At 43.4% G+C, this 139,122-nt stretch overlaps 6 protein-coding genes and 1 non-coding gene across 10 annotated transcripts; all 7 read left to right on the forward strand.

Annotated features, from left to right (window-relative positions):
- Positions 1-13,347: 13,347 nt before the first annotated feature.
- LOC109763391 (protein LATERAL BRANCHING OXIDOREDUCTASE 1) lies at positions 13,348-15,710 on the forward strand. The gene is made up of 4 exons (XM_045231170.1): positions 13,348-13,970; positions 14,066-14,325; positions 14,430-14,760; positions 15,259-15,710. The coding sequence occupies exons 1-4, from the start codon at positions 13,737-13,739 to the stop codon at positions 15,499-15,501; spliced, it is 1,068 nt and encodes a 355-aa protein (XP_045087105.1). The 5' UTR covers positions 13,348-13,736; the 3' UTR covers positions 15,502-15,710.
- A 9,504-nt stretch (positions 15,711-25,214) lies between these two features.
- LOC109763389 (uncharacterized) lies at positions 25,215-31,402 on the forward strand. 2 transcript variants are annotated; one of them, XM_073506012.1, is made up of 13 exons: positions 25,215-25,645; positions 25,746-25,983; positions 26,063-26,180; positions 26,347-26,401; positions 26,717-26,807; positions 26,892-27,256; positions 27,782-27,988; positions 28,714-28,921; positions 29,093-29,224; positions 29,377-29,444; positions 29,963-30,083; positions 31,009-31,102; positions 31,208-31,402. In XM_073506012.1, the coding sequence occupies exons 2-6, from the start codon at positions 25,771-25,773 to the stop codon at positions 27,141-27,143; spliced, it is 729 nt and encodes a 242-aa protein (XP_073362113.1). In that variant the 5' UTR covers positions 25,215-25,645; positions 25,746-25,770; the 3' UTR covers positions 27,144-27,256; positions 27,782-27,988; positions 28,714-28,921; positions 29,093-29,224; positions 29,377-29,444; positions 29,963-30,083; positions 31,009-31,102; positions 31,208-31,402. The 2 variants fall into 2 exon arrangements, 1 of the variants encoding a protein (XP_073362113.1); XR_012190398.1 differs by lacking the exon at positions 29,093-29,224 and having other exon boundaries at positions 26,304-26,401; positions 26,892-27,246.
- Positions 31,403-33,417: 2,015 nt separating this feature from the next.
- On the forward strand, positions 33,418-38,055 carry LOC141026687 (uncharacterized). Its single transcript, XM_073503533.1, has 4 exons — positions 33,418-34,552; positions 35,920-36,443; positions 36,538-36,701; positions 37,140-38,055. Exons 1-4 carry the CDS (start codon positions 33,418-33,420, stop codon positions 38,053-38,055), a joined length of 2,739 nt encoding a protein of 912 aa, XP_073359634.1.
- A 4,838-nt stretch (positions 38,056-42,893) lies between these two features.
- Positions 42,894-52,148, forward strand: LOC109763385 (uncharacterized). The gene is made up of 4 exons (XR_006665972.2): positions 42,894-42,976; positions 43,084-43,237; positions 44,834-46,037; positions 46,404-52,148. It is a non-coding gene; the product is annotated as an uncharacterized protein (transcript).
- Positions 52,149-52,351: 203 nt separating this feature from the next.
- On the forward strand, positions 52,352-60,057 carry LOC109777940 (glutaminyl-peptide cyclotransferase-like). Of its 2 annotated transcripts, none has more exons than XM_073504932.1 (11): positions 52,352-52,665; positions 52,985-53,041; positions 53,399-53,434; positions 53,651-53,715; positions 53,847-53,910; positions 54,237-54,354; positions 54,432-54,529; positions 55,074-55,144; positions 55,267-55,294; positions 55,480-55,534; positions 59,636-60,057. In XM_073504932.1, exons 1-11 carry the CDS (start codon positions 52,507-52,509, stop codon positions 59,665-59,667), a joined length of 783 nt encoding a protein of 260 aa, XP_073361033.1. In that variant the 5' UTR covers positions 52,352-52,506; the 3' UTR covers positions 59,668-60,057. The 2 variants fall into 2 exon arrangements, with proteins under 2 accessions (XP_073361033.1, XP_073361032.1); XM_073504931.1 differs by lacking the exon at positions 59,636-60,057 and adding an exon at positions 55,627-55,859 and having other exon boundaries at positions 52,363-52,665.
- Positions 60,058-65,145: 5,088 nt separating this feature from the next.
- Positions 65,146-68,497, forward strand: LOC109777938 (BURP domain-containing protein 10-like). Its single transcript, XM_040397854.3, has 2 exons — positions 65,146-67,082; positions 67,449-68,497. Exons 1-2 carry the CDS (start codon positions 66,779-66,781, stop codon positions 67,868-67,870), a joined length of 726 nt encoding a protein of 241 aa, XP_040253788.1. The 5' UTR covers positions 65,146-66,778; the 3' UTR covers positions 67,871-68,497.
- Positions 68,498-82,859: 14,362 nt separating this feature from the next.
- LOC109763388 (glutaminyl-peptide cyclotransferase-like) lies at positions 82,860-90,431 on the forward strand. 2 transcript variants are annotated; one of them, XM_073504965.1, is made up of 11 exons: positions 82,860-83,067; positions 83,387-83,443; positions 83,801-83,836; positions 84,054-84,118; positions 84,250-84,313; positions 84,637-84,754; positions 84,832-84,929; positions 85,476-85,546; positions 85,669-85,696; positions 85,882-85,936; positions 90,041-90,431. In XM_073504965.1, exons 1-11 carry the CDS (start codon positions 82,909-82,911, stop codon positions 90,070-90,072), a joined length of 783 nt encoding a protein of 260 aa, XP_073361066.1. In that variant the 5' UTR covers positions 82,860-82,908; the 3' UTR covers positions 90,073-90,431. The 2 variants fall into 2 exon arrangements, with proteins under 2 accessions (XP_073361066.1, XP_073361065.1); XM_073504964.1 differs by lacking the exon at positions 90,041-90,431 and adding an exon at positions 86,029-86,261 and having other exon boundaries at positions 82,861-83,067.
- The last annotated feature ends 48,691 nt before the right edge of the window (positions 90,432-139,122 follow it).

Below are 139,122 nucleotides of genomic sequence, written 5' to 3' on the forward strand. Positions count from 1 at the left end.
ATTGTATAGTAATGATCAGGTGGGAAAACGATAAAGGCACCAAAAAAAGCATGTTCGGAAGCTACCGTCGAACAGCGTAGTTAGTTGATGAGCAGAAGATGATAGGGACACTATAGTTGAAAGATCTAAGCTCTAATTTGACACGCAACTCTTCCAGCAGTCGGCGGCTCTTGTAAGCTCTAATTTGACACGTAACTCTTCCGCTAGTTACCTTGAACGCGACTATATATGAGACGACGGCCTGGCTGCTTACCCCGCACGAGGAATGTGTTTCTCGTCTAGAATCAATTAACCACACGTTTAATGGAAACTAATTAGTAGAGTTCAGGATTAACAGAAAACTACAATGTCAACGCCACTATAGAAGTCTTACTGTTGACAGATACGTTGCACATAATTATTCAAGAGATTTAGTCTGTTACAAGAGAAGCTTACGACCAGCTACTTTTAGTTAGTTTGGCTAGAAGAATACCCATTCACTCTGTTCTAAGTAAACAAAAAGTCTCACCTCCCACTCTTCTCATTGGGAATTGTGCACGAACAAGTTGGTGTGATACCTTCTAACAGGCTTAGGATTTGTGAACGAGCCATGTAATCTTATTATCGGACGGTTATTCTTGGAACCTTTTTTTTATGAAACTTTTACTCCCTCTGATCCAAATTAATTGACGCTCTTTTAGTACAACTAGAGTTGTACTAAGAGAGAGCCAATTAATTTGGATCGAAGGGAGTACAACATTTTCTACAGTATTTGTCTAAAGATGGTTGTTTGCATCGACTAATGAAGAGGACTGACCTTTCAGAAAAGAAAATGTACGTCGGCGCGATATCTTTGTGTCCTGTCACATTGGATTTCTGCTTTCAAGAAGACGAGTGAAATTACGCCTTGTTTGTGAGGAACTTGTGATGAACAGGGATATTAGGCACAAGACTCAACAACTATCTATTCCTACACCGTATTAGCTCTTTTAAGTGAGGTACATTATCTGATGGTTTTTATTGTGATGAATAAAAAAAATATGGCGCCCTTCCCTAATTAACAGCAAGTCCAGTACATGTATGTGTTTCATACCTGAATTGGCTCTAAACAACTTCATCCCTGCATTCAGCATAGCTCTGAGGTTAGGTTTCTTGTGATGAAACCAGTCCATCCGTGTTCAAGTTATAGACTCAGCACATGTGCTTAGATTTTTCAAATTTATTTCAGGCATTCTAGAGATGTTCATTCCATGCGGGACGACGTTTCCATCGACTACAAGGCAAACATGGTGATTTTGTCAATCTCAACATCTGCACGCAGTCTCGTGGAGGTGCTCGTAGGGATATCATGTTCGTTCATGTGTTCATAGAAAGGGGTGTACACTGTTGTTTATGAGCGGCTGCTTTGGTACTAGAAAATTAAGGACAAGCAACGACCTCATGTCTCTGAAGCAAGTTTTGGGATCGAGGTACATACAAGTGTGCCTTTAACAACAAGCTAACCTGGCTGACTACCTATTATAAATTACAAAAGTCTTTATCTTAGCACTAGTACAATAAAGTGTCCATGAACTTTAGTTAACCAATAAGGCATGACATATTAATAACAATAGTATACACAAAACTTCTGTTGACAACACAAATCCTATATACCTAAGAGAGCGATCCCAACAGACTTATTTATCTCAACATGCAAGCATGCCACATCATCATATAATTATGAATGGGATATGACCCACTTCAACATGTAACCATATGCATGGAATAAGATCCACCACCTCCACATGCAACCATGCATGGGAAAATATTTTTCATCCAATTATTCTACTTATATTCAACAAATATTTTACAACTATACATAATCAGCTATAATAAGTCATATGCTTTTTAAGTTTTGGTGCATGTATTATTAATTTAAATATTTATATTCCACATAATCAAATCAAACTATAATATATTGGAATCGATTCCCATAGTGACGCACGAGGTATCATCTACTAGTATGCATATAGTGAGGTCTCTTCTCGGTGGTCGATGGTCGTTTTTTGATAACAAAGTTCCTATAAGTGACCCATTTAAATGCACTTGCAAGAAATCTAAATCATTAAACACATGCAACCAATCCTCTTTTCACTTTCCACTTTCCATGACATGCAACTCCATCACATCATCAAGCACACATGCAATAATCCCACTTTCCACTTTCAATATTTACAGCATGCAAGATAAACACATCATTAAGCACATGCAAGCCCTCCACATAATTGTTTTTCCAACAATAAATAATTGAACTTGAATGTCACAAGAAAAATATGACATGCATCCACCGTCCATTTTCCTATAGGTTTTCTACCGTCGCATGGTAAGAATATGGTGTATTATTATTATCATATGTTCTGATTTTATTTTTAATAATTTCATTGTTATAAATCATCTAGCGCACATGCAATCAGTTCACTTTTCATTTTCCAATTTTCACAACATGCAAGCTATACACATCATTAAGCACATGCAAGCCCTTCACATAATTATTTTTATTTTATTTTTTCAGCCACAAATAATTGAACTTGAATGTCACAAGGCATTATAGCATGCATGCACCCTCCATTTATCTATAGGTTTTCTACCGTCGTATATGGTGAGAATGTTGTGCAATATTATTATCATACATTCTTTTTTTGTGATAATTTCATTGCGATAAATTTCCGTAGCAATGCTCGTGTTATTCACTAGTAGAAAAATGGGCTTTCGTTCGGGCCTGGTCAGCTCATTAGTCCCTGTTCTTATACGAACCGGGACCAACGGGGGCATTCGTCCCGGTTCGTAAGCCCAGGTGGCCGGCCGGGGCCTCGCGGGCTTTGGTCCCTGTTCGTCTGGACCCATTTGTCCCAGTTCTAGGAACGAACCGGGACCAATGGGCCTCGCTCCTGGCCCATAACCATTGGTCCCGGTTCCAGCCACGAACCGGGACAAATGATTTGCCTATATATAGCCCATCGTCAGCGAGCAAAGCACTCCACACTGCTCTGTTTTTTGCTGGCCGGCGAGGGGAGGGCATTTGGGTGCTCTAGCTCACCTCCTATGCACATGAGGTGTTCGATGAAATGTCCGAGCCACAGTAGTTAATATTTCTTCTCTCGAAACTCGACCTCCGAGCTCCATTTTCGCCGAGATTTTTCTAGGTTTAGCGGTCCGTCACGTCTCGTCCCCGTCTTCACCGCCGTCGATCGCCCGCGCCGATCTCGTTGCCGGCACCACCGTGGTGAGCCTCTTGTTCTTATCTTCTTTCTGAAAGAAAAAAAAATTCTTACTTGCGATAGATACTTGTCTAATTTTCTTACTTTTATTATTCCTTGTTATTATATAGTGCGATGGTTCTGGTATCCGCCCCCGTCGGCCCTCGTCCTGTCTATGATTCAGATGTGGTATATATTATCTTTTTATAACTATTTGGTTCATTTATTGTTTATGACAATTATGCCGACCAACGTGACATAGATTTTATTTATGCAGGAGGTGGTTGAACCGGAAATTCCAACCAACCCTATTGTCGAGAGGTTAAATTTAGTCGAAGAAGAAAACAATTACTTGAAGGAAAAAATAAAAAAAATGAGGAGGAGAAGATGATATTGGAGTTGCATGTTGCGGATGTCGTCGATGATCACAAGATCAAGATGGATGCAATGCGGTTGAAGATTAGAAAGATTAGAAAATATGCCATTCATACTGAGGCTTGGTATCATTATGCCGTTGGATCAATTGTTATCTTAGTTGTGATTATGATCGTATTTGTTGTTGCACTGAAAGGTTTTACATAGTTTCAAAGTATGGTTTAACTAGATGCTCTGGAGAGCTATATGTTGTTCAATTTGAACTATGTATATACTTTGGTTTTAATGTGACGATGAACTACTATTAATTTGGTCACTTATCTATCCATGTTCATTTGTAGTGCTTTTCAATTTCAGGGTCTTATTACTAAAAAAAATCAGTAAATGCATGAAAAATAACAAATGAAGTCAGAAAGGGTTGAAAATTGATGATGTGGCTTTGAATGGTGCATTTTGAACACAGAAAAAGTATGGAGTTCAAATAAGTTCAAAAAAATGAAATCCCTTTGTAACAGACGAGTTTCCGTATGAAACCCTGATACTTCGAAAGAGATTGTCCGTTTTGTACACGAAGTGCATCCAGTTTTTGCCGTAAGCCTCTCTACTTTCTTGCACATGCTATGTGGTTGAAATGATGATACAATGCCAACTTTTAACCTTTTCAGAGTTCATTTGTAGTGCTTTTCAATTTCAGGGTCTTATAGCTGAAAAAAATCAGTAAATGCATGAAAAATAACAAATGAAGTCAGAAAAAGTTGAAAAATTGATGATGTGGCTTTGAATGGCGCATTTTGAACATATAAAAACTATGGAGTTCAAATAAGTTCAAAAAAATGAAATCATTTTGTAACTGGCGAGTTTCCGTATGAAACCCTGATACTTCGAAACAGATTGTCCGTTTTGTACATGAAGTGCATCCAGTTTTTGCCGTAAGCCTCTCTACTTTCTTGCACATGCTATGTGGGTGAAATGATGGTACCATGCCAACTTTTAACCTTTTCAGAGTTCATTTGAAGTGCTTTTCAATTTCAGGGTCATATAGTTGAAAAAAAATCAGTAAATGCCTGAAAAATGACAAATGAAGTCAGAAATGGTTGAAAATTGATGATGTGGCTTTGAATGGTGCATTTTGAACATAAAAAACTATGGAGTTCAAATAAGTTCAAAAAAATGAAATCCTTTTGTACAGACGAGTTTCCGTATGAAACCCTGATACTTCGAAAGAGATTGTCCGTTTTGTACATGAAGTGCATCAGTTTTTGCCGTAAGCCTCTCTACTTTCTTGCACATGCTATGTGGATGAAATGATGATACCATGCCAACTTTTAACCTTTTCGGACTTCATTTGAAATGCTTTTCAATTTCAGGGTCTTATAACTGAAAAAATCAGTAAATGCATGAAAAATAACAAATGAAGTCAGAAAGGGTTGAAAATTGATGATGTGGCTTTGAATGGTGCATTTTGAACATAGAAAAACTATGGAGTTCAAATAAGTTCAAAAAAATGAAATCCTTTTGTAACAGACGAGTTTCCGTATGAAACCCTGATACTTCAAAAGAGATTGTCCGTTTTGTACACGAAGTGCATCCAGTTTTTGCCGTAACACTCTCTACTTTCTTGCACATGCTATGTGGGTGAAATGATGATACCATGCCAACTTTTAACCTTTTCAGACTTCATTTGAAATGTTTTCAATTTCAGGGTCTTATAGCTCAAAATAATCAGTAAATGCATGAAAATTTAATAGCAAAAAGAATTATCATAAAATAAAATAAATAAGTAATTTGAAACAAAATAATATAAACTCTAATAAAATATATAAGTAGAAACAAAATAAAATAAAATAAAATAAACTTTAATAACATAAATAAAATTTATGAAACTAAAATTATCAAAGTATTTTTTGTTCAAAACATTATAAGCAACCTCTAAAATTTATGAAACTAAAATTATATAAATTGATGCAACTAAAAGTATCAAAGTATTTTCTGTTCAAAATCATTAAAAGCAAAAAGAATTTTCATAAAGAACTTTGTTTGTTAGAAACTTTAATAGCAAATATATAAGTAGAAACAAAAAAATAAAATAAATAAGTATTTTGTTGTAAGTAGAAACAAAACAAAAAAATAAAGCAAAAAGGAAAACAAAAAACTGGGAAAAAATAAAAAAATTGCCACCTACTCGGCCACCACGGCCAGAATACGACTAGAAACCCATCCCTGGGCCAGGATTCAGGCCCGCATAAGGCCCAGTAGGCCCATCAGGCATAGCAGTCACAATTAGGCCCGTAAGCCTGCAATGGAGAGGAGCTCGAGAGGGGTGCGGCAGTGGGGCTTATAAACCACTGCGCGCCCCTCTCAACTAGCGAGGTGGGACTAAACTTTCGACGCGGGCGCAGCAGCACACGGCCTTTCGTCCCGGTTTGTGGCACCAACCGGGACTAAAGGTGTGCATTGGTACCGGTTCGTGGCACCAACCGGTACCAATGCACTACCTTTAGTCCCGGTTGGTGCCACCAACCGGGACCAAAGGCCGTCGATTCCCGCCCTTTGGGCTGCTGAAAAGTGGCCTTTGGTCCCGGTTGGTGGCACCAACCGGGACTAAAGGGGGTCTTTGGTACCGGTTGCTGCTATGAACCGGGACCAATGCCCTGGGTATATAAGAAAACAGTTAGCAGTTGCGGCCAAATCCATCACTTCTTCCCCCGACGCCCCTGCTCCTCCTCGCCGTCGCCGCCCGACGCCCCTGCTCCACCTTGCCGTCGCCGCCGCCACCGACGCCGTCAGGCTGCTCGACGTCGCCCTCGCCGCCGCCACCGACGCCGTCAGGCTGCTCAACGTCGTCGCCGCCGCTGCTGACGCCCTCTGCCCCGACGACGGCGTCGACCCTCGCGCCCCTGCCGGCCCCGACGCGCCGCCCACCGTGCCCCGCCGCCCCCTGTGAGCACCAGCCTGCTCCCGCGCCCCTCCCCTGTCCAGCGCCCCTGCGCCCCTGCCCTGCCCCGCCGGCGCCGGCGCCGGCCCCTCCGCCGTGCCCCTCCGCCCCTGCCGGGTGCTAGCTATTAGATTTTTAGATGTTTTTAGATGCTATTTTAGATGTTTTTACATGTTTTTTGGATTATTTTAGTTTATGTTCAGTTTAGTTTTAAGATTAGGAAAATTTCAGATGTATAGGTATATTTATTTAGATGTATAGTTAATTTAGATGCTGTAATTTGTTCATAAAAATTGTGCACTTTTGTATAGAAACTTTATTTTTTTTCATATGTACGAAAATGTAGAATGAAAACGAAAACAAATATATAAGAAAAAACAAACGAAAAAATGAAGAAGGACCCGCGGCGAAGCAAGTCTTTTTTTAAGGTAGTTCTTTGTTAAAGTGAGGGGGACGTCCGGAGCACCCCCCGACCCTCTCACTCGACCAAAACTCTCGATGACACCCAAACCCTAGAGAAAAACAATGTCGGTCTCCTACCCGGCCCCTCCCGGCGCGCCCCTACCCGATCGACAAACTCTCTTGAGGCCACCCAAATTTACCAAGTTAAAAGAGCATTGTCGTCGAGGCCACCCCGAACCCTTGAAGCGTTGTTGAGGCCACCCCAGACCCTTGAAGCGTTGCGGAGGCCACCCCAAACCCTAGAGAAGCGTCGAGGCCAGGCCACTAATATGATTCCTTATTGTGCTTAGCTAGCTAGTTCAACGTTTGCCACTAATATATCCATCTGTCATGTTTGAATAATAATTGCCATGCTGTAAATATTTGCAGAAACTATGGATCCACACCCCCGAGATGAAGCAAAAGAAGTGGTGTTGGGGGAGATAATCGCACACGGAAGTGATGTCGTCTTGTCGTTTCTCAGCGACACATGCACCGATGGTCTGGAAAGAGAGAATGAAGAAGCAGGCTACGACGATGCTCAAACAATGGAGGAGGAAGGAGACCGTGATGACGGCTCCGGTGACCGAATGGAGGGGGAAGGACACCGTGATGACGGCTCCGGTGACCGAATGGAGGGGAAGGACACCGTGATGACGGCTCCGGTGACCGAACGGATTCCGGCCAGGTATATATATTAATTAATTAAGCATGTGCTGACTATAGCTAATTGATGCATTAATTGTTTTTGGTATGTACACATATTAACTCTCTTCTGTTTCTTCTTTTCTAGCCCTCCGGATCGAGCAACACTTCGGTAACGAGACGAGGCCCGAAGAGAAAGTTGCGCGCGGATGAAAGGTACACGATCATCGAAATTGATCGCGCCGGCCAACCGATTGAACCCCTCAGGACCAAGCAAAAATTTAATGCTCAGTGCGGGGTTCTAGTGAGGGACATGATCCCGATCAGCATCGAGCAATGGTTGAAGCCTAAGGACAAAGAATCTCAGGTCTCTTATGTCAGCGATAGGCAGAAAGCTGATCTTTGGACCGCGCTGCAGGAAAATTTCACCTTCCCGCCAGAGGAGGATCCGGAGAATCCAGTTAAAAAGCCAATGATCAAGGCTTATGCTCTTAAGAGGATAGCTGAGCTATTCAGGAGGTGGAAGAATGAGCCGAAATCATCGTTTGTCGACCAAGACAAGACTCCAGAATTCATCGGCCGATTTGAGAAGATCAAAGATCAGTGGCCTGAATTTGTCACCAAAAAGAAATCTGAGAGAGCAGCGAAGATGTCGGCGACAAACAAGAAAAATGCTGCAAAGAAGAAGCATCACCATCGCACGGGGTCAGGTGGCTACCTGAAAGCCCGGCCGTTGTGGCACAAGGCTGAGAATGACCTCATTGATAAAGGGATCGAACCAGAGACGCGACGCTAGCCAGACCGTTGCAGGACTTGGTTCTTCGGGGTTGGGGGGAAATTGGACCGTGTAACAGGGAAGTGCATTTCGACCAACGAGCAGCTGAACACACCCATCGAGAAGCTTCAGGAGTATATCAAAAAGGCGCATCAAGGGACGTTCGTTCCGGATAGAGAGAACAATGAGCTCACAGAGGCCCTCGGGAATCCTGAGCACCCCGGACGGACACGCGGCACGCCAGGCTCCCTTTCGTGGAAGGCTGGATTTCCCGACGCAGGCGGTTACAAATGCCGGGAGAGGATGAAGAAAAAGGATTTGACCCAACTACAGGCGCTGCACGCAAGGGTACAAGCGCTAGAGGAACGAGAGGCAGTTCGCAGCACGCGACCTGCCGAAGCTACACCCGAAGCTACCCCGCCATCTCAGCGGAGAAGCAGCGTGGCTTCCACGGAGCTGATTCAGGAGCCTGTCTTCACGGCTCCTGCTAGCTACCCCATAGATGCTATCACGGAGTCTCAGCATTGCCACCTTATGACGCAGTGGATGGAATTGAAAGTCAAGGCGGCTGTTGGCTCTGTTGCACCTCCTGAACTAGGCACAACTTTTCACTGCCGGCCGATTCCAGAAGGATATGCTAGGGTAATGGTGGATGAAATCACAGAAGGATTTGAGGACCTCCAGCTTGACCACCCTACGGGTGACGGAGAGACTCGGCTGGGTTCTTGTCTGACGACTCCATGCCTATGGCGGAAGGAGCTCATCAACCTTCTGAACTGGATGCTTCCGCCTCCTCCTCCTCCTCCGGCGAGTCAGGGCACTCCGCCTCCTCCACCGCCTCCTCCTCCGGCGAGTGACGATCAGGGCACTCAGCCTCCTTCTCTGGCGTGTGGCGGCACTCCACCTCCTTCTCCGCCTGCGCCGGCGCGCCCGAGCAGCCACCAGCATCCTCCTTCTCCGCCTCACCAGCAAGGGCGGAAGAGACCCGCCGCCGCCCCGGCTGCTCCGGCGCGTCGTAGTCCTTCTCCTCCGCCTCGTAAGCAAGCACGAAAGAAGATAGCCGCAGCCGCTCCGTCTGCTCCGGCGTCTAGCAGTACAGCCAGAGGCGGGAGGCAATACAGATACGGTCCACCTCACAAGCCTCTAGAGAAGTTACCGTACAAGATGACCGTGGAAGAAAACAAGAAGATCGTGCAAAAAGAAGTGAAGGACTTCTTTGAAGGGGCGAAAGCAGAGAGACATCCACCTCCGGAGGAGAAGGTAGATCCAGTGAAAGCAACGCGCACTATCGATGCCCTGAGGAAACCACCAAAGTCTCCGCCGAAAACCAACTATGAGCGCATTACTGAAAAGGCATATCTCGAAGCGGAACGGTCGGGAAGTACTATCAGTGATCAAAGGTTAAAAGAACAACGAGCAGCTGGGAAAACAATTTCCCAACTCGGTGAAGAAGCGAACCAATCGTGCCCCCCGCTCAACGTGTCTAGCGACATCGTCGCTAATGCTCCGGGGATGGTGCCCGGTTATAGCAATCTTGGAGATTACCTGCCCAACGATATACATTATGATTTCTTGGAGGTGGACGAACACAGATACGAGTACGGAAAGCCTCTCGTCAAAGATGAAAAATCTCTAACAACGATGATGCGAAGATGCCATAATTGGTACATGAAAACCTGCAGAGAGTCTGGGGGACGGATACTTTGTATCTGAGAGTTAAAGAGGAGCACGACCTCGTTGGAATTGATTTGTTGCATGTTCCATTTGAGGAGTTCTTCCAGTTCTTCAATCAAAAGGCCCTCGATAAATTAACGGTCACTTGCTCCTGTCTGTAAGTACTACTTCTGTCATTAAGTCTCTATATATAGCTCAGCTCTTTCATTGCATGTATTTATAATTATCCTCACTATATTATGCAGATTGAAGATCGTCGAGTGCAGAAAAGCAATATGATATTGGGTTCATTAATACAAATCTCATAGATGAATTTTAGGTTAAAAAGAGCGCCCAAGATGCCGAGGCCAACTTGCTCAAATCATTGCTAATAAATCAAAACAAAGATTTAATACTCTTTCCTTACAACTTCAAGTGAGTGTTACTGTCGTGTGCATATTCGGTTTCCCTTATTACTCGAGCGAGGTTATAGTAATGTAATTGATGAGTTATGCATGCGTGCGCAGCTTCCACTATATTCTTCTGGAGATTAAGCTTGAGCGGGGACTAGTAACCGTCTTAGACTCGAGACGAAAAGATCCCGAGACCTATGCGGACATGACTAAAATTCTCAACAAGTAAGTTCAATCGATCATTGTCGCACCATATAGGCAACTTTTTGTTCATTTCCTGATATCTCAAGTAATAATTATTTTTTTGTCTTGCAGGGTTTGGAAACAGTTCACCGCAGAAGCTGCGATATACATATCCGAAAGTAAGTACTACTAGCTAGCTAGTTGCGCGCATCTCCCGTTGATTCTAGCTACTTTCATCAATGCCATTTATAATGCTTCATTATCAGTTTGATTGACCTCTATTTCTCGTAAAGTGCTTGTGGCAGGAACAAGGGAATGATTACTGTGGATACTACGTGTGCGAGTTCATCTACAACGCGACTTTGAAAGATAAGCGGGGCTACTCTAAAAGACAATATGAAGTGCGTAAGCAATAATATTCACAATTTCATTTTATTACACCATCAATTCTATTGAGTTTCATTCATATATATGTATTAACCCCCTTCTTCAAATTAGACATGGCAGATGCGGAATGAACTCCTACCACAAGATCGCATAAAAGCAATTCAAGAGGAATTGGCGGGATTCTTTCTTGACCACATCATCAATAAAGCCGGAGAATATCATGTGAAAGTTGAGTTCAAATGCTAGGGGATTGTAAGAGATCTTACATATTGTATATGTATGTAGCCAGTAGCGTCGGATAGATAATACGAAAACTTGTTGTTCGACCAATCTTTCGGAGAAGGAGAGGTCGATCACTTCTCTCGGTATGCATGACGAACTTCTGTACTTAATGGTTTCCTTCATTTTCTTACTAGCTAGCTTGTCGAGGGCCTCTCTATGTATAGTACGTAGCGTCGACCAAGCACGGAGATAAGAGAGGACACTTCTCTCTATTAATTAATTAGCTACCTAACACAATATATGAAACACCTTAATTAACCATACAAAACCCCCAAATCCACCCCCCTTTCAGAAAAAAAACAAAAACCCTAGCCCCTGAACAGCTGACGCGTGGATGCCTATTGGTCCCGATTGGTGCCACCAACCGGGACTAAAGGGCCTCCTGCCTGGGCTCGCAGCACCGGCCATGTGGAGGTCCATCTGTCCCGGTTAGTATAAAAACCGGGACTAAAGGCCTAGGCATTAGTGATGACCTTTTAGTCCCGGTTCCCCAACCGGGACAGATGGGCCTTATGAACCGGGACAAATGACCCTTTTTCTACTAGTGATTATCTAATAGTATATATAGATAGCGAGGTCTCTTCTTGGTGGCCGACGGCTACTTGTTGACAAATAGTGCATACATAGTATACAGTTAGCGAATTCTGATCTTTGCGGTCAACCACGTGCAACGTCAAAGTGTCGAACTGACTAGGAAAGCCATCCAAGGCGGCGGTACCCACATAGTTTTGAGATCCACCTCTCCATTATCCTCTCAAGCATCCATGACCCCAACAAAAATAAGCGGGTGTATATACTATCAACGCTAAGTAGCAACGATCGAAACTTATGTGACATAATATGAGTAGAACGTCCATTGCCACCCAGCACTCCTTGCTCCCTGGCTTTGACTCCACTGTGCAGAAGACTTGGATGCTGGCTACCATGGTGACAGATCTGGAGCTTCTGAGCGGCCAAAGAGATCATTAGGGATGGATGTCATACGTGGTGTAAAATAAAAAGGGCTGTGAGGAAGGGTTGATACAAAGGTAGGGGGACATCGTAGGTGAGACGGTGGCCCTGAGGCTTATTGTTTTTTAATTTGTAAAATTTAAACGAAGTCTACAAAATATGAAACATGGCATGGTTTCATTATATGATCTCTAGAGGATGTAGTCAAAATTGAGAAGGTTTAGAAAAGGTTGTGGCGTACACTGCTTAGATACCGGACCATCTTCAAGGAAGAATCTAGGTTTTGAGGTGGAACGAGTCAAGTTTGAAGGCGAAGTGACGGCTGCTTTCGTCTATTAAATATTGCTTTTTTTAGTACACTTATACTATACCATTAGATGTTCCATGTCAAAGTTTGGTATTTTTCAACATTAAAAATCCAGTAAGATCCATGTATGGGAGTCGAGTCTTTACACCATGATGTTTGGAGTTACTCTTCTTTTCTTGTATAAGGCCTAAACATAGACTAAAGAACACCAATATAATTTTTCAACCCAATTTACCCAACTACTTCATGCACTTGCAGTCCAAATTTTAATTACAGGAGTTAAATGCCTAGAAATATACTAAATATCTTAAATATAATTAATAACTATTCTAATACAACATCCCTAGTTTCTCCCTACAAAAAGTAACTCATAAATAAAAAGTTTTCTATTGAAAGTCCAAATGAATACATGCATTTTATTACTTTTTAATTGTTTGCCGAGTGTCTTATAAAAAACTGCAGATAGTTTTTTTTTTGCCGAGTATAACACTCGGCAATGCACCTGTTTGCCTAGATCCATTTTGTACCGAGTATTTTGTCTGGGAAACTCGGTAAAGGCCTTGTTTGCCGAGTGTTCAATTAAATTCACTCGGTGAACGATGTGACACTTGGCAAATAAGGTTTTTCCAGTAGTGATTGGCCCCAAACCTGCTGCAACCATGCTTGCTTAACATGTGTTGACTAGTATTGCTCCAATAGTCTATATAAGCGAAGTTGTGTCTTGTGGCATTTCCACGCTCAAGCTGCATACTAGTTGTAGAGCAACAAGTTGTGGCCGCCGCAGTTGATCGAAGGCCCATCTCTGGTATCTCCAATTGATTGAAGGTAATTTTGTTTCACAGTTCATCATCCATGATCTCCAATATTTTCTCAGTTGTTCCATGCATCAGCTGTAGATGAGAAAATCCATGAACTTTAATGTTGCCTCGCAAACTGTGTGCAAATCATACCTAGATCCTAGGTCCTCGGCTAAGCACCTGATTTCTAACCGGCTCCACTTGCAACCTAGTACGTGATTGTGGCCTCATTAGTTAACAAAGACATAGCTTTTTGTTTATAGCACAAAATGTTTTTGTCTCATTTTATATCGGCAAAGAAGGGACCCAGGGGTATTGAGTCGTACAATTAAATTGGAACATTCCAGATTCTTCTGTTTCCTAGTGCAAGTGCTACTATGGGAAGCACAGGGGCAGCTAGAGCGATGCCGGTGCAGGAGCTTGCTGGAGCCCTTGGCACACCCGACGTGCCGGCACCGTACGTTGTGCGCACGCACAAGGACCAACAGCTTGCCGCGGCGGTTGTAGCGCCGGTCCCTGTCATCGACCACGGCCGCCTTCTAAGGAAGGACCACAGCGCCGACGAAACCGCGAAGCTCCGGTCAGCGATCGAGTCCTGGGGCCTCTTCATGGTAAGTAATATTCTAATGAGTCGGTAGTGCACCACCATTTCGGAATAAGATCAAAGCATGCATGTCTATCTCGCTTCACATGTATGTTCCTCCAGGTCAGTAACCACGGCGTAGACGCCGCCGTGATAGAGAGCATGAGAGCCGCGTCGAGGGAGTTTTTCCGGCAGCCACTCGAAGAGAAGCAAAGATACAGTAATCTAATCTGCGACGAGCAGTTCCAGTCCGAGGGATACGGGAACGACCGGGTGAGCTCGCCGGACCAGACCCGGGACTGGACCGACCGCCTCTACCTCAAGGTGCAGCCCGAGGACGAGCGGCGCATCGCCCTCTGGCCAGCGCATCCCGAAAACTTCAGGTGACCGATCTCATAGGGTGATGTTGTCGACTCCACAAATTTGCTGGCTCGAATGAGGATCTGTTGACGGATCATTAATTAAGACATACATTGTTGTGTTTCAGGGATGTTCTCCACCAGTTCACGAAGAAATGTGGACAATTGAAAAACGATCTGCTCCGGGCAATGGCGAAGCTGGTGGGGCTTGACGACGAGAACTACTTCGTGGACCAACTTGGGGAGAAGGCCCTTACAAATGCTAGATGCAGCTACTATCCCGAGTGTCCAAGGCCGGAGCTCGTGTTTGGCCTCAAGCCCCACACTGATGGTACCGTTGTTACTGTCCTCATGGTCGACGACCACGTCGGTGGCCTGCAAGTTCTCAGAGATGGAGTTTGGTGGGACGTACCAATCGTACCTCACACACTGCTGATCCTTATAGGAGATCAAATAGAGGTACGCTTATAGAAATATAATTTCTAGCTTGAAATAGTATATACTGTTAGTAATATTTATTTATTTGAACCTTATGGATGTACATAGTTTTCCATTTCTCAGTGGTCGAAATTATAATGTACAATATGTTTAATGACGAAACATATTTCCGACATATATCAATTACTCCCTCCGTTCCTAAATATAAGTCCTTTTAGAGATTCCTATATGGACTACATACAGATGCATGTTGACGTATTTTAGAGTGTAGATTCATTTAATTGCTCTGTATGTAGTCCATATTAGAATCTCTAAAAACACTTATATTTTGAAACGGAGGGAGTACATCTTAGCCTGATGATAGCATATCAAATATTAAAGTCTATTCTACTGTATCCAAAATATAACAGTCAAAACTTACATGTTCGGGATCTCAAAATGTTAAATCGCCAACATTGTGTGCTTTTGCCAGAAGATTCTAAGCTCTTGGGCTGATGTAGTTACAAATTTGTCTCACAGATAATGAGCAATGGGATATTTAAGAGCCCTGTGCATAGGGTCATCACAAATGCAAAGAAAGAGAGGCTATCAGTGGCTCTAGACTACTCTGTTGATCCTGAGAGAGAAATCGAGCCATCGCCTCAATTGATCGATGAGAAGAGACCGGCATTTTACAGAAAAGTGAAGGTCAAGGACTACATTGCCACTTATTACAATCATTTTTTTCAAGGGGGAATGGTTATAGATACGATTAAGCTATAACTAAGTATGGCATCATGGATTTCTTGAAAAAGAATGTGGCCAAGATAAATGATTGTATCATGTATCTTTATATGTCAAGTGTATTTACTCTCTTTGTTTAACAACACATGTTGTTTCAGGTTTTTGTATGGTCTACATGCTAATAAACTCTGGATGTTGTGATATTGTTCATGGATTTATAATAAAAATATGGGATGATAATATTTTTAATACCCCAATTTCCACTCTGGTTTTTATTGGTTTTATTTGTTGTTCTTAGTTTTGGTGGTATTTTAGTTTGTATTTCTTTTGAGTTCAACAAAATTGAGTAATCGGGTGTCATTAAAGCAATGCACATCCCGTCTCCAACCCATGAAACCACACATGGCCCAAAGTCAAGATCATATCCGTACAGGAAATTAAGTATTTTCCTATTAAAGAGCATATTTTTTAGAGACACCGATTAGAACATTGTTGCACACATGCACACACTAACATCACCACACATAGGCACTCACACAACTTTTACTGAAGACTGGGTCGAAGTAGCAGAGCTTGAAGATTGACGAAGTAACCACTGACGATTCGCTATTGACGGGAAGGTTGCCTCCCACTAAAATAATAACCTGAAGTAATGAGACACCAAAGCGTCAAATCTTGGGTTTGATCTTTCACCATTACAAACAAAACCGTATATATCCTAGATGAAAATTTTCAAGAAAATTCATGGAGCTCCCTGTACCCATACAAAACCAAGATATGCAGACTCCATACTTCAGCCATTCCTTTGGAAAATTAAATTTCTCTTATGCCCTAAATCCCAAAAATTATCAACACTATATTTCTACTCTTCCACTCGAGAGGAGACTTGGGAAATCTAATCCAAGGCTCTAGGGGTGCCTAGAGCTAGATGCTCTGGCCAGGATCGACCAACTCTTTTTCCATTTCTACACAACAAAACATTTTGACCTACATTAACATGTGTCAATTGTTGCATAGGCCCATAGATCATTGTCTCCATAACATTTCCTATTCCCGAAAGGCAAATCCATGTTTTCATAGATGGCTCGACTAATTGTTATATCGCCTTGCTTGGTACATTCGTATTAAACCCATTTTAGTCGTACACATTACCTTATCTCGTTTGTTTCCCCTAACAGAATCCCTTCCTCTTCTGTTGTTCCTACCTCTGATCATGAGACATTCTCGTCTGCTCGGGTTGTTAAGGATCTATCTCATCATCCAATCTCCCATGTCAATGTTTCATGCAATTTGCAGAAGAAAGAATTCATATCGTCGAACGAGGGTGTGTTTTGAGATAGGAAGAGGGGGTGACCAACCAACCTCAATAAAAAAATAGCTAGAGGAGGCACGAATTGCAAAGGTCATTGGTGTAATTGGTTGAAGTAAAGTACATGTTGTCGAAGTTCTCCATAGGGATTGAAGTATAGTTGTTATACAAATTGTTGAAGCCAAGCGACACTAGGACAGAGTGATTGATCGACAGTAATTAACAACAAAGGTAAAACAAAAAATGATCTAGAAAGGTAACAACTAAGGAAATAGTCAACATCACAGAGTGATGAAGAACGTGCAAGCTATTTTTTTATAAAGGTCAATTCACTCATAATGTAGCGTCAAGCAGATACAAAGCATGACTAGATATCAGTAAGTTTTATGGGACCAAAACTATCCCTATATCGAGAGAAGTAAAATAGCAACAGGTAAAGGTTTAGAGAAGCTCATACAAGAGCAAATTAAAAGGAATATTAATCATTATTTTTATTATTGTTTCAACTATAACGACACGAATAAATAGGCCAAACAACTAGGAGCCGGAATTACTCAGTGCTAGGGAATAAACTGTAGCTAAACTTCAAAGTCCAAACTAAATAGAAATAATTTGTACCAAAATTTTGGGTGCTACTCGACATTACTAAGAACTGAAACAGACAGGAGAAGCAAGAGTTAAGGATATACATATAGTGAAGCAAAGCTCAGGAACTTCAAACAGAGAAGCAAAGATTACATGATTCCAAAGTTGGAAATCAGTCACCTAGCTAGCTGACACGGAGGTACATAATCAACCGAAGCTGAAGCAGGGACAAGAAGGAGAAGTGTATCTGCTGCCGACGGGTCACTTCGATGGATCGTGAATTGGGTCTCCCCTCCGCTCTTCACTTCCCAATAGCCATCATCTCCACTCTCTTTTCTCTCCGCATCCAACAACCCCCTCTAGATCCTTCCCCTTCCCGCCTCATGCCAATGTCATAATCATGTTTTCTTACTTAATTCATCGACTTATCACTGGCCTGCTGGGCTTACTTTGGTAGTGCTTTGAGCTTTACGCCTAGAGACCATATTCTGTCTACTTGATCATATTTGGATTTGGGCCTAGACCTGGGCCGAAGATTATTTTGGGGGGCCAAGGCGATTGTGCCCTTCATGTCTAGTGAGACCCCCTGTGTGATCACAAGAGCAATGTTTCGCATTAAGCGAGATGGTAGCAGCTGTCGCCGAAAGATTTTCTCGTCTCCTGTTGCAACCGGGCCGGCCCATTTTTCTTCTCGATCGCTGCCACACGAAGCTCGCTTGCGAGCGGTCGCTTGTTTCGCTCGTTCAACTCTGTTTTAATATTCTCCTTTGCTTTTTTGTTTCTTCTCCGGGTTTCTCCGCATTTTTACTTTTTCCTTTGTTTTTTCTAGTTTTCTCCGTTTCTTTTCCTTTTTCGGTTTCTTTTGTTTCTTTACTTTTTTCTTCTCCTATTTTTTTTCTTTTCATCTCTTTTACATCTGTTTCTTTGGTTTGATTTTTCTTTTTATTTTTACTTTGATTTATTTTGTTTCTTTTAAGTTTGCTTTATTACTTTTCGTTTTCATTCTACATTTCTGGTATATGTCAACAACAGTTTTCTAATACACGTTTAATATATTTCCAGTATAAATTTAGCATATTTTTAATACATGCTCACCATTTTTTCTATACACATTTTAATCATTTTTCAAATGCTTGATTAGCATTTTTTCAAACACGGAATTTAATTTTCTGAATACATGATTACCAATTTTCTATATATTTTTAGAGATTTTTAAATGCTTGATTAACTGTTTCAAAATAAAGAAATTTAAAATTTTGAATTCATGGTCAACATTTTGTCTATACACATTTAATATTTTCCAAACACTTGATTAACACTTTTCAAACACTTGTTCAACATTTTATCAAATGCTTGATTAAAAGTTTTATATACATCATCATTTTTATTTATCAATTTTTAATACATGGTCAACAGTTTTTATATACACATTTAACATTTTCCAAATTCTTGATTAAAAAATTTCAAATACTTGTTCAACATTTTTTTGGAATGCTTAACTAAATTTTTTATATACATGATCAATTTTTTTTCACATTTTTTAGTACAGGCTCCACATTTTTTCTATACACATTTATAGTTTCCCGAATGCTTTATTAAAGATTTTCAAATAAGTGTTCAACATTTTTTTCAAATGATTAATTAACATTTTTATATAATTTAATTTTTTATCGTTTTTAATACACGATCAACAATTTTTCGATACACATTCAGAATTTTCTCCAGATGCTTGATTAAAATATTTAAATACTTGTTCAACATTAAAAATATTTCAAAGTAGAATTTTTTTTACAAAATAAAGCAAAATACGAAAACAGAAAATGGAAGAAAAACAGAAAAAAGGCTGTGGCCTCCCGCGCGCCTGGGCCGGCCCATCTAGCTCGCCCCTTCAGAGAGCAGAAGCTATACTCGCTGTATGACGATTTGACGCTAACGGGCGTCATATAGGAATCACCCATTTGACGCTAGCGGGCGTCATATATGAATCACCACGAGATATAGGGGCGAACCTGTCGGACGCCCGCGAACGTTGGAAGGATGGAGCTTCGCTCAGGTGCACGCTTGCTGGGCCGGCCCACTCTGCCTGCGAGCAATTTTTTTCCTCTTCCTGTTTTAGTTGGCTTATTACTGTAGCATCGCGGTTTACAGTAGTGTCCCATACTGTAGAATCCGGTTTACTATAATGGACAAGTTTTTTTTGTCGATTTTTATTTTGAATTTTTTAATATAAGTTGAACATTTTCTTAATATATGATGAAAATTTAATAATAATAATAATAATGAATTTTCTTATTATACGATGGACATTTTTTATATGTTGAACAATATATACGTCGAACAAGTCTTGAATACACAATTAGCTTTTTGTAACATACATTGAATAATTTTCAAATAGACATTGAACATATGTGCAATATATGCTGAACAAATTTCAAAACACATAGTGAACATTTGTATATTCATTGATCAATTTCTAATATACGATGAACATTTTTATAATGCATGATGAACTCTTTGTAGTATACCGTAAACATTTTTGTTAGTATATGATGAAAAAAATTGTAAGACGCAATGAACCTTGTATTATACATGAAAAAGTAAAATAAAATAAATAGAAATACAAACAGAAAAAGAAAAAAAGAAAAGAGAAAATAAAATACTAAAAGAAACCGAAAAAGAATAAACAACGAAGCAACCATGGCTGGCCCAAACTAGGGCGTCAGGAGGTCGCGCTTCAGCGAAGCCACGCCCTTTTGACGCTCACGAGCGTCAAATAGGAATCACCCTGTCCAGTTGCTCATGCCGGCTCTGATCGTAAAAGTAATTGTACACTGAAGAGAATGCATGCTTTGGGGATTTTATTTTATCTGGCAATGGCATAGCTAGTAGGTGGCATGCATTGCAAAGAGCCAACATCATACATACAACAACAACAGCAAACGCGAACCAACCTGTGGTTAGATGGTTAGAAGGACAGTGGTATCCCCAGCCCACTAGCTCAAAATTACTTCACCTCCTGAACCCTCCATCGGCAACCAGAGAGCCCGTGATATGTAAATTTTACCGATCAATTTTAATATCATGAATAAATGTGGCAAATCACACAACATGTTTATTGTTTTTTATAGCATCTCCATCAGAATAATTGTTTGGGGGAGATATATAGCCTGGTCTCAAATAATTTTTTAATAAGAAAACACATGTAAAAAACATCTGAAATACTGGAGCATGTGAAAAAAATAACATTACCTTGCAAAAGATCTTGGGATACTATTACTTGGCATCCTTGAAACAACGCTAGACATCAGAACTTGGGTCACAAATTTAGCTGCTGTGCTACTAAGAGGTGTCCCACCACGTTGACCTTGAGATTGTAATGCATTTCTTGGTGGTAGAATTGTCCATCCCAGTGCCATCTGACATAGAAATAGAACATGGATGAAGGGAAATGAGTTGGAGTTTACAAAGAAGCAAATCCTGAACTAGAAGGGGATTTTTGTCCCACGACCTGAAAAGAGAAGACAGGGATAGCAAACCAAACCAGAGAAGCATCTCTTGTTCACCGTGTTTTCATGGAGAAAAAGAGGCACATTGATGAAAGAGAAAACGAATGAAATAGCAGACGCGGAGTTTCTGCTCCTGGGCTCATCTGCACCCGCGCTCGTAAAAAATAAAAACAAATACTAGAAAAATTCAAAAAAATCCAATTTTTTTGTGTGGTAAATAATTTGATGCGTGAGGTCCACTCCAAATTTCAACTCATTTGGACATCTGAGTAGCACTCGGCAAAAAAGACAAATTCAAGGTCTGTATTTTTTTTTACTGTTCATGCACTGTTTTGCCCGATTTGTCTTTTTTGCCGAAAGCTGCTCAGATGTCCAAATGAGTTGATATTTGGAGCGGGCATCACGCATCAAATTATCTACCACACAAAAACAATTTGGATTTTTTTAAATTTTTCTTGTATTTGTTTTGATTTTTCCTCTGAGCGGGAGCAGATGAGTCTGGGCACCAAGTTGGATTTCTGTGAAATGGCTATCATTTTACTAGCCTAGATTCTGAAAGACAGAGTTGGAGAAGATACAACCAACACCCGGCAATCAACAAACAAACAGCTTCGGAGAGGGTATAGCTTGTACAAGCAACCTATAAATGCCAGTACAACTATCACTAGATAGTTTTATTTTGAGGAACTCATTGTTTTCCCGATAACTTCATGAGTACGAACACCATATGAAAAGTTTGCTATAGGGGAGACAAACACATACATTAATAAAAGCTAGAAAAATTCTCATGGAAGTAGAAAACATCCTTGTTTCAAAAAAAAATCTGATCCTAGAATTGATAGATGCTACTCAGATCAATTAAGATTAAACAACAATCAATAGTGAGATGTAATCTTTAGCTTCTGGATTTGTTATGGGCGTATGGTTTGGGACAATGGTCCACCACACTATATTTTGGGTTTTATTGCCTTAGAGATCACTAAGAACTTCGTTTAAATAAAGCACTATTTTCCCTCAAAAGTTTTTGGGGCATGCTACATGTTTGCCAGGTGATCTTTTAAAAAGATCGGCCGGGTCGCGAGACGTCAGATCTATCACATCAGGCAGCCAAGCACGACTTGAGGTCTTGTTGCAGAATATATTTTTTAAAACAGAGGTCTTGTTGTAGAATTATTTCGCAACAAAAGTTTTGTTGCAATTTTTTTTTGCAACTGAGATCTTGTTGCAATTTTTTCGCAACATAGATCTTGCTGCAAAATGTTTTTGCAACTAAGGTCCTGTTACAGATTTTTTTTTTTTTGCAATACAACTCTTGTTGTGTTTCTTTTTTGCAATGTAGATGATGTTGCAAAAGCTTGCCTAAGTTGTCGCCGTCGTTCACCATCACCGTCTTCGAGTACCTGCGAAGTTGTCACTGCCACCAACCGCAAGGCCATCCAACCACGAGCTCCCATCCCTAGTGTTGCCAAACCTTGTCGCTGGTCGTGTCGGACGGCTAGCTCACATGCTCCCCCATGAGCGTTTGTTGTTGAAGTCACTAGCTGCTGCTTGCATCTACCTCCATGGGTGCTCTCCATCATAGGCGTGCGTGATGGAGTACGCTGAATAGGTTAGGGAAGGAGAGAAGAAGATGGAAGGTAAAAGAGATCTGGATGGGAGTCCTCAGAGGTGAAGATAAGGTAGAAAGGGTGGGATCCGGCTTGCCTGCTCCGTCCCCATGCTCCCGTCCATGCTCCCACTTCATCCTACGGCTGTCTTTTTTCCCTTTTTCTTTCTAATCTAATCATCTCCCCCCTGATTTTGAGGGGGTGGGGCCGGGCCTTATTTTGTTCCAATCAAATCAAGCCACGTACGCGGGAGCATGGATGGGCACACGCGTGGGGAGCAGGCAAGTCTCGTCCGAAAGGGTGAAGTGGTGTGTGGGATGACTGGGACACGCGTCGTCTGTGGGAGGCGATGGATGCCCCGGAAAAATCAGCCGGTTGAAGGGAATCTTTTCCCAAAGATTTCTTGCAAAAAGGAAAACAAAAGGAGAAGTCCTGGCTAGCCTTCGGTCCTTGGACTGGATATGATATCGAGTTCGTGCGGCAAACGGACCCATATATGGCACTCAATGATGCAGGCAAAACTAATTCTTTGTCAGATATTCTGGACTACTGAGTGTGTGCGCAACCATTTACCGAGGAGTGTGCGCAACCACTGGGGTCACCAATGCATAAATTTGTGACTCGGTACATGAGGCTACCATTTGACAAGCAAGCTGGGGAGAGCTACAAAGAGGAACCGACCGAAATTGTAAGTGTTTGTCACATTCAGTGCAGGGTGAGGCACACGCAGGCGGGCAGTAGGGAGAATGCAGCATGGTTGTATTCCTAATGAAAATGATTGACGGCGGAGCACATTTCGAAAGCGAATGTGGCATATGCCCTGTTGTCATGTTCTGAAGGTAGAACCACTGGCATACAACAAATGCCTAAGACAGGGCGTCGTATGAGGGGATGAGCAAGAGAAGTAGGTTCTGCATCACATGCAATACCCAGGGCCACAAAAGAACAACTTGCCTGGAGAGAGGGGACATCCTGGGGCAGGCAAGAAAGAAAGTCGAACGCAGCAAGTGCGATGTTGAAGGGCACATGAAGAATACTTGCGAGCGGAAAGTAGGGGGAGATGTAGTGAGCTGAAAGCTGGTAGTGTCAAGTGTCAAGTGCAAATTAAGTGTTTAGTTAGAAACCGATGTGTGGTTGTGTTTCAACTTGTGCTGATGGTGTTTTTTTTTTTTTCTCAATTCTGCTATAAGGAAACTGACATGTCAAACTGGTAGCTCTTTGATGTTGCAATGCTCATGAGGTAGTAACTGCTCGTTCTTGTAGGTTGGTGTTGTGTGTGCAGCATGAATGGTTAGTGCGGCTTGTAGCCTATGAATTCAAAATTTGAATGATCAGAACTGTTGGACTGGTGAAGTCCCTGGCGCATTAAATTTCTGTGTTCTGGCTTTGCACGCACGAGTCAAAATCTGTCCAGGTGCGAGCAGAACCGGAACATGAAAAAAGGCAAACGCCTAGACAGTGGAAGACCAGGGTGGTATCCATCACTAAATGCGGTCTGCACAGAGTCAGGGGCACTGTACAATAAACCTCAAGAATGCATCAATACGCCACCTTATACATGCATACACACAGATCCCAAGAAGGACCAACAACTCAGATAATATGATCATATGCTAGTATGACCCATATGGAATTTTCCGACTATTGCCATATAAATAAATTCCCTGTTCTTATGTGTTTATTTATTTATAATTATCTTTTCTGAACGGGGCAAGTGGGAAATTAGATGCGTCTTTGGTCGTACCAGTAACAGGATTGCCAACATCAGAGAAATACTAGTAGACATGTAAAAATACAAGACACGAGAGAGGAGAGACACACACATGGGTGATTGATCACACATCTGTCTGCTTCATATATTTAGATGGATAGGAGGATAGAGATGAACCAATAGAGCGTCCTCATCAGTCGGCCCCATCATCTCCTTGAGAATCATCATCGTCTATTCGTCTCCATCGCTGACCAGAGCATCCTCCTCGTCACCAACGTAGGCATTGTATTTGTAACCATCACCTTGCTCTTCCTCACGGGTAGAGAAACGGCGAGCGATTTCACTCGGGTCCATGCCGGCAAATCGTTTACTGACGTATCCCTTGGTCCTCCCCTCGCCGGCGAGGAAGTTCACGCCGACCTCGAAGTAGCCCTTCTCCTCGACCCCATGGATCACCTGCTGCCGGAACGCCTCGTACTCCTCGTCCATCTTCCCAAAGTAGGCCGCGTCCTCCGCGTGCTCCCGCTTCTTCTGCTCGATCCACTCCGGCGGGAAGGAGGGACCCGGCCAGGTCGTCCAGGTAGTCGTCCGCGGGGAACGGCTCCGGCTTCAGCGAGATTATGCCCCTCAGCTCGCGCTTCGTCAGCCGACGCGTCCCTCTGCTCCCACCTGCCGGCGCTGCTGCTGTTGCTGGGGTTGTCCACCCGCCGGCGCACTGCTTGTCGACGGCGGCAGTTGCGGCTGGACGCTTCGCCTTGCGCGCCATCATGTTTCTTGTCGTCGATCGCGAAAGCAAAGGCTACGTGACGAGTTTCGATTGGATTTGACACAAATCTCGTCTCGATGTACTAGTCTCTACTCCTAATGGACGAGTTGGTTGAATAGTCCCCCCACTTTCGTCTGGTTTTTTTTCGACTGGTTTTTTTTTGACTGGTTTTTTTCGTCCCCCACACCCACCACACGCACGCAAAAAAAACCAGTCGAAAAATCCACGAAGGTTAACCTACGAAAAAAAGACAGGCGCTCGCTCCCTCGTGCCCTCGATGCACTTGCCCACCGCCGCTCTCCTCTGCCCCAACCCCAACCCCGCCGCCGCCTCAATCCCACCGCCGCCGGCCTCCTCCTCCTCTAGCGCCTCCGCTCCAGCCCCTCACCTTCTCAGCCTGGATCCGCACGACAAGGTGTGGGGCTATGGGAGAGAAGGCTCCATATCGCGCGACAAGGTGAGGGGGCGCCCAGATCCGCAGCGGCACCACCGCGCCCTCGTCCACCTGGCCCTCGAGGTCGGCCATGGAGGTCCGGCCCGACCAATGGATGGATGGGGATGAAACCCTAGCCCAACACCCACCCATGGATGGATGGGGATGGGGCGACGACGGCGGTGGCGGCGGCGGCCTTCTCTCGGTGCTTGCTGATGTGGTGGACATCGACGTCGGTGACGGGTTGCAGCACGTAGACATCAAAGGTATTGACGCCCTCCATCCTCCTCCCCTCGCCTCCCCTCCCCTCACCTCATCTTCTTCTTCTGGATTTTTTGATTTGATCGGTGCGGTTGGTTTCTGCAGGCTGCGGGTGTCACGGAGGAGCACCATGGCGGGCGTGCAGACCATGGCTCGCTATGGAAGGCCCTTCCCTTCCCTCTCTCTGTTCGGGCCATGCTCAGGCAGTCTTTTCTCTTCTCTTCCCGCAAAAAAAGTCTTTTCTCTTCATGATCTGAACATGTTGAAGGCCATTATTTCTCCACTGCCGGAGTCTAGCCTCCCTCCGTGGGATGCCATGGAGATGAAACTCCCCTCGACGAAAGTGGGTACCAATCCCTCCTCCCCTACCCTTGTCTTCTTCTTCATCTCCAACATCTGATGTCTGCTTGTATTGTGTCAAGGAATTCAAGGGCATGTGGGAGAGAGAGGAGGTCCATGGAGAAGAAGCTCTGCTCCAACCCTCCCTGCCTCCTAATACAAGATGTCTTTTTTTGTGTGTGCTTGTATTGCAGCAGCCATGTGCGTATCAAAAAAAGGGTCCAGTTTGCAGCAGTCACATGATATGGACATGTTTTTTCATCACAATTGGATTTTTGGATTTACTAGGCAAATTGGTGGTGGTTGTTGTTGTTGTTGTTTTAGCAGCAGCAGCAGCAGGCGGAGTGACGATGTTGGCTATGTGCAGGCCATGGAGGCTTTGATGAGCACGAGGGGAAGGCCGCTGCTTCAACCCCGTTAAGGTCTGCTGCTTCGAATTGTCCCTGATCGGTCGATTTCTTCTTGCTTTCCCGTTAAGGATTTCTTCTTGATGTTTATATTATTGGATTGCCTGTATATTTTGTAACCCGTGGAGTTAGTATGACCTGCCTGGCAACCTGTATTTTACTGGAGAAAATGTTGAACAGTATGCTTGTTATTTTGAATGCTTGCGGCAAAGGGATGGGCTTGCACCCTTTTATGTTCTAGACTAGGCATGCTAATGAAAACATTCCCGTACATGTAGGTCATGTGCATATAAACTCCACTTCTTATATTACTTATCTATCCTTTAACAGCTTACGTGTGGGATTTGCTTCGGAAGTTGTCCACGTGAGTCAATGGGTGCTGCTTCATGTGGGCATCCTTTCTGTGGTGTATGTTGGAGAGGTTTCGTTCTCTTGTTATCCCCTTGCTTTGGATGGTCATACTTTACACCGCTCTTGCCTATATAATTGTGCCATGAATATGCAGGTTACACACCTGATGATGTTTACGGCTAGGCACAGGAACAAGCAGAGGCCGAGGAAGTGCGGGCACGCGCAGCTGGCCTTGGCAGGTGTAGGAACCGTGCGAGGAAGGTTCAGCGCGCTGCACAAGTCGGGCCACGCCCGGAGCGCCGTGCCAACGCATGTGTGCGTGGTCGGTGGGTTAGCCAAGATCTGCATTCTGCGACTTCATCTTCACCATGGACACAAGCAAGGATTGATTGGTGGTTCTTGGTAGCGGTGCCGAGCATCGGCGGATCGAAGTGGTCGAGGTCGCGGTTAATCCACCAGGACGAGACATGCATCTTGGAGCTAGCGCAGAGGGGGGAAGAAGCAGGTTGGTATGGCCCGGTATGTCCAGTTCTTCCCATGAAGGTCACATGCCTAACTTCGTGCTAGACATTGCTAACTTAGCCACTTGATGTTAAACTCTGTATGTGTAACTAGACCTAGCACCACTCAATGATTCGATGTGTTAAATTAAAGTACCAATTAGGCATGTTCACCCCTTTGTACATGTGTGTTGTTGCATTGCTTACTATATCTTGTTGTATATGATGGCCCATTGTCAGCTATACAACTTATGAATTCTGTCAAGTTCAGTTCAGATTTGATTTTTTTTCACCTCTTTTTGCATGGACAATGTGTCTGGTGTTTAAATAATGGCTACTTGAAATTCATAGGCATTGTGAGGTCAAAAAGTATTCCATTTTGACTCCTTTATTCAGTATGGTTCAAAGTTGTTAGCTGCTACACCTACAGGTGGAAAACTTACGGCATTCTAAAATTAAGCAGCAACCTTTATTGCCGGTCATTTAAAATTGCAGTGACAAGACAACTGCTGACACAGAGTTCTACCTCTCTGACTGAAACAAGAACTTTTGCGCAAAGAAAACACACACAGGGCAGGAACATGACTACTCTTCCCCTTCCAAGTTTTTGATCGATCGAACTCTTCGGTGACCAGAAAATGAGAAAAAGGCAGGCCGTCGATGTACAGACCACAGGTGCTCGGACGCACGGCCGGCATCATGGTCGTCATAACTCATAACCCATGAGGTGGTGACCAAGCAAGAAAGGAAGGTTAGTTGACTCTCCTCTAATTCCTTTTTTTGCTGAGAAACTCTCCTCTCCAATTCTGGTTGTCTTAGTTAGTCCTTGGAAATCTCCCAACATTAGATTAATTTATGCATTAAAAACTATAAAGAGTACAATAGTAGAAACTATAGCCATAGGAACTAATTATAGAAACTAATTAGAATATTTCAGATTCATCCATGTAGACATGAAGAGGAAGAGAACCGAATCTATTCATAAATTTTACAGGCTAATTGATTCAGTCTGTCAATGTCCATGCCAACATGATAGTAATGCAAGTACGAACAATATGGAGAGTATTTCATTGGAAGTAATGTTATTTTCCTTTCTTTACCACGCACCTTCAAATATTATGAACCTAATCTCAAATAACATTACAAGGGCCTGAATGATTCAGTACTGGAATTACATAATGGGCTTTCAGGCTTGCAGGCATTTTTCATGTAAAATTGTTATTCTTGCTAAAATTGTATAGCTGTCCTGCGTGCACCTGAACATTTTTGCATAGATCTATTATGATAGCTATGTCGAAACTCAATATTGTATAACATGTTTTTTTGTATGAGTGATATCAGCTTTCTGAGTCAGATAATTTTATCGTAAGTGCTTAACTTGATGACTTTGTAAACTTGCAAGACAGAAATTTCATTCTGTAAGGAAGTGAAAGACCTTCTCATTTTCTGATTGTTCTACCTCTCTGACTGAAACAGGAACTTTCGCGCAAAGAAAACACACACAGGGCAGGAACATGACTATTCTCGCCCTTCCATGTTTCTGATCGATCGAACTCTTTGGTGACCAAAAAATGAGAAAAGGGCAGGTCGTCGATGTACAGACCACAGGCGCTCGGACGCACGGCCGGCATCATGGTCGTCATAGCTCATAACCCATGAGGGGGTGACGAAGCAAGAAAGGAAGGTTAGTTGACTCTCCTCTAATTCTTTTTTTTGTTGAGAAACTCTCCTCTCCGATTCTGATTGTCTTAGTTAGTCCTTGGAAAGCTCCCAACATTAGATTAATTTATGCATTAAAAACTACAAAGAGTACAATAGTAGAAACTATAGTCATAGAAACTGATGTGGGTTGCAGAACTCCCGGGCGACGAGCCCAATGGCCTTGTACTTCGCCCGGACAAGCACCATTGGGTCGACGTTGCAGCCAGCGGCTGCGGCCATGCATTCGGAAATTCCATGGCATGATGCATATAAATTGGATCTGTAGGTGGGTTCAGAAGATGATTTTTTTTCTATGCTTCTCCTATAGTGGGTTCGGTTTTGCATTACTCAATTTTGCTAATGTGTCGTTTCTGCAATGTACCTTCAATTTTTTTAGTATACTAATTTCAAATGATTACATAATTTTCTATGGATCAGATTCATGAAGCTCCAAGCGAGCAAGAAGTTTCAGTCCACCTTTACTCATGGCCTCCCCTTCTCGTCTGGTAACTCATGTGCTCACTTTGTCCTGAAGATAGCATGAACTAATCTTTTATCAGGCAACAAATGCCATGTCCTAGCACTGGCCAAAATCCCTTTTTCATGTGTGAACCATATACAGAAAACTGCATGATACATACTGGAATCTGGTGCTCACTTTTAGAATAGCTGGTTTTTTTCACCCAACTAGAGAACTTAGGAAGGCTGTTTTTTTTCTTCTTTTGTTACGACTTTTTCAGTCTTTTGGGTTAACAAGTGGTTTTTTTCTTTCGCCTTTAGGTTGCATAAGTGCAATTGCAACTGTATGTGTTCACTAGCGACAAAACCCGTAGATAAATATACATGCCTATTACATGTTGATGCTGCCAGCTCTTGTTATACATTTATTTTGCAGCGGTTGCTCTGTTCAATCGTGGTCCATGCTCTGTTTAATGCACATGTCGGATCAAAATCAAAATGAAATTAGTATAGCTTGTCTAACCACATTCGGACTCCTAATTTTAAGTTTTTGTCTTGCTCTCAGGTGGACGGCCTTGGCAATCTGAACAAGCTTTACGCGACTGGCACTCTTGTTGATCCCATATGAGTCATTAAGCCGTTTTGTGCGCAAGGTTGAGATAGTTGGGGCCTATAACTGTGTTTTGGTGAGCTTGTTCCTTCCTTTGAGGGTTTCCCAATCCCTTCTCAATCCAAAGTTCTGGCTCAGGCTGTGACTACAACTTTTATTGACCTAGATCTGATGGTGATAGTTAGGAATAATTCAAATTTTTTTCAGGGTTTATTGAACTGCACCACACATAAGTAATAGATATTAACCTATGTTAACACTAATATTTGTAATTTGTTACATCATGATGTTTAATATTGCCAGGAGTTTTTTCTTGAAAAGAAAATATAAAATTTACACCTCTTGCACCACTGATAGAGATGTGCCTTGCTGTAATAAGATGATGGGCTCATGACTTATCTTTCTTGGACAAAACAAGGAATCTAGCCATAACTATGTACATATCTGGATACTCATCTTTTTTTTTCTCAAGCTATCATGTCAAGTGTAGAGGAAATGATGATATACAGAATAAGGAGAAAGACATGCTGACAGTACATATGGTTCCAATTTTCATCACACTATGTGCTAATATATGCTCTCAATGATAATATGCCACCTTGCGCTATCTACACACGTAAAATGTTCTTCTTTTGTATAATTATACACTATAAAATTATTGTATGCTTACCTTTGGTGGAATTTCAGAGTTGAAAGGACATCAAGTTTCCATGCGAGGGGAGTTAATTTTGGTTGTCCTTTGTTTCATAAAAAATGTTGGTAGCATTTAGAACTATGTTTATTTGGTGTAACCGGAATTAATCACTGGTTAAACATATAGAAGGAGTCTCTCTATTGGAAGGGGAAAATATAATATTAGACACCATTTATTTTTCTGCTCGCTGATGCATGCAATGTATCATTTGGCCTTGATTTAATGTACTGCACTTTTCTTCATTGCTCTCTGTTCTTTAATAAGTCAGACTCATATAGAACCTGATATTTCTTAGTGATGTCTTCAGATCCCATGAATGTCATTTTGCACCGAAGGTTTGTAACCATTGGGGAATGTTTTCTTGCTCTGATGTATCAAGTTGCCATGGGGGTGATCTAGAGGTGAAAGCTAGCAAGCCATCTCCTGATAATTTCCTTACTAGCAAGCTTAATGCGGAACACTTATATTTCAGTACTTGTTTGTTTAATTGTGTTATTTATCTGCAGGTCTCTTCCTTGTCCGAAGTATGTCATACCTAATCAAGACATGTTCATTTAATTTACCCGTCATGTAAATGACACAACATGATTCACTTGTGTATAGTGTAAAAATATATTTATTTATGGCACACAGGTGTTCAAATTATAGTTGTGAAACGTGTATAGTGTAGAAATATAATTATTAAGGGATGTGACGTCACAGTGGTCGTGCCTCGTCTTCTCCGAGTCTCTGCTTGTGGTTTGTGTTCTTTAGATATGTTCATGCCCTGATATTGCTATCTGATTTCATCTTCTCTGGACTAATTAGGGCTTTGCTTTTGTTTGCACCAATTCGAGATAATGGTCATGACATGCAGCAGCTAAGACAACAAGGTCAAGCCCAGGCTTAGGCCTGATGATGAACACAATTAGATGCGGGTAGTTCCTTGCATCCTCATGTTAGAACTACTTTTTTTTACGCTCTTGCTGCTGCAGATTAGCTACCTACTTACCTTTAAACACAATGTGTCTGAGATAACACGGCGAATAGTCCAGACAACGACACCCCCTCTATGGGCTTGAATTGTGGTCCTGGGCGCTTGTTTGATGTTCGAACATGCCCGGACGTATGAGGGAGAAATGCATTTCGACCTTGAAGACGACCTTAATTATTTGTTTATTTTATTTATATGCATGGTAGCCCGTAGCAACGCACGGGCGTTCTACTAGTATATATAAAGCGGACGTACGAGGCGATATATGGATCCGTTTGCCGCACGAACTCGGAATCATATCGAGTCCAAGGACCGACGGGTAGCCAGGAATCATATGGATCCGTTTGCCGCATGAATATTTTTTTAAATTCATAATTTTCAAAAACATTCTCGTTTAAAAATTTCTTTTTTTTTTCAGTTCATTAACTTTTTATAAAAAAAATGGAATGCAGAAGAAAAAAATTGGATTTTTTTCTCTGAACCAATAGTTATTTTTAGAACTATGTTCTTGGCAAGCGAGCGAAAGCTAAATCGGTTGCTGCTTGCTTAGAATCTGCACAAGCGCTAGCGCTGTTCTGGGCGCGTGAAGCCCTGAATAGACGCTCCCCATATTGTCATATAGGACCTCTCGTTGATGATGCTTTGACGAGAAGAACCACTGTACGAGGGAATATGCATGCTGCTTAGGGTGTGTCTGGTTACTTGCATCATTTTTTGTTTTCAATTAGCCTGACTCGATGGAGCCAGGGTGAGAAAAAAAATAGCCTATGAGCTATAATCTGCATCTAGTTTGATTGTCTGCACACCCCATCGTGGTTGAGGAGAAACAGAAGCAAGACTATTTGATTACTAGCATTTGCTCTCTAGAGGCTGCTGTTTGGTCAACGGAAATTTCAAATGGCAAAACCATGTGTGATGAATTTGATAAATTTGTTCAAAATAGCATGCACACAGGAACACATTTGTACAATCTAACCGGAAGGTGTAGATCTACTCGTATACGACCATCGAAACAAAAATGTACAACACGAAACTCGTGTGAAACAATGCAATGAAGCTACTGGGCAAAAGAAATTTCAAACAATCGGCAGCGTGCGAAAATTTACCCAAACTAGGCTGGACATACTCCATCGTCTATCATCTCAACGGCCACCGCGGTGGGCGGTGGGCGGGTTATGCCGGTGTGCGTGGCGAGCGCCCAGAGCAGGGTCATGACCTCACTTCCCCGTGCCAACGCTTCCTCATGCCCCTTCACGTGCTGATCACCGCTGGACGGCGCGACGTACGCGCGCGATGAGCTCCACCTCCACCCACACGGCCACACATCGGCCAGTAGCTCCCATACGGGCTGATCACTCCCCTTGCTGCTGGCTTCTATCAGCGCCTTCCCTAGAACTATGCCCTCCTGAACCACCGTCATGGACTCATCCCGGCGGTCCGGCTGTTAAACATTGTATCCACGGTATATGTATAAACCGTGCTAGTTAGGTTGTGTGGCGTGTGTTGTAATTAGTTAGGATAGGTTAAGGCGTTGTGATAAGATCCTGTTAGTTAGCTTAGAGATCAATCCACGCCTAAACCTAATCCTAACCTCCTGTGTAATCTGCGCCGCCGTATCTGGCTATATTAACACGCAACGCGCCCCTGCTGACGCATGCGCTTCCAGCCTCGTTTCACATGGTATACAGAGCCTTGTACTTCCAATACATCTAGGTTATGTCTTCTTCCTCCTCCTCCCTCGCCATGGCCATGCCCTCCCTCGCCTCCCTCGGCCACACCATCACGGAGAAGCTCACCCATGACAACTTCCTGGTGTGGAAGGCGCAAGTCCTCCCGCACGTCAGGGCTGCGACGATGATGGGTTACCTCGACGGCTCGATCAAGGAACCCGTTGCTGTCATCGTCACCGAGAAGGAAACCACCGGGAAGAAGGAGATCACCTCCACGCCGAATCCAGAGCATGCGATCTGGGTCACCCAAGATCAACAGGTGCTCACCTTTTTGCTTGCCTCCTTGTCCCGCGAGGTTCTGATGCAAGTCTCCAACCACACCACGGCCGCGGGCATCTGGCAAGCCCTAGTCGAGAGCTTCTCTGCGCAGTCCAGGGCGCGCCAGATTCAGCTCCGATCGGCGATCGGAAAAACTCGCAAGGGCGACCTCTCTGCTGCTGCTTACTTCACCAAGATGAAGGGGCTAGCGGACGAGCTCGCTGCTGCAGGGAAACCCCTCGATGAAGATGATGTCGCGTCGCACATCTTGGAGGGTCTCATGCACGAGCCCGACTACAACGGGTTCGTCACCGCCATCTCCGCACGCGCTGTCACCAATCAACCGATCAGCCTCAGCGAACTCTTCTCGTTGTTGCTCTCTGTGGAGTCCCGGATCGCCGCCCAGCACGCCGCCTACACTGCTCACCACTCCGCCAACCTCGCTGCGAAAGGTGGACGTGGCGGTCAGGGTGGTGGACGCGATTGCTACAACGGCAGCAACTACTCCGACAACTCGGGCAACGGTGGTGGCGGTGGTGCGCCGCGCCAACAGGGTGGTGACCGCGGTGACCGCGAGCGCTGCCAAATCTGCAAGGAGGAAGGCTATGGTGCGTGGCGCTGCAGGAAACGGTTCGACAAAAGCTACAACAACAACGTGCGCAATCCCACAGGCGGCGGTGGTGGCGGCGGACGCGACAGTGGTGGGCGCGGTGACGGCGGCGGCGGCGGTGGCAACCCCCGCTCGGCCAACTCCGCTCACTCCTACGGCGTGGATACCAACCGGTATCTTTATACCAGTGCCACTGATCATGTTACTGGCGAGTTGGAGAAGCTAGCCGTTCGCGATCGCTACACCGGCACCCACCAAATCCACACGGCTAGTGGTCAAGGTATGGACATAGCACATATTGGTCATTCAGTATTATCTACTCCCTCTGGTTCCTTGAACTTAAACAATATTGTTCATGCTCCTAGTGCCGACCAAAGTCTCCTTTCTGCCTATAATCTTATGCGAGATAATGATGTGTTTATTGAACTTCACCCTGAATTCTTTCTTGTCAAGGATCAGGCTACCCGGAGAACAATTCTTCAAAATAGGAGTAGATGGGGCTTGTTCCCCGTGACCGGACGGCAAAGTGCCCCTCAACGTCAAGTGCTTGGTGCCATCAAACCATCCACATCTCGGTGGCACAAACGTCTAGGGCATCCCGCTCTTCCGGTAGTTCAGAAGATCCTTCGCGACTTCAATCTTCCAGTTTCAAATAAACAAGATCATCTCTTAGTGTGTGATGCATGTCAGATGGCCAAGAGCCACCAGTTACCCTATTCCTGTTCAACTAGCGAATCCACAACTCCTTTAGAGCTTATTTTTTCAGACGTTTGGGGTCCTGGACCCGTCTCTGTAGGAAGACATAAATATTATGTCAGCTTTATTGATGATTTTAGCAAGTTTAGCTGGATATATTTGCTAAAAAATAAATCTGATGTTTTTGAGAAATTTCGACCTTTTCAAGCTTATGTTGAGCGTCTATTTGATCGTAAGATCATTGCCATGCAAACCGATTGGGGTGGGGAATACCAACGGTTGAGCTCCTTTTTTGAACGCATTGGCATCATGCATCACGTTTCATGCCCACATGCTCATCAACAGAACGGCTCCGCGGAGCGGAAACATAGACACATCGTTGAAGTTGGTCTCTCCCTAGTCGCTCATGCCTTTATGCCGCTCAAATTTTGGGACGAAGCGTTCCTCACTGCGGTCTACCTTATTAATCGTATTCCCAGTAGAGTCATCAAGAACCAAACTCCACTAGAACGACTTTTTGGCACTAAACCCAACTGTTCTTTTATTCACATTTTTGGTTGTGCCGTCTGGCCAAACTTGCGCCCTTTCAACAAGCATAAGCTTGAGTTTAGGTCAAAGCAATGTGCCTTCTTGGGGTACAGTACCCTTCACAAAGGCTACAAGTGTCTCGATATTTCCTCTGGTCGTGTCTATGTTTCTCGCGATGTCTTTTTTGATGAGCAAGTTTTTCCCTTCGCAAGTCTCCACTCCAATGCCGGTGCTCAACTTCGCAAAGAATAGCTTCTTTTGCCCTCTCATCTCTTGCCGTCTACTAGCTTTTTTCAAGGGGGAGCTGATTTTGCCGCTGATCATATGTCTTTGTCTAATGCTAATGACCCAGCTGAAAGTGTGCAGGAAACAAGGAAGCCAAATACTGAAGACTTTGGTGAAAACTCTTATGATTTTATGCAGCAAACAGAGAGCTCTCGTGCGGCCACAGAAGATCCACAGGTGGCCTCGGGATCGGCGGCTGCAGTGGCCCCAGGCGTATCAGCCGCGGGATCCGCGTCATCGGAGGTGCCAGGCGAATCCTCGCCGGGATCCACACCGGCAGGTGGGTGGCCAGGCGGGCGCACCAACACACTGTCCGCTGGTGGGCCGGCCGGGCGCACTACCACGCTGTCTCCTACGTGGGAGGGCGCACGGTCCCCTGGCGGGCCGGCTGGGCGAGGCCCACGTGGCATCAGCGAGGCGGGGCGCGCGAACTTTGGCGCGGCGCGGCCCCCCTCCCACATTGTGGCCACTTCGGAACTGCCAAGTGGCAGTTCGTCACCGTCCGCCGCACCGGATCCGCCTGGGTCGCTGCAGGAGGTGGATTCGGGATCTTCTGGTGCTGCATCCGCTGCATCCGACTCTGCCGTGTCTTCTACACAAAACCGCCTCCAACTATAGCAAGGTTGACCAGCTCCGCCCCCTCCTGCCCGATCACACACCTGGTCACAAAGTGGTATTGCTAAACCCAAGGTTTATAAAGATGGTTGTCTTCGTTGGGGTTCTTTTTGTGCCACGGGTGAACCGAAGAATCTGCAGGACGCTCTTGGTGATCCCAAGTGGAAACATGCAATGGATGAAGAATTTTCAGCCCTGGTAGCAAACAAAACATGGCGCTTGGTTCCACCAGTCAGAGGGAGAAATGTGATTGACTGCAAATGGGTGTACAAGGTAAAACGGAAGTCTGATGGCACGATTGATAGGTATAAGGCATGTCTTGTGGCCAAAGGTTTCAAGCAAAAGTATGGAATTGATTACGAGGATACCTTTAGTCCTGTGGTAAAAGCTGCTACTATCAGATTAATTCTTTCAGTTGCAATATCTAGAAATTGGTGCATGCGACAACTAGATGTAAAGAACGCGTTTTTACACGGTGTTCTGGAAGAAGAGGTTTTTATGAGGCAGCCTCCTGGGTATGAAAGTTCAGCTTTACCATGACATGTTTGCAAGCTTGATAAAGCAATCTATGGTTTGAAACAAGCACCCAGAGTTTGGTATTATCGTCTGTACTCCAAGTTATAGTCTCTTGGTTTTGCTGCTTCCAAGGGAGACACCTCGTTATTCTTTTATTATTGGCATGGAGTTACCATTTTTATGCTTATTTATGTTGATGATATTATTTTCACCGGTTCCTTCTCTAGAGCAGTTGAAGCCCTTCTTCAGGATCTGCGCATGGATTTTGCGCTCAAGGATTTGGGCGGTCATCACTTCTTTCTTGGAATTGAGGTAAAGAATGTGGCTAGTGGAATTTTTCGGTCTCAAGAAAAATATGTGCAATATATCCTTGAGCGAGTGGGCATGAAAGGTTGCAAACCTTCTCCAACTCCTTTGTCTACTTCAGAGAAATTGTCTCTTCATGATGTAGAGTTGCTTGGAGTCGAGGACTCCACCATGTACAGAAGTGTTGTAGGAGCTTTGCAGTATTTGACTTTAACCAGACCAGATATCTGTTTTTCAGTCAACAAAGTTTGTCAGTTCCTTCATGCACCTACTAGTACTCATTGGACAACAGTAAAAAGAATTCTTCAGTATCTCCAGGCAACCAAGAGTCATGGCCTCAAACTTGCTAAGTCGGACTCTACACTTGTTAGTGCTTTTTCAGATGCAGAGTGGGCAGGTTGTCCTGATGATCGGCGGTCCACTAGAGGTTTTGCGGTGTTCTTTGGTGGTAATTTGATTTCTTGGAGTGCACGTAAGCAAGCTACTGTGTCTAGATCAAGTACAGAAGCTGAGTACAAAGCCTTAGCAAATGCCACTGCTGAGATTATTGGGGTTCAGAACTTATTGACAGAGTTGGGCATTCGTCACTCTTCTGCGACTTCACTTTGGTGTGACAATCTTGGTGCTACCTATCTTTCTGCCAATCCTATCTTTCATGCTAGGACGAAGCACATTGAGATTGATTATCATTTTGTTCGTGAAAGAGTAGCTAACAAGCTTTTGAACATTTGGTATGTTCCTACTGGTGATCAAGTGGCAGATGGCTTTACTAAACCACTATCACTGCGGCAGCTGGAGGTCTTTAGATGCAATTTCAACTTAGATAGTTGTGATTGAGGGGGAGTGTTAAACATTGTATTCACGGTATATGTATAAACCGTGCTAGTTAGGTTGTGTGGCGTGTGTTGTAATTAGTTAGGATAGGTTAAGGCATTGTGATAAGATCCTGTTAGTTAGCTTAGAGATCAATCCACACCTAAACCTAATCGTAACCTCCTGTGTAATCTGTGCCGCCATATCTGGCTATATTAACACGCAACGCGCCCCTGCTAACGCATGCGCTTCCAGCCTCGTTTCACACCGGCCTCAGCTTATCATGGGTTAGCATCATGATTTTGTTGTACCGGGCATGCTTGGACGAGAAGTGATAGCCCCAAAATCCCAGTTCCTTCCTTAGATCATTCTTCATGTTGCTGAACACGCGCTTCGTGCCCTCTCCTGGTGGCCGGGCAACAGCTCAGGGCAGGAGCCCATGAGGTAAGTGCAGTAGTTGGACAGCCTCATCACCACGACGTCTGGCCTACCGTTTCGCTTCCGTTGTGGATGTTTCATCTCCAGGAGGCTGGTAGCTATGTGCCAAGTGAGTATGGCCTCAGCAACACACTCAATATTGCAGAACCATGACAAGTGCGTATATTGTAGCCGACCAGGCATTTCTAGTGCGCGACGGCCCTTGCTAAGAGGGATAGGGGCGAGAGTATTGTCGTCCACATGATCATAGCCATATGTCGGGAGGCGGAAGCGTTTCACCATGGAAGGCTTTGCTTCCCTCGGTAGAGACGCGCTCGGTAGCGTCGCCGGGTGCCAGAACGAGCTCATCACAGAGAACTGCTTGATGGTGATGTTGCTAGGAGGACGCAGCCTTCTCCTGGCCCACGAAATGAAGCGGATGGCCCTAGGGAAGACGGATTTGTGGCGCCAGCGGTTCTTTGTGACGTAGCGGCACAACAGTGACACCATGAACTAGTTGGAGAGCAGGAACACCACAAACTCGATCAACTGCTCCAGGAAGAAGGCGGTGAAGAGGAGGTAGGAGATGATGACGTCGATGGCAGGGAAGAAGGCCTGGGGGATGGTAAGGGCTCTTTCCAGGAGGCACCTAAGCAACCTTAATACCCCGTAGCGTATGGCGTACTTGTCTGCTTTGATGGCATGGAACGCGAACAACACGTGGCCGCTGCCGGAGAGAACAGTGGTGGTGGCACACAGGCAGCACACCACAACCGGCACGACAAGGTAGTTGACAACAAAGAAGTAGGGGCTGGCGAGCACAACGGGGTAGACCGAGTGGTAATACTCGCTCAGGAAGTCCACCTCATTGTTGAGCACCTCGAACACTAGGGAGCCGCCATCTTCATCTTCCTTAAACAAGCCTTGCAGGATGAGGTCCCGGTAGTGGTCGGTTCTTCCTTGGCCATGGCCGGCAGGCGCTCGATCCTACGCCGGAGAAGTTGAACAGTGCCATGGAGGGGCAGAGCCTCTTCAAACTTGGGTTGGATTTCAGGAGGGGACGGACGTCACCCTCCTCAACCTCAACGTCGGCGAGTCGCCATACCCTGCCGACGGTGCCGACGGTGGCGACCTTGTCGAGGCCATGGAGCCGGTAACCCCGCAGGCCAGATGCCTCCGACACCAGCCTCTCTTCCCCCATGATGACGTAGTTGCACGTCTTCAGCTTCTCCTCCGGCGACGTGCTACTCCCCGGCACGCCTTGCCGGAGTTGTAGCATCATCTGGTCCATGTAGCAGGAGACGAGCCCGGCACTCATGTCGTAGGATAAGGAGTGTTTCAGTACCTTGGTGAAGACGAACCTCTGCACCCACTTAGTGGCACACACAATCCATAGGAAGCCAAACACGGCCACCCGGCCGGTTCCCTTGACGTTGGCGAAGACGAGATACCCAGCCAACCCACCGTGGCTCTGTAGGTGAAGAAGCCAATGTACCGTTGTATGCCCTCCGCGGCGAGGTTCACCGCATCCACCTTCCCGCGGAGGAGCTCCGCGAGAAGCATCCATGTGAGGATCTCTCGAGCTCGCGACAACAACTTCGGGGTGCGGCTGCCCCCGCAGCTCCGGGGTGCGGCTCGGGGCTGTGGAACGTTATTCGAGATATCTGTGTGATCTGGTTTGATGCCAAAGTTTTTTAAAAAAGTCTAGCTTGCACCTCCACTACGATTTTTTTAACACAGTAGAGACGAATGCGTTCATACAGACACACACTCACCCACTGCTAGAAACGCATGCAAGCACACCCTACCCTATGAACATCTCCGAGAGATTGAGCCGAAACATTATCTTGAGATTGATGAAGTCGCCATAGACGCGTTCGTAGTCGATGGAAACGTCTCCTCCCACTAAACACACATCGTCGGACGTCCTGAAATAAATTCAGGAATAATGTGAGTAGCAAGACTTGAACCCTGATGGGCCGGGGATCCCACCTTCCTGCTAACCATGCAACCACAGGTTGGTTCACACCTTCAGTGAGGTTTGAATAGTCAATTTGGGAGTAGATTATAACTTTGTACCGTGCCTCTTGAGCCTTTGCCAACTCTCTTCTTAGGCAGGAACGATTTTTCCAAGCCCTTGCCATCAAGGTGACATGCAGGGTGACGTTTATCAAAGGTTCATGCACAGCGAACTGTCTCCCGGGTCGACCGTGGGCGACTCTGGAGGCCGCCGCCGCCCCTCCTAGCCATCATCACTGCTAGTCCCTCTCCTCGTCGTTGCCGGATGAGGCCGCTGGGCTAAGCTCTATGATGGACGGTAGCGGCGAGGACGTACGGTGCCTCATCTTGGCGCCTCCAACCTATTCATCAGATTCAAGGTCCCGGAGCCACCATCTCCTCTCTAGCCGGTGTGTGCTGACCCTTCGACGGCTTCTCGCACTTGTCGCTACCACGGGGAGGCCCCGGATCGATCTGACGTGGGTCGTGCGGCCAGGCGGGTGGCAGCGCCATAGTCTGATCTGCCTTGCTCTAGATCCGGCCATGTCGGCCCCTTGGCTGACGGTTCTGGGCAGGGGCTATCTCTGGTGAGATGGCAGTTGGTGGTGATGTGTTCCGCTGTCGGTGTTAGTCTGTGTGGTGATCACTCTGGCCTGTGGTGGTGGCCTCACCGCAGATTGTTGGGTCATTGAAAAGTCTTTCCAAGGTTTCTTCGAGTAAGATCCGATGGTTGCCTCAGCAGTGAGATGCAAGTATGGACGATAGCTTAACGCAAAGGTAAGAATAGTGAAGCAACGACGACTGGTTTTCGACCCCAACACATGCAGCTGCTAGGATCACGGAAAAGTGGTGGCAACAACAGATGATTGACTTCAATGGTGGTGCTTCTCAAGTACCGGGTCTCGAGCTCCAGGCTGGAAACCTATGTCTGGCCTGATTTGGTTATACCTAGCAATGGCGATGTCTTTCTGTCGCTACCATGTTAAAGGCATTGTTCGGATATGCTCGGACTAGTTCTTCAGGGTGAAAACCTCTTATTATAGCCATAGTGGTTGGATCTAGTGACGGTGATGCTCGAGCGACGCTTCCTTCCTGAAGGCGTTGCTGTTGAAGAATCTCACCGTCCTTCTGGTGTCATGAGATGATTGGTACATATACGGTCATGGATGTAGTTTGTCGAGTTGATTGCTTCAATGTTTTTTTCTCTCTCTTGCCTAGGCATAGCTTTGGTCTTAAATAAAATTCACCCTATATCAAAAATCAAGGTTCGTGTTTACTCGAACAACGAGACCACTTGGTGTACGGTCAGTGTTTCCTTGCCACATCGATCGGGTCAGACTCCTATAGAAAATATGAACATTGATTGATGGGTTGGAATCCATCGCCACCGATCGATATGTGGCATATCACTCACGAATCATTAGTTGTGGGGTTGCTCACGTCTCGTCGCCGTTAATTACTCACCGCTGACGAGCTACTCAAAATTATCCATTACAGGTGCTGTTATCCCTGACGTGCCAACAGATGTTACTCGTAAGTGAAAATACTACTAATGGCGATTTACTGATTTTCTAAGCTTTAACCTTGCTTGCCGAGTTGCCGTCTTTATTAACCCTTTTAAGTTTCCTTTTTTTTCTTCGTCTCATGCCTATTTCTCCACACAGCACATTCAACAGCAACTGAACACATCCGAGGAAAAGATAGACACATTTTATTTACCAGTTCAGTTGCACATTACATCTTCATGGATCAGACACTATGGTTTCCACAAATCCATGCAAGCATTTAGTGATGATTTAACTATTGCGCACTCGAGGATTTGAATCATACGGGGTGATGTTTTCACATGAAGATGGAAGAGAGTAAAAAAAAATGCCAGGATGGATTCGACGCTAATTAGGAGTTGGCCAAGGTGGAGGAGCTTATTGATCCCAATACAGGTGCGATAGGATTTGAAACTTCCGAACGACAATACAGGTGCGATACTATTTATGTGCACAAGATATAGGAGATCCCTACACCAACTTGGGACATGGAGGATGCAATTGCATGGCATGACATGTATGGAAATCAACACGCTCCGTTAAATTGCTGTTGGAGAAAAAAACTGAGGCAGGACACTTATAGCTAGAGGTTGTTGATCTGGCAAATTTCCTCGCTAGTTACGACTGATAGAACCCTTATATTATCGAATAATAAAGGTTGCATTCTCGCTCAAAACGTGATGGATACAGGTCACCTAATTAGTTTCAGTCACCAATAATAGTTATTAATGAATGCCAGTTCTGTATAGAGGTTGCTTCCCCAACGCACGGCAGCAAATCAAGACATGTCATAGACCCGATCCGATGCCCTCAAATGATTGAGGCCTGACTCTAGAAGTACACACCTAGAGCTTAGCCACTCGTGCTAGCCTATAAATACGTGGTGCATCAGCCTATAGTCAATCATCCAGAGCAGCCACAAAAGCGTGGACATAAAAGTAAGCAATATGAGCGTCATGTTGTCAATCCTCTCTTCATTCCTCCTGGTGAGTCAGCATGCATCTATCCATTAAGAAGTATCATTGTTATGTCATGTGTACGCGCAAGGTATGTGCTTTATCTTTGTCATGATTATCTATGAATATATATGCAGGTCATGGTGGCTGGAGGCGGTCCGCATACAAGTTTGGTAAGCGCCGAAGAAACGATAGTCTCAAACTCGGGAGGGGTTACTGCATACTGGCAGACTATGCTGCCAAATACTCCCATGCCATCAGCCATACAAGACCTTCTCACCCCAACTGCTGGTCTCTCTCTCTCTCTCTCTCTCTCTCTCTCTCTCTCTCTCTCTCTCACACACACACACACACACACACACACACACACACACAATCAATCAATCAATCAATGTGAATTGTACTTGATGGAGATTATGATCTTGCAAATTTATTTAAACTGTGCGCGATTGTATCGATAAAAAACTGATGTACATAGAAAGCTAGAAACAAAATGTCTGTAAATAATTAGCTTGAACTAATTGTATTGTTTTGTCATATTCACCCATATTAGTACATTCCACAACCCTACGATTGCGGACAGGAAGATCAAAAGACTTACTTGGGATCCAACCTTAATATTTAAGGAAACAAGTCATCAGCAAATCTACTCGTGCATCGGTATTCACATTTTCTGTGAGGAAGAGTAAATGAATACTAGTCTTATGTGAAGATGCTCAGTATAATCTACAGTAAAAAGTTAAAGCTTGCTCTTGAACGGTTACTATTAATCATGCTATAGTTTTTTCCGCTTCCAACCAGGGATAGTGTTGCTTCAATTATACCATAACTTGATAATTTTGAATGCTTATATCTTTATGAATTTTCTTGCAGTACAATATCTTCAGCTTTGTAAAAACAATTTGTCAAGATTTTTTGGCTTCAGCATATTTCTAGACTGGAACCCGTAAATATGTCTATCATTAATACATAATTCTACCATCTCGAGATTGTGTGCGTAAACGATGCAGTGGACAGGGACACGTTTCAGCACGGACACGTTGGTATCTCAGTTTTACTAGTGTGCACTGTTTTTTGTCCATAAAATGAAAAGGATATTGCAATCTCGTCTCAATGTTACGTTTAAGTTGGCAGAAAAGTCAAATTTGTAATTTGCATAAAACTGACACACACAAAATAGATTTCTTTCCTTGCAATAGGCATTGTATTCTCTAGTGAATTTGTAATTTAATTTAATTTTCAAAACTAAAAATAGATCATATTTGCTTATAGAATTTGGCATCAAAGTTATATAAAAACTGAAACATACAAGGCATTTATATGAATTGAAGTATTATAAAAATTGAATTTCCAAGATACAATATTTTGCAAATTTTTTATAGCAAATCATATGATAATATGACTTGGACATTCCAATTTTGAATTTACTTATATGTATTTTATATGAGACAAACATATAATATCATATATTAGATGAAGAGGAAATGAAAGATGCAAGCCCTACATAATCTAGATATATCACTTTGATTTTTGTTCCCTTTTTTATCGACCGGAAAAAACATGCAGTTATAAGCATATGAAGCAAAAAAAAATTGAGACATATCAATGTAAATAAGCATATATAATTGGGAGTTTTCTTTGCAATTGTGATCATGTATTCTATGATCAAGATCTAAAAGAAAGATTTTAAAGATTGTATGGAAGAAATTAGAAAAAAAATAGTATAATTCCTAAAGAGAACATCAAAATACGTAATTCGGTTCGAGACACTTGGTGAAAACATGTACCGTACATGGTCAATTGAAAACTAAAAATCTATGTGATAATCTAAAATATATCATTCTATTCATATGTTAATTAACATGTACCTTGCTTGTGCTATTACAGGTAATGATGATCATATCACAAAACTGGACAACAATAGTATTAGCACAACAGAAAAAGGAATAGACGAGAAATTTACCGGAGTGCCATTTCATAAAGCACAAAAATTAAGGCCTCATGCCAAGAAGTTTCAGCATCTAGGTAATGAAGAGACAACCGCATTTCAACTTCATTCCTCGAGCTCAACCACAAAAACAAGTGACAGTGAGTTTCCATATATTTATGGGCAATCCGCCAAAACCGATGACCAAAAATTCCCATATATCTATGGCCCAGAAATGAAAACCAAAGACCAAAAGTTTCCGTACATCTATGGTACAACAACCCAAATTGATGACCAAAAATTTCCGTACATATACAACCTAGCAAAGAAAATCGATGACCAGAAGTTCCCATATATCTCCTGCAACAAAAACCGAAGACCATAATTTTCCATACATCTATGGCCCTGCCACAAAACCCGAAGACATGAAGTTTCCTTATATCTATGGCCCATCTATGAAAACCAACGACCAGAAATTTCCTTACATCTACGCCCCATCCACAAAAACCGATGACCAAAATTTTCCATATATCTTTGGCCCTGATACTAAAACAAACGACCAGAAGTTTCCATACATCTATGGCCCAACCACAAAACCAAACAACCAAAAGTCTCCATACATCTACGGGCCAACCACAGATGACCAGAAATTTCCATACATATATGGATCCGCTACGAAATCTGATAGCCAGAATTTTCCATATATCTATGGCCCAACCATGAAAACCAGTGACCAAAAATTTCCATACATCTATGGCCCAGCCATGAAAACTGATGACCATAAGTTTCCATACATCTATGGTCCGGCCACGAAAACCAATGATCAAAAGTTTCCGTACATCTACGGCCAAGACATGACAACTGAGGACCACAAATTTCCATACATCTACGACCAAGACACGAAAAATGATGACCAGAAGTTTCCGTATATCTACGGCCCACACACGAAAACTGATGACCTGAAGTTTCCATACATCTACGCCCTAGCCACAAAAACCGGTGAGGTGAAGTTTCCCTACATATATGGTCCAACCATGGGAACAAATGGCAAGAATTATAAGTTTCCATATATATACGGCCTAGAAAGGAATGTCGACGACCAGAAGACCACAAGGAGCAAAGGTTTTCCAGGAATTAGCACGATGGGCGCGTCCAATCTGCAAGGTATATTTCATGTTTCCATGTGTTTTCTTACCAATTTTTTGGTGTATAAATACTCCTCCTTCAAATTATGTAAGTTCTTGAATTTTGAGCCTAATTTAACAATAAAGTATACCTGACTAACGAAATATAAGTTGAGTGCCGTAAAAGTCATGTACCATTGGAAATATATTTCAAATATGAATTCAATGGTTTACCTTTCTTATGTCATATGACACATATTTCATTTGTAAAATTCTTGGTTATTGGTCAACTCAAATGTTGAGGTCTCATATATATTTTCAAGGAGAGGACATACTTTTGATGGAGCAGCTAATGCACATTTTTAGTTACTCAATTTGTAGTAACTTTATGTTGAACATTTTGCAGAAAAGGTGAGCGAGGGAGACGTTCACATCCATGGAGACTTCACGTTCACGGAAGACATCGTGAAACTAGGATCTACAATCATCCCTTACATCCTACCATCAGCTACCTTAGGTGCTCCTTTGCTGCAGCGTGACATCGCTGACTCCATCCCCATTTCCATGAGGAACTTCAATGGCATCATGAAAATGTTCGCGTCAGTATCTTACACCATGGCAAACGACATATGGTCGACCCTGAACATGTGTGAGAATGTGCACCCTCTCAACGGCGAGAAGAAAACATGTATCGGCTCCGTGGAATCAATGGTCGAGTTTGTCTCATCGATGCTCGGGAGTACACGCGACCTACAAGCTTTCTCCTCATCCCAAGTGCCCAATGAAGGTGTGGTGACAAGGAGGAGGTACAAAGTAGTGGCGTCATGAAGGCCCACTGAGTCGAGTGAGACTGCGACATGCCACGGCATGAACTTCCCATATGCGGTGTTTATGTGCCATGCCATGAACCCTACCAGGGTATATGCGGTGACGCTGGAGAGCGAGCACGACGGTGGCGAAGCGCAGAAGATGGAAGTGCTTGTCGTGTGTCACCTCGACACGTCAGGGTTTGACCCTAGTAAGATGCCAAAGGGCACCAGGCCTGGGCAGGCCCCAGCTTGTCACTTTGTCGGCCAGCCTAACAAGGACGAATATTAACCGCCATGACATGGTATGATACTTAGTGTAGTAATTTGATATGCTTAGTGTAATGTGATGATAAATGCTTAGTGTAGAATTTGATGATACATTTAGTGTAGTAATGTGATGATATATGCTTAGTATAGTATTTGATGATATGCTTACTATAGTTATGCAATGATACATGCTTAATGTAGGATTTGATAATATGCTTAGTGTAGCTAGTAATGTGATGATATGCTTAGTGTAGCTAGTAATTTGATGATACAGCCGGTCTATTCTGCTAATATTAGCAGAATAACTATTCTGATAACACTTCCGCACTGCACGCTCAACGCAATTGCGCGTCATTGTTTGAACCAAGTGTGTTACACTACTCAGGCGAGTGAACTTCCGGTCGCCAAAAAATTACACGCTGTGTTTTTTCGGCACCTTTTTCACTCTAGTTTTTTAAGTTTATCGGAACGAGGCGTGTAATATACGGTTGAAAAGCTATGGATTAGGCGCAACTTTGTCATGTTGAACGGTGCGACTCACGACGAGTGGCACCGAGCGTTTTTCGCGTTTTTTCTAAACCGCGTGTCGGAATGAAGCAAATGATACACCGTTGTAAAGATAACGTCCAGGCGCAACTTTTTCATATTTTTTCTAATTCGTTACGGTTTAAGAGCAGTTTTAAATTTACTAAATCGTGGAATTGTATTTTTTTCCAATTTTTTGCAATTTTCGATACTGTTTTCGCTCGAGTTTTTGAACCGCTTGTCGAAACGAGGCATATGATACGCCGTTGGAAAGCTACGGACGAGGCGCAACTTTCATATGTTGAAATGTTTTTGAGATCCCTTACGGTTTTTAGTTAATTTTAAAAATTATGCGGCTGACGATGAGAGGCAGCGGCCGTTTTTCCCGAAATTTTTACAAACCGCTGATCGGAATGATTCAAATTATACGACGTTGGAAAGATATCAACGAGGCACAACTTTTTTATGTAGAACATGCTCTCTAATTCTTTACGGTTTATGAGCAATTTTGAATTTACCGAAATACGAACACTCTGTTTTTCGCGACACCGAAATCAACGAGGGAACTGCACCAGACAAAAGAACACACTGCTTTTAGACTGAAAATCACACTGCATCAGACAGTCGCATGAACTTCATGGTTTCTTTGATTTTTTTTAACTTTTTTTTAACTTTTTTATGATTTCTTTTGTCTTTTTTTCTAACTTTTTTTGTGGACGCGAGTGAAACGTAGAGACAAGGGCAAGTGAACCGCAACACGATTGAAAAGTGAACCACATTCTTTATTTTTGTCGTTTCCCTAACATTTTGCACTTTCACATTGGGCGTAGACCGCCTATGTGTACCGCAACACTACTGAAAGTGAATCATGACACTACCCAAAGTGAACCACATAAGTTTTTTTGGCCTTTTTATACTTATTATTCTTTCAGCGTGTAGACCGGTCGACTGGACCATATGGACTGAGCAAGTGGACTGCATAATTTTTTGTACATTATGATTTCATCAAAAAAACAACCCTTAAAAGTACAAACAAAAAAGAACTTCACACACGAGGCACACAAACAACAAGCAGTGCCTGAACGGACTACATTTTTCCAACCAAAAAATACATTTGACTGAAGTGGACCATAGAACTCCTCGAAGTGGGCTGCATCAACCTTTTTTTTCTTCTTTATAATGAACCTCTCCAACATACCAAACGAATTGTACTGGACCAGATTTAAAGAAAAACAAAAAAGTGTTAGAAGAGCTCACAAAGCGAACTACCTGAAACTGAAAAAAGGACCCCCACAGAGGAGCGAACCTCTCCAACATTCATAGTGAACCCCTCATAAAATCGACGATGTTTGCATAGTCCAGGGGAACTACCCGTGCACGTGCGAATTCGACGGAACAACATGGGCTGAACTGCACACCCCCGTTGGTCGAGCTGCACTCCCCCATGGGCAAAATTGCACGCTCGTGTGCAAAGTTGCAGTCGCGGGGAAGTCGTCGACCTAGTGGGCCGAAATGCATAGGGACGAGCTACCGAGCTGCGGCAGCAACGATGGTGCACCACACACGCAATGATGTGGAGCTATAACACAGCATGACGGCAGACTACATCTCTGGGAGAACTAAACTGCACGCATGTGGGGGCAGAGCCTCGTGCTGCCGGCGGTGGGAAGGAGGCCAGGCGGAGGAGGCACCCCCCCGCCCCGATCGGTGTTGGGCCACCGCCACACCTCCGAGTGTTGCCCTGCCTGCTGGATCACACGCCGGCGATGGCCTTGACGGTCCAGGCGGGGAAGTGGACCGACTTGGTCTGGATGGGGCGGGATCTGGCCATGGGGGCCGCCACATTGGGCCGAGGTCAGCGAGAAAGGAAATAGTGGAGGCGGGAGGCGGCGAGGGGAAAGGAGGCGGATGAGCGGTGGGTGGCCGGGCGGCGCAAGGAGCTATTCTTCACCCCTTCTATTTTAACATCAATGCACCATAATTTTAAGTTCCGTAAATTTTGTCTTATTTCATACATACAAGAGACTGTAAAAAAATATACAATTGTCGTAAGAAATATGTTATGTTACATAAAATTACATACGTAAATACATAGTGTAAAATACACATAAAATACAATTTTCCTTGTGTTATGACCTATATTTTTGTTTTATTATGCCAAATTTTATGTAATGATTCAATATGAGTTTAACTCTTTGTAATCCAAATGTAATTTATTTATGAAACGATCGTAAGATTACCTCGGGTGAAGAATAAATTATTCTGCACCCAAGGTGATGAATAGTCTTATTGTGTAGTAATGTGATGATATTCTTAGTGTAGTAATGTGATATGCTTAGTGTAGGTGTAGAATTTGATGATATGTTTAGTGTAGTAATGTGATGCATCATATGCTTAGTGTGTAGTACTGTTGTGATATGCTTAGTGTAGTACTGTTGTGATATGCTTAGTGTAGTAATGTGATGCATCATATGCTCATTTATCATATTGTTTTTCAAAATTACCTAAGAGGTTATGTGAGAGTTATGGCATTGAGCTGGATGAAGCAGGCATTGCCAGACTATGCCTTACCAACAGGGGTTCCATCACCACCTATGCTTACGCAGTCGACACGGACGGTCGCACTGATTTGAGCACCGTGGGGTGGAACAACTTCCTTGCTGGCAAGAATCTCCGGGTTGGACAGGCCATATTAGTCACTATCAGGAACACCCGGCGCCATGACTTGGTCATCGAACTCATTTACAAGTATGTGTGTGGCGGGGCCATCGATGCTAAATAAACTGCTTATTAGCGCTATTTACTATTGTTTTAGCTCGTGTTTGTCAAGAGACGATGATTGTCATTTTATTAGTGATCTACCACTATTTGTGAGATTGTCACTTATTAACTCGTAATTTTCTATTAATTGGTATTGTTCTATTGTGTAATGTTCTATGCGTGCTTAGTTTTAGTGTGAAATTCTAAATGTTGGATGGAGTGGAAAAATATTTTTTTCCTGCACGCAATGTTGGTGGCATGCAAAATACATTGTGTCCCTAGGTGAGCGATTACAATGATGGCATTGTACACGTGGCACGCCAGCAACACGTATAATACTGCTGACGTGGGCACCAATGCCATCACTATTATTTAACAATGGCGCCATATTGGTGGTGTGGTGTGTCCACGCCAGCAAGGCCATTTATTACACGCCATAGCTAGCCTTTTCTGCACAAGTATCATATGCACATCTTGAGGGGGAGTTCCTCAATATCATGTAGCCAATTTCTTCATACTCTGTTCTTACACTTTCATTATTTACTCCCGTTGAAAACTTAACCAATTTTTCATCAATCACCAAAAAGGAGGTGATTGTAATGCCCCTTAGTAGTTTTGCAGTATTGAAAACAAATAGGTTAAGGGACTAATGTGTTTGCGAGTGTACACAGGAATTATTGTCCCTAAAGATTTGATTTAACCCAGGAAAGACGACCCCTAAAAATGTATTTCTTCAAGTGAAAAAATTGGTACGACCTCTGAAGAAATTGATGTGAAGACTTTGAAGCTTTAAGACATTTTTTTCATAGTTTCTCTTATTATTTCAGTCATAAAAAAACCGTACTATTAAAGAGGGGTCTAGGTAGAACATATTTCACATTTTCATAGTGATGCTCAAACATATACTTACACAAGTCACATTTTCATAGTTAGGATTTCGCCAGTGCGATATGCCTATCGTGAGGAAACTGAGTGCCCCAACAAAATTGAGAGCTAAAATTTCCGACCGTTGCTGGGCCGCATGCCAGCTGACGAGTGGATCCTTAACCTGTCAATGGTCATGTCCAAAGGGCATTTATGACAATTAATGTTGGGTTGCCTCCTGGCTATAAATAGCCGCCCCCCACAACCACCAGTCGGTTAGCTGCTCCGAGAGAACTTGACACTTGTCATTTGAGAGCAAACCATCCTCCCACGACTTTGAGAGAATCCTAAGTGTGGAAAACCCCAACCAGAGCCAAAGTGATTGACCATCACTAAAGAGATTGATCTGTGTGATCGACGCTTGTTACCTTTGAAGACTATCATTCTTCCAGACAGTTAGATGTTAAGTTATGAGCACCCAAGAGTAATTGTGGTGTGCTGGTGAATAAGTCTGTTAATGTTTTAGAAGTCTACCTTGAAGACTTACCATGAATGATTAGGCGAAGTCTAAGTGACCTTGGCTCAAGAGGAATACGGTGATGACTAAGTGTCTTGAGAGCTCATGCTCAGCTCTCTCAACCAGATGTACAGTTGATCCAGCAACTGGAACTGGTCTACCAAATCGATGTGTCTTAATCAAGCCTACCTGATTTCAAATTCATCAACCCTTACCTTTACGTTATTCCGTTGCGTAAGAATTTGTGATCTATCCTGGTGAAGAACTTGAACTGAATATTTTCATCTTGTTGTAATCTAATTCTTCAGTTCATCTTCCTCGTGCTTGAATGACTGTATGATTGCATGTTCATCATTTGTATTTATCATGTGTGCATGCCTTATGTTTGTCTGATGACTTAGTTTCGCTTCTCTTGCTATTTCGTCACTCTAATTTTCGTCAAATTCATCAGAGTTTGACGAATTTTTAAAAATCTCTCATCCCCCCCCCCCCCCCCCCCCCGGCGTGAGAGTAAACCTGCGCTTTCACTATCCGTAAGGGGGAAAAGATTATATCTGAACCATATAATTCGGACCCACAAAATATGGTTTCTATTTTTTTATTAGTAGTGCATAATTAGTATAAATATAATTATAGATAGATAGATAGATAGATAGATAGATAGATAGATATAGATATAGATATGAATAGATACATATAGATACTAACATGCATATCCGCTGCCGACGACGCTTTGAGTCACATCGTTTTTCCCCGACGCTGCCAGCATGCCGCCGCTCCTCGTCCGACACTCGGTACTTATCTTCATTATCCCCGCCATGCTCCTCACCCTCCTCGGGCTCCCACCAACTGCTACGCTCGCCACCAGGTTCTACTCGTTCGACCTGATGCGCGAGTACCCTCACGATCCGGAGGCCTTCACAGAGGTACTTACGCTTCTTTGCCATTGATCCTATTCCCATCCCATGGCCTCCCATGTGGAATTACTTCCTAGCCACTTGTGTGATTACTAGTACGTACTTACTGTACTAGTTTAGTACTAGTAAGTATACTAATAGTAGTATGTCTCTCAGTGATTATTAGGCCTGAAGTTTATTTATTTGTGTTATTAAGCCTGACGTTCAATGCAAAGAAACCGTGCAAATTGACTGGCATGTTACTACAAATAATGTATTAGTTAGTTTTATATATGATATAGGTTGGAAGAAATGAGGATCTAATCTCCATATTGTGTTTGCATTGCAGGGCCTCTTGTATGGAGGAAATGACACTCTTTTCGAGTCCACTGGCCTTTTTGGCAGGGTAAATGTTTCCCTTCTTGCTGACTTCATATCTTTCCTCCATGTAATCTTTCCCTAGATCAATCCCTCCAGCGACGATGTTTCTATACCACTAGCAGATTAGTTTCATAGTCAGTATGCGGTCTGAAGCTCTCTTGGTTTGATTAAAATGACAGTGGCAGTCAGTTAGTTGTACTTTTAGTTGACTGCTGTTGGTTTTGATAACTCCCACCTAGCAACTACTCCGAGTTATGTAAGAACCTATACATGATCGATGCATAATCCTTTTATGCAGCATGTTGTGTGTTTCTTTTTCTTGTATCATTAACTGAGTCTCTAAAATCACTAAATATGTATCTCCCTCTTGGTTGTTCAACAGTCATCCGTGCGAAAGGTTGATCTTCAAACAGGAAAGGTACGATAAATACTTCTCTTATCATATTTATCTTAGCATAGTCTAATTTTTTTGCCACATATCCGACCTCTGCTATTCATTCTACACTGAACTACTCCCTCTGTGCCAAAATAAGTGTGGCTGAGTTACTACAAAGTTGTACTAAACCAGCGACACTTGTTTTGTGACGGAGGGAGTACAACAGAACTTTTTGCTTATCACTTTGCCATTTCTCAGGTTTTAGTTCTGCACCAAATGGACGAGAAAATGTTTGGAGAAGGTCTAACACTTCTCGGCGATAGGTTGCTAGATTAACCTCAATTTTGTTTCAGAGTCTTTGCACAACAATTGCTATCTTGAATATAGGTAGTTATTTGCTTATATTCTGTCATGTACGGCCTTATCTCATCTATTTTTTTACTTCCGTCTGTAGATTGTTTCAACTTACTTGGTTGACGAATGTTGGATTTACGTACGATCGACACAACTTTAGTAAAGTATGTTCCTGCCCCTGTTCTCTGCTTGATATAGTAACAGATGATGCTTTACTGTTTCTGTTGTGAACTCCCAGCCAGTGATCTTAAGCTCACACATATTTTGGATATGAATTGTCTGTGTGTGGGGGCGGGGGGCGGGGGGGGGGGGGGGGGGGGGGGGTGCTCATTTGGTGAAATATGCATTTGCTATCAGCCCTACGTATATTTGAACAGTGACTGAGGCAATTAACTGTACCAAACATAGGGCACTCCTTTTATTTCCTGCTCATTTACGGTCATTTTTTACTAATGTATTGGGTGTCTAGTTAATATGTTGTCTTGTGAAGTGTGGTAGTTTTTCCCACAAAATGCGTGACGGGTGGGGGCTAGCTACAGATGGGAAGGTTGTTTTCGGCAGTGATGGTACCTCAACTTTGTACCAGATAGATCCAGAATCTCATCAGGGTAATCATTCATTGTGCTTGAGGTTCTTCTAGCTTTCAGACTTCCGTCTCTTATATTCGGCATTTCCTGGGATGTAGTCATGAGGATGGTGCCTGTGAAATATCAAGATAATGACGTTAGGTATCTTAATGAACTTGAATACATAAACGGTGAAGTATGGGCAAATGCCTTCAAGGTTAGTTGTCTTCTTCCTCCTTCCTCGAAATGCTGAATAGTCATTCTAGAGTACCAATTTTTTTTTTATTAACTAATATGTTCATCAAGGGCTGGAGGGCCAGAACATTTTCCATTAGAATATTGTTGCCACAACATTCCGTTGTGTCATCCGTAAATGCTTGATCCAGACAAAATGTGGATAAAGTGTTCACAAAATATGATGAAGTAGCATGCCTCAATATTTACTAAGATTTAACGATTTTCCTTGTGTGTCGCCCTTTTGGGGATTGGTGATTGGTACTGCAAAATAGGCCATTGGTAGAAATGAAAATTGGCCAATTTTTCTTTGGCAAAAATAAATTGGCTCGGATTTAATGCAAGACATTTTTTTTCTAGTCAACTGTGGAGTGAAAGTGAAAATTGATTAGAGCAATGACAAATACGAGTATTAGCTTGCCACTTCAACTGGTTATTGGTTCCATTTCCCATAAGTCGTCAGCAGCCCTGCCAATTTGTTGTAATACTGTGCTGCAATTCTGAGTATTCCAAACTATTACATGTAGACAGATTGCATCGCTATAATTTCCCCTGATAGTGGCATAGTGGTGGGCTGGGTTTTTCTTCATGAGCTGAGGTATGTTGCACATAAATAGCTTATGTTTTTCTATTTATATTACCATCAGTTGAGACTATTCATACATATTTCTATTTTTGTAGTAGCTGTTTCTGAAATAACTATTGATGTGGTTCATGCAGGCATCACTCACCGAATTCAGGTAATATGGTAAGTGGTTTATCGTTTACTTGTTAATATTGTGCTTGGATGTTTCCTCATTCTGTGATCTCCTTTTTTTATCATACTTGTTGGAGTGAGTTACATTTTGTTCAATTTGCATGAACGCACACAAGATCTTGTTATCCAAATCTCATAGTGATGGTTACATGACACCGATCTGTTTCATAATCCAGGCTCATGACGTTCTAAATGGTATAGCTTGGGATGAAGACAACCACAGATTGTTCGGTGAGTTCTAGTGCTCGCATTTCTCTGTTTGTTGCCAAGCCTCTTAGATTCAAAAATCTGGGAACCATGATGAACCCTTTCGGCACTTGCAGTGACCGGAAAATTATGGCCAACGCTATATGAGATTAAGCTACGTCACATTGAGGGGCCACCAGATGGGTCTATAGAGCAGCTATGTCCAAGGATCATAATTCCGGGTTCCGGGAATTTTCCCTTGTTATGATTATGCAACTTGTATTACTAGGAGGCCAAAGCCATCATATATATGTACAAGAGGATGCCAAAAGGCTAGAATACAAAAGGCCAAAGGCCATCACCAATATAACTCTAACACCACCCCCCCCCCCCCCCCTCAAACTCATGGTGGATCTACAACACTGAGTTTGGAGAGGTGAAATCTATGTTGCGCTCTAGTCTGGGCCTTCGTGAAGAAGTCCGCTAACTGTAACTCGGAACACACATACTGAAGAGAAACAACATGATCCTGCACAGTAGCACGCACGTAAAAAGCATCAACGCCAATATGCTTGGTAAGCTCATGCTTCACGGGGTCGCGTGCAATACTGATAGTGCTTGTACTGTCGGACAAGAGGGTGGTAGGTGTAGTAACAGAAACACCAAAATCCTCCAGTAACCATCGTAGCCAAGTCGCCTCTGCCGTCAGAAGAGCCATAGCTCTCAACTCGGCCTCTGCACACGAACGGGACATTGCAGTCTGTTTCTTTGTCTTCCAGGCAATGAGAGAACCACCAAGAAAAACACAGTAAGCAGGAAGTGAATGGCGATCCGAAGGATCACTAGCCCACGTAGCATCCTAATAGGCCTGGAGCTGTAGCGAGATGGAACGGGGGAAAAAAACAGACGATGGGAGATCGTGCCACGAAGATATCGTAGAACACGAAGAAGGTGACTATAGTGAACTGTAGTGGGAGCGGAAACAAACTGACTCAGAATATGGACAGGATAGGAGATATCTTGACGAGTAACAGCAAGATAGACAAGGCTCCCAACAAGATGACAATAACGCGTCGGATCAGACAGGAGCTCACCATCAGAAGCACGAAGGTTAACAATGAGCTCCATAGGAGTCTCAACAGTGCGCTCGTCACTAAGAGCCGCACGAGTAAGAAGATCCTGGATATACTTTTCTTGGGAAATAAAAAAGCCATCAGAGGTGGAGGAAACCTCAATCCCAAGAAAGTAACGAAGAGGACCAAGATCAGACATAAGAAACTGCTCACTGAGACGGGCCTTGACAAAGGCAATGTACTCATAATCATCACCAGTGATGATCATGTCATCAACATATAGAAGAAGAAGAGTACGACCACGAGAAGAAAGGTGGACAAACAGCACTGGATCATGAGCACTTGGCGAAAAACCAGCTGCAGTGACCACAGAGGCAAAACACTTAGACCAAGCGTGGGGGGCTTGCTTAAGGCCATAAAGAGAGCGACGAAGGCGGCAAACCATGCCACGAGCTACGAGGCGAGCTTTATAACGCTCAAGAGAACCATCAAAGCGGGTTTTCATCTTATAGACTCACTTACAAGTGATGGGACGAACATGGGGAGGAAGAGAAACTAGATCCCACGTGTCGTTACGCTCAAGGGCAGCAATCTCCTCTGCCATGGCAAACTGCCATTCAGGATGGATAAGAGCATCTCGATAAGAAGTTGGCTCAACAATGGTCGAAAGACCATAGCGAGAAGGAGAATATCAGTCGGGGGGCGGACAAGGCCGAGAACGAAGACCATAAGTCGGTTGAGAGGAGGAAGACGACACACCAGAAGTAGTGGGCACATCAGTAGACTCATCCACAACACGTCGACGACGAGTGTAATGGAAAGGAAAGGAGGGGAGAGGTGGAATCACTAGAGATGGAGATGGGGAATGTATCAGTGATGAAGGTGAAGAAGAGGAAGGTATCGGTGATGAAGGTGGAGAAGAGGAAGGTATCGGTGATGAAGGTGGAGAGTCATGCGATGAGGGAGGAGAAGAAACCATAGGAGAAGACGATGTCGGATCTGCAACAGCGGGACGGGGAGTAGGAATATTGGGCACAGAGGGAGGTGTATCCGGAAACGTAAGAAAAGAGATGTCCTCCATGGAAAATGCCGAGGAGGATGGACGTAGGTAGAAGGGATGAGACTCATCAAAGGTGACATCCCTGGAAATACGCATCCGGCGACCGACAGGATCCCAACACCGATAGCCCTTATGCTCATCACTGTATCTGAGAAAGACACACTCAACAGACTGAGCAGTCAGTTTGGTGCGTTCACGAGGAGCAAGTAAAACATAGCAAACACAACCAAACAAACGACGCGCCGAATAATCAGGAGAATGACCAGAAAGACGCTCAAGAGGAATACCACCCTGTAGAGCAGCAGATGGCTGAATGTTGATGAGATAGGTGGAAGTAGTAACAGCCTCAGCCCAGAAGTGAGGCGGAAGAGAGGCAGCGATCATCATCGCACGCGCCGTCTCAAGAAGGTGACGATGCTCGCGCTCAGCCACACCATTCTGAGCATGAGCACCAGGACAAGAGAACTGGGCAAGAGTACCCTGCTAAGGAAGGAATCCTCACAGTGCATGGGAGATATACTCACCAGCTGAATCTGCACGAAAAACACGAATAGGAGTGGAAAACTGGGTATGAATCATGGCAGCAAATTTTTTGTATATAGACAAGACCTCACTACGAGAAGACATAAAGTAGATCCAAGTGTACCGGGAAAAATCATCTATAAAGATAATGTAGTAGTGAAGACCCCCTTTTGAAGCGAAGGGAGCCGGACCCCAAACATCAGAGTGAATGAGGTCAAAGGGGCGCTCGGACACTGACTCACTATGAGGATAGGGTAGTTGAATATGCTTACCAAGCCTGCAACCCAGACAATCCAATGAAGCGTTACCGGAGACAGACCCCAGAACACCACGATGAACCAAAGATGAGAGACGAGAACCGCATCAATGGCCAAGACGATGATGCCGCTGTTGCAAAGAGCTGGTAGTTGGAGCAATAGGGGTGGTGACACTAGTAGAAAAAGGGCCTATTGTCCCGGTTGGTAAGGGCCTTTTGTCCCGGTTTTGAACCGGGACTAACGGGTCGTTACTAATGCCCTAACCCTTTAGTCCCGGTTCTTACGCGAACCGGGACAGATGGGCCTCCACGTGGCCGGTGCGGTGAGCCCAGGCAGGAGGGCCTTTGGTCCCGGTTGGTGGCACTAATCGGGACCAATAGGCATCCACGCGTCAGCATTTCAGGGGCTGGGGTTTTTGTTTTTTTGAAAGGGGGGGGGGGGGGTTGGGGGTTTTGGGGGGTTAATTTAGGTGTTTCATATATTGTGTTAACTAGCTAATTAATAGAGAGAAGTGTCATCTCTTATCTCCGTGCTTGGTCGACGCTACGTACTATATACGTATGGAGAGGACTAGACACGCTAGCTAGTAAGCAAATGAAGGAAACGGAAGATCGTCATGAACATATGCATACAGAGAGAAGTGATATCGACCACCTCTCCTTCTCTGAGAGATTGGTCGAACAACAAGTTCTCGTATATCTATCCGACACTACCGGCTACATATATACAATAATTATCTCTTACAATATAATCTCCTAATTAAATTGTAAGAACACAGGGTCCACATAGTATTCTCCATTTTCAGCGATCACGTGGTCAAGGAAGAATGCCGCCAATTCCTCTTGAATTGCTCGCATACGATCTGGTGCCAGGAGTTCATCCCGCATCCGAAAGATCTAATTTGAAGAAGGGGGTCAATACATATATATATGAATAAATGAAACTCAACACAAATGATGGTAATAAAATAAAATTGTGAATATTATTGCTTACGCACTTCATATTGTTCGTCAGAGTAGCCCCGCTCACAGGTCGTGTAGCGGATGGACTCGCAAACGTAGTATCCACAGTAATTATTCCCGGGTTCCTGCCACAACCACTTTACAAGAAATAGAGGTCAATCAAACTGATAAGCAATCATGCTAAATGGTATTGATGAAACTAGCGCTTGAATCACTAGCAGATGCGCGGAACATGCTACTATAGTACTTACTTTCGGGTGTTTAAATTGCAGCTTCTTCGGCAGTCCCGGAGCTTTTTTGGTGAATTTTCTCCAAACCCTGCCAGACAAAGAAAACAATTACTTGATATCAGGAAATGAACAAAGTTGCTGATATGGTGGATAATGATCGATTTAACTTACTTCTCGAGCATTTGAGTCATGTCCGCATAGTCCTGGAGATTTTTTCGTCTCGAGTCTAAGACGGTTACTACTCCCTGCTCAAGCTTAATCTCTAGGAGAATATAGTGGAAGCTGCGCACGCATGCATAAGTCATCAATTACATTACTATAACCTGTACTAATAAGGGAAACCGAATATGCAAAGGACAGTAACACTCACTTGAAGTTGTAAGGAAAGAGTATTATATCTTTGCTTTCATTTATTACCAACGATCGTAGCAAGTTGGCCTCGGTATTTTCGGCATGATATTTAACCTCAGTTGCATCTATGAGATTTGTGTTAATGAACCCAATATCACCGATTTGTCTTTTCTTCAATTCGGCGATCTTCAATCTGCATAATATAGTGAGGATAATTATAAATACATGCAATGAAAGAGCTGACCTATATAGAGAGACTTAATCACAGAAGTATTACTACTTACAGACAGTAGCAAGTGATCGTTGATTTATCGAGGGCCTTTTGATTGAAAAACTGGAAGAACTCCTCAAATGGAACATTCAACAGTTCAATTCCAACGAGGTCATGCTCCGGTTTAACTCTCAGCGTCAAAGTATTCGTCCCCCTAGACTCTCTGCAGGTTTTCATGTACCAATCATGTAATCTTCGCATCATCGTTGTTAGAGATCTTTCATCTTTGACGAGAGGCTTCCCGTAATGGTATTTGTGTTCGTCCACCTCCAAGATATCATAATGTACATCGTGGGGGAGGTAATCTCCAAGATTGCTATAACCGATCACCATCCTCGGATCATTAGCCATGATGTCGCTAGACACCTTGAGCGGGGGGCACAATTGGTTCGCTTGTTCACTGAGCTGGGCAATTTTTTTCCCAGCTCGTCGTTCTTTTAACCTTTGATCACTGACAGTACTTCCCGACCGCTTCGCTCCGGCAAATGTCTTTGCAATAATGCGCTCAAAGTTGCCTCTCGGCGGAGACTTTGGTGGTTTTGTCAGGGCAGCCAGAGTGCGCTTCGCTTTCACCGGATCTACCTTCTCCTCCGGAGTGGATGTTTATTTGCTTTCACCCCTTCAAAGAAGTTCGTCACTTCGGCTTGCACGATCTTCGTGGTTTCCTCCTCGGTCCTCTCGTATGGTAACTTCTCTGGAGTCTTCAGAGAAGGACCGACTCTGTATTGCCTCCCGCCTCTGGCTGTACTGCTAGACGCCGGCAGAGCAGACAGAGCGGCTGCGGGTGTCTTCTTTCCTTGCTTACGAGGCGGAGGAGAAGGACTACGACGTGCCGGAGCAGCCGGAGCGGCGGCGGGTCTCTTCCGCCCTTGCTGACGAGGCGGAGAAGGAGGAGGCTGGCTGCTCTGGCACGCCGGCGCAGGCGGAGAAGGAGGCGGAGTGCCGCCACGCGCCGGAGAAGGAGGCTGAGTGCCATGATCACTCGCCGGAGCAGGAGGCGGAGGAGGAGGCGGAGTGCCGCCACGCGCCGGAGAAGGAGGCTGAGTGCCCTGATCACTTGCCGGAGGAGGAGGCGGAGGAGGAGGCGGAGTGCCCTTACTCGCTGGAGGCGTCCAGTTCGGAAGGTTGATGAGCTCCTTCCGCCATAGGCATGGAGTCTTCAGAGCAGAACCCAGCCGAGTCTCCCCTTCACCGGTAGGGTGGTCAAGCCGGAGGTCCTCAAATCCCTCCGTTATTTCATCCACCATCACCCTAGCATATCCTATTGGAATCGGCCGGCAGTGGTAGGTTGCGTCGGGTTCAGGAGGTAAAACAGAGCCAACAGCCGCCTTGACTTTGAAGTTCTGCCACTGCGTCATAAGATGGCAATGTTGAGACTCCGTGATAGCATCCACGGGGTAGCTAGCAGGAGCCGTCAAGACATGCTCGGGCTGAAGCAGCTCGGTGGAAGCCACGCTGCTTCTCCGCTGAGATGGCGGGGCAGCTTCGGGGGTAGTTTCGGCATGTCGATTGCCGTCTCGTTCCTCTAGCACTTGAACCCTTTCGTGCAGCTTCTAAATTTGGGTCTGCTCCACTTTTTTCCTCCCCTCCTGGCTTTTGTAACCGTCTGCGTCCAGAAAACCTGCCTTCCACGGAACGGAGCTTGGCGTGCCTCGTGTCCGTCCAGGGTGCTCAGGATTCCCGAAGGCCATTGTGAGCTCGTCGTTCTCTTTGTCTGGAACGAACGTCCCTTCCTGCGCTGCATCGATATACTGCTGAAGCCTCTTGACTGGTATTCTCAAAAGCTCGTTCGTCCAAATGCACCTCCCTGATACAGGGTCCAATTTTCCGCCAGCCCCGAAGAACCAAGTCCGGCAACGGTCTGGCCAGTTCATTGTCTATGGTTCGATCCCTTTATCAATCAGATCATTCTCAGCCTTGGCCCACTTAGGCCGGGCTTTGAGGTAGCCACCTGACCCCGTGCGATGGTGAAGCTTCTTCTTCGCAGCATTCTTCTTGTTTGTCGCTGACATCTTCTTACTCTTTTCCGATGTCTTGTGGGCCACAAATGCGGGCCAGTGATCTCTGATCTTCTCATACCGGCCGATGAATTCTGGTGTCTCTTCTTTGTCGACAAACGTTTTTAGCTCATTCTTCCACCTCCTGAATAGGTCTGCCATCTTCTTAAGAGCATGAGACTTGATTAATTGCTCTTTAACTGGATTCTCCGGATCCTCCTCTGGCGGTAGGGTGAAATTTGCCTTCAGCTCAGTCTAAAGATCATCTTTCTGCATACCATTGACATAAGACACCTCAGGGTCTTCCTTCTTAGGCTTATACCATTTTTGGATGCTGATCAGGATCTTGTCCCTAACTAGAACCCCGCAGTGAGCAGCAAATGCATCCTTTGTCCTGATGGGTTCAATCGGCTGGCCGTCGCGCGCGATTGCTGTGATCTCAAACCTTCATCTGAGCGCAACTTTCTCTTCGGGCCTCGTCTCTTTACCGAAGTTGTGCTCGATCCGGAGGGCTAAAAAAAGAAGAAAGACGAGTGTTAATTAATATGTGTACATACCAAAACAATGAATGCATCAATTAGCTAGTCAGCACAGGCTTAACTAATATATTTACCTGAACGGACTCTGTTCGGTCACCGGAGCCGTCACCACGGGCTCCTTCTTGCACCAGCATTGGGTCACCAGAGCCATCATAATCATGTCTGTCCTCCTCCACTCTTCGATCACCGTAGCCTGCTTCTTCACCCTGTTCTTCCAGACCATCATTGTCGTTAAGATACGACAAGATATCACCTCCGGCTAAGATTATGTCCCCCAACACCTCTTCCGCTTGCTCGTCTCGTCCGTGCTCCATTGTTTCTGCAAATATTACAACATGGCAATTATTACACAAACATGACAGCAGGTGGATATATTAGTGCAAACGTAGACCTAGCTTATTCCGGGTTTGGGGTGGCCTCGGCAACGCTTCAAGGGTAAGGGCGCGGCGGGAGTGGGTAGGAGACCAACATCTTTTTTTCTAGGGTTTGGGTGTCCTCGAGAGTTTTGGTCGAGCGAGAGGGCCGGGGGGTGCTCCCGTGGTATAAGTTATCATGGTCGAGAGGGGGTATAAATATCGACCGTCCATCATGTCGAAGTTATCTGGGAGGGAGTTATATATATCGACAACGACGACATACATACATGGGAAAATAATGTTATCGGGGAGGGGGTATATCGACAACGACATACCCGATAAAAAATAAGAAGACGAAGAAGAAATAAAAAGAGGAGAAGAAGAAAGGAATAGAGGAGAAGATCGAAGAAAAAAATAAGAAAAAGAAGAAAGGCATAGAGGAGAAGAAGAAAAAATAGATATCTATTTTTTCTTCTTCTCCTCTATTCCTTTCTTCTTCTCCTCTTCTTTTTCTTCCTTTTTCCTCCTCTTATTTATTTCTCCTCTTCTTCCTCTCCTCTTCTTCTCCTTTCTTCCTCTTCTTATTTTCGTTTTTCCTCTCCTTCTTTTTCTTCTTCTTCCTTTCCTAGCTAGATACATAAAACTTTTCTAAAAATGTAACTTTTGCATATATAAAACTTTTCCTAACTCTTTTACAACCACAAAAATTACTCCAACTTCATGACAGTACCCACACTCCATTTCACCAAAAACCTTCTGATCCATAGTTCAAAATTTTTAAATTTCATTCAAATGAAATTTGAACCAGATTCAAATTCCTTGCTAAAAACCTATTCAAATTCCTTTCTAAAAATCTAACTTTTGCATATATGTAATTTTCAAACATCATTACAGTTGAAAAAATACATACATACATACAAAAAACATGTAAAAAATACATACATACATATATGAACATACATAAAAAAATACATATATCTAAAAAATATATTTAAAACATCATTACAGTCGGCGACGGCGAGGGCGCGGGCGACGGCGACGGGCGAGGGCGCGGCGACGGCGAGGGCGCGGGGCAGGGGCGGCGCGCGTCGTGGCAGGGACGGCGCGGCGACGACGTCGGGCGAGGGCGCGGCGACGGCGAGGGCGCGGGCGACGGCGACGACGGGCGCGGGCGAAGGCGACGACGGGCGCGGGCGACGGCGACGGGCGAGGGCGCGGTGACGGCGAGGGCGCGGGGCAGGGCGGCGCGCGTCGAGGGAGGGACGGCGCGCGGCGACTCCGTCGGGCGAGGGCGTGGCGACGGCGAGGGCGAGGGCGACGGCGACGACGAGCGCGGGCGACGGCGACGGCGGGGGCGGCGGGCGGCGTTGATGGCGTCGAGGGGTCGTCAGGGGCAACTGCGAGATGAAGATTGAAAATTTTCACAAGTGTTGGTTATATACCAAGAGCTTTGGTCCCGGTTCGTGGCACCAACCGGGACCAATGCACCCTTTAGTCCCGGTTGGTGCAACCAACCGGGACCAAAGGACATGTGCTGCCCGCGTCACGGCCAAAGTTTAGTCCCACCTCGCTAGTTGAGAGAGCTCGAGAGTGGTTTATAAGCGCTGCTGCGCCAACCCTCTCGAGCTCGTCTCCATTGCAGGCTTACGGGCCAAATCTTGCACTGCTATGCATGTGGGCCTGTTGGGCCTTCTGCGGGCCTGAATCCTGGCCCATTGATGGGTTTCTAGTCGTATTCAGGCCGTGGTGGCCCAGTAGGTGGCATTTTTTTATTTTTTCCCGGTTTTCTTGTTTTCTTTTTTGCTTTATTTATTTTATTTTGTTTCTACTTACAACAAAATACTTATTTATTTTATTTTATTTTGTTTCTAATTACTTATTTATTTTACTTTATGATAATTCTTTTTGCTATTAAAGTTTCTATCAAAAAAAGTTATTTATGAAAATTCTTTTTGCTTTTAATGATTTTGAACAGAAAATACTTCGATAATTTTAGTTGCATCAATTTTATATGATTTTAGTTTCAATAATACTAGAGGTTTCTTATAATGTTTTGAACAGAAAATACTTTGTTAATTTTAGTTTCATAAATTTTATTAAAGTTTATTTTATTTTGTTTCTACTTATATATTTTAATAAAGTTTATATTATTTTGTTTCTAATTAGTTATTTATTTTATTTGTTATTTTTCATGCACCATTTTTCATGCATTTACTAATTATTTTGAGCTATAAGACCCTAAAATTGAAAAGCATTTCAAATGTACTCTGAAAAGGTTGAAAGTTGGCATGGTATCATCATTTCATCCACATAGCATGTGCAAGAAAGTTGAGAGGGTTACGGCAAAAACTAGATGCACTTCGTGTACAAAACGGACAATGGTATCATACTCGTGTGTTACAAAGTTGGCATGGTATAATCATAATAGTTGCGGGAGAAAGTCTTCACTTTTTCTTCGCTTGTGTCATTTGCTTATTGTGCCGTAACCATGGATAATCTTCATCGTTTATCAGGATGCTTGGGTCAGCCTTGACTTTGAAGGGAGGAATTTCATGAAACTTTTCATAATCTTCAGACATGTCTGTCTTGCCCTCCACTCCCACAATGTCCCTTTTTCCTGAAAGAACTATGTGGCGCTTTGGCTCATCGTATGATGTATTCGCTTCCTTATCTTTTTTTTTTCTCGGTCTGGTAGACATGTCCTTCACATAGATAACCTGTGCCACATCATTGGCTAGGACGAACGGTTCGTCAGTATACCCAAGATTGTTCAGATCCACTGTTGTCATTCGGTACTGTGGGTCTACATGTACCCCGCCTCCTGACAGATTGACCCATTTGCACTTAAACAAAGGGACCTTAAAATCATGTCCGTAGTCAAGTTCCCATATGTCCATTATGTAACCATAATACGTGTCCTTTCCCCTCTTGGTTGCTACATCAAAGCGGACACCGCTGTTTTGGTTGGTGCTCTTTTGATCTTGGGTGATCATGTAAAATGTATTCCCATTTATCTCGTATCCTTTGTAAGTCAATACAGTCGAAGATGGTCCCCTGGACAACGAGTACAACTCATCACAAATAGTGGTGTCACCTCTGAGACGTGTTTCCAACCAACTGCTGAAAGTCCTGATGTGTTCACATGTAATCCAACCAACTGCAGACTGTTCTTGTGTTCATCGACATACGGGGTCACCGAGGTAGTGTTCTGTAGAACTGTGTAGTGTGCTTGAGACCAAGAATGCCCGTCCCTGCATATTATTGAGTCCGCTCCTAGCGTGCCTTTTCCAGTCAGTCTCCCCTCATACCGTGATTTAGGGAGACCTATGTTCTTAAGGCCAGGAATGAAGTCAACACAAAACCCAATGACATCCTCTGTTTGATGGCCCATGGAGATGCTTCCTTCTGGCCTAGCACGGTTACGGACATATTTCTTTAGGACTCCCATGAACCTCTCAAAGGGGAACATATTGTGTAGAAATACGGGCCCCAGAATGACAATCTCGTCGACTAGATGAACTAGGACGTGCGTCATGATATTGAAGAAGGATGGTGGGAACACCAGCTCGAAACTGACAAGACATTGCGCCACATCACTCCTTAGCCTTGGTATGATTTATAGATCGATCACCTTCTGAGAGATTGCATTGAGGAATGCACATAGCTTCACAATGGCTAATCGGAAGTTTCCGTATATCTACGACCAAGACACGAAAAATGATGACCAGAAGTTTCCGTATATCTACGGCCCACACACGAAAACTGATGACCTGAAGTTTCCATACATCTACGCCCTAGCCACAAAAACCGGTGAGGTGAAGTTACCCTACATATATGGTCCAACCATGGGAACAAATGGCAAGAATTATAAGTTTCCATATATATACGGCCTAGAAAGGAATGTCGACGACCAGAAGACCACAAGGAGCAAAGGTTTTCCAGGAATTAGCACGATGGGCGCGTCCAATCTGCAAGGTATATTTCATGTTTCCATGTGTTTTCTTACCAATTTTTTGGTGTATAAATACTCCTCCTTCAAATTATGTAAGTTCTTGAATTTTGAGCCTAATTTAACAATAAAGTATACCTGACTAACGAAATATAAGTTGAGTGCCGTAAAAGTCATGTACCATTGGAAATATATTTCAAATATGAATTCAATGGTTTACCTTTCTTATGTCATATGACACATATTTCATTTGTAAAATTCTTGGTTATTGGTTAACTCAAATGTTGAGGTCTCATATATATTTTCAAGGAGAGGACATACTTTTGATGGAGCAGCTAATGCACATTTTTAGTTATTCAATTTGTAGTAACTTTATGTTGAACATTTTGCAGAAAAGGTGAGCGAGGGAGACGTTCACATCCATGGAGACTTCACATTCACGGAAGACATCGTGAAACTAGGATCTACAATCATCCCTTACATCCTACCATCAGCTACCTTAGGTGCTCCTTTGCTGCAGCGTGACATCGCTGACTCCATCCCCATTTCCATGAGGAACTTCAACGGCATCATGAAAATGTTCGCGTCAGTATCTTACACCATGGCAAACGACATATGGTCGACCCTGAACATGTGTGAGAATGTGCACCCTCTCAACGGCGAGAAGAAAACATGTATCGGCTCCGTGGAATCAATGGTCGAGTTTGTCTCATCGATGCTCGGGAGTACACGCGACCTGCAAGCTTTCTCCTCATCCCAAGTGCCCAATGAAGGTGTGGTGACAAGGAGGAGGTACAAAGTAGTGGCGTCATGAAGGCCCACTGAGTCGAGTGAGACTGCGACATGCCACGACATGAACTTCCCATATGCGGTGTTTATGTGCCATGCCATGAACCCTACCAGGGTATATGCGGTGACGCTGGAGAGCGAGCACGACGGTGGCGAAGCGCAGAAGATGGAAGTGCTTGTCGTGTGTCACCTCGACACGTCAGGGTTTGACCCTAGTAAGATGCCAAAGGGCACCAGGCCTGGGCAGGCCCCAGCTTGTCACTTTGTCGGCAGGGACACCGTCCTCTGGGCGCCTGCTGCTGCTGCTGCCACCACCACCACTGCTGCTTAATTAATCATTCCCAAGCACAAAGTAATTGTGCAGCGTGGACGCCATGGTTATGCATGCATCTATGTTCCATGCATCCATGACTCGTGCCATCATGTATGTATGCATGTTTCTGTACCTAAATCGTGTGAAACACTTGCACTGCTATCGCATTGCGGGCCAGTGTTTACTTTGTTGTTGGGTTTGTCTGTGTTGTGTAAGGTGTGCCAGCTATTACCGACTAAATAAAACTCATGAGTTGTGCTTAGTTACTCTCTCTGCCTCGGGTGCAATCTTGACTTGTACTGAACGTTTCATCATAATTGGAGCAACATGACAGAAAAAGATATACTTATATATGATTGTGTAAATTATAATACGTTCTTAAAAGTTATTCAGCCGACTCCATAAAAAGAGCCGTCCTCGAAACTGTGAATATTGCAGATGGTTTTAGGTAAAACTGACTGTTTGTAGTCGGCTACATCAGAGCCGCCAGTTGTGATTATTCGAATTGTTTGTGGATTTCTGATCAGATCTACATTTTGATCCTGACTTGGGTCATAAATCATATCTCTCATTCTTCCTGTTATCTCTTGGCCTCATATAACAGTGCCCTCGGGTCCATAACCATAATTGTACCATTCACTCAGCATCATCGCCATCGTCCCCCTACCACCTCAACAGCTGGATAAGGAACCAGAAGAGAGCGGTCAAGACCTGCATGGCCAGCACCACTGCCACCCACATTTGTTTCTTGCACTCTCAGCCAAATCCCTGGTGATGGATAGAGATGAGTGAAAAAACACTAGTATTCTAAACTAGGTATAGTCATGAGCCATACATTTGACGATGAAGTTAAACATAAGGCCTAAATTTGCCGCTGAATTAAATCTAAGGCCTATGTTTAAATTATGGTGATTTTTTTGGCAAGCAAACTAAATTGGTTCCTTTCTCTTCAAATTTTTGTGCATGCTAACTAACTTGTATAAAGTGCCCATGACTTCCAAGTCGCCCAATAATGGTACGAATTTGAATTCACCGGATGTGATAGGGAAGGACTAAATACCCTTAACACTACGTGAAATTAGGCGTTCAATTGTATTAAGGGAGGACACATGTTTGATGCAAAGACATACTTGTTCCATCTTAGTGACATTCCACTTAAATAAAGAGCCCATTTGATGACTAAGAAAAACACCCATTATAATAGCATAATTACTAGTGTTTACAGTTAAGGATTAGGTTTTATTTCCCTTAAACCTAAGCACCTAACCCTTACTCAAAAACCCTAGTGGTCACAAATGGGTATGCTACGGAGGCTTACATTTGGCGATGAAATTAAATATAAGGCCTACTTTCTATTTGGAGAATGAAGATTGAATTTGCTTTTTTGTTAATTTAGTGACTTGATTTGGCATGTTGTGTAAAGGATTGATGGCGACGATTAATTTACCGACAATCTTAAGATCTTGTTGCGAGTCGTAGAGATCGGGGTAGGAGCTTGAGGGGGTCTCGTCTATTGACATGTTTGATGATAGAATAGAAAACTAGATTGCATATCTATAGCATGTTCATTTTTCTAGAGGGTGGGAGGGAGCCAGGTGAGTATTAAGTCATGTGTGAGGTCCACAATGGATGAATTCCATTAATTAATTCGACTTGTCCAAATGTGCCCTTCAATTGGGATCTAGCTAGTGGGACCTCTTATTCTACATTCAACGCGTTGAATTGTTGAGGTAACGCGCATTTGTCTCGCGCCATGGGCCGGCCCATTAACCTTTGATCGATTTTCTCTTCCCTTTTTTCTTTGTTCTGATCTTTTCTTTGAGTTGGTCGATCACAATAGCATAGAAACTGCTCGCCAAATGTGCCTCAAAGGAGCCCTTGCCTTTTGAGTCAGTTCTTGTTTATGGAAAACATTTTTTGTTTTAAATAAAAATGTTAATAATTTTAAAAATAAGAAAACATATACTATGGAAAATAACACAATGTACAAGTATTAATAAAAATGATCATCGCGTACTAAAAAACTCCATCAAGTATTTTCAAAAGTTCATTACGCATTTGAGAGAAAATCATCGCTTATGTCTAAAATTGTCAATAAATATCTTTTGATTTTTTATAACAATGCAAAATATTTTTATATGTGACACGTATAAATATATTTTGTGTGTTAGTATCGATTGAAATGTAGCTAATATCGCTAGATAGATTAAATTACCATAAGGAATAATTTATTTATGACTCATAAATATATTGCTATATACCGTGGATTGATATGGTTTATTGGGTTACCAAAAACTGGTTTGCTGCAAGCTAGAAGGGGTGGGAACCGAGAAAAATGGCAGTGGTTGGGAGGTTGGACGAAAATAGAGTGACAAATGTAACCTTACGTTCTTTTTTTGCAGGTGAAAACCTTATGTTCTTTTTAAGTAATAGAACAATGCCCGTGCGTTGCAACGGGATATAAATCTTCTAGTACGCCGGCTTGTGATTTACCTATCTATAATAATGGGATTGTGTAAATATGATCCAAAGTTTGGTAAGTAAACTAAAGTGGAACTAGTTCAGAATGTAAGTAAATTTAGTTGATTTATTATCATACAAGGAAGGTTGGAGGAAGGGTGGTGGGAAGAAAGGTGAAATTGGAACCTTATGCTCTTTTTAAGTAGTACTAGAACAATGTCCGTGCGTTGCAACGGAATATAAATATTCTATTATGTTAGCTGTGATTTACCTGCCTATAGTAATGTGATTGAGAAAAAAATGTTCATCAAATTCTGCCCATGAGTTACCTTATATTTTGATCAGCGGTTTGGTAAGTAAATTAAAGTGAAATTTGTAGAGAAGGTAAGTTAATTAAGTTGATTGATTATAATAAGAGAAGGTTGGACGAAGGAGTGGTGGAAAGTTGGGTGAAACGGGAATCTTACATTCTTTTTAAGTAGTAGATAGATAGAGATATAGAGATGTAGAGATACTAGGTATGTGCTCATGCATTGCCACAGGGACTAAATATTTTTTTTAAACACACCGAGGCAACCAAACGGGACAAATCTTGATGCAAAGCAAATAGACAAAATAAAATAATGTTTTGGTTATACAAACCGTAAATTTTGGATAGGAATTTGGTGCCCATGGTTCCACATGCACTCCATATAAATAGTGAATTAATTTTTTTTAGAAAAAATGAATATTTTTTGGTAACATAGATAGTCGACTCAAATACTCGTGTATGAAGTTTCACGGAGATATGACATCCATGTTATTCTTGGAGAAAATAACAAAATCGACGCTATATTAAAAACATTGTTTGATGAACGATACGGTCTACCATGGGTGTCATTTCTTCACGAAACTTCATGTGAGTAAAATGGTCAGTCAAATTTGATATACCAAAAATTTAGAAATTTTTGAACTTTTCTAGTATATTTGTCAAATTTACTATTCACATGTGTGCACCTCAAACCATGTTCACCTGTGCATTTACTAATAAAATTGTAAATTAGGTATGACCGTAACCTATCTGCTTTATTGACCAACTTGATTTATATTTATCTGTCTATATGAACTGGGAATGTCAGGTTTTAACATAAGAACTAATTTATTTATGGATAGAGCCCCCCACTGCTCGTGCATTGGATGGGAGGAAGCACAGACATTTGTTGGTGTGTTTGAAAACCGACTGCAGATAGACCTACCCCGTAACATACGGGTAATTCACTCACGCGACAAAAAGGTGCTGCGATTAACAGCGATGGTACGCATATGATTTATTCAGAGCGCCAGAACAAAGTTGACAAACAGCGGGCTTTTAAAGGATAAGACAGGATCATGAAGTTCGTCTCAAAAGAGCATGGGCGTCAAAGTTATTCATGGGGGAAGCAAAAGCTGCCAGGAAGAGAAAAAAAATGTTCTATAGCACAGAGATACGTCGTTCCATGTCTAGTTCACATGGTGAGACAGGTCGAAATTGAGTTGTGGTCTGCACTAGTTCTTGCCCATCATGGCTCTGTCCTGCTGCCTCAGCCTCTCGCCTTCGCGGGAAAGATAGCCCTGGAACTTCTCCTGCCAAAATGCACGCAAAAATGGAGACTTCACGTTCATGGAAGACACCGTGAAACCAGGATCTACAATCATCCGTTACATCCCACCATGGGTGCTCCTTTGCTGCAGCTTGACATCGCTGACTCCATCCCCATTTCCATGAGGAACTTCACCGACATCGTGAACATGTTCGTGCCAGTATCTTACACCATGGCAAACGACATATGGCTGACCCTGAATATGTGTGAGCGTGTGCGCCCTCTCAAGGGCGAGAAGAAAACATGCATTAGCTCCGTGGAATCAATGGTCGAGTTTGTCTCATCTGTGCTCGGAAGTACACACGACCTCCAAGCTTTCTCCCCGTCCCAAGTTCCCAATGAAGGTGTGGTGACAAGGAGGAGTACATAGTCGTGGCGTCACAAAGGCCCACTAAGTCGAGTGAGACTGTGACATGCCACGGCATGAACTTCCCATATGCGGTGTTTATGTGCCATGCCAATCAACCCTACCAGGGTATACGCGGTCACACTGGAGAGCGAGCACGACGGTGGCCAAGGCAGAAGATGGAAGTGCTTGTCGTGTGTCACCTCGACACGTCAAGGTTCGACCTTAGTAAGATGCCAAAGGGCACCAGGCCTGGGGAGGCCCCAGCTTGTCACTTTGTCGGTAGGGACACCGTCCTGTGGGCACCTGTTGCTGCTGCCACCACCACCACTGCTGCTTAATTAATCATTCCCAAGCACAAAGTAAATATGCAGCGGGGACACCATGGTTATGCATGCATGCATGTTCCATGCATACAGGACTCGTGCCATCATGTACGTATGCATGTTTGTGTACCCAAATCGTGTGAAACACTTGCTCTGCTGTGGCATTGCGGGCCAGTGTTTACTTTGTTGTTGGGTTTAGCTGTGTTGTGTAAGGTGTGCCAGCTATTACCGACTAAATAAAACTCACGACTTGTGCTTAGTTACTCTCTCTCTCTCTCTCTCTCTCCCTCGGGTGCTATCTTGACTTGTACTGAATGTTTCATCATAATTGGAGCAAGATGACAGAAAAAGATATACTTATATACATGATTGTGTAAATTATAATACGTTCTTAAAAGTTATTCAGCTGACTCCATAAAAAGAGCCGTCCTCGAAACTGTGAATATTGCAGATAGTTCTTAGGTAAAACTGACTGTTTGCAGTCGGCTACATCAAAGCCGCCAGTTGTGATTATTCGAATTGTTTGTGGGTTTCTGATCAAATCCATATTTTGATCCAGACTTGGGTCATAAATCATATCTCTCATTGTTCCTGTTAACTACCCACAATGGGAGTAACATAGGTAGTAACATCACACATATCTAGATAAAATAGATGATGTGGCAAGCAATAAATGAAGAAAGAGAGGCATGTGGTAACATAGCTAGTTACCACTAGTATGAGTAACATCACACATATCAAGGCAAGATGAGTCTATAGCCTAATAAATGAAGTGTTGAATGTTACCACACATATGTTACTCCCCACTATAGAGGTAGTAACATAGAGTAGTAACATGGGCATGTTACTACTCTATGTTACTATCCATTGTAGCTAGTCATCTCTTGGCCTCATATAACAGCAGTGCCCTCGGGTCCATAACCATAATTGTACCAGTCACACAGCATCATCGCCATCGTCGTCGCTACCACCTCAACAGCTGGATAAGGAACCAGAAGAGAGCGGTCAAGACCTGCCTGGCCAGCACCACTGACTCCCACATTTGTTTCTTGCACTCTCACCCAAATCCCTGGTGATGGATAGAGATGAATGGAAAAACACTGGTATTCTAAACTAGGTATAGTCATACATAGTGGCACCATGAAAGGCCATTTGGAGGCCGAGCATCATGAAGCTCGTTATCTGGCACGTCAGTCTTCCTATGGATCAGCCGCTGTGTCATTTACTCCAACCATATCTCATCTGACACAGTTTTACACCACACCGTATAATCAATTTATGCACAGTGTTATACGCTGCTGTGCCAGGCCGTTCACAAATGTTGCATCGCTTCACCCATCCTGTCCATGCAGTTCTAGGTGTTCAAGAAGATGGGTGAGAACACGGGCCTTTCTTTATTATCATGTGCCACTAGAATTACAAATCAACTCTACAGCAAACTACATAAATATAATTTATCATAATTTCAATTTTGAAGTTGCTAGTTTCACATACCGTGTGGCTACCATTTGTTTTCGTAGTTGTTTACTCAATGTTGAAGTATTAGTTTCATCCAGCCAAACCAATGAAGTGCTAATTATTTTCCTATACAAACATCTAATCAAAATTTTGAACGTAACGTGAAATCAAACAAAAAGTATAATAAAAGGACGCGGAATCAGTGAATATGGTTCCACGCGCACCCCTTATGAATAGTAAATTCAAAAAAAAATACAAAAAAATTAAAAAAAATATCTATTTTCCTGTAAACATACATAGTCGATTGGTATACTCACGTAAGATGTTTCATGAAGAAATGTCATTCATGGCATTCTCGGCATAAATGACAAACTCAAAGCTATATTAATACACACTTTTTGACGGATAGTGAGGTCCCAATTGTATTTTCTTCAGTATACCAACGGTGTCAATACTTCACGAACTACACATGTGAGTAGAATGGTCGAGCAAGTTTAATATCCCAAAATTTAAAATTTAACATTCACATGAATGCGGGTGGAACCAAGTTCAGCTCTGTATTTTCGTGATTAAGACCTTTTTTGCAGGGGTTAATAGACAAGTCCTTAATCAACCAGATGGAACAAATAAGTGTTGCACCTAGTTATTTTGTACCACATGATCACCTGAGTTAAAATTGTAATTTTACAATTGACGAAAAGTTCTGCAAATAATTATGTTGTAGTACAAACAAAGACACTTCTAATTTTCTATAAAATTTGGAACATAGTTGTAGAAACAATAATGAGAAAGCATTTGCATGGCGGACAAAATGGTCTGAATCCATGGCCGGGCTCTCATCACCAAAATACTAGCTAGTAGTTGTATAGTTTTGTTTCAACATAGATTTCTAAATTTTCAGAATGCAACTTTAAACTTCCATCTCCAACAAACTTCAAGAATATTCAACGTCGGAAATGACAGTTATTGAGAACAGGTGCATGGGATACACCCCCCTCCCCACCCACCCACCTCGGGGATTAGGTATATGGGCGATGTCACTAACAAAACAATAATCATTTTTCGCAATTTTGTTTTGAAAATATGCGGTGAATATTTTTAAAATACAATGAACACTTCTTTATATATGTCATAAACATTTTCGAAATACCTGATGAACATTTCTTTTTCAATATGTGATGAACTTTTCACATACGAGTTGAGTACTTTTTCCAATACACGATGAACATCTTTTCAGTACATGCGGTCAATTTTAACATCAGTGCATATTTTTACATGACAACATTTTTTGAATACACTATAAACAATTTTCATATATACGACGAACATTTTCTTTCTAAATGTTCGGCGGACATGTTTTTGAATAGACGGTGATTATTCAAATACACTGCAAACTTCTTTTCAAATACATGATCAACATTGGTTTAATGTGGAATGAACAAATTTCCAATACCTTCAAACGTCTTTTCATTTACTTATTCAAAATAACTGAAATTACAAAAGCGAACCATAATTTTAAAGAATATGTGCAACTAGAGGAAAAAAGAAAAAAAATAGAAAAAGGGAAAAACAACTAGGTGTGCTGTGTGCTCATTTGTGCATCGCCTATGTGCTGTACATCGTGCCGCTGGTTGGCCCGCCGTGAGAGACTACAGGTGAGGCATAGCAGTTCCTAAATTCAAACCACCCACAAGGCACGTCATGTTCTTGCAATCATCGCCCACCCGGAGGCGAACGTACAATTTGGGAACACAACAGAATGGACCGATGTATTTCTCCTAAATAGCATCTGTATATAATCTAAAAAGTTAGAAGGTGCGGATCCCAGCGACACAATGCTCGCACCAGATAGCGGCCGCCAGGCAGCTCGGCCTCCAAAATGCCCCTCCCAGCTATTACCGACTAAATAAAACTTACGACTTGTGCTTGGTTACTCTCTCTCCCTCAGGTGTTATCTTGACTTAGTTACCGGCAGCAAGGTTCAATCCTCTCTTTCCCCTCCCATCGCATCTCCTTCCTCTCCACTCCCACCTCCTCCGTCCGCGGACACGCCACACGGAATCCATGGGACTCATGTATAAGTTGATTTAGGGGATTTCTTTGTGTAGTAAAATCAGTATATATCTTGGATTGCTTTTCGTGATGTAGAATCCAAAGTTAGTTTGATGGATTGCTTTGTGTAGAAATTTTAGTAATAATCCGATTGCTATTGTGTAGAATCAGGTTTTAATAGTGCATTTTGATTAGAAATATTTGAGTGCCTAGAATATTAATGATCCAAGTTCAACTTCATTTGGTAGTGTAGTCTGCAATGTTAGGAATAAATAAAATGAACCCCTATAAACTTGATTGGCGGTACAGAATTTGTTTATTTGTGTCTCCCTCCGTCAATTTTATTTATTTGTGTATACAATTACTTGTGTAGAATTATATTTAGCATTGTAGTATCCGATTATGTTTAGTAGAAATTGATTTACTAGTGTAGAAACTGATTATACTTAGTGTTGATTCACTAGTCTAGAATCCGATTATATACTTAGTTTTCAATATGCTTTGTATAGAATGGCGCAATCACCACCATGTGGGATGTGCGAGTCAAGGTGTGCAACCAGTCTTGCAACTGGCACGCTGTTCAACATCTACCTCTAGTCGTGTTTTGTTCGTGCAGCGGTAACACATTATATGAACCTTCTAGCGGTTATTTTTTTTGTTTTTGTTGCTATTTCCACTAATGCATTGTGTGTGTTTTTTGTTTTGTCTTACACATATCGTCCCTTGCAATGTGAGATTGGAATTCAATGACCATATTACTAGAGACACTGTGATCTTCAACGCTCCTGGGGGACCCTACACTATGGAGGTCGAGAAGGGCGAAAGACATCCCAGATTGGAGGAATGAATGGGATTGTTTATCGCCCACATGCATCTCAATAGGGGTGAATTGAGCAGCTTCTCTTTCAAAAGATAGACGCCAAGGCTGGCTGTTATCTACATCAACTCGGAGGACAAAGATGACGAGGACCCACTTGATGAAGCCCTCTATGCCCAAAGAATGAGGCTGAGTGAGGACGAATCGGGCAACCTCCGGGACATACTTCCTTCGCGTGATGACTACGTCGGCATGCCATTCATGACCAGCCTAACAAGGACGAATATTAACCGCCATGACATGGTATGATACTTAGTGTAGTAATTTGATATGCTTAGTGTAATGTGATGATAAATGCTTAGTGTAGAATTTGATGATACATTTAGTGTAGTAATGTGATGATATATGCTTAGTATAGTATTTGATGATATGCTTACTATAGTTATGCAATGATACATGCTTAATGTAGGATTTGATAATATGCTTAGTGTAGCTAGTAATGTGATGATATGCTTAGTGTAGCTAGTAATTTGATGATACAGCCGGTCTATTCTGCTAATATTAGCAGAATAACTATTCTGATAACACTTCCGCACTGCACGCTCAACGCAATTGCGCGTCATTGTTTGAACCAAGTGTGTTACACTACTCAGGCGAGTGAACTTCCGGTCGCCAAAAAATTACACGCTGTGTTTTTTCGGCACCTTTTTCACTCTAGTTTTTTAAGTTTATCGGAACGAGGCGTGTAATATACGGTTGAAAAGCTATGGATTAAGCGCAACTTCGTCATGTTGAACGGTGCGACTCACGACGAGTGGCAACGAGCGTTTTTCGCGTTTTTTCTAAACCGCGTGTCGGAATGAAGCAAATGATACACCGTTGTAAAGATAACGTCGAGGCGCATCTTTTTCATATTTTATCTAATTCGTTACGGTTTAAGAGCAGTTTTAAATTTACTAAATCGCGGAATTGTATTTTTTTCCAATTTTTTGCAATTTTCGATACTGTTTTCGCTCGAGTTTTTGAACCGCTTGTCGAAACGAGGCGTATGATACGCCGTTGGAAAGCTACGGACGAGGCGCAACTTTCATATGTTGAAATGTTTTTGAGATCCCTTACGGTTTTTAGTTAATTTTAAAAATTATGCGGCTGACGATGAGAGGCAGCGGCCGTTTTTCCCGAAATTTTTACAAACCGCTGATCGGAATGATTCAAATTATACGATGTTGGAAAGATATCGACGAGGCACAACTTTTTTATGTAGAACATGCTCTCTAATTCTTTACGGTTTATGAGCAATTTTGAATTTACCGAAATACGAACACTCTGTTTTTCGCGACACCGAAATCGACGAGGGAACTGCACCAGACAAAAGAACACACTGCTTTTAGACTGAAAATCACACTGCATCAGACAGTCGCGTGAACTTCATGGTTTCTTTGATTTTTTTTAACTTTTTTATGATTTCTTTTGTCTTTTTTTCTAACTTTTTTTGTGGACGCGAGTGAAACGTAGAGACAAGGGCAAGTGAACCGCAACACGATTGAAAAGTGAACCACATTCTTTATTTTTGTCGTTTCCCTAACATTTTTGCACTTTCACATTGGGCGTAGACCGCCTATGTGTACCGCAACACTACTGAAAGTGAATCATGACACTACCCAAAGTGAACCACATAAGTTTTTTTGGCCTTTTTATACTTATTATTCTTTCAGCGTGTAGACCGGTCGACTAGACCATATGGACTGAGCGAGTGGACTGCATAATTTTTTGTACATTATGATTTCATCAAAAAAACAACCCTTAAAAGTACAAACAAAAAAAGAACTTCACACACGAGGCACACAAACAACAAGCAGTGCCTGAACGGACTGCATTTTTCCAACCAAAAAATACATTTGACTGAAGTGGACCATAGAACTCCTCGAAGTGGGCTGCATCAACCTTTTTTTCTTCTTTATAATGAACCTCTCCAACATACCAAACGAACTGTACTGGACCAGATTTAAAGAAAAACAAAAAAGTGTTAGAAGAGCTCACAAAGCGAACTACCTGAAACTGAAAAAAGGACCCCCACAGAGGAGCGAACCTCTCCAACATTCATAGTGAACCCCTCATAAAATCGACGATGTTTGCATAGTCCAGGGGAACTACCCGTGCACGTGCGAATTCGACGGAACAACATGGGCTGAACTGCACACCCCCGTTGGTCGAGCTGCACTCCCCCATGGGCAAAATTGCACGCTCGTGTGCAAAGTTGCAGTCGCGGGGAAGTCGTCGACCTAGTGGGCCGAAATGCATAGGGACGAGCTACCGAGCTGCGGCAGCAACGATGGTGCACCACACACGCAATGATGTGGAGCTATAACACAGCATGACGGCAGACTACATCTCTGGGAGAACTAAACTGCACGCATGTGGGGGCAGAGCCTCGTGCTGCCGGCGGTGGGAAGGAGGCCAGGCGGAGGAGGCACCCCCCCGCCCCGATCGGTGTTGGGCCACCGCCACACCTCCGAGTGTTGCCCTGCCTGCTGGATCACACGCCGGCGATGGCCTTGACGGTCCAGGCGGGGAAGTGGACCGACTTGGTCTGGATGGGGCGGGATCTGGCCATGGGGGCCGCCACATTGGGCCGAGGTCAGCGAGAAAGGAAATAGTGGAGGCGGGAGGCGGCGAGGGGAAAGGAGGCGGATGAGCGGTGGGTGGCCGGGCGGCGCAAGGAGCTATTCTTCACCCCTTCTATTTTAACATCAATGCACCATAATTTTAAGTTCCGTAAATTTTGTCTTATTTCATACATACAAGAGACTGTAAAAAAATATACAATTGTCGTAAGAAATATGTTATGTTACATAAAATTACATACGTAAATACATAGTGTAAAATACACATAAAATACAATTTTCCTTGTGTTATGACCTATATTTTTGTTTTATTATGCCAAATTTTATGTAATGATTCAATATGAGTTTAACTCTTTGTAATCCAAATGTAATTTATTTATGAAACGATCGTAAGATTACCTCGGGTGAAGAATAAATTATTCTGCACCCAAGGTGATGAATAGTCTTATTGTGTAGTAATGTGATGATATTCTTAGTGTAGTAATGTGATATGCTTAGTGTAGGTGTAGAATTTGATGATATGTTTAGTGTAGTAATGTGATGCATCATATGCTTAGTGTGTAGTACTGTTGTGATATGCTTAGTGTAGTACTGTTGTGATATGCTTAGTGTAGTAATGTGATGCATCATATGCTCATTTATCATATTGTTTTTCAAAATTACCTAAGAGGTTATGTGAGAGTTATGGCATTGAGCTGGATGAAGCAGGCATTGCCAGACTATGCCTTACCAACAGGGGTTCCATCACCACCTATGCTTACGCAGTCGACACGGACGGTCGCACTGATTTGAGCACCGTGGGGTGGAACAACTTCCTTGCTGGCAAGAATCTCCGGGTTGGACAGGCCATATTAGTCACTATCAGGAACACCCGGCGCCATGACTTGGTCATCGAACTCATTTAAAAGTATGTGTGTGGCGGGGCCATCGATGCTAAATAAACTGCTTATTAGCGCTATTTACTATTGTTTTAGCTCGTGTTTGTCAAGAGACGATGATTGTCATTTTATTAGTGATCTACCACTATTTGTGAGATTGTCACTTATTAACTCGTAATTTTCTATTAATTGGTATTGTTCTATTGTGTAATGTTCTATGCGTGCTTAGTTTTAGTGTGAAATTCTAAATGTTGGATGGAGTGGAAAAATATTTTTTTCGTGCACGCAATGTTGGTGGCATGCAAAATACATTGTGTCCCTAGGTGAGCGATTACAATGATGGCATTGTACACGTGGCACGCCAGCAACACGTATAATACTGCTGACGTGGGCACCAATGCCATCACTATTATTTAACAATGGCGCCATATTGGTGGTGTGGTGTGTCCACGCCAGCAAGGCCATTTATTACACGCCATAGCTAGCCTTTTCTGCACAAGTATCATATGCACATCTTGAGGGGGAGTTCCTCAATATCATGTAGCCAATTTCTTCATACTCTGTTCTTACACTTTCATTATTTACTCCCGTTGAAAACTTAACCAATTTTTCATCAATCACCAAAAAGGAGGTGATTGTAATGCCCCTTAGTAGTTTTGCAGTATTGAAAACAAATAGGTTAAGGGACTAATGTGTTTGCGAGTGTACACAGGAATTATTGTCCCTAAAGATTTGATTTAACCCAGGAAAGACGACCCCTAAAAATGTATTTCTTCAAGTGAAAAAATTGGTACGACCTCTGAAGAAATTGATGTGAAGACTTTGAAGCTTTAAGACATTTTTTTCATAGTTTCTCTTATTATTTCAGTCATAAAAAACCGTACTATTAAAGAGGGGTCTAGGTAGAACATATTTCACATTTTCATAGTGATGCTCAAACATATACTTACACAAGTCACATTTTCATAGTTAGGATTTCGCCAGTGCGATATGCCTATCGTGAGGAAACTGAGTGCCCCAACAAAATTGAGAGCTAAAATTTCCGACCGTTGCTGGGCCGCATGCCAGCTCACGAGTGGATGCTTAACCTGTCAATGGTCATGTCCAAAGGGCATTTATGACAATTAATGTTGGGTTGCCTCCTGGCTATAAATAGCCGCCCCCCACAACCACCAGTCGGTTAGCTGCTCCGAGAGAACTTGACACTTGTCATTTGAGAGCAAACCATCCTCCCACGACTTTGAGAGAATCCTAAGTGTGGAAAACCCCAACCAGAGCCAAAGTGATTGACCATCACTAAAGAGATTGATCTGTGTGATCGACGCTTGTTACCTTTGAAGACTATCATTCTTCCAGACAGTTAGATGTTAAGTTATGAGCACCCAAGAGTAATTGTGGTGTGCTGGTGAATAAGTCTGTTAATGTTTTAGAAGTCTACCTTGAAGACTTACCATGAATGATTAGGCGAAGTCTAAGTGACCTTGGCTCAAGAGGAATACGGTGATGACTAAGTGTCTTGAGAGCTCATGCTCAGCTCTCTCAACCAGATGTACAGTTGATCCAGCAACTGGAACTGGTCTACCAAATCGATGTGTCTTAATCAAGCCTACCTGATTTCAAATTCATCAACCCTTACCTTTACGTTATTCCGTTGCGTAAGAATTTGTGATCTATCCTGGTGAAGAACTTGAACTGAATATTTTCATCTTGTTGTAATCTAATTCTTCAGTTCATCTTCCTCGTGCTTGAATGACTGTATGATTGCATGTTCATCATTTGTATTTATCATGTGTGCATGCCTTATGTTTGTCTGATGACTTAGTTTCGCTTCTCTTGCTATTTCGTCACTCTAATTTTCGTCAAATTCATCAGAGTTTGACGAATTTTTAAAAATCTCTCATCCCCCCCCCCCCCCCCCCCCGCGTGAGAGTAAACCTGCGCTTTCACTATCCGTAAGGGGGAAAAGATTATATCTGAACCATATAATTCGGACCCACAAAATATGGTTTCTATTTTTTTATTAGTAGTGCATAATTAGTATAAATATAATTATAGATAGATAGATAGATAGATATAGATATAGATATGAATAGATACATATAGATACTAACATGCATATCCGCTGCCGACGACGCTTTGAGTCACATCGTTTTTCCCCGACGCTGCCAGCATGCCGCCGCTCCTCGTCCGACACTCGGTACTTATCTTCATTATCCCCGCCATGCTCCTCACCCTCCTCGGGCTCCCACCAACTGCTACGCTCGCCACCAGGTTCTACTCGTTCGACCTGATGCGCGAGTACCCTCACGATCCGGAGGCCTTCACAGAGGTACTTACGCTTCTTTGCCATTGATCCTATTCCCATCCCATGGCCTCCCATGTGGAATTACTTCCTAGCCACTTGTGTGATTACTAGTACGTACTTACTGTACTAGTTTAGTACTAGTAAGTATACTAATAGTAGTATGTCTCTCAGTGATTATTAGGCCTGAAGTTTATTTATTTGTGTTATTAAGCCTGACGTTCAATGCAAAGAAACCGTGCAAATTGACTGGCATGTTACTACAAATAATGTATTAGTTAGTTTTATATATGATATAGGTTGGAAGAAATGAGGATCTAATCTCCATATTGTGTTTGCATTGCAGGGCCTCTTGTATGGAGGAAATGACACTCTTTTCGAGTCCACTGGCCTTTTTGGCAGGGTAAATGTTTCCCTTCTTGCTGACTTCATATCTTTCCTCCATGTAATCTTTCCCTAGATCAATCCCTCCAGCGACGATGTTTCTATACCACTAGCAGATTAGTTTCATAGTCAGTATGCGGTCTGAAGCTCTCTTGGTTTGATTAAAATGACAGTGGCAGTCAGTTAGTTGTACTTTTAGTTGACTGCTGTTGGTTTTGATAACTCCCACCTAGCAACTACTCCGAGTTATGTAAGAACCTATACATGATCGATGCATAATCCTTTTATGCAGCATGTTGTGTGTTTCTTTTTCTTGTATCATTAACTGAGTCTCTAAAATCACTAAATATGTATCTCCCTCTTGGTTGTTCAACAGTCATCCGTGCGAAAGGTTGATCTTCAAACAGGAAAGGTACGATAAATACTTCTCTTATCATATTTATCTTAGCATAGTCTAATTTTTTTTGCCACATATCCGACCTCTGCTATTCATTCTACACTGAACTACTCCCTCTGTGCCAAAATAAGTGTGGCTGAGTTACTACAAAGTTGTACTAAACCAGCGACACTTGTTTTGTGACGGAGGGAGTACAACAGAACTTTTTGCTTATCACTTTGCCATTTCTCAGGTTTTAGTTCTGCACCAAATGGACGAGAAAATGTTTGGAGAAGGTCTAACACTTCTCGGCGATAGGTTGCTAGATTAACCTCAATTTTGTTTCAGAGTCTTTGCACAACAATTGCTATCTTGAATATAGGTAGTTATTTGCTTATATTCTGTCATGTACGGCCTTATCTCATCTATTTTTTTACTTCCGTCTGTAGATTGTTTCAACTTACTTGGTTGACGAATGTTGGATTTACGTACGATCGACACAACTTTAGTAAAGTATGTTCCTGCCCCTGTTCTCTGCTTGATATAGTAACAGATGATGCTTTACTGTTTCTGTTGTGAACTCCCAGCCAGTGATCTTAAGCTCACACATATTTTGGATATGAATTGTCTGTGTGTGGGGGCGGGGGGCGGGGGGGGGGGGGGGGGGGGGTGCTCATTTGGTGAAATATGCATTTGCTATCAGCCCTACGTATATTTGAACAGTGACTGAGGCAATTAACTGTACCAAACATAGGGCACTCCTTTTATTTCCTGCTCATTTACGGTCATTTTTTACTAATGTATTGGGTGTCTAGTTAATATGTTGTCTTGTGAAGTGTGGTAGTTTTTCCCACAAAATGCGTGACGGGTGGGGGCTAGCTACAGATGGGAAGGTTGTTTTCGGCAGTGATGGTACCTCAACTTTGTACCAGATAGATCCAGAATCTCATCAGGGTAATCATTCATTGTGCTTGAGGTTCTTCTAGCTTTCAGACTTCCGTCTCTTATATTCGGCATTTCCTGGGATGTAGTCATGAGGATGGTGCCTGTGAAATATCAAGATAATGACGTTAGGTATCTTAATGAACTTGAATACATAAACGGTGAAGTATGGGCAAATGCCTTCAAGGTTAGTTGTCTTCTTCCTCCTTCCTCGAAATGCTGAATAGTCATTCTAGAGTACCAATTTTATTTTTTTATTAACTAATATGTTCATCAAGGGCTGGAGGGCCAGAACATTTTCCATTAGAATATTGTTGCCACAACATTCCGTTGTGTCATCCGTAAATGCTTGATCCAGACAAAATGTGGATAAAGTGTTCACAAAATATGATGAAGTAGCATGCCTCAATATTTACTAAGATTTAACGATTTTCCTTGTGTGTCGCCCTTTTGGGGATTGGTGATTGGTACTGCAAAATAGGCCATTGGTAGAAATGAAAATTGGCCAATTTTTCTTTGGCAAAAATAAATTGGCTCGGATTTAATGCAAGACATTTTTTTTCTAGTCAACTGTGGAGTGAAAGTGAAAATTGATTAGAGCAATGACAAATACGAGTATTAGCTTGCCACTTCAACTGGTTATTGGTTCCATTTCCCATAAGTCGTCAGCAGCCCTGCCAATTTGTTGTAATACTGTGCTGCAATTCTGAGTATTCCAAACTATTACATGTAGACAGATTGCATCGCTATAATTTCCCCTGATAGTGGCATAGTGGTGGGTTGGGTTTTTCTTCATGAGCTGAGGTATGTTGCACATAAATAGCTTATGTTTTTCTATTTATATTACCATCAGTTGAGACTATTCATACATATTTCTATTTTTGTAGTAGCTGTTTCTGAAATAACTATTGATGTGGTTCATGCAGGCATCACTCACCGAATTCAGGTAATATGGTAAGTGGTTTATCGTTTACTTGTTAATATTGTGCTTGGATGTTTCCTCATTCTGTGATCTCCTTTTTTTATCATACTTGTTGGAGTGAGTTACATTTTGTTCAATTTGCATGAACGCACACAAGATCTTGTTATCCAAATCTCATAGTGATGGTTACATGACACCGATCTGTTTCATAATCCAGGCTCATGACGTTCTAAATGGTATAGCTTGGGATGAAGACAACCACAGATTGTTCGGTGAGTTCTAGTGCTCGCATTTCTCTGTTTGTTGCCAAGCCTCTTAGATTCAAAAATCTGGGAACCATGATGAACCCTTTCGGCACTTGCAGTGACCGGAAAATTATGGCCAACGCTATATGAGATTAAGCTACGTCACATTGAGGGGCCACCAGATGGGTCTATAGAGCAGCTATGTCCAAGGATCATAATTCCGGGTTCCGGGAATTTTCCCTTGTTATGATTATGCAACTTGTATTACTAGGAGGCCAAAGCCATCATATATATGTACAAGAGGATGCCAAAAGGCTAGAATACAAAAGGCCAAAGGCCATCACCAATATAACTCTAACACCACCCCCCCCCCCCCCCCCCTCAAACTCATGGTGGATCTACAACACTGAGTTTGGAGAGGTGAAATCTATGTTGCGCTCTAGTCTGGGCCTTCGTGAAGAAGTCCGCTAACTGTAACTCGGAACACACATACTGAAGAGAAACAACATGATCCTGCACAGTAGCACGCACGTAAAAAGCATCAACGCCAATATGCTTGGTAAGCTCATGCTTCACGGGGTCGCGTGCAATACTGATAGTGCTTGTACTGTCGGACAAGAGGGTGGTAGGTGTAGTAACAGAAACACCAAAATCCTCCAGTAACCATCGTAGCCAAGTCGCCTCTGCCGTCAGAAGAGCCATAGCTCTCAACTCGGCCTCTGCACACGAACGGGACATTGCAGTCTGTTTCTTTGTCTTCCAGGCAATGAGAGAACCACCAAGAAAAACACAGTAAGCAGGAAGTGAATGGCGATCCGAAGGATCACTAGCCCACGTAGCATCCTAATAGGCCTGGAGCTGTAGCGAGATGGAACGGGGGAAAAAAACAGACGATGGGAGATCGTGCCACGAAGATATCGTAGAACACGAAGAAGGTGACTATAGTGAACTGTAGTGGGAGCGGAAACAAACTGACTCAGAATATGGACAGGATAGGAGATATCTTGACGAGTAACAGCAAGATAGACAAGGCTCCCAACAAGATGACAATAACGCGTCGGATCAGACAGGAGCTCACCATCAGAAGCACGAAGGTTAACAATGAGCTCCATAGGAGTCTCAACAGTGCGCTCGTCACTAAGAGCCGCACGAGTAAGAAGATCCTGGATATACTTTTCTTGGGAAATAAAAAAGCCATCAGAGGTGGAGGAAACCTCAATCCCAAGAAAGTAACGAAGAGGACCAAGATCAGACATAAGAAACTGCTCACTGAGACGGGCCTTGACAAAGGCAATGTACTCATAATCATCACCAGTGATGATCATGTCATCAACATATAGAAGAAGAAGAGTACGACCACGAGAAGAAAGGTGGACAAACAGCACTGGATCATGAGCACTTGGCGAAAAACCAGCTGCAGTGACCACAGAGGCAAAACACTTAGACCAAGCGTGGGGGGCTTGCTTAAGGCCATAAAGAGAGCGACGAAGGCGGCAAACCATGCCACGAGCTACGAGGCGAGCTTTATAACGCTCAAGAGAACCATCAAAGCGGGTTTTCATCTTATAGACTCACTTACAAGTGATGGGACGAACATGGGGAGGAAGAGAAACTAGATCCCACGTGTCGTTACGCTCAAGGGCAGCAATCTCCTCTGCCATGGCAAACTGCCATTCAGGATGGATAAGAGCATCTCGATAAGAAGTTGGCTCAACAATGGTCGAAAGACCATAGCGAGAAGGAGAATATCAGTCGGGGGGCGGACAAGGCCGAGAACGAAGACCATAAGTCGGTTGAGAGGAGGAAGACGACACACCAGAAGTAGTGGGCACATCAGTAGACTCATCCACAACACGTCGACGACGAGTGTAATGGAAAGGAAAGGAGGGGAGAGGTGGAATCACTAGAGATGGAGATGGGGAATGTATCAGTGATGAAGGTGAAGAAGAGGAAGGTATCGGTGATGAAGGTGGAGAAGAGGAAGGTATCGGTGATGAAGGTGGAGAGTCATGCGATGAGGGAGGAGAAGAAACCATAGGAGAAGACGATGTCGGATCTGCAACAGCGGGACGGGGAGTAGGAATATTGGGCACAGAGGGAGGTGTATCCGGAAACGTAAGAAAAGAGATGTCCTCCATGGAAAATGCCGAGGAGGATGGACGCAGGTAGAAGGGATGAGACTCATCAAAGGTGACATCCCTGGAAATACGCATCCGGCGACCGACAGGATCCCAACACCGATAGCCCTTATGCTCATCACTGTATCTGAGAAAGACACACTCAACAGACTGAGCAGTCAGTTTGGTGCGTTCACGAGGAGCAAGTAAAACATAGCAAACACAACCAAACAAACGACGCGCCGAATAATCAGGAGAATGACCAGAAAGACGCTCAAGAGGAATACCACCCTGTAGAGCAGCAGATGGCTGAATGTTGATGAGATAGGTGGAAGTAGTAACAGCCTCAGCCCAGAAGTGAGGCGGAAGAGAGGCAGCGATCATCATCGCACGCGCCGTCTCAAGAAGGTGACGATGCTCGCGCTCAGCCACACCATTCTGAGCATGAGCACCAGGACAAGAGAACTGGGCAAGAGTACCCTGCTAAGGAAGGAATCCTCACAGTGCATGGGAGATATACTCACCAGCTGAATCTGCACGAAAAACACGAATAGGAGTGGAAAACTGGGTATGAACCATGGCAGCAAATTTTTTGTATATAGACAAGACCTCACTACGAGAAGACATAAAGTAGATCCAAGTGTACCGGGAAAAATCATCTATAAAGATAATGTAGTAGTGAAGACCCCCTTTTGAAGCGAAGGGAGCCGGACCCCAAACATCAGAGTGAATGAGGTCAAAGGGGCGCTCGGACACTGACTCACTATGAGGATAGGGTAGTTGAATATGCTTACCAAGCCTGCAACCCAGACAATCCAATGAAGCGTTACCGGAGACAGACCCCAGAACACCACGATGAACCAAAGATGAGAGACGAGAACCGCATCAATGGCCAAGACGATGATGCCGCTGTTGCAAAGAGCTGGTAGTTGGAGCAATAGGGGTGGTGACACTAGTAGAAAAAGGGCCTATTGTCCCGGTTGGTAAGGGCCTTTTGTCCCGGTTTTGAACCGGGACTAACGGGTCGTTACTAATGCCCTAACCCTTTAGTCCCGGTTCTTACGCGAACCGGGACAGATGGGCCTCCACGTGGCCGGTGCGGTGAGCCCAGGCAGGAGGGCCTTTGGTCCCGGTTGGTGGCACTAATCGGGACCAATAGGCATCCACGCGTCAGCATTTCAGGGGCTGGGGTTTTTGTTTTTTTGAAAGGGGGGGGGGGGGGGTTGGGGGTTTTGGGGGGTTAATTTAGGTGTTTCATATATTGTGTTAACTAGCTAATTAATAGAGAGAAGTGTCATCTCTTATCTCCGTGCTTGGTCGACGCTACGTACTATATACGTATGGAGAGGACTAGACACGCTAGCTAGTAAGCAAATGAAGGAAACGGAAGATCGTCATGAACATATGCATACAGAGAGAAGTGATATCGACCACCTCTCCTTCTCTGAGAGATTGGTCGAACAACAAGTTCTCGTATATCTATCCGACACTACCGGCTACATATATACAATAATTATCTCTTACAATATAATCTCCTAATTAAATTGTAAGAACACAGGGTCCACATAGTATTCTCCATTTTCAGCGATCACGTGGTCAAGGAAGAATGCCGCCAATTCCTCTTGAATTGCTCGCATACGATCTGGTGCCAGGAGTTCATCCCGCATCCGAAAGATCTAATTTGAAGAAGGGGGTCAATACATATATATATGAATAAATGAAACTCAACACAAATGATGGTAATAAAATAAAATTGTGAATATTATTGCTTACGCACTTCATATTGTTCGTCAGAGTAGCCCCGCTCACAGGTCGTGTAGCGGATGGACTCGCAAACGTAGTATCCACAGTAATTATTCCCGGGTTCCTGCCACAACCACTTTACAAGAAATAGAGGTCAATCAAACTGATAAGCAATCATGCTAAATGGTATTGATGAAACTAGCGCTTGAATCACTAGCAGATGCGCGGAACATGCTACTATAGTACTTACTTTCGGGTGTTTAAATTGCAGCTTCTTCGGCAGTCCCGGAGCTTTTTTGGTGAATTTTCTCCAAACCCTGCCAGACAAAGAAAACAATTACTTGATATCAGGAAATGAACAAAGTTGCTGATATGGTGGATAATGATCGATTTAACTTACTTCTCGAGCATTTGAGTCATGTCCGCATAGTCCTGGGGATTTTTTCGTCTCGAGTCTAAGACGGTTACTACTCCCTGCTCAAGCTTAATCTCTAGGAGAATATAGTGGAAGCTGCGCACGCATGCATAAGTCATCAATTACATTACTATAACCTGTACTAATAAGGGAAACCGAATATGCAAAGGACAGTAACACTCACTTGAAGTTGTAAGGAAAGAGTATTATATCTTTGTTTTCATTTATTACCAACGATCGTAGCAAGTTGGCCTCGGTATTTTCGGCATGATATTTAACCTCAGTTGCATCTATGAGATTTGTGTTAATGAACCCAATATCACCGATTTGTCTTTTCTTCAATTCGGCGATCTTCAATCTGCATAATATAGTGAGGATAATTATAAATACATGCAATGAAAGAGCTGACCTATATAGAGAGACTTAATCACAGAAGTATTACTACTTACAGACAGTAGCAAGTGATCGTTGATTTATCGAGGGCCTTTTGATTGAAAAACTGGAAGAACTCCGGAGGTGGATGTTTATTTGCTTTCACCCCTTCAAAGAAGTTCGTCACTTCGGCTTGCACGATCTTCGTGGTTTCCTCCTCGGTCCTCTCGTATGGTAACTTCACTGGAGTCTTCAGAGAAGGACCGAATCTGTATTGCCTCCCGCCTCTGGCTGTACTGCTAGACGCCGGCAGAGCAGACGGAGCGGCTGCGGCTGTCTTCTTTCCTTGCTGACGAGGCGGAGGAGAAGGACTACGACGTGCCGGAGCAGCCGGAGCGGCGGCGGGTCTCTTCCGCCCTTGCTGACGAGGCGGAGAAGGAGGAGGCTGGCTGCTCTGGCACGCCGGCGCAGGCGGAGAAGGAGGCAGAGTGCCGCCACGCGCCGGAGAAGGAGGCTGAGTGCCATGATCACTCGCCGGAGCAGGAGGCGGAGTGCCGCCACGCGCCGGAGAAGGAGGCTGAGTGCCCTGATCACTTGCCGGAGGAGGAGGCGGAGGAGGAGGCGGAGTGCCCTTACTCGCTGGAGGCGTCCAGTTCGGAAGGTTGATGAGCTCCTTCCGCCATAGGCATGGAGTCTTCAGAGCAGAACCCAGCCGAGTCTCCCCTTCACCGGTAGGGTGGTCAAGCCGGAGGTCCTCAAATCCCTTCGTTATTTCATCCACCATCACCCTAGCATATCCTATTGGAATCGGCCGGCAGTGGTAGGTTGCGTCGGGTTCAGGAGGTAAAACAGAGCCAACAGCCGCCTTGACTTTGAAGTTCTGCCACTGCGTCATAAGATGGCAATGTTGAGACTCCGTGATAGCATCCACGGGGTAGCTAGCAGGAGCCGTCAAGACATGCTCCGGCTGAAGCAGCTCGGTGGAAGCCACGCTGCTTCTCCGCTGAGATGGCGGGGCAGCTTCGGGGGTAGTTTCGGCATGTCGATTGCCGTCTCGTTCCTCTAGCACTTGAACCCTTTCGTGCAGCTTCTAAATTTGGGTCTGCTCCACTTTTTTCCTCCTCTCCTGGCTTTTGTAACCGTCTGCGTCTAGAAAACCTGCCTTCCACGGAACGGAGCTTGGCGTGCCTCGTGTCCGTCCAGGGTGCTCAGGATTCCCGAAGGCCATTGTGAGCTCGTCGTTCTCTCTGTCTGGAACGAACGTCCCTTCCTGCGCTGCATCGATATACTGCTGAAGCCTCTTGACTGGTATTCTCAAAAGCTCGTCCGTCCAAATGCACCTCTCTGATACAGGGTCCAATTTTCCGCCAGCCCCGAAGAACCAAGTCCGGCAACGGTCTGGCCAGTTCATTGTCTGTGGTTCGATCCCTTTATCAATTAGATCATTCTCAGCCTTGGCCCACTTAGGCCGGGCTTTGAGGTAGCCACCTGACCCCGTGCGATGGTGAAGCTTCTTCTTCGCAGCATTCTTCTTGTTTGTCGCTGACATCTTCTTACTCTTTTCCGATGTCTTGTGGGCCACAAATGCGGGCCAGTGATCTCTGATCTTCTCATACCGGCCGATGAATTCTGGTGTCTCTTCTTTGTCGACAAACGTTTTTAGCTCATTCTTCCACCTCCTGAATAGGTCTGCCATCTTCTTAAGAGCATGAGACTTGATTAATTGCTCTTTAACTGGATTCTCCGGATCCTCCTCTGGCGGTAGGGTGAAATTTGCCTTCAGCTCAGTCTAAAGATCATCTTTCTGCATATCATTGACATAAGACACCTCAGGGTCTTCCTTCTTAGGCTTATACCATTTGTGGATGCTGATCAGGATCTTGTCCCTAACTAGAACCCCGCAGTGAGCAGCAAATGCATCCTTTGTCCGGATGGGTTCAATCGGCTGGCCGTCGCGCGCGATTGCTGTGATCTCAAACCTTCATCTGAGCGCAACTTTCTCTTCGGGCCTCGTCTCTTTACCGAAGTTGTGCTCGATCCGGAGGGCTAAAAAAAGAAGAAAGACGAGTGTTAATTAATATGTGTACATACCAAAACAATGAATGCATCAATTAGCTAGTCAGCACAGGCTTAACTAATATATTTACCTGAACGGACTCTGTTCGGTCACCGGAGCCGTCACCACGGGCTCCTTCTTGCACCAGCATTGGGTCACCAGAGCCATCATAATCATGTCTGTCCTCCTCCACTCTTCGATCACCGTAGCCTGCTTCTTCACCCTGTTCTTCCAGACCATCATTGTCGTTAAGATACGACAAGATATCACCTCCGGCTAAGATTATGTCCCCCAACACCTCTTCCGCTTGCTCGTCTCGTCCGTGCTCCATTGTTTCTGCAAATATTACAACATGGCAATTATTACACAAACATGACAGCAGGTGGATATATTAGTGCAAACGTAGACCTAGCTTATTCCGGGTTTGGGGTGGCCTCGGCAACGCTTCAAGGGTAAGGGCGCGGCGGGAGTGGGTAGGAGACCAACATCGTTTTTTTCTAGGGTTTGGGTGTCCTCGAGAGTTTTGGTCGAGCGAGAGGGCCGGGGGGTGCTCCCGTGGTATAAGTTATCATGGTCGAGAGGGGGTATAAATATCGACCGTCCATCATGTCGAAGTTATCTGGGAGGGAGTTATATATATATCGACAACGACGACATACATACATGGGAAAATAATGTTATCGGGGAGGGGGTATATCGACAACGACATACCCGATAAAAAATAAGAAGACGAAGAAGAAATAAAAAGAGGAGAAGAAGAAAGGAATAGAGGAGAAGATCGAAGAAAAAAATAAGAAAAAGAAGAAAGGCATAGAGGAGAAGAAGAAAAAATAGATATCTATTTTTTTCTTCTTCTCCTCTATTCCTTTCTTCTTCTCCTCTTCTTTTTCTTCTTTTTTCCTCCTCTTATTTATTTCTCCTCTTCTTCCTCTCCTCTTCTTCTCCTTTCTTCCTCTTCTTATTTTCGTTTTTCCTCTCCTTCTTTTTCTTCTTCTTCCTTTCCTAGCTAGATACATAAAACTTTTCTAAAAATGTAACTTTTGCATATATAAAACTTTTCCTAACTCTTTTACAACCACAAAAATTACTCCAACTTCATGACAGTACCCACACTCCATTTCACCAAAAACCTTCTGATCCATAGTTCAAAATTTTCAAATTTCATTCAAATGAAATTTGAACCAGATTCAAATTCCTTGCTAAAAACCTATTCAAATTCCTTTCTAAAAATCTAACTTTTGCATATATGTAATTTTCAAACATCATTACAGTTGAAAAAATACATACATACATACAAAAAACATGTAAAAAATACATACATACATATATGAACATACATAAAAAAATACATATATCTAAAAAATATATTTAAAACATCATTACAGTCGGCGACGGCGACGGGCGAGGGCGCGGCGACGGCGAGGGCGCGGGGCAGGGGCGGCGCGCGTCGGGGCAGGGACGGCGCGGCGACGACATCGGGCGAGGGCGCGGGCGACGGCGACGACGGGCGCGGGCGACGGCGACGGGCGAGGGCGCGGTGACGGCGAGGGCGCGGGGCAGGGCGGCGCGCGTCGGGGGAGGGACGGCGCGCGGCGACGCCGTCGGGCGAGGGCGTGGCGACGGCGAGGGCGAGGGCGACGGCGACGACGAGCGCGGGCGACGGCGACGGCGGGGGCGGCGGGCGGCGTTGATGGCGTCGAGGGGTCGTCAGGGGCAACTGCGAGATGAAGATTGAAAATTTTCACAAGTGTTGGTTATATACCAAGAGCTTTGGTCCCGGTTCGTGGCACCAACCGGGACCAATGCACCCTTTAGTCCCGGTTGGTGCAACCAACCGGGACCAAAGGACATGTGCTGCCCGCGTCGCGGCCAAAGTTTAGTCCCACCTCGCTAGTTGAGAGAGCTCGAGAGTGGTTTATAAGCGCTGCTGCGCCAACCCTCTCGAGCTCGTCTCCATTGCAGGCTTACGGGCCAAATCTTGCACTGCTATGCATGTGGGCCTGTTGGGCCTTCTGCGGGCCTGAATCCTGGCCCATTGATGGGTTTCTAGTCGTATTCAGGCCGTGGTGGCCCAGTAGGTGGCATTTTTTTATTTTTTCCCGGTTTTCTTGTTTTCTTTTTTGCTTTATTTATTTTATTTTGTTTCTACTTACAACAAAATACTTATTTATTTTATTTTATTTTGTTTCTAATTACTTATTTATTTTACTTTATGATAATTCTTTTTGCTATTAAAGTTTCTATCAAAAAAAGTTATTTATGAAAATTCTTTTTGCTTTTAATGATTTTGAACAGAAAATACTTCGATAATTTTAGTTGCATCAATTTTATATGATTTTAGTTTCAATAATACTAGAGGTTTCTTATAATGTTTTGAACAGAAAATACTTTGTTAATTTTAGTTTCATAAATTTTATTAAAGTTTATTTTATTTTGTTTCTACTTATATATTTTAATAAAGTTTATATTATTTTGTTTCTAATTAGTTATTTATTTTATTTGTTATTTTTCATGCACCATTTTTCATGCATTTACTAATTATTTTGAGCTATAAGACCCTAAAATTGAAAAGCATTTCAAATGTACTCTGAAAAGGTTGAAAGTTGGCATGGTATCATCATTTCATCCACATAGCATGTGCAAGAAAGTTGAGAGGGTTACGGCAAAAACTAGATGCACTTAGTGTGCAAAACGGACAATGGTATCATACTCGTGTGTTACAAAGTTGGCATGGTATAATCATAATAGTTGCGGGAGAAAGTCTTCACTTTTTCTTCGCTTGTGTCATTTGCTTATTGCGCCGTAACCATGGATAATCTTCATCGTTTATCAGGATGCTTGGGTCAGCCTTGACTTTGAAGGGAGGAATTTCATGAAACTTTTCATAATCTTCAGACATGTCTGTCTTGCCCTCCACTCCCACAATGTCCCTTTTTCCTGAAAGAACTATGTGGCGCTTTGGCTCATCGTATGATGTATTCGCTTCCTTATCTTTTTTTTTCTCGGTCTGGTAGACATGTCCTTCACATAGATAACCTGTGCCACATCATTGGCTAGGACGAACGGTTCGTCAGTATACCCAAGAGTGTTCAGATCCACTGTTGTCATTCGGTACTGTGGGTCTACATGTACCCCGCCTCCTGACAGATTGACCCATTTGCACTTAAACAAAGGGACCTTAAAATCATGTCCGTAGTCAAGTTCCCATATGTCCATTATGTAACCATAATACGTGTCCTTTCCCCTCTTGGTTGCTGCATCAAAGCGGACACCGCTGTTTTGGTTGGTGCTCTTTTGATCTTGGGCGATCGTGTAAAATGTATTCCCATTTATCTCGTATCCTTTGTAAGTCAATACAGTCGAAGATGGTCCCCTGGACAACGAGTACAACTCATCACAAATAGTGGTGTCACCTCTGAGACGTGTTTCCAACCAACTGCTGAAAGTCCTGATGTGTTCACATGTAATCCAACCAACTGCAGACTGTTCTTGTGTTCATCGACATACGGGGTCACCGAGGTAGTGTTCTGTAGAACTGTGTAGTGTGCTTGAGACCAAGAATGCCCATCCCTGCATATTATTGAGTCCGCTCCTAGCGTGCCTTTTCCAGTCAGTCTCCCCTCATACCGTGATTTAGGGAGACCTATGTTCTTAAGGCCAGGAATGAAGTCAACACAAAACCCAATGACATCCTCTGTTTGATGGCCCATGGAGATGCTTCCTTCTGGCCTAGCACGGTTACGGACATATTTCTTTAGGACTCCCATGAACCTCTCAAAGGGGATCATATTGTGTAGAAATACGGGCCCCAGAATGACAATCTCGTCGACTAGATGATCTAGGACGTGCGTCATGATATTGAAGAAGGATGGTGGGAACACCAGCTCGAAACTGACAAGACATTGCGCCACATCACTCCTTAGCCTTGGTATGATTTATAGATCGATCACCTTCTGAGAGATTGCATTGAGGAATGCACATAGCTTCACAATGGCTAATCGGAAGTTTTCCGGTAGAAGCCCCCTCAATGCAACCGGAAGCAGTTGCGTCATAATCATGTGGCAGTCATGAGACTTTAGGTTCTGGAACTTTTTCTCTGGCATATTTATTATTCCCTTTATATTCGACGAGAAGCCAGTCGGGACCTTCATACTGAGCAGGCATTCAAAGAAGATTTCTTTCTCTTCTTTCGTAAGAGCGTAGCTGGCAGGACCTTGATACTGCTTCGGAGGCATGCCGTCTTTTTCGTGCAAACATTGCAGGTCCTCCCGTGCCTCAGGTGTATCTTTTGTCTTCCCATACACGCCCAAGAAGCCTAGCAGGTTCACGCAAAGGTTCTTCGTCACGTGCATCATGTCGATTGAAGAGCGGACCTCTAGGTCTTTCCAGTAGGGTAGGTCCCAAAATATAGATTTCTTCTTCCACATGGGTGTGTGTCCCTCAGCGTCATTCGGAACAGCTAGTCCGCCGGGACCCTTTCCAAAGATTACGTGTAAATCATTGACCATAGCAAGTATGTGATCACCGGTACGCATGGCGGGCTTCTTCCGGTGATCTGCCTCGCCTTTGAAATGCTTGCCTTTCTTTCGACATTGATGGTTGGTCGGAAGAAATCGACGATGGCCCAGGTACACATTCTTCCTGCATTTGTCCAGGTATATACTTTCAGTGTCATCTAAACAGTGCGTGCATGCGTGGTATCCCTTGTTTGTCTGTCCTAAAAGGTTACTGAGAGCGGGCCAATCGTGGATGGTTACAAACAGCAACGCGTGCAGGTTAAATTCCTCGTGTTTGTGCTCATCCCACGTATGTACACCGTTTCCATTCCACAGCTATAAAAGTTCTTCAACTAATGGCCTTAGGTACACATCAATGCCGTTGCCGGGTTGCTTAGGGCCTTGGATGAGAACTGGCATCATAATGAACTTCCGCTTCATGCACATCCAAGGAGGAAGATTATACATACATAGAGTCACAGGCCAGGTGCTGTGATTGCTGCTCTGCTCCCCGAAAGGATTAATGCCATCCGCGCTTAAACCAAACCATACGTTCCTTGGGTCAGCTGCAAACTCAGCCCAGTACTTTCTCTCGATTTTTCTCCACTGCGACCCGTCAGCGGGTGCTCTCAACTTCCCATCTTTCTTACGGTCCTCACTGTGCCATCGCATCAACTTGGCATGCTCTTCGTTTCTGAACAGACGTTTCAACCGTGGTATTATAGGAGCATACCACATCACCTTCGCAGGAACCCTCTTCCTGGGGGGCTCGCCGTCAACATCACCAGGGTCATCTCGTCTGATCTTATACCGCAATGCACCGCATACCAGGCATGCGTTCAGATCCTTGTACGCACCGCGGTAGAGCATGAAGTCATTAGGGCATGCATGTATCTTCTGCACCTCCAATCCTAGAGGGCATACGACCTTCTTTGCTGCGTATGTACTATTGGGCAATTTTTTATCCTTTGGAAGCTTCTTCTTCAATATTTTCAATAGCTTCTCAAATCCTTTGTCAGGCACAACATTCTCTGCCTTCCACTGCAGCAATTCTAGTACGGTACCGAGCTTTGTGTTGCCATCTTCCCAATTGGGGTACAACCCTTTTTTGTGATCCTCTAACATGCGATCGAACTTCAGCTTCTCCTTTTGACTTTCGCATTGTTGGGGAACGCGACAGAAAACGAAAATTTTCGGTATAGCGAGCATGCCCAGGACCACTATGGAGACTGCATACAAGGTTTGATCTGATCTGTACCGACTCGAAGCGCAGCGGAAGAAGAGTCGGTGTAGATCGTCGGTGCAGATCCCCGCAGCTAGGATTTACAACCTCCCAACCGCGAGGATGTACTCCCTCTCCGGACAGCCCTTCGGGAGGCGGTCGGACAGTCCCCCGGACAATGTCGCGGACAGCCCTTCGGGAGGACCCTCGGAACTCGGACGAAGACTCGGACAGCCCTTCGGGAGGACACTCGAACAGCCCCTCGGGCAAAAGATCGAAACTACAATCTCTCTACGGGGTTGCACACATACGGTGTCAGCTATCCGGCAGGGCTTCGCCGTCCAGAACTAGTTCCTGCCGGAACCCAGACAGCCTTACGGCTCTACGAAACTCTTTTCGTGGGAGGGAGAGAAGAAGCCAGATAATGCATGGCATGTGTATGAGAGCAAGGGATGAGCTTTGGGCTGCCCACTCCTCCTCTATTTATAGGAAAGCCAAGGGGTAGGGATGGCTCACAAAAACCCAAAATGCCCATGCAAATGTCACACATGAAGGGCATAGTGGGGAGTGAAGTGGAGCTCCATGGAGCCCCACACATGTGGCCGGCCAACCCCCTTGGGGGACCCCCATGAGGAGCATGCTTGGCCCCCAAGCCCTTCTAGAAGCCTTTTGGAGATATCCCAAAAGGTGACTCACCATAAAATATCCCAAAAAGCACTTTCACTATTCACGACGACATTTTTCAGCGTCTGTTCGAACTGAAAATATTTATGTGGGCTTAGAACATTTCCAGTACCCACCAAAATTATTTTCAACGCGTTCCGAAACAATTCCGGTTTAGTGATTTTCATCTGCGAAAAGCATCTGAAGTGGCTCCGGCAGCTCCGGAACATTTCCGGTTTTTATCTCAGAAAATTCCAAAAAGCTTCAAGAATGATTCTGGCATCCTCCAAGAATTATCAGGCATGTGCCGAAACCAATTTGACTTAATGGTGTATCCCGAAACAACTTTTCGGTATCATCGAAACTTATCCGATGACCTCTCTCTGCGGTACGATTCCGCAGTCCGAAACTTTTCGGTGTCCGAAACTTTTTCGGTGATTTTCTCTCAGACTCCCTGTCTAGTATTCACCAGATAGATGACCCTTAAGCGTGTGACCCTATAGGTTCGGTGAAGTATAGACATGACCTGGAATCCCTTCCGATCAATGATCAACATCGGAGCCGTGGACACCCATATTGACCCCTATACCCACACGAATGAATATTCGAGTGAACCTCCAGTTGCAGTGAGCTATTCCTGTTGCTTCGCGATATATCACAAACACCCGAGGTGAGATTTATTGCATGCCCATGGACGAACAATTTGTCCACCATGCAAGTTACCTCGTTACCGGTTTTGTTCTCTTTTCTCGTTTCCGTGTTCCGGCATCCCAGTGATCAAATCACAATGTGTCTGGCCATACGATGATGGATACCGTTACACCGAGAGGGCCCGAGTATATCTCTCCATCGTCGGAGGAGCAAATCCCAATCTTGAGCTATCTTGTTACTTCCTATACTTTTCCGTGAACCCGAAAGCTGCCGTAATAGCCACCCAGTTACGGATGACGTTTAACAAACCCCAAAGTTGACGAAGCAAGCACGAAGGAACTTGATACTCTCATGGTCTAAGGAATTATGCAAACATTAACTATCTCAATGATATTAACCATAAACTTGTGACGAAGGTATCTCATAGCATAACATCAATCCGGGTTGATTCAACACAAGCGTTCTACCAAACTTGTGCCCTCAAAATTGCCGGCATAGTCATGCCCATGATCAGGAAACAGGATCATCATGCAATACTTGAGCTAGTCTTAGAGGCAAGACTAGGAATATATTTTACCGTTTATTATACCACACGTGCATATGAGTTCCCTCCGAGCCTCGTGGATATTGTAGACTCGAGAATCATTGCAGTTATAGCATGGATCATAAACATTCATTACAAACTTGGAGATACAAAGTAACTATTATTACTGCCTCTAGGGCATGTAGGGCATGGACAACACATAAAACCATTCTGCTTGTTTGCCTCAGCCACTTCGAGAAAATCATGCACGCCCTTAATGTACTCAGAGGTGTATCTGTCACCATACATCCATTGCCGGTTCATCTGCGTGCATTATATATAATTAAGTGTGTCAAAAACCATTACAGAACATCATGAATAGATAATTAAGTGACCAAATTAATAGAAGTTCATCATCACATTAAAACCAAAGTACATACATAGTTCTCATCTAACAACATATAGCTCTCCAGAGCATCTAATTAATTAAACCATACATTGAAACTATGTAAAACATTTCAATGCGAAAACAAATGCGATCATAATCGCAACCAAGGTAACAATTGATCCAACGGCATAATGATACCAAGCCTCGGTATGAATGGCATATTTTCTAACCTTTCTAATCTTCAAGCGCATTGCATCCATCTTGATCTTGTGATCATCGACGACATCCGCAACATGCAACTCCAATATCAACTTCTCCTCCTCAATTTTTTTTATTTTTTCCTTCAAGTAATTGTTTTCTTCTTCAACTAAATTTAACCTCTCGACAATAGGGTCGGTTGGAATTTCCGGTTCACCACCTCCTAGATAAATAAAATCTATGTCACGTTGGTCGGCATATTTGTCATAAACAATAAATGAACCAAATAGTTATAAAAAGATAATATATACCACATCCGAATCATAGACAGGACGAGGGCCGACGGGGGCGGATACCAAAACCATCGCACTATGTAATAAGAAGGAATAATAAAAGTAACAAAATTAGACAAGTATCTATCTAAAGCAAGAATTTTTTTTTCTTTCAGAAAGAAGATAAGAACAAGAGGCTCACCATGGTGGTGCTGGCGACGAGATCGGCGCGGGCGATCGACGGCGGTGAAGATGGGGACGGGACATGACGGACCGCTAAACCTAGACAAATCTCGGGGAAAATGGAGCTCGGAGGTCGAGTTTCGAGAGTAGAAAGATTAACTAGTGTGGCTCAGACATTTCATCGAACACCTCATGTGCATAGGAGGTGAGCTAGAGCACCCAAATGCCCTCCCCTCGCCTGCCAGAAAAAACAGAGCACTGCGGAGTGCTCTGCTGTGGCGATGGGCTATATATAGGCAACTCATTTGTCCCGGTTCGTGGTAGAAACCGGGACTAAAGCTCAGCCTTTTGTCCCGGTTCGAGCCACGAACCGGGACCAATGGTTGTGGGCCAGGAGCGAGGACCATTGGTCCCGGTTCGTGCCTAGAACCGAGACAAATGGGTCCATACGAACCGGGACCAATGCCCACGAGGCCCCGGCCGGCCCCCTGGGTTCACGAACCGGGACGAATGCCCCCATGGGTCCCGGTTTGTGACTGAACCGGGACTAATGGGCTTGCCATGCCCGAACGAAAGCCCTGTTTTCTACTAGTGTGAGACTGGCGGCAGTGGCAGCGGAGGGAAGACGAAGCCAGTCAAGCTCCCAGAGACCATCAGAGCGTCGAGGGCCAGCACCAAGCAGACACTACTAGGGAAAAGCCTAGCAGTAGCGCGTGTTTTAGGCCTATCAGTAGCGCGGGAAGCAACGCTACTGGTACGACGCTACAACTAAAGGTTAGCAGTAGCGTGGGTTAACCCACGCTACTGCTATATTGACTTAGTAGTAGCGCTTCCTCGAAAGGGCGCTCCTGGTAATTACTAGTAGCGCTTCTCCCAGCCCGCGCTACTACTATTATTCCGTATTATATTTCTTTTTTATTTCATGTTGTATTCATACACCTTTATACAAGTTTTCATACAACAGCAATTTAGAGATTGCTTTTACATCATAATGAGTTATTACATCACAGGGTGAAAGAACCGTGGACTATTTTCAAGTGGATGGATATCCACATGAAACTAATCCGCGGTTCTTTCACGCAATGATATAATAAATATCATCATCATCATCGTCATATCATTAACATCTTATCATCATAATACATCATTGTCATATAACACCTCCTCATGATCATCATTTTCATCAATGAGACATCACATAGCAAGTTGGTAACTAGTCATAATCACAACAACTCCTCATCATCAACTCTAACACATTGTACCACATAATAAACATTGTATCCCATAGGACCTACTACATTCTCTTAGGACCTACTACATTCTCTTAGGTAAAATAGCATAAAACAAGATAGCCCCTGACTCTCCATTATGGAGAATGGAGATTATCCTGTCTCCAATTCTTGCCTCTCGCACAATGTTGCTTCCAAGAACCTCCTTACGACTGTCCATACATTTTTTCCATTCTTTGATTACCATGTCTTCACTGGTTTTAGAAATCCGATATGGACAGGTGAGATTCGTAGGATGACCTAGCGATATGTTCAAAACATCAAGGCGACCATTCTGAAACATCAGATGAGGCCCACAATCCTTCGGGATTTTCTGTTGAAAAACATAGTAATAACTTCGTAGTTAGCAATGTAGTTCAGTTTAGAAGTATGCAAAAGATGCACGGATGTCGTAATAGTAGAAAATCTTACCATGGCATCTCCATGGATGTTACCATGGTTCAACACGTGCACTAGTTGCACATATTGACCATAATGTGGAGGAGTTTGATAATAGATATTGTAATTCTCAAGATCAGTACAAAATGCGGATCAAATGATTTTTCTCCTGATAAGTTAATTCGGAGCCATCGGTGTAGTAGGTTCTGTCTACCATCTTTCGCACATTGTTTGAAGAATGGAAATAAGTTGTCAATGGAAATAAGTTGTCAACTATTTTGAAATAAACAATATAAATTAGTTAATAACTATGTTTGAGAAACTCACATAGTGGTAGAATTGGAACCGTATCAACAAGGACCCAAATGTCCATATTGTCTTGCTCGATGTCAAGATCACCAAGATCCGTGGTGACAAGCATACCCTCAGAAAAACCATACATCTTGCAAAGTGCTTCCCAATTTGTGCAACCAAAATGAGTTACGCTCTCAGAATTGTACATATTTACTTCAAAATCCATACCATGATGGGTCTTTAGGTGAATTTTCTTTGTTTCGAAACTTTCATGGTCTTCAAAACCCATCCTCTCCAAGACATAGCGTCTTGCATGGCATGGGATAAGCTAGTCGAATTGTAAAAGATGAAAATTACACGTTGAAATAGTTGAAGTCGTGCTTAATTACGAAAAAAACACGTGTCGTCATTGCGTATTGTTTCAACATCGAAGGTCTCCTGGAGCTTAATGATGAAGCGCCGATCTACGTCCAAGTGAGGCATGTCGCACAGACCTCGGTCGTCGTTGCACCAGTCGCACTCCCCCGGGAGACTTTCGTCGTCTGAGTACGACATTTCCTATTTTCATAATTCAAAGATTAAACTTGTACAATTAAATATATGTACTAGAAAAACTAAATTAGATCATTATTATTCATCACAGGTTGACTATCGGTCTGCCGAGTCTTTTCTTGAAAACTCTCAGCTCACGTGGTGTATACATTCGACCGTTGGTGATGATCGCTCCTCCTTTCGTCCTCGAGTGCATTACGCCAAAATGTCTAGCACACGGGAACGAAGGAGAAGCGACCCCCACGACAATAGTCGGGATTCTTCGTCCTCTCATATATGGTGGAGCCTCGACAGACTTAAAGTCAACCCGAAATTTCATTTAATTATCTTTCTAGAAAATCCAGGCCACTCGATATTTCCTACATATTCTAGCACAAGTCATGCCAAAATTCACGGAAAAATCCGGCATGACCTTTGCTAAAAAAGGACATATCGAGCACCTAAAATTTGCCGGAACGGAAATTAATCAACACTCCGGCAAAACATAGGCCACTCGGCGGTGTAACCTGCAAACATGACCGGGCAGTTGGGCAAGCACATATCCTATTTGAGCAACACAAGATATACATGTTTTTATCTACATCATATGAGCATTCAAACTTGATGGTCATTGCATTTCCATGGTTGAAAATATGAACAAAAACATTTCAAAATATCTTATAGGACTCATATTGACATGGAGATTCGGCTGGTCTCACGTCGAGGTTGCAGGGGGTCGGTGACGGGGACGACGGCGGGGACGATGGAGGGGCTCCTTGGATTCTGCAAAAACAAAAACCCTATAAGCTATCAACTAATCAAATGCATACGCCTTGCATAGTGGGATCCAATTTGAGCATCCAAAATAGGAGTACTTCTCCAATTTGAGCATTCAATAAGCAAAACGAAATCGTAAAATATATAAGTATTCAAATTAGCATGCATTCAATAAGCAAAACTAAATCATCTCTTGCGTCCGTACATCGTCGAATATTATCACTAATACATCTCGAATAGTATCATACATATAACATCACTAATACAACTAAAACCCTAGCGAACGACGGGTATCGGCGCCGGCGGTGGATGATGCCCACAAGTATCGGGGATCTATCGTAGTCCTTTCAATAAGTAAGAGTGTCGAACCCAACGAGGAGCAGAAGGAAATGATAAGCAGTTTTCAGCAAGGTATTCTCTGCAAGCACTGAAATTATAGGTAACAGATAGTTTTGTGATAAGATAATTTGTAACGAGCAACAAGTAACAAAAGTAAATAAAGTGCAGCAAGGTGGCCCAATCCTTTTTGTAGCAAAGGACAAGCCTGGACAATTTCTTATATAGAGAAAAGCGCTCCCGAGGACACATGAGAATTATCGTCAAGCTAGTTTTTATCACGTTCATATGATTCGCGTTCGGTACTTTGATAATTTGATATGTGGGTGGACCGGTGCTTGGGTGCTGTCCTTACTTGGACAAGCATCCCACTTATGATTAACTCCTATTGCAAGCATCCGCAACTACAAAAGAAGTATTAAGGTAAACTTAACCATAGCATGAAACATACGGATCCAAATCAGCCCCTTACGAAGCAACGCATAAACTAGGGTTAAGCTTCTGTCACTCTAGCAACCCATCATCTACATATTACTTCCCAATGCCTTCCTCTAGGCCTAAACAATGGTGAAGTGTCATGTAGTTGACGTTCACATGACACCACTAGAGGAGAGACAACATACATCTCATCAAAATATCGAACGAATACCAAATTCACATGACTACTAATAGCAAGACTTCTCCCATGTCCTCGGGAACAAACGTAACTACTCACAAAGCATATTCATGTTCATAATCAGAGGAGTATTAATATGCATATAGGATCTGAACATATGATCTTCCACCAAATAAACCAACTAGCATCAACTACAAGGAGTAATCAACACTACTAGCAACCTACAGGTACCAATCTCAGACTTAGAGACAAGAATTGGATACAAGAGATGAACTAGGGTCTGAGAGGAGATGGTGCTGGTGAAGATGTAGATGGAGATTGGCCCCCTCCCGATGAGAGGAGCGTTGGTGATGACGATGGCGATGATTTCCCCCTCCCGGAGAGAAGTGTCCCCGGCAGAACAGCTCTGTTGGAGCCCTAGATTGGTTCCGCCTCGTGGCAGCGGAGTCTCGTCCCGAAAGCTTACTTATGATTTTTTGTCAAACGAAAGACTTCATATAGCAGAAGATGGGCACCGGAGGGCCAACAGGGGGCCCACGAGGCAGGGGGCGCGCCCCCTCCCCTCGTGGCCAGGGTGTGGGCCCCCTCTGGTATTTCTTCCGCTCAGTATTTTTTATTATTTCCAAAAACAACTTTCGTGGAGTTTCAGGACTTTTGGAGTTGTGCAGAATAGGTCTCCAATATTTGCTCCTTTTCCAGCCCAGAATTCCAGCTGCCGGCATTCTCCCTCCTTATGTAAACCTTGTAAAATAATAGAGAATAGGCATAAGTATTGTGACATAATGTGTAATAATAGCCCATAATGCAATAAATATCGATATAAAAGCATGATGCAAAATGGACGTATCAACTCCCCCAATCTTAGACCTCGCTTGTCCTCAAGCGGAAGCCGATAACGATAAATATGTCCACATGTTTAGAGGTAGAGGTGTCGATAAAATAAAATACGGACATGAGGGCATCATGATCATTCTTATAACAGCAACATATATGGATAATGTCATATGATTTCTTATGCTCAAGTAATAATCTATTCACAATGCAAAGTATGAATCAGAAACTTTATTGAGAACTAACAAACTATCATCTCATTCATTGAGGCAATTGCAATTTATCATAACATCAGAAAGAGTCTATGTCAGAGCTTTTTAGCAAGTCCACATACTCAACTATCATTTAGTCTTTCACAATTGCTAACACTCACGCAATACTTGTGGTTACGGAGTTTTAATTGGACACAGAGAAAGATAGGGGCTTATAGTTTCGCCTCCCAACCTTTTACCTCAAGGGTAATGTCAACAATAATAGTTCATGCTAACTTACATCCAATTAGATATATATATATATATATTAGGATCGTTCCAACACATTGTGCTTGCCAAAGGATAAAATGTAAAAAGGGAAAGGTGAAGATCACCATGACTCTTGCATAAGGTAGAAGATAAAAGTAAAAGATAGGCCCTTCGCAGAGGGAAGCAGAGGTTGCCATGCGCTTTCAGGGTTGGATGCACAAAATCTTAATGCGAAAGAATGTCACTTTATATTGCCACTTGTGATATGGACCTTTATTATGTTGTCCGTCGCTTTTATTTCTTTCACATCACAAGATCGTATAAAGCTTATTTCCTCCACACCAATCAATCATACATATTTAGAGAGCAATTTTTATTGCTTGCACCGATGAAAACTTACTTGAAGGATCTTACTCAATCCATAGGTAGATATGGTGGACTCTCATGGCAAAACTGGGTTTAAGGGTATTTGGAAGCACAAGTAGTATCTCTACTTGGTGCAAAGAATTTGGCTAGCATGAGGGAGAAAGGCAAACTCAACATGTTGGATGATCCATGACAATATACTTTATCTCAGATATAAGAAAACATAACCCATTACGTTGTCTTCCTTGTCCAACATCAACTCTTTAGCATGTCATATTTTAATGAGTGCTCACAATCATAAAAGATGTCCAAGATAGTATATTTATATGTGAAACCTCTCTTTCTTTATTACTTCCTATTAATTGCAACGATGACCAAAACTATGTTTGTCAACTCTTAACAACTTTTAATCGTCATACTCTTTCTATGTGAAGTCATTACTCTCCATAAGATCAATATGATCTCTTTGTTTCTTTTTTTATTCTTTTCTTTTTATTTTATTCACTCAAGATCCTGGCAAAATAATCAAGCCCTTGACTCAACACTAATCTTTATTATATAGCTCACGGACTCGATTACATAGAAGGATCATAAAGCAAAACTCAAAACTAGATCATACTAAAACTTTATTCTACTAGATCAATATAATACTAAAAGGGATCAAACTAAGAAAAACGGTAAAGATAGGAGATGTGGTGGTGATACGATACCGGGGCACCTCCCCCAAGCTTGGCGGTTGCCAAGGGGAGTGCCCATACCCATATGATTATATCTCCTTTGTTGGTGAGGAAGGTGGCGGAGTTGTTGATGATGTGGGCTTGTCGTCCATCTTCCAAGGCATAGGCTCACCACCACAGAAGGATGATCGAGTCTCTGGGATCCTCAAATCTGCAGCCAAACTCATCCTCTTGAATCTATATTCATACTCACAGTTTTGGTTTTGCGGGTCATAGGTTTGGGCTTGGAGGTGCTCGATCTTCTCGTGAAGCTTGAAGATGGTCTCCCCAATGTTCTTGGCATCCAGCTTGTGGTTGTTGGTGAACTCCGCGATCATCATGTGGTTGGAGTTGATTCCACGTTCCACCATCCCCTGACACTTGAAAACTTGTTGCTCCATTGCTTTGAGCCTCATCTCCACGCTTCCGGTCCCCTTCGGTCCCTCAACATCGCGGATGTGCAGCAACCCATCACGCATCTCAATGGTTTGAGGGTGTCGCAGCACCTCCGCGAGGTAAGGATTGATGACCTTCTCGAAGAACTTGTCCTTGGGGGCGCTTGGAGACGTCATGATGATCTAGATCTGTCAGAAAAACAGCTCGAAACGAAAACAAAGGATATTTGCGTGATACAGGAGTCAAACCCTTCGGGAGATTATATAATGAATTTTTACCGACCAAAATACGTAACGTGCAAGAAAACAGAGTCTGGAGATCACATGAGGTGCCCACGAGGCAGGGGGCGCGCCCAGGAGGGTAGGGCGTGCCCTCCACCCTCGTGGAGCCCTCGTGTCCTTCCCGGACTGCTTCTTATTTTTCTATTTTTCTAAATATTCCAAAACGGAGAAAAATTGCCATTAGAACTGTTTTGGAGTCGGTTTACTTATCGTACCACATACCTATTCCTTTTCAGAGTCTGAAACGTTCCGGAAAGTGTCCCTTATGTATTCCTCCGGGGTTACGGTTTCAATAACATTGGTTTCAACATTTATAGGATTACCTGAGATATAATGTTTGATTCTTTGACCGTTCACCACCTTCGGATTTGTGCCTTCGAAGTTGTTGATTTTTATGGCACCTGAACGATAGACGTCCTCGATAACGTAAAGACCTTCCCATTTAGAGAGAAGTTTCCCTCCAAAAAAATCTTAACCGAGAGTTGTATAGCAATACATAATCACCTACATTAAACTCACGCTTTTGTATTCTTTTGTCATGCCAACTTTTAACTTTTTCTTTAAACAACTTGGCATTTTCATAGGCTTGGGTTCTCCATTCATCAAGTGAGCTAATGTCAAATAACCTCTTCTCACCGGCAAGTTTGAAATCATAATTGAGCTCTTTAATAGCCCAATAAGCCTTATGTTCTAGTTCGAGAGGTAAGTGACATGCTTTTCCATAAACCATTTTATACGGAGACATACCCATAGGATTTTTATATGCAGTTCTATAGGCCCATAATGCATCATCATGTTTCTTGGACCAATTCTTTCTAGATCTATTAACAGTCTTTTGCAAAATTAATTTGAGTTCTCTATTACTCAATTCTACTTGACCACTAGACTGTGGGTGATATGAGGATGCAATTCTATGATTAACATCATACTTAGCAAGCATTTTACGGAAAGCACCATGAATAAAATGTGAACCACCATCAGTCATTAAATATCTAGGGACTCCAAACCTCGGAAAAATAACTTCTTTAAGCATCTTAATAGAGGTCTTATGATCAGCACTACTAGTTGGAATAGCTTCTACCCACTTAGTAACGTAATCAACAGCAACTAAAATATGTGTATATCCATTAGAGGCAGGAAACGGTCCCATATAATCAAAGCCCCAAACATCAAATGGTTAAAAAACAAGTGAATAATTCATAGGCATTTCTTGACGTCTACTTGTAGGGGAACGCAGCAGAAAACAAAAAATTTCTGACCTACGCACCAGCCCAGGACCACTATGGAGACTGCATACAAGGTTTGATCTTTTTCGTTACCGACTCGTAGCGCAGCGGGAAGTAGAGTCGATGACGATCGGTGGTGCAGATCCCTGCAGCTAGGATTTACAACCTCCCAACCGCGAGGATGTATACCCTCATCTGCCCCTCAGACAGCCCTCCGGGAGGCGGTCGAACAGCCCCCCGGACGGTGTCGCGGACAGCCCTTCGGGAGGACCTTCGAAACTCGAACGGTCACTCGGACAGCCCTTTGGGAGGACCTTCGAAACTCGGACGATCACACGGACAGCCCTTCGGGAGGCACTCACGAACTAAGACCGAAACTACAATCTCTCTACAGAGTTGCACACATACGGTGTCATCTATCCGGCAGGGCTTCGCCGTCCAGAACTAGTTCCTGCCGGAACCCAAACAGCCTTACGGCTCTACGAAAATCTTTTCGTGTGAGGGAGAGAAGAAGCCAGATAATGCATGGCATGTGTATGAGAGCAAGGGATGATTGTGGAGGGCTTCCCCTCCACCTCTATTTATAGGAAATCCCAAGGGGTAGGGTAGTTTCACAAAAAACCCAAAATGCACATGAATGAAGTCCTTCCACAAGGACCTAGGAGTGAAACCAAGGAACAAGAGGGTCCCCAAGGGGGGATACCCCATGTGGCCGGCCACACCCCCATGAGGGGCCCAAAAAATTGCTCCTATCCATCCATGTCATCCCCAAGATCTTTTGGAGCAAAGCCCCAAAAGGTGGCTTTCCATAAAGTAACCATAAAGCTGATTTTCACTATTCACGACGATATTTTTCAGCGTCTGATCGAACTAAAAATATTTATGTGGGCTAAGAACATTTCCAGTACCCACTAAAATGATTTTCAACGCGTTCCGAAACAATTCCGGTTTTAGTGATTTTCATCTGCGAAACGCATCTGAAGTGGCTCCGGCAGCTCTGGAACATTTCCGGTTTTTATCTCAGAAAATTCGAAAAAGCTTCCAGAATGATTCTGGCATCCTCCAAGAATTATCAGGCATGTGCCGAAACCAATTTGACTTAATGGTGTATCCCGAAACAACTTTTCGGTATCATCGAAACATATCCGATGACCTCTCTCTACGGTACGATTCCGCTGTCCGAAACTTTTCGGTGTCCGAAACTTTTTCGGTGATTTTCTCTCAGACTCCCTGTCTAGTATTCAGCAGATAGATGACCCTTAAGCGTGTGACCCTATAGGTTCGGTGAAGTATAGACATGACCCGGAACCCCTTCCGATCAATGATCAACATCGGAGCCGTGGACACCCATATTGACCCCTATACCCACACGAATAAATATTCGAGTGAACCTCCAGTTGCCGTGTGCTATTCCTGTTGCTTCGCGATATGTTACAAATACCCGAGGTGAGACATGTTGGCATTCCCGTGGATCAACAACTTGTCCACTATGCTAGTTACCTCGTTACCGGTATTGTTCTCTTTTCTCGTTATCGTGTTCCGGCATCCCCGTGATCAAATCACAAAGTGTCTGGCCAGACAATGATGGATACCGTAACACCGAGAGGGCCCAGAGATATCTCTCCATCGTCGGAGGAGAAAATCCCAATCTTGAGCTATCAAGTTACTTGACACACTTTTCCATGAACCCGTAAGCCGCCGTAATAGCCACCCATTTACGGATGACGTTTAACAAACCCCAAAGTTCATGAAGCAAGCATGAAGAAACTCGATACTCTCATGGTCTAAGGAATCATGCAAACGTTAACCATCTCTGTGTTATGTACCAATAAACTTGTGACGAATGAATCTCATAGCATAACATCATGCCGGGTCGATTCAACACAAATGTTCTCTTAACATTATGCCCTCAAGGTTGGTGACATAGACATGCCCATGATCAGTAAAACATAACCATCATGCAACACTTGAGCTAGTCTTAGAGGCCAGACTAGGAATACATTTTACCGTTTGTTATTCCACACGTGCATATGAGTCTTCCTCCGAGCCTCGTGGTTATTGCAGACTCGAGAACCATAGCAGTTATAGCATGGAACATAAACATAATTATGAACTCGGAGATAAATAATATCATTTATTATTGCCTCTAGGGCATATCTCCTACAGACTCCCATTTCCACTAGAGTCAATAATCTAGTTAATGCTAATGCACTTTACACCTGTGGCACACCGGTGTAAATATGCTTCGCTTGTGGTATAGCCTGATGTCCAACGGATCTGACGACTTCAGTTCCGTGTGTATCTTTGCATGTCCTCGCGTTTTCACGTTTTCACAAAATTCATATTTTGTGTGGACTTGGCTTTGTATGTATGTGAATCACAGGTCGAACCTGGATTCCTCAGACTGAGTTATGGAGCAACTACCTGCAGTAGTGTCCCATTGTCAAAAGCCATCTTGGAACTATACTAAGTTCATGAATGAACTATATGATTCAACATCTTCTTTGTCGCTTCTAAAGCGTCAACATACTTAGCCCTTGTTATAGAATTCGCCACAGTAACTAGTTTGAACAAATTCCAACTAACTGTGCCACCACATTGTGTGTTACACAAAAACCTTTAACTTAAATCGAAAATCGCACGGTGAAAAGATGAAGACTATCGATGTAACATTTTACAACGAACTCTTCATGATCTCCTCTTGCAAGAAAACATATCATCAGTACTTACTCTAGTACTCAATGACATCTTTCACTGTTGTCCCACGATCAGTACTTTGATCACTTTAGTATCCATACTCGCAACACCTTGGGAGTATCGGACATATCTGGTTGTTTTACATACCATGGAATACATGATTAATCCAAACACAAAAGTGTGTGGAATCTGCATTATGTATTTTACTCATCAGTGTTTTGGGACACCGAGTCTTGCAAAAACTCTTTCCATGTGACTTTGGCAAGAATCACTCCTTGGCGTTTTAAATGCTAAAAGGTTTTAGCATCTTGTCAATATGTATTCATTGCTTAGCCCCATTAGGTAAATCTATCTCCATAGATCATCATGCCTAATATTGAGGCTATTTAGCCTAAGCACTTCATTGAAAAACTATTTTCAAATGAAGTCCTAATTCGTGTCAAGAAATTTATTTCCAATTACCAATGTGCCAAGCACATAAGGTTTTTAGAAATATTATTACGCTCCCACTTACTTTCTTGAATTACAAGCATCTTTGTTACCCATTGATGAAGTCAAAACCCCTTTGACCATTTCATCAAAACACGAAGATTCCAACTCCATTTTGCTCTCTTCTGTCCATTGCTAGAACTCTGAAGTTTGCATACCTACTAGCATCCTCTGGATCGACAAATTACTTTGGACTGTATCATATACAAGTCCTAGCTTTCATTTCCATCAGATGGAAATCCTTTTATCATCCATGTTTCATATCTCATGATTGAAATATGTATTAATTGCTAGTTCAACCCGAACCGACTTTAAGCATCGCTACGATGAAAACAACCTCATCGTAGTCAACTCTTGAACTTGTTATTTCAACAAGTCGAGCTTTATGGGTAAAACATTTTTATCCGTATCAGTTTTAAGTTCCATAAATATTCATTAGACTCTAAGTCTTCCGAAAGGTGTATCAAGGTTTAAATCTTGAATCACTTATATGGAAACTAATTCGGGTTGTATTGGCATTTAGCCAATTCCGGAGTCAGGGCCCATCAACGCTTCCTTGTGTATCGTAGGTATAATGTTGTCTAACAACAATATCTCGTTTGCGCACCTGAGAGGTTTGCACGAGCCTTGCCTACGTGGTTCAGCTGCAAGTTCGACCAAAGTTCATACATTTTATTGTAGAGACTTCCGTATCGGTCGCAGTAGGAAACTCTGGAATTACTTCCAAGGTCTCTTTCCTTTGATCTGATGACGTAGATACTGTTTATCTCGTCGAGTTGCACTATTCTCCCACTCACCTTTTTGAAAGAACCATTCTCTTTAAAAGCACACCGTTTCGCGGCAAAACTATTTGCCTCGGTATAGTGAGGGAGGAATACCCAACATTTTGGTATAACCTACAAAGTAGCACTTGTCTGATTTGGAATAGGTTTGTAACCTTTTACACAAGCCCCATATTCCAAATGTTAAGAAAAGATATAACATGGTTGGGCGTACCATACCATGGCTTCATTTCAACAGACCCGATGTAGCTCTTTTCAGTGTAAAAGCCGCAGTCTTTAAAGCATCACTTTAAAAGGGATAATGGCCAATTTATTTATGTCATCTTTGACCTTACCATGTCATAAATGGTTTGATTACATCTCCACAGACTTTCCACATGCAGTGGTGTTCCGGGAGGTGCAAGTTATGAAACCCCTTTCACAACTCATCAGACATTCGCTAAACATGTAACTCAAATATTCCTTTGTGCAATCAAATTGCAGAAACATAATTTTCTTGATACAATAACTTCTACTTCATTTTTGAAAACCTTTTGAATGATTTCAAAAATCCAGACTTACGTCTCATCAAGTAAATATCCATATATCTACTTGAGTCATTTCTGAAGATAAATAAATCCACTACTAACAACACTTATCGGACTACACACATCAAATGTATGATCACTAATAAGTTTGTTGTTCGTTCCTTATGGCCTGTGAACGGTATTTTAGTCACTTCACTTTTCGGAGGAAAGTTGCAAGTGTCAGATGATTCAAAATCAAAAAGACTTCAAAATCCATCATAATGGAATTTTCCATGCGGGTTTCTCCAATGTGACCAAATGTAGTGCCACACTTGTGTGGTATTCTTTTAGTCTTGCGACATTTAGCGTCAGTGTTATGGATGTATCATATTTCCATCAATATTCATAACATACATGCCATCTTGGATGGAAGCATGGCCCTTCATGTTATTCATAATACTTAACAACAATTGTTGTTTTTATGAACAACTCTTTTGCAACAAACATTGTGCAATGTGCTAGCGTGTATGAAACTCTAAAATGAATTATGAAAGTAAACCCAGAGGTATTGTATTATTATCAATATTCATAACATACATCTCATTCATAATGAAAGTATGGCCCTTGTGTTATTCATAACATCGAACATAAAAAGTTCTCTTATGAAGAACCTTCTTGCAAGATACCTTATGCAATGGGATAGAGTTTGTAAAACTCTAAATGAATTATGAAAATAAATACAGACGGCAATACACCGATGGAAGGTATAGTAACATTTACTATGTTCCCTGTGTATACCTTAACCTCATTTCTAGCTAGTCTTTCAGGCCATAGTAGTTCTTACATCGAGTTGCAACAGAATGCAATCGAGCGGGAAATTTTGTGATGAACTCACAATACCCAAGAATTAGTGATTAACATGTTTAACCATAATTCGCAAGAACTATATCTTTGACCAGCCTTCTATACATCAAAAACTTGTATGACATTCATACATGAGCTGGATATTCCAGTCTTCTTTCCTTTTGCCTTTATACTTCTAACAGTTTAACTTTTAGTATTTCTCCTACTCTCAGAAGAAGCACCCAACTTAAGAGTGGCATTAGCCCCGGACTTCCTAGGCGTGTAAGTCATACTAACACCCTTTGGACACTTCCTTTCTCTTTAAGTTGTTGTTTTATTCACCTTTCATTATATGACAGGCGTTCTTCTGGATCCCTTTCCCAACAGTCAAATGCATAGTAAACACTTTTACTAATACTTGCAAACAAACATTGCTTTGTTTGTATCTGAAAATAATTTTCAGTTCCATGAATATCATATAACTATCCCAACTTTCGAAGTTTGGGTTTCATGGAAGCAAACATATTCCACTTGACCGTACAGAATTCTAGCTTTTGGATCGAAGGACGAGAGTCACATGATCCATAGCATTAGCGGGAGGATACGGAAAGCATGCGATAGGACAAAGTCCTTCTCGGCACTTTTGAGGACAATCCTCATATTACGTTACCAATCGTAATGTTTTAACCAGATATTTAACAACTATTCAATTTTAATAGGGAAGGTGGAAATGCGAGCCATTATTCTACAACTATTATGCAAGAAACACTTAGACAGTGTTCATAATTAATTGCACTGAGAATTAAACACGTTAATTCAACAGTGCGCTCCCACTCAAATCAATATCTCTCACAATTAATTTTGAGTGATACAAGATCCAGACTTCAATTCATCGCCATAGAATCATCATCTCATAACGGGAATTTTAATCGGTAGGCCAACTTGCCGATCACATCTCTATGTGACTCTTGCTCATCTTTCGATGCGTGTGTTCCGAGCTCGGGACGATCCTGCCATGAACGTCAAGACAACCAAGTGATCTTGCTGCGAGGTCTGACCTCACCCGCCTCACACTTCTCTAATCGTTCGTACCCATGCATCCATGGCGCACCCCGAAAAGATAGGTGCCGTGACGGTGCTACACTTGGGAGAACACTAACTACTTGATATTTTAAGTGAGAGATCACCCTAATAAAAGCGACTACCGCGCAATCAAGAAGGGTGCATCATAAGGGATAAACATCTCAGGCAATTCATAATAGCATGATATGGTATAGCCCTTTCTGACGGAGAAGTATTTCATTTCTTCGTCTTCGTCATTCGCCTCGGTGGTCACCTTCACGAAGATTGCCACCACCTTGTCAATGCACCAGATAATATTGCTATCTCTATAGCTAACAAAATAGTGCATTACAACAAGGTTGACACGCAGGTCATTAAAATGCAATCATATGGCTCCAGCCATCATGCCGAATCATGACACGCAGGTCATGTTAATCAAATTACATCATATAGTCATCTCATACATAATCGAATTAGTATGAGCACTGCCATACCACATCACATGCACATCCTGCAAAACCAAGTTAGACGCCTCTAATCGGTTTATGCAAAAATTTATTTTACGTGGCTTCTATGGTTTTGACTTAAACCGCAGGTACCAACGTTTTATCATCAAGTATGATTATTCAAGTTGCTAGATTAACATCTCGGGGTGTATGAAACATGAGATAATTTAATCTCGAGCCCCATACTAAACTTCGTCATACGCATGACCCCCGTGCAGATCATATCTGCAATGCCCTTTCATCTGCGAATTTCATCTTTCTTTTGACTACGGCAGAACCCAAAGAACTGATAGCACTTCCATGATCAATCAGGATCACGGATTGCCAGAACTTTGTCAAATTCCACCATGCTGTCTCGAGATTGAGCAAACACAAATTCTAGGGAAGCACCAAGAACGTCGGGTAACAGATTTCATCTATCACCCGCATAAATAATTTTCAGCAATAGATCTCATCTACTACCTAATTATATTATGCAATACCCATACATCTCTATGTATTCTAGATCGAAACCTGCATCTACGCATAGCACGGCTCATGATGCCACTGTAGGGGAACGCAGCAGAAAACAAAAATTTCCGACCTACGCACCAGCCCAGGACCACTATGGAGACTGCATACAAGGTTTGATCTTTTTCGTTACCGACTCGTAGCGCAGCGGGAAGTAGAGTCGATGACGATCGGTGGTGCAGATCCCCGCAGCTAGGATTTACAACCTCCCAACCGCGAGGATGTATACCCTCATCTGCCCCTCAGACAGCCCTCCGGGAGGCGGTCGAACAGCCCCCCGGACGGTGTCGCGGACAGCCCTTCGGGAGGACCTTCGAAACTCGAACGGTCACTCGGACAGCCCTTCGGGAGGACCTTCGAAACTCGGACGGTCACACGGACAGCCCTTCGGGAGGCACTCACGAACTAAGACCAAAACTACAATCTCTCTACAGAGATGCACACATACGGTGTCATCTATCCGGCAGGGCTTCGCCGTCCAGAACTAGTTCCTGCCGGAACCCAAACAGCCTTACGGCTCTACGAAACTCTTTTCGTGGGAGGGAGAGAAGAAGCCAGATAATGCATGGCATGTGTATGAGAGCAAGGGATGATTGTGGAGGGCTGCCCCTCCACCTCTATTTATAGGAAATCCCAAGGGGCAGGGTAGTTTCACAAAAAACCCAAAATGCACATGAATGAAGTCCTTCCACAAGGACCTAGGAGTGAAACCAAGGAACAAGAGGGTCCCCAAGGGGGGATACCCCATGTGGCCGGCCACACCCCCATGAGGGTCCCAAAAAATGGCTCCTATCCATCCATGTCATCCCCAAGATCTTTTGGAGCAAAGCCCCAAAAGGTGGCTTTCCATAAAGTAACCATAAAGCTGATTTTCACTATTCACGACGATATTTTTCAGCGTCTGATCAAACTAAAAATATTTATGTGGGTTAAGAACATTTCCAGTACCCACTAAAATGATTTTCAACGCGTTTCGAAACAATTCCGGTTTTAGTGATTTTCATCTGCGAAACGCATCTGAAGTGGCTCCGGCAGCTCTGGAACATTTCCGGTTTTTATCTCAGAAAATTCGAAAAAGCTTCCAGAATGATTCTGGCATCCTCCAAGAATTAGCAGGCTTGTGCCGAAACCAATTTGACTTAATGGTGTATCCCGAAACAACTTTTCGGTATCATCGAAACTTATCCGATGACCTCTCTCTACGGTACGATTCCGCTGTCCGAAACTTTTCGGTGTCCGAAACTTTTTCGGTGATTTTCTCTCAGACTCCCTGTCTAGTATTCAGCAGATAGATGACCCTTAAGCGTGTGACCCTATAGGTTCGGTGAAGTATAGACATGACCCGGAACCCCTTCCGATCAATGTTCAACATCGGAGCCGTGGACACCCATATTGACCCCTATACCCACACGAATAAATATTCGAGTGAACCTCCAGTTGCCGTGTGCTATTCCTGTTTCTTCGCGATATGTTACAAATACCCGAGGTGAGACATGTTGGCATTCCCGTGGATCAACAACTTGTCCACTATGCTAGTTACCTCGTTACCGGTATTGTTCTCTTTTGTCGTTATCGTGTTCCGGCATCCCCGTGATCAAATCACAAAGTGTCTGGCCAGACAATGATGGATACCGTAACACCGAGAGGGCCCAGAGATATCTCTCCATCGTCGGAGGAGCAAATCCCAATCTTGAGCTATCAAGTTACTTGACACACTTTTCCATGAACCCGTAAGCCTTCGTAATAGCCACCCATTTACGGATGACGTTTAACAAACCCCAAAGTTCATGAAGCAAGCATGAAGAAACTCGATACTCTCATGGTCTAAGGAATCATGCAAACGTTAACCATCTCTGTGTTATGTACCAATAAACTTGTGACGAATGAATCTCATAGCATAACATCATGCCGGGTCGATTCAACACAAATGTTCTCTTAACATTATGCCCTCAAGGTTGGTGACATAGACATGCCCATGATCAGTAAAACATAACCATCATGCAACACTTGAGCTAGTCTTAGAGGCCAGACTAGGAATACATTTTACCGTTTATTATTCCACACGTGCATATGAGTCTTCCTCCGAGCCTCGTGGTTATTGCAGACTCGAGAACCATAGCAGTTATAGCATGGAACATAAACATAATTATGAACTCGGAGATAAATAATATCATTTATTATTGCCTCTAGGGCATATCTCCTACACTACTAATATTACCAATTCTTGGACATTCATCACAAGATAGGACAAACTTACGGGCATCCTTGAAGAGAGTAGGCCAATAAAAACCGGATTGCAATACCTTATAAGCAGTTCTGTCTCCAGCGTGGTGTCCTCCATAAGCCTCGGAGTGACACTTGCGTAGGATCTGTTCCTGTTCATGCTCAGGTACACAACGTCTAATGACACCATCTACTCCTTCTTTATAAAGATGTGGGTCATCCCAAAAGTAATGTCTTAAATCATAGAAAAACTTTTTCTTTTGTTGGTATGTGAAACTAGGTGGTATAAATTTAGCAAAAATGTAATTAGCATAATCAGCATAGCATGGAGTAGTACGAGAGGCATTTATGACGTTTAATTGTTCATCAGGAAAGCTATCATCAATAGGTAGTGGGTCATCAAGAACATTTTCTAACCTAGACAAGTTGTCTGCAACGGGGTTCTCAGCTCCCTTTCTATCAATAATATGCAAATCAAATTCTTGTAGCAAGAGAACCCATCTAATAAGTCTAGGTTTAGCAGCTTTCTTTTCCATAAGATATTTAATAGCAGCATGATCCGTGTGAATAGTTAATTTAGAATCAACAATATAAGGTCTAAACTTATCACAAGCAAATACAACTGCTAAGAATTCTTTTTCAGTAGTAGCATAATTTCTCTGAGCATTGTCTAGAGTTTTACTAGCATATTGAATAACATTTAATTTCTTATCAACTCTTTGCCCTAGAACAGCACCTACAGCATAATCACTAGCATCACAGATGATTTCAAAGGGTAAATTCCAATCAGGTGGCTGAACAATAGGTGCAGAAATTAATGCTTTCTTAAGTATTTCAAATGCTTCTACACAATCATCATCGAAGACAAATGGTATATCTTTTTGTAATAAGTTAGTCAGAGGCCGAGAAATTTTTGAGAAGTCCTTAATGAACCTCCTATAAAATCCAGCGTGACCAAGGAAACTTCTTATACCTTTGATGTCCTTGGGACGACATGGCATCTTTTCAATAGCATCAACTTTAGCTTTATCAACTTCAATACCTCTTTCAGAAATTTTATGCCCCAAGACAATACCTTCCTTAACCATAAAGTGGCACTTTTCCCAATTCAAGACAAGATTAGTTTCTTCACATCTCTGCAAAACTCGATCAAGGTTGCTCAAGCAATCATCAAAAGAGGATCCATAAATGGAGAAATCGTCCATGAAAACCTCACAAATCTTTTCACAAAAGTCAGAGAATATAGCCATCATGCATCTTTGAAAGGTAGCAGGTGCATTACATAAACCAAAAGGCATATGTCTATAAGCAAAAGTACCGAAAGGGCAGGTAAAAGTGATCTTAGCTTGATCATCAGCTGACACAGGTATTTGAGAGAAACCAGAATAACCATCTAGAAAGCAAAAATGTGTATGTTTGGATAATCTTTCTAGCATTTGATCAATAAAAGGTAAGGGGTAATGATCTTTTTTAGTAGCTTTATTTAATTTGCGGAAATCAATTACCATCCTATAACCTGTAATAATTCTGTGCAGAATCAATTCATCTTTATCATTAGGAACGACAGTAATACCTCCCTTCTTAGGGACACAATGGACAGGACTCACCCACTGACTATCAGCAACAGGATAGATTATACCTGCCTCAAGGAGCTTTAGTATTTCCTTTCTTACCACTTCTTTCATCTTAGGATTCAGCCGTCGTTGATGATCAATAACTGGTTTGGCATCTTTCTCCAAACTTATTTTGTGTTGACATAGAGTGGGACTAATGCCCTTAAGATCATCAAGAGTATATCCAATAGCAGCACAGTGCTTCTTCAGAGTTTTCAATAATTTTTCTTCCTACTTCTCTGAAAGGTTAGCACTAATAATAACAGGATATATCTTCTTTTCATCAAGATAAGCATATTTAAGAGTATCAGGCAATGGTTTAAGCTCAAACACGGGATCACCCTTGGGTGGAGGAGGATCCCCTAAGATTTCAACAGGCAAGTTGTGTTTCAGAATAGGATCCTGTTTAAAGAACACTTCATCTATTTCCCTTCTTTCATTCATAAACATATCATTTTCATGGTCTAGCAAATATTGTTCTAAAGGATCATTAGGAGGTACCGCAATAGAAGCAAGACCAATAATTTCATCTTTACTAGGCAATTCCTCTTCACGGTGTTGTCTATGAAATTTAGAGAAATTAAACTCATGAGACATATCACCTAAACCAATTGTAACAACATCCTTTTCGCAGTCTATCTTAGCATTAATAGTGTTCAAGAAAGTTCTACCAAATATAATGGGACAAAAGCTATCTTGTGGGGAACCAAGAACAAGAAAATCAGCAGTATATTTAGTTTTCCCACACAAGACTTCAACATCTCTAACAATCCCAATTGGTGAAATAGTATCTCTATTGGCAAGCTTAATAGTGACATCAATATCTTCTAACTCAGCAGGTGCAATATTATGCATAATTTCTTTGTATAAATCAATAGGTATTGCACTAGCACTAGCACCCATATCGCACAAGCCATGATAACAATGATATCCTATTTTAACAAAAATAACAGGCATGCCTACCACAGGTCTATGTTTATCTTTAGCACAAGGTTTAGCAATTCTAGCAGTCTCATTACAGAAATAAATAACATGCCCATCAATAGTATCAGCTAAGAGATCTTTAACCATAGCAATATTAGGTTCAACTTTAACTTGCTCAGGAGGTGTATAAGTTCTAATATTGCTTTTACGAACCACAGTTGAAGCTTTAGCATGATCCTTTATCCTAACAGGAAAAGGTGGTTTCTCAACATAAGCAGTAGGAACAATAGGTCATTATAAGTAATAGTCTTTTCTTCAACTTTAATAGGTGCAACTAGTTTTACTTCTATGGGAGGATGATATTTAAACCACTTCTCCTTAGGGAGATCAACATGTGTAGCAAAAGATTCACAAAAGGAAGCTACTATCTCAGTGTCAAGTCCATATTTAGTGCTAAATTTACGGAAAACATCGGCATCCATAAAAGATTTAACACAATCAAACTTAGGTGTCATACCTGACTCCTTACCTTCGTCGAAATCCCAATCTTCAGAGTTGCGTTTAATTCTTTCCAATAAATCCCATTTGAATTCAATAGTCTTCATCATAAAAGAGCCAGCATAAGAAGTATCAAGCATGGTGTGATTGTTATCAGAAAGCCGAGCATAAAAATTTTGAATAATCATTTCTCTTGAGAGCTCATGATTGGGGCATGAATATAACATTGATTTAAGCCTCCCCCAAGCTTGAGCGATGCTTTCTCCTTCGCGAGGCCAAAAATTATATATATAATTGCGATCACGATGAACAAGATGCATAGGATAAAACTTCTGATGAAATTCCAATTTCAGTCGTTTGTATTTACATGATCCCATATCATCACATAGCCTATACCATGTCAATGCATCTCCCTTCAAGGATAAAGGGAAGACCTTCTTGATAACATCATTGGTAGGTTGAGGAGAAACTCTTTGACCTACTGGTCGGGGTGAAGATACCCCGAACAAGCCCCTCAGAGAATTAGTTTCCATAGTAACAAGTGACAGTAAATTTCAGCACACTATATAAATTTTTCCTTACCAAATTCCACCTACCAAAGGCGCTTCACTCCCCGGCAACGGCACCAGAAAAGATTCTTGATGACCCACAAGTATAGGGGATCTATCGTAGTCCTTTCGATAAGTAAGAGTGTCGAACCCAACGAGGAGCAGAAGGAAATCATAAGCAGTTTTCAGCAAGGTATTCTCTGCAAGCACTGAAATTATAGGTAACAGATAGTTTTGTGATAAGATAATTTGTAACGAGCAACAAGTAACAAAAGTAAATAAAGTGCAGCAAGGTGACCCAATCCTTTTTGTAGCAAAGGACAAGCCTGGACAATTTCTTATATAGAGAAAAGCGCTCCCGAGGACACATGGGAATTATCGTCAACCTAGTTTTCATCACGTTCATATGCTTCGCGTTCGGTACTTTGATAATTTGATATGTGGGTGGACCGGTGCTTGGGTGCTGTCCATACTTGGACAAGCATCCCACTTATGATTAACTCCTATTGCAAGCATCCGCAACTACAAAAGAAGTATTAAGGTAAAACTAACCATAGCATGAAACATATGGATCCAAATCAGCCCGTTACGAAGCAACGCATAAACTAGGGTTTAAGCTTCTGTCACTCTAGCAACCCATCATCTACTTATTACTTCCCAATGCCTTCCTCTAGGCCCAAACAATGGTGAAGTGTCATGTAGTCGACGTTCACATAACACCACTAGAGGAGAGACAACATACATCTCATCAAAATATCGAACGAATACCAAATTCACATGACTACTAATAGCAAGACTTCTCCCATGTCCTCAGGAACAAACGTAACTACTCACAAAGCATATTCATGTTCATAATCAGAGGAGTATTAATATGCATATAGGATCTGAACATATGATCTTCCACCAAATAAACCAACTAGCATCAACTACAAGGAGTAATCAACACTACTAGCAACCTACAGGTACCAATCTCGGACTTAGAGACGAGATTTGGATACAACAGATGAACTAGGGTTTAAGAGGAGATGGTGCTGGTGAAGATGTTGATGGAGATTGGCCCCCTCCCGATGAGAGGAGCGTTGGTGATGACAATGGCGATGATTTCCCCTCCCGGAGGGAAGTGTCCCCGGCAGAACAGCTCTGCCGGAGCCCTAGATTGGTTCCACCAAGGTTCTGCCTCGTTGCGGCGGAGTCTCATCCCGAGAGCTTGCTTATGATTTTTTTTCTCAGATGAAAGACTTCATATAGCAGAAGATGGGCACCGGAGGGCCAACAGGGGGCCTACGAGGCAGGGGGCACGCCCAGGGGGGTAGGGCGCGCCCCCACCCTCGTGGCCAGGGTGTGGGCCCCCTCTGATATTTCTTCCGCTTAGTATTGTTTATTATGTCCAAAAACAACTTTCGTGGAGTTTCAGGACTTTTGGAGTTGTGCAGAATAGGTCTCCAATATTTGCTCCTTTTCCAGCCCAGAATTCCAGCTGCCGGCATTCTCCCTCCTTATGTAAACCTTGTAAAATAAGAGAGAATAGGCATAAGTATTGTGACATAATGTGTAATAATAGCCCATAATGCAATAAATATCGATATAAAAGCATGATGCAAAATGGACGTATCAGTGGACACCCAATGAGAAGGAACCATCACAGGATCATAGCTCCATTGAGATCCCTGAAGAACCTGCCAGGTGTTGGAGAACCTACCCTCCAACGCAACCATGTAGCGACGGACGTGCTCGTTGTCCTCGCTGACACGGTGACGTACCACCTACGTGGGGTCCTCAAGCCTCTGCACCGTCACTGGCCCACGCGACCTCCACCAAAGTAGGTTCAGGTCAACGACGGGCTGGCTCCTCACCAAGTTGCGCCCCCCGGTAGGTAGCACCTCCCAGTACCAGCCCGGCGGAGCCCAGTCCCGGGCATGGCCCCTCTGATCAAGCAAGTGTCCTCCGCCGAGTCGACGACGAGGATGCGGGATAGGCATCGTCGACGTCGATGCAGGAATAATTGCTTTAACTAAAAAATTAACAACAAATGTCACATGTTCAACTAGTTCTATTAATTCAACTAGTTCTTACTAAAAATAAACTTACTACTAGCACATATGCCCGTGCGTTGCAATGGGAGAGATTTTTTTGCGAGAAACATCGGGAGAGATAATTGACGTGTCCATCAAAACGGTCTCCACACAATAGTGGGGCGATAGAGCGGAGAGCTGTGGTGTTCTCGCGAGTCATGTTTGGCCCGCGAGATCTTTATAGTAGTGGGGTTGGTGGTAGTGGTGACCACTACCCAATTCGTGCATTTTTTTCCTTCACGTCCGCCTCCTTGTCGAGGTTGTGGTGACCTCCTCATTCTTTTTTAAACATGAGAGCATTTTTTTTGAAAAAACTTTAATTTCTAGAAAAAGGAAAAAAACTTGAAATAGGAAGATTTTCTTAAATTCATAAACACTTTTTGAAAACATGAACATTTTTAAGGCGGAGAAACAAACATTTTTTGAATTTGTGAACAATTTTTTAAAATGAAAACTTGTATTTAACATTCAAATCAATTTTCAAAAATGTCTTTTTAATCATGAACATAATTTTGAATTTCTGAACATTTTAAGAAAATGAATATTTTTCGAATTTCTGTTATTTTTTAAATGAAATTTAATTAGGAAATCTAGAAAAATTAAATTTTCTTTTAAATGCAAACTTTTTAATTTCAAACAAATTTTGAAAGAAAATAAAGTTTTCAATTTTCAAATGTTTTTGAAAGTGGCAACAAATTTTGGAGCTCTAAGATGTAACAAAAATTAGTACAAAAAATGAAATTTTTGAAAATTTATAAAATTAATTTAGGGGAAAAGAAAAAAGTAAATTTGACGGGAAAAAATAAAAATAGGAAAAGAACACAGAAAATATAGAAATGGGCCAGCCCAACATTGGGCGACCGATGCGAAGCTCAAATTATATGCCACACTGTGCGACCAATAAGGTTTTCCAGCTGCGTGCGCAGGATATAAATGGGTGGCTTTTCTGGGCCTCAGTGCGTGCGGCCCACGTATGAAATTCTGGACAGAAGTTTTTATTTTTTAGTAGATGGACCTCGAAAATTTAGTACCACCTCGGATATAAGAAAATTATTTTCGGTGCTGAACGGATGAAAAAATTGGAGAAACGCACCTTACTTTATTAGTAGGTATAGATAAATAAAAATAAACTAGTTCTTTCTAAATAAGAATAACCGTATTGCAATAAACATTATCAAATCATATTCATGCTCAACACAAACACCAAACAACATTTATTTAGGTTCAACACTAATCCCGAAAGTATAGAGAGTGTGCGATGATGATCATATCAATTTTGGAACCACTTCCAACACACATCGTCACTTCATCCTTAACTAGTCTCTGTTCATTCTGCAACTCCCGCTTTGAGTTACTAATCATAGCAACTGAACCGGTATCAAATACCCAGGGGTTGCTACGAACACTAGTAAAGTACACGTCAATAATCTGTATATCAAATATACCTTTGTTCACTTTGCCATCCTTCTTATCCTTCAAATGGTTGGGGCAGTTCCACTTCTAGTGACCATTTCCTTTGTAGTATAAGCACTCATTTTCAGGCTTGGGTCCGGCTTTGGGCTTCTCCACGAGAGTGGCAACTTGCTTGCCATTCTTCTTGAAGTTCCCTTTTATTTCCCTTCCCTTTTACTTGAAACTAGTGGTCTTGTCAACCATCAACAGTTGATGCTCTTTCTTGATTTCTACCTTCGCCGATTTCAGCATCGCGAAGAGCTCGGGAATCGTTTTCGTCATCCCCTTGCATATTATAGTTCACCACGAAGTTCTAGTAGCTTGGTGATAGTGACTAGAGAACTCTGTCAATCACTATCTTATCTGGAAGATTAACTCCCACTTGATTCAAGCGATTGTACTACCCAGACATTCTGAGTACATGCTCACTGGCTGAGCCACTCTCCTCCATCTTGTCGGCAAAGTACTTGTCAAAGGTCTCATACCTCTTGACACGGGCATGAGTCTTGAGATACCAATTTCAGCTCTTGGAACATCTCATATGCTCCGTGGCGTTCAAAACGTCTTTGAAGTCCCGGTTCTAAGCCGTAAAGCATGGCGCACTAAACTATCAAGTAGTCATCATACCGAGCTTTCCAAACGTTCTTAACGTCTGCGTCTGCTCCTGAAATAGGTCTGTCACCTAGCGGTGCATCAAGGACATAATTCTTCTGTGCAACAATGAGGATAATCATCGGATCACGGACCCAGTCCGCATCATTGCTACTATCATCTTTCAACTTAGTTATCTCTAGGAACATATAAAAAAACATAGGGGAGCTACAACGCGAGCTATTGATCTACAACATAGATATGCAAATACTATCAGGACTAAGTTCATGATAAATTAAAGTTCAATTAATCATATTACTTAAGAACTCCCACTTAGATAGACATCCCTCTAGTCATCTAAATGATCACGTGATCCATATCAACTAAACCATGTCCGATCATCACGTGAGATGGAGTAGTTTTCAATGGTGAACATCTCTATGTTGATCATATCTACTATATGATTCACGTTCGATCTTTTGATCTCAGTGTTCCGAGGCCATATCTGCATATGCTAGGCTCATCATGTTTAACCCAAGTATTCTGCACGTGCAAAACTGGCTTGCATCCGTTGTATGTGAACGTAGAGCTTATCACACCCGATCATCACGTGGTGTCTCGGCACGATGAACTGTAGCAACGGTGCATACTCAGGGAGAACACTTGTACCTTGAAATTTAGTGAGGGATCATCTTATAATGCGACCGCCGTACTAAGCAAGATAAGATGCATAAAAGATAAACATCACATGCAATCAAAATATGTGACATGATATGGCCATCATTATCTTGTTCCTTTGATCTCCATCTCCAAAGCACCGTCATGATCTCCATCGTCACCGGCTGAACACCTTGATGATCATCATAGCGTTCGTTCTCGTCTCGCCAACTATTGCTTCTACGACTATCGCTACCGCTTAGTGATAAAGTAAAGCAATTACAGGGCGATTGCATTTCATACAATAAAGCGACAACCATAAGGCTCCTGCCAGTTGCCGATAACTTTTCCAAAACATGATCATCTCATACAACAATTTATATCTCATCACGTCTTGACCATATCACATCACAACTTGCCATGCAAAAACAAGTTAGACGTCCTCTACTTTGTTGTTGCAAGTTTTACGTGGCTGCTACGAGCTTCTAGCAAGAACCGTTCTTACCTACGCATCAAAACCACAACGATTTTTCGTCAAGTGTGTTGTTTTAGCCTTCAACAAGGACCAGCCATAGTCAAACTCGATTCAACTAAAGTTGGAGAAATATACACCCGCCAGCCACCTGTGTGCAAAGCACATCGGTAGAACCAGTCTCATGAATGCGGTCATGTAATGTCGGTCCGGGCTGCTTCATCCAACAATACCGCTGAATCAAAGTAAGACGTTGGTGGTAAGCAGTATGACTATTATCGCCCACAACTCTTTGTGTTCTACTCGTGCATATCATCTACGCATAGACCTGGCTCGGATGCCACTGTTGGGGAACGTAGCATGCAATTTCAAAAATTTCCTATGATCACGCAAGATCTATCTGGGAGATGCATAGCAAAGAGAGGGGGAGAGTGTGTCCATGCTACCTGTTGAGCAAGCGTTGGTTTTCCCTTGAAGAGGAAAGGATGATGCAGCAAAGTAGCGTAAGTATTTCCCTCAGTTTTTTATAACCAAGGTATCAATCCAGTAGGAGGCCACACGCAAGTCCCTCGTACCTACACAAACAAATAAGAACCTTGAAATCAACACGATAAAGGGGTTTTCAATCCCTTCACGGCCACTTGCAAAAGTGAGATTTGGTAGAGATGATAAGATAAATATTTTTGGTATTTTATGTTATAGATTGAAAAGTAAAGATTGCAAAATAAAATAGATCGGAAACTTATATGATGGAAAATAGACCCCGGGGCCATATGTTTCACTAGTGGCTTCTCTCAAGATAGCATAAGTATTACAGTGGGTGAACAAATTACTGTCAAGCAATTGATAGAAAAGTGCATAGTTATGAGAATATCTAGGCATGATCATGTATTTAGGCATCACGTCCGTGACAAGTAGACCGACTCCTGCCTGCATCTACTACTATTACTCCACACATCGACCGCTGTCCAGCGTGCATCTAGAGTATTAAGTTCATAAGAACAGAGTAACGCATTAGGCAAGATGACATGATGTAGAGGGATAAACTCAAGCATATGATATAAACCCCATCTTTTTATCCTCGATGGCAACAATACAATACGTATCGGTTCCCCTTCTGTCACTGGGATCGAACACCGCAAGATTGAACCCAAAGCTAAGCACTTCTCCCATTGCAAGAAAGATCAATCTAGTAGGCCAAACCAAACTAATAGTTCGAAGAGACTTGCAAAGATAACAAATCATACATAAAAGAATTCAGAGGAGATTCAAATATTGTACATAGATAATCTTGATCATAAACCCACAATTCATCGGATCTCGACAAACACACCGCAAAAAGAGTTACATCAAATAGATCTCCAAGAAGATCGAGGAGAACTTTGTATTGAGAATCAAAGAGAGAGAAGAAGCCATCTAGCTAATAACAATGGACCCGAAGGTCTGAGGTAAACTACTCACACATCATCGGAGAGGCTATGGTGTTGATGTAGAAGCCCTCCATGATCAATGCCCCCTTCGGCGGAGCACCGGAAAAGGCCCCAAGATGGGATCTCACGGGTACAGAAGGTTGCGGCGGTGGAAATAGGGTTTCGTGGTGCTCCTGGATGGTTTCGGGGTATGTAGGTATATATAGGAGGAAGAAGTAGGTCGGTGGAGCTGCGAGGGGCCCACAAGGGTGGGGGCGCACCCAGGGGGCAGGCGCGCCTCCCTGCCTCGTGGCCTCCTCGCTTCTTTCTTGACGTCCACTCCAAGTCCCCTGGATTGCGTTTGTTCCAAAAATAACTCTCCCAAAGGTTTCATTCCGTTTGGATTTCGTTTGATATTCCTTTTCTGTGAAACACTGAAATAGGCAAAAAAACAGCAATTTGGGCTGGGCCTCCGGTTAATAGGTTAGTCCCAAAAATAATATAAAAGTGTACAATAAAGCCCATTAAACATCCAAATCAGATAATATAATAGCATGGAACAATCAAAAATTATAGATACGTAGGAGACGTATCAGTCCATGTACCCTCGTAGAACGAAATCGGAAGCATTAGTTTAACGCGGTTGATGTAGTCGAACGTCTTCACGATCCAACCGATCAAGTACCGAACGTACGGCACCTCCGAGTTTTGCACACGTTCAGACCGATGACGTCCCTCGAACTCTTGATCCAGCAGAGGGTCGAGGGAGAGTTCCGTCAGCACGACGGTGTGGTGACGGTGATGGTGATGTGATCCGCGCAGGGCTTCGCCTAAGCACTACGTGAATATGACCGGAGGAGTAAACCGTGGAGGGAGATGCCGCACACAACTTGGAACAATTGGTGTGTCTCCAAGGGGTGCCCTGCCCACGTATATAAAGGAGGGAGAGGGAGGAAGCCGGACCTAGGGAGCGCACGATAAGGGGGGGTCCTACTAGGACTCCTAGTCCTAGTAGGATTCGCCGCCGCCCCCCCTCTTTTCCTTCTCATGGAGGTGGAAAGGGGGAAGTACAGGGAGTAGGAGAAGGAAAGGGGGTGGCACCCCCTTCCCTAAACCAATTCGGCCTCCTCCCTTCTGGGGGGGGGGCGCACCAGCCCCTTGTGGGCTGGTTAGCCTCCCTCATATGGCCCATATGGCCCATATCTTCCACCGGGGGGTTCCGGTAACCCCTCCGGTACTCCGGTATGTACCCGATACACTCCGGAACCCTTCCGGCGTCCGAATACTACCTTCCAATATATCAATATTTACCTCTCAACCATTTCGAGCCTCCTCGTCATGTCTGTGATCTCATCCGGGACTCTGAACAAACTTCGGTCACCAAAACACATAACTCATAATAGAAATCGTCATCGAACGTTAAGCGTGCGGACCCTACGGGTTCGAGAACTATGTAGACATGACCGAGACACATTGTCACATCCCTAGTTCTCGTATTCACTAGGCTAGCCCTTGATGTGTGCATCATGTTTAAATTTCTCAGAAACTTGAAATGGGGGATGATAAACCCTACCAGCATATGAAATTCAACTAGGTTCAAACTTAAATCTTTTCAATGATCCCAAAATGCCCTTTAGAAATGTTCATCATTTTTGAATTGGTCCAGCACCTCTGAAAAAATGATGCACATATTTCTAGGCCATTCTGGATTATTGAATTAATTCATATTGTATTTGAATTGGGGCATTTAAATACTATAAATATTTTTAAATGCTCCAACAATTTTGGAATTAGTTGAGGGCCTCTGGAATAATTCATTTAGTGCCCATAACTATTTCCAGAATTTTCAGAAGTGATTTGGTTTGAAAACCAAATTTAAACAAATTTTCATAAATAGAAAACAGAACAAAAATAGAAATAAGACAGAGAGAGAAACGCACCTGGACCTTACCTGGCGCTCACCTGGCTGGCCCAGGTCCTATGCAGCCCAGCCGGACGGCCCAGCCCACCTCCTCGTGCATCGTCTTCCCCGCGTCTACTGGCACTGTGCGTGGCGCGCGCACAGCCGAGCCGCGGCCACCTCCTGCTATCCACGCAGCTGCTCCCCTCGACCTGCTCCGCCGCCCTGGACCGCCTCGACCCCTCTTCACCTCTCCCTCTCTCTCTGGACCCCTTCCCCCTCCCTCTGCTCTCTCCGCGCGGCACCACTGAACACACCCGTCGCCGCCGACAAGCACCACCGCAGCCACCGCGCAAGACTCGCCTCGTCATCCGGTCCTATAGCTCCGCCTCGACGCCGTGGAGCTTCACCTCAAAGCACGTGGCAGCGGGAGGCCTGCAACGTCGTCATCACCGCCGTCTTCAACCTCGGTTGCCGGCATTCTTCGTCGTCGATCCGTCGTCGTCAAGTCGCCCCCGAGCCCGATGACCAGCTCCTGCGATTCCCAGTGAGCACCTGCTCCAAATCCCTCTCCTTCCCGCATCGATTTCAAGCTCTAACTAGCCCCACCACCAAGCCCGAGAACTCATCACCACCGGCCATCTCACCGCCGCCATTGCAGCCACCAGAGCTTGCTTCTGAGCGCGTATTCGTGCTCAGAGCATCTCCAGAAACCCGTAGCACTCGTCGGTTCGCCCCTCCATGCGCCGTAGCCTTGCCCCCGAGGTCGGCCGAACTCCGGCCACCACAGCCGTTGTCACCGCTGTCGCTCTGGTACGTCTCCGGGGATGCCGCTTGCACCTTTGGATGCGCACGACCTCCAGCTACGCGTAGATCCCTTCCGCGTGTTATTTGGCCGCCCATAGCTCAAATCCGAGTCGCGCCGCCGTCGTTTTGGTCGCCGCCAACCAGGCTTCGGCGACTGCCGACGTGGCCATCATTAACGCTAATGATGCCCTAACTAACCCCCTAGCTCACTGACACCTGGGCCCCACGCCCTAATTAACCTGGGTTTTATTTCTCTTTAGATTAAACTAACACCACGGGCCCACAGGTCAGTTTGACCTGGCCACGTCACCTGTTGACCAACCCCACACGTCAGCGTTGACTTGCCGACGTGGCTGTTGACCTGACCCCACCTGTCGGTGAACCAGATAGCACTCTGTGACTGACCAGTGGACCCCACTGGTCAGGTTTGACCTGGTCAGCCGCAGTTGACTTGCTGACATCACAGTGACGCACTGCTGACGCAATAAAGCATTTACTGGATTTATTCTTATATAGGAAATTCTAGAAAATGTTGCAAACTTCAAAAATTCATAGAAATTAATCTGTAACTCCAAATGAAAGGATTTATATATGAAAATTGATCAGAAAAATCCAATCTATCCATCTGTAATATTTTCATGCATGTCAGAGCAAGTTAACCTTGCTGTTCAAGTGAAACAAGTTAATGCACCTTTATGACTTCATAAAATGGGTTTGCATTTGAATCTTTGGTTCAAATGGACTCATTTCAATCTGTTATAGCTTGCATTAGCCCAAAACACATTCATATTGCCATGTCATAGCATGCATCTTATTGTTGCATATCGTCATGTGTTGATTGTGTTTGATGTATCTTTCGTGGTAGGTTCTGCCTCCGAGGATACCCACGATTATCCGACTGAAGGGCAGTATCCTACTACCACTCCATCAGGCAAACAAAACCCCCTTGTTCATTCCGAACAATACCACTCTCTCGCTCCTGCTCTCTTTTACTGCATTAGGACAACAATGATTCAACTATTACATGATGCGGTAGTTGAACTCCTTTCCTCTGCATGACCTGTCATTGCCACAGTAAATAGATGAAACCCACTAGCATGAGTAGGAGTTGTTTGAGCCCTGATGTGCCTACTCATTCATGCTTTTTTGTCATGCCTGCTACTGCTTAGAGTTGAGTCAGGTCTGATTCATCGGGGATGAATTGGAATGGTGATGAACATGTCCTACTGTGTGTGAGCTAAGTGTGTGAACATGATTGGGTAAAGGTAGCGGTGAGAGGCCATGTAGGAGTACATGGTGGGTTGTCTCATTGATACCGTCCTCAGGAACTGAGTTCTGTGTTTGTGATCCATGAACAACTACTACCACACATTGGGATCCTTAATTGACTCTCTCGGCTTCTTAACCACCCTTGTCCTTTGTCCAGGAGTTGCAAGTAGTTTCTGGTGTTTGTAGTATGCTGGAGGCCGTGCGCAGCGCTGACCCGCGGGGTGGGCTGTGATGCGGTAGGCACGTGGCACGGTGTACCGGGCGCCCGTTTGGTGTCTCAGGAACCCTGCTCACATCGTTCGGGGTTGTATGTGGAAACTTCGGCCGGACTCCCTGCGGATGGAACCTGAATAGGCGATAAACCTGGACTGGAGACTTGAGTGTTTAGGTAGGCCGTGGCCGACGCCCTCGCCAAGCTTCCGCTTGAAGGTTGCCGAGATACATGACGTGTACATGGCGGTAAGTGGCAAGAGCGTGTGTGAAGAAGTAGACCCCTGCAGGGTTAACATCATCTTTTCGAATAGCCGTGTCCGCGGTAAAGGACTTCTGGGTTGCCTATACAGTTCATAGACAAGTGAAAGTGGATACTCTAAAATGCGCAAGATAAGCGTGAGTGCTATGGATGGCATTCTCGTAGGGAGACGGGAGCGGATCCATAGTGGTGTATTGATATGGTGAATATGTGGACTCGTGTGCGCCACCTCAAAAGAGTTACTTGTAGTCGTAGTTTAGGATAGCCATCGAGTCAAAGATGGCTTGCTGCAGTTAAACTCCACCACCCCCCTTTGTTGATACTGATGCATATGTAGTTAGTTCTGATGTAAGTCTTGCTGGGTACATTCGTACTCACGTTTGCCTATTCTATGTTTTTGTAGAGAGACGTCAGTCTCGCTAGTAGTTCCGCGTGGACTTCGACGTTTAGCTTGTTACCTCAGCTACGATCTTGTGCCCTCGGCAGGGTCTTGTAGATAGTCAGGCTTCTCAGCCTTCTTCATTTGTAGTTGTCTGTACTCAGACAAGTTAAGCTTCCGCATGTGCTTGTTGTTTGTATGCTCTGTATGTTGGGGTCATGAGACCCATGTTTCTATTACTTGGCTCCTCGGAGCATAATGAATAAATACTTTAGTCCTAGAGTTATGTTGTGATGCCATGTTGTATTTACACATATCGAGCATATTGTGTGTATGATTTAAATGCTTGGTATGTGTGGGATCCGACAACCTAGTTGTTTATCCTTGGTAGCCTCTCTTATGGGGAAATGTAGTCTTGTGCTTCCATGAGCCATAGTAGTCCGCTACAGCCCGGTTCACCGGAGTCCTGCTAGCCCAGCACTACTGCTCCGGAACACTTGACTGGCCGGCATGTGATTCACTGCGTTCCTGTGTCTGTCCCTTCAGGGAAATGTCACGCGGTGACATCCGGAGTCTTGCCTAGCCTGCTACAGCCCGGTACATCCAGAGTCCTGTTAGCCCAGTGCTACAACCGGATTCGCACGCTGCTGACCGACATGCTCGATGTTGATTCATGTATGCCTGTCCCCGTAAGTTAGTGCCACTTTGGGTTCACGACTAGTCATGTCGGCCCGGGTTCTCTATCATATGGATGCTAGCGACGCTATCATATACGTGAGCCAAAAGGCGCAAACGGTCCCGGGCCATGGTAAGGCGACACCCGTGGGAATACCGTGTGTGAGGCCGCAAAGTGATATGAGGTGTTACCGGCTAGATCGATGTGACTTGGAATCGGGGTCCTGACAGGTTTGGTATCAGAGCCTGACTGCCTGTAGGATTACCAAGCCAAACTGGTCGAAGTTGAGTCTAGAAATGCTTTAGTTATATGTAGGGGAATTGATTGTGGGATGGAACGTAAGGCTCTTTTTACTCCTTTCCCCTATGGCTTTCTGATCTGAGTCAACCTCTTCTTTTCTACGGGGATTAAGAACTAGGCCTTCTCATCTATCTATCAGGATGACGAGTTACTATGATAGAGACTTATAGGATTGATGGATTTAAGCCTCAGTTCAGTTTCTACTACTTTTAGTATATCGTCAGTCGAACCAGAACCTTGATATGATGTTGTTAAGTGACTATGCAAATCCTTGTGAATGTCTCAACTCTTTTTCTGAGCATTTACAACCGTTATGCTATCCGAGTCATCCCAGGTCTCTAAAATAGTCTGATGCATTTGCAAATCCTTTCTTTCCATTCCCAATGTCTTTTTGGTCAGAATAAGCACACTAACCGGTGCGTTGAGGTACTCTATTGCCTCGATATATATGTTGGAGCTACTATTATGACCCTAGGTGTCTTAGAGAACCACCTAGTAATCTAGCCATGTTTTGTGTTCCCAGTGTGATGATTCTGGCCGCCATTCTCGAAAGCATCCCGTGATGCCATTTAGTTAGTAGGCATTCTATTCCTGGGTTCTTGAACCCAATATTCACCCTACTTACTTCATGTTGATAGTGTTTGCTAGTTCCTTTAGGATATTAGTAACCTTTGCGATAGTCCTCGAGGTCAGTGGTATTTCCTTCTTCCAAATACCATGAACCATTCTTTAGCAGAAGTTCTTTTGAACCAAAAGATCACAATAAGAGTGCTCTTGAGGAGTTCTCCATTCTACATTGTGAATCTGCCAGTCCTACCTCTCTGCATGGATTATCCGGAAGAAACCCGTTGAACTTGGCTCGACATACTAATCTATGCATCCACAACTCAGAAAGTTATATGCTCCTTGAGTTGTCCATCTTCAGTTGTATTCCGACCATCTTCTATCAATTGATAGTCAAGAGTATGCATGCATTCGTTCATCGATGCCTAATTATTCTTGTGGTCCGTCAAGCCATTCTATTCCGGAATGACTAGGAGAAACAAACTCCGGTACCTCATCCATATCCAGGATTGGGTCAAAGTAGTTGTATTCCGCAGATCAAAATACCAATCCAGCTTTTGTTCTGTTCTACCTCGGAGTATTACCCCCTTTATGTCAGGATTGTCATGAGAATTGCACCATTTCTCATGAATTCTTGACGTAGTGATACTCCTTGCCATCATTTTTCATTCCTCGGTCCCGTGTTATTGTAACCGGAATGCCGACAAGTTAGTCGTGATGTGTGAAATCAATACTCCTAGCAACTCTATTGCTTGGTAGTTATTGGACAATATTCTCATCCTTAGCGTGTTGGTTATTGAATCACCATCCTAGGACTGATCGTGCTACCTAGTCCATTTTTGTTGGTGCACTCTTCGATCGATGAGTTAGGATTTTGTCAAACCTTTGCTCTTTTGATCACATCATCTTGCCTTTAAAAGCAAGATTGTTCTCGAGCTTAGTAACATATCGGTGGTTCGCGATTTTCCGAATATCTTCTCGGAAGTGTTACCAGGTTGTCACCTGACCGCTATGTTGAGTTCGTGATCAAGTTGGTTGTCCTCTAAACCACCCCTTCTCCAAGAATCTGCGTTGGATACCCCTGAGCTGGTTGGTTAAGCTAAACAACAACTTGGAGAGTTGGAAGATAAAAGCTTTGCCGAATTTGGTTCTTTCTGAAGGGATATCTTTGTGTTTGTGTGTGTGTTGAACAAAGATGATATCTCCATCGATTGGTCCGCGTGATCAGTTATTGGATCTATTGCCTTGTCAAAACTTTGACTTGAGTATGGGCTATCGTCAAGTCAAATCAGAACAAACGATGTTCGTAATGTTGTCTTACTCGTGGTTGATCCCTCGAGCATACACCATTACATCTTTTTGTCTGACAAATGCTATCACCGTGTTCACATGATGGTGGAAGTCAAGTGATATGGAAATTCCGATGAGTTGCTGTTGAGCCCATCAGCATCATTTTGTCTCCCCCATGATTCATGTTGAACATCAACCTAGTGTTGGAAACTTTGTAACCATTGCCTTCATGTTGCGTTCATGAGGTACATGTTTGGTGCAAGAAGTGGTTTTCTCCAAGTTCACGTGCATTAGGTGCAAGTTGCCGTCGTGAATTCGAGAAAGTTAGTTTTGCTTCCTCTGGAATCATCCCAAGTCAGTCATGCACGTGTGAAATATACTATGGCTTGAGAGATTAGCTACCTCCATCCCATCGGTATTTCCTAGCACACCAAGCCACTGATTGATTTGTTCAAAGAAAAGAAGTTCATGCGCTAATCCTGAAGGGCCCGGATGGTTATGCACAAGACTTCGTTATCCCAATGATGGTTCCCAATCAGAACTCGGTAGTGTTTTTATTGTAAGACTACTATGTGATCATGCTTGTCTTGGACAGTGTGTTCACAGGTTTGTAGCAGAACCAGCTCATGTTTTGGAGCTTGCTGCCGTAGTTCATTTCCCGAGAATCTCGCAAAATCGTCTTGTCGATTTATGTTGCAAACTTTATTTTCCAGACATGATGTCTGAAATATCCTGTTACCAACCAGATCTGAATCTCAGGCAAATATGATGGCTGGAACATTCCCAACAATTGCATTTTGTTCCCAGCTTGCACCGCCATTGTGCCAATTTCCATGGGCTGCCCTTCTCAGCAGTTGTTGTCCAGGATCATCTCCAAAAGTGGTCCTACCATGGGTCCCATCCATTTTCGATGATAAGCAAAAATCATCCATTGAGTTGTCTTCAACAAGGTAGTTCACATCATCTATTCTAGTTTGAGTATGTCATTTCTTCGAACTCTTTGAAACGATCAATTGTGAATTTCCTTAGGCTGGTATAGAGAGTTTCAATGATCTTTGTATCAAAAGTAATTCTTTTTGCCACTTAAGGGAATAATTCCACGAGTCACCTTCCCTGAGGTGCCCCGTTATGGAATCATGGCAATTTTTCCTCGCTACTTTGAAACCCTCGTCAAATTGTTTCTTCCGTCCCTCCTGATGCATGTTTTGCCTCTCAGCTCCAGAGATGTTTCTATGTCTCATTCTATGAGTTGATCTTGTGATCATTAAGATGATCCTAAGTTGCTCGAACCTCAGGAAGATCGATTCTTCTAAAATTCTCCCTTTCTACTCGATGTCATGTTGGATGTAGTTCTCAAAGCAAGACGTCGAGATCAAGGTGATGCAATGAATCAACATCCTCGAGAAAGACATCTGGATCGTGAAGATTGTGTTAGCTTGTGTCCCTCTGTCTTCTTACCTCACGACTTGAATCTCGGGACGAGATTCTTGTTTAGTAGGAGTGAGTTGTTCTCGTATGCACTAGGCTAGCCCTTCATGTGTGCATCATGTTTAAATTTCTCATAAACATGAAATGGGGATGATAAACCCTAGCAGCAAATGAAATTCAACTAGGTTCAAACTTAAATCTTTTCAATGATCCCAAAATGCCCTTTAGAAATGTTCATCATTTTTGAATTGGTCCAGCACCTCTGAAAAAATGATGCACATATTTCTAGGGCATTCTGGATTTTTGAATTAATTCATATTGTATTTGAATTGGGGCATTTAAATACTATAAATATTTTTAAATGCTCCAACAATTTTGGAATTAGTTGAGGGCCTCTGGAATAATTCATTTAGAGCCCATAACTATTTCCAGAATTTTCAGAAGTGATTTGGTTTGAAAACCAAATTTAAACAAATT

Source organism: Aegilops tauschii, chromosome 7 (genome assembly GCF_002575655.3).
Source record: "Aegilops tauschii subsp. strangulata cultivar AL8/78 chromosome 7, Aet v6.0, whole genome shotgun sequence".
Lineage (NCBI taxonomy): Eukaryota > Viridiplantae > Streptophyta > Magnoliopsida > Poales > Poaceae > Aegilops > Aegilops tauschii.

Bases quoted from the DNA above. Each gene is read 5' to 3' on its own strand.
- LOC109763391 (XM_045231170.1), top strand. From the start codon at position 13,737: ATGGGAAGCACAGGGGCAGCTAGAGCGATGCCGGTGCAGGAGCTTGCT. The intron at 13,971-14,065 runs GTAAGTAATATT...ATGTTCCTCCAG, and splicing joins AGTCCTGGGGCCTCTTCATG to GTCAGTAACCACGGCGTAGA. The intron at 14,761-15,258 runs GTACGCTTATAG...TTTGTCTCACAG, and splicing joins TTATAGGAGATCAAATAGAG to ATAATGAGCAATGGGATATT.
- LOC109763389 (XM_073506012.1), top strand. From the start codon at position 25,771: ATGGCGGGCGTGCAGACCATGGCTCGCTATGGAAGGCCCTTCCCTTCC. The intron at 26,181-26,346 runs GTGCGTATCAAA...GGCTATGTGCAG, and splicing joins GCTTGTATTGCAGCAGCCAT to GCCATGGAGGCTTTGATGAG. The intron at 26,808-26,891 runs GTTTCGTTCTCT...ATGAATATGCAG, and splicing joins CTGTGGTGTATGTTGGAGAG to GTTACACACCTGATGATGTT.
- LOC141026687 (XM_073503533.1), top strand. From the start codon at position 33,418: ATGGCCATGCCCTCCCTCGCCTCCCTCGGCCACACCATCACGGAGAAG. The intron at 34,553-35,919 runs GTATGGACATAG...GATTTTATGCAG, and splicing joins CCACACGGCTAGTGGTCAAG to CAAACAGAGAGCTCTCGTGC. The intron at 36,444-36,537 runs GTCACAAAGTGG...AAGAATCTGCAG, and splicing joins CCTGCCCGATCACACACCTG to GACGCTCTTGGTGATCCCAA.
- LOC109777940 (XM_073504931.1), top strand. From the start codon at position 52,507: ATGCCGCCGCTCCTCGTCCGACACTCGGTACTTATCTTCATTATCCCC. The intron at 53,435-53,650 runs GTACGATAAATA...GCCATTTCTCAG, and splicing joins TTGATCTTCAAACAGGAAAG to GTTTTAGTTCTGCACCAAAT. The intron at 53,911-54,236 runs GTATGTTCCTGC...TGTCTTGTGAAG, and splicing joins ATCGACACAACTTTAGTAAA to TGTGGTAGTTTTTCCCACAA.
- LOC109777938 (XM_040397854.3), top strand. From the start codon at position 66,779: ATGGCTAATCGGAAGTTTCCGTATATCTACGACCAAGACACGAAAAAT. The intron at 67,083-67,448 runs GTATATTTCATG...AACATTTTGCAG, and splicing joins GGGCGCGTCCAATCTGCAAG to AAAAGGTGAGCGAGGGAGAC.
- LOC109763388 (XM_073504964.1), top strand. From the start codon at position 82,909: ATGCCGCCGCTCCTCGTCCGACACTCGGTACTTATCTTCATTATCCCC. The intron at 83,444-83,800 runs GTAAATGTTTCC...GTTGTTCAACAG, and splicing joins CCACTGGCCTTTTTGGCAGG to TCATCCGTGCGAAAGGTTGA. The intron at 85,547-85,668 runs GTATGTTGCACA...TGGTTCATGCAG, and splicing joins GTTTTTCTTCATGAGCTGAG to GCATCACTCACCGAATTCAG.